Source organism: Lepisosteus platostomus, chromosome 17, assembly GCF_059453375.1.
Source record: "Lepisosteus platostomus isolate fLepPlt1 chromosome 17, fLepPlt1.hap1, whole genome shotgun sequence".
Lineage (NCBI taxonomy): Eukaryota > Metazoa > Chordata > Actinopteri > Semionotiformes > Lepisosteidae > Lepisosteus > Lepisosteus platostomus.
In genome coordinates, this window is record NC_142627.1 from 6028947 (window position 1) to 6173125 (window position 144179).

At 43.0% G+C, this 144179-nt stretch overlaps 4 protein-coding genes and 1 pseudogene across 14 annotated transcripts; 2 read left to right on the top strand and 3 right to left on the bottom strand.

The window, feature by feature from the left end:
- The first annotated feature begins 3688 nt into the window (after window positions 1-3688).
- Window positions 3689-9635, top strand: il22ra2 (interleukin 22 receptor, alpha 2). 2 transcript variants are annotated; one of them, XM_088610808.1, is made up of 6 exons: window positions 3689-3822; window positions 5078-5201; window positions 6287-6465; window positions 6571-6740; window positions 7987-8137; window positions 8555-9635. In XM_088610808.1, the coding sequence occupies exons 1-5, from the start codon at window positions 3738-3740 to the stop codon at window positions 8134-8136; spliced, it is 708 nt and encodes a 235-aa protein (XP_088466934.1). In that variant the 5' UTR covers window positions 3689-3737; the 3' UTR covers window position 8137; window positions 8555-9635. The 2 variants fall into 2 exon arrangements, with proteins under 2 accessions (XP_088466934.1, XP_088466935.1); XM_088610809.1 differs by lacking the exon at window positions 3689-3822 and adding an exon at window positions 4736-4973.
- Window positions 9636-9801: 166 nt separating this feature from the next.
- On the bottom strand, window positions 9802-35976 carry map3k21 (mitogen-activated protein kinase kinase kinase 21). 2 transcript variants are annotated; one of them, XM_088610806.1, is made up of 12 exons: window positions 35629-35976; window positions 34206-34993; window positions 23508-23688; window positions 21583-21731; window positions 20677-20852; window positions 17588-17828; window positions 16998-17120; window positions 16775-16858; window positions 15112-15262; window positions 14678-14772; window positions 13855-14445; window positions 9802-12937 (listed from the first exon to the last, which is right to left on the bottom strand). In XM_088610806.1, exons 2-12 carry the CDS (start codon window positions 34960-34962, stop codon window positions 12534-12536), a joined length of 2952 nt encoding a protein of 983 aa, XP_088466932.1. In that variant the 5' UTR covers window positions 34963-34993; window positions 35629-35976; the 3' UTR covers window positions 9802-12533. The 2 variants fall into 2 exon arrangements, with proteins under 2 accessions (XP_088466932.1, XP_088466933.1); XM_088610807.1 differs by lacking the exon at window positions 16775-16858 and having other exon boundaries at window positions 34206-35974.
- Window positions 35977-37607: 1631 nt separating this feature from the next.
- pcnx2 (pecanex 2) lies at window positions 37608-74549 on the top strand. 6 transcript variants are annotated; one of them, XM_088609757.1, is made up of 35 exons: window positions 37611-38602; window positions 41461-41663; window positions 42395-42515; window positions 44516-44552; window positions 46043-47179; window positions 48691-48835; window positions 49224-49366; window positions 50081-50159; window positions 51082-51217; window positions 52399-52541; window positions 53251-53404; window positions 53913-53945; window positions 54165-54336; window positions 54960-55070; window positions 55577-55668; window positions 55940-56049; window positions 56780-56882; window positions 57045-57137; window positions 57439-57589; window positions 58102-58243; window positions 59748-59925; window positions 61569-61677; window positions 62568-62697; window positions 62949-63007; window positions 63807-64022; window positions 65060-65313; window positions 65760-65993; window positions 66502-66605; window positions 67094-67238; window positions 67758-67988; window positions 69853-70127; window positions 70688-70860; window positions 71503-71972; window positions 72900-72985; window positions 73583-73715. In XM_088609757.1, the coding sequence occupies exons 1-34, from the start codon at window positions 38450-38452 to the stop codon at window positions 72936-72938; spliced, it is 6075 nt and encodes a 2024-aa protein (XP_088465883.1). In that variant the 5' UTR covers window positions 37611-38449; the 3' UTR covers window positions 72939-72985; window positions 73583-73715. The 6 variants fall into 6 exon arrangements, with proteins under 6 accessions (XP_088465885.1, XP_088465884.1, XP_088465883.1 ...); XM_088609754.1 differs by lacking the exon at window positions 72900-72985 and having other exon boundaries at window positions 37614-38602; window positions 48694-48835; window positions 73583-74549; XM_088609753.1 differs by lacking the exon at window positions 72900-72985 and having other exon boundaries at window positions 37615-38602; window positions 73583-74549.
- A 2666-nt stretch (window positions 74550-77215) lies between these two features.
- Window positions 77216-114038, bottom strand: rgs17 (regulator of G protein signaling 17). 4 transcript variants are annotated; one of them, XM_088609792.1, is made up of 6 exons: window positions 113784-114038; window positions 109346-109535; window positions 95963-96093; window positions 88558-88632; window positions 85275-85509; window positions 77216-83972 (listed from the first exon to the last, which is right to left on the bottom strand). In XM_088609792.1, the coding sequence occupies exons 3-6, from the start codon at window positions 96067-96069 to the stop codon at window positions 83784-83786; spliced, it is 606 nt and encodes a 201-aa protein (XP_088465918.1). In that variant the 5' UTR covers window positions 96070-96093; window positions 109346-109535; window positions 113784-114038; the 3' UTR covers window positions 77216-83783. The 4 variants fall into 4 exon arrangements, with proteins under 4 accessions (XP_088465918.1, XP_088465917.1, XP_088465916.1 ...); XM_088609791.1 differs by having other exon boundaries at window positions 109346-109592; XM_088609790.1 differs by lacking the exons at window positions 109346-109535; window positions 113784-114038 and adding an exon at window positions 99360-99714.
- Window positions 100934-101003, bottom strand: LOC148645989 (U6 spliceosomal RNA; annotated as a pseudogene).
- Window positions 114039-144179: the final 30141 nt, after the last annotated feature.

Here is a 144179-nt window from a genome sequence, read left to right on the forward strand (position 1 = left end):
CGCTCCACAGAGGATGCAATCTCTATAGCTTTACACACCACACTAACCCACCTGGATAAAGGAACACCTATACAAGAATGCTGTTCATTGACTTTAGCTCAGCATTTAACACCATCATACCCATAAAACTTTCTACCAAACTCAGGGCTGTTGGTTTAGATACAACCCTCTGCAGCTGGATCCTAGACTTCCTCACCAGCAGACCCCAGACTGTCAGGATTGGCAACCTCACCTCCAACACACTCACCCTTAACACCGGTGCCCCTCAAGGCTGTGTGCTCAGCCCACTGCTTTACTCCCTGTTCACCCACAACTGTACTGCTAAGTTCAGCACAAACACCATCACCAAGTATGCTGACGATACCACAGTCGTGGGCCTGATCACTGACAATGATGAGACTGCCTACAGGGAGGAGATAAAACAACTCGCAGACTGGTGCCGAACCAACAACCTATGTCTGAACATCAGCAAAACCAAAGAGCTGATTGTTGACTTCAGAAGACAAGGAAAAGTTCACTCCCCCATCTACATAGAAGGGTCTGCGGTGGAGATGGTGAATAACTTCAAATTCCTAGGCGTTCACATCTCTAAGGACCTTACATGGACACTGAACACCTCCAGTCTCATCAAGAAGGCACAACAGCGGCTGTACTTCTACAGATGTACGGTGGAGAGCATACTGACCAGCTGCATCACAGTCTGGTACGGCAACTGCACCGCATCCGACCGTAAGGCACTGCAGCGGGTGGTCAAAACTGCCCAACACATCATCGGCAGTGCTTTACCATCCATCCAGGAAATATACAACACCAGGAGTCTGAAAAAAGCCACCAAAATTATGTCTGACCCCACTCACCCCGGTCATAACTTGTTTATTCCCCTACCATCTGGCAGAAGGTTCCGGTCACTCCAGTCGCACACAACTAGACTCCAAAATTGCTTCTTCCCCAGAGCTGTCAAGTTGGTGACGCCCCCACTCCCTTCCACCTTATTATGATCTCTCCTAACATCCTCCTGTACCCACAACCACTGTACTCCTACACCACCACACACACATGTAAGCCGAAATTGTACTGTCCCCTCGATAGCCCAGTAAAACTGTAACAGGCATAATAATATTTAATATTTATTAATTAACCATACTACTTTTAACCATACTATTTTTTGCACTGTTACAAGAATTACCTTGCACTGTTTTTGTCCTGTTATATTTTCTCTGTTTGCGGAATTTTGCACAGTTTTGATTACTTGATTACATGTTATTTATGTTATGTTATTACATGTTACTGTTATTGCTATTGTGTAACTGTCTATTGTCTTATCTTCTGTCCTATTTATATACTGCACCTGAGTGACTAATGAGAAACACTTTTCATTATACTATGCACCTGTGTAAGTTTAATGACAATAAAGTTGAATTGATATGTGGAAGATTTTAAGGCTTGTTTGCTCAGTTTCTTGAGACTGCAGCTTACAAAAGTCCTTCCTTGCATTCCTTGCTAAGTAGTGGTTCCAAATTTATGGTCTTGTCTCTGGATTGGTGAATCTCTTCTCCTGACTTGAGAATCACCAGGCCTACATTGTTCAAGGCCAAATGAGTTTATGGCTGTGTCTGTGCAACTCTTATCTCTTCTTGAGAGAATGGTTCACAGTTCTTGTAGCCTTAGTGGAGCCACAAGGAATAACAAATCCCCAATTATCCAGAGATGCAGGCATGAGGAGTTATTTGTTAGCAAGAACTGAGTAGAGAAACAACCTTAACATCAAATAGTATAACTTACTGTCCCAGGTTCAAACTGAAGGTGAATTGGGTTTGCACCACCTCCCTGTCGTTCCTCACCTGTTGGACTTGTAGGTGTCCTGGTTTGTGGGCAGAGAGCACACAGAGCTGGAAGATGAGGCATGCTGACTGTCAGACTGTGAAGTTTGCTTTGCTTCTTTTTTTGCTTCACCTAATGGAACCATTCATTCACATTATTAGTGTTCCAAGTAGTAAACTATTAATGCCTATGGAGGCCACATTAGAGATAAGCTGCCTTCTAACTAAATACAAAGCAACCTGCAGTAAAATCTCTCTCTCTCTCTGCAGCCCGGATGCCACAAAATAAATGGGAGCCTATATCCCTATCCATAAAGATACACACTAAGCAGGAAAGATGTTTCTAACTGAGGTATCTTTTACCCAGGAAACTCAAGTTCCCTGAAAACACAGAATAGCATGCTCTCTCTAACAAGGCTCGAGCAGAGGAGACTGAGAGGTGGCCTAATTCACCTCTTCAAAATCCTCCAGAATCAACTGTGAAACATGAACCAGGCGACACAAGTGTTAAGACTCCATTGGGAGTACATTTAAAACTGAGAGCAGGCTTAATTTCTTCATACAGAGGGTCGCGGGGGTCAGAGACAAGCCACCCAGACTCTCTTATGTTCTGTATCGTCTGAAAGACTATCCCCAGAACATGAATAGGAGAGCAGTGAGGACAAGCTGCAAGGGACAAAGGCAGAAGTAATAGGACAAAACTGATTGAATTATAGTACCTTCCCCATTCCTGCCTTATCAAACTAGATGTCAAGGGAACCTGCTTGCGGTAAAACATTGTCTGAAGATGACTGTAAGAACCCTGCCTTTCCCTTGTGCATCAGAGGCACTGGGATAATAACTCTGATGTCAAAAGCTCTTGTCCAGAAGGCATTAGTCCAGCCTTAGGGAACAGAGTTGTTGACATCTGTGGTACTGACTCCATTAGACTCTTTTAATCATTATGCTTAGTAGCAGTCTGGAGTTTTCTGGGTGACCAGAATGTTAGGCCTCTGAAATGCCTTGTTTGTAAATACTGTATATAGAGTAATGTGTGTGGTGTATGTTTTTGTTGCGTGCCATGTAGTTTGTGTCTTGTCATTGTAATGCATATTTACAGTTCATCACTGGGGTTGCTCTCCCATCCATCCAGGATATGTGTGACAGCAGTGCTTGAGGAAAGCTCTAAGCATCATCAAAGACCCCACACATCCCAGCTACAGACTGTATGACCCTCAACCATCTGGAAAACAGTACCAGAGCATTCGGGCCCGGACTACCAGACTCAGAGACAGTTTTTATCCCCGGACTATCAAACTATTAAACTCCCAGCCTCTCTCACCTACGATCTGAACCCTCACAGTGCCTTCTCTCTTTATCAAAACTCACATTGAAATCTACCTCTACCTCACATGTAAAGAAGCTCACTCCCAATAAATTTCTATCCTTTATTTCATTCTGTTGATCTATGATATTGCACATTGCCTGTTGTCTCTGTCTTTCTTTCCTACACAATTGTCTATACAATTGTATTGTTGTTGTTTTTCTGTATTTCCTACCGTCAGAGCTAGCTAAATCGCGTATACCTGTATATGAGTATAACGACAATAACCTTGAATTTGAACTTGACCAAGTGTGCCTGGATTATTATTCCTCTCAACAAAGCAGTGCCAAAGAACAAGGAATTCATGAGACTCTAATTATACCAGCTGCCCTGGTATACAGTATTGCTAGAAAATACTGACAAGTTGGGGATGATAAATAATTTCACTTATTGAGTAAACCGCTCGGTCTAATCCTTATTTTCACAAGTTTTCTAACTCCCCCCCCCCCATTTGTAACAACTGGAAGTTGTCGCTCACTTACTTCCTCTGTGTAGATGTATAAAACGCTTGTGCTGCACAAGACTTGCGGAGCTGTGTCTGTGGAGCTGCTGAGATGAGAAGCTGTTTCATGACTCTCCTATGTGCCTCATCTGTGCTGCTGCTCTGCAGCTCGCTCATCTGTGTCTCGTGGGGTCTAGGTAAGTCTGGAGCTTCTTGTCTTTAGTGCACAGCAGAGTGGTAAAGAACAAACTGACATCCAACCTTTTCTCTTACCGGTTTTAAAACATTAAGCAGGCGATAATATTAAAAAACACAGAATAATACACCAGCATTAGTGTTTTGTCTTGAAAAGGTGCAAGATCTGGAAACATGAACAAAATGCACACCAGCAGTGCATTTGTCTATATTTCAGAATATTGCAAGAGCACATTGACGCCTACTGTTATAGCATGTGCAAATTACAAGTTTAGCAGGAGCTTGGAAGATATTTTATTTGAAAGAATGTTTTAATTTATGCTTTCAGTTCCAGTGCATCACATTTTTTTTCTGACTGTTTTAGCAAATTTCAAAATTAAAATGGAATTGAAAAGTGTAAATATGCTTTCAGCACACTCTTGTTGTGCTTTTCTGTATGTGTGACTGCACAGGGTGGGCAAGTTAACCTTGGTTAAAGATTGAAAGCAAAAGGTTTATAAATTACATGCTTGTTAATAATTTTCCTTTAATTTGCCACATGCCAATATTAACACTGTGTATTCGCTTTTTCATTAAGTCCCTCTTTCCCCAAATCACTCAAGAAGAGAGGGGACCACAACAAAACATCCCCAATCCAGCTTGCAGTTTCAAACTATTCCTGCTAAACTGTCGTTCTGGGGTCACCAGTCCCAATCCTGGGAGAGCACTGTGCTCACAGGTCTTCAGTGCACCTGGACTGTTAACACCATGAATAGGCTCAGTACTGATGCCCAGCTCCTCGGGTTCAGAAAGTGACCTAAAACACCTGCAGAGACACCAAACCAGGATTGCAGACACCTGCTACTGTATGCAGTAGAACGTTAAGAATACCAGCTTTTAAAAAAAGTATTAACAATAATTAGAACCGTTTACTGTTGATTGTTGATTACTGATTAGTACTATTACTAAATGTGCACATACTGTACCAGAGTACCTTTCAGATTTCAGAAGGATATAAGAAGGGCTACAAACAACAGGAATCATTTGGCCTGTCTAGCTCATTTGCTGAACAGTAGCTAACAGATCCCATTCTGGAGTTTTTTTAAAAGAGTCAATGGTATCAACTTCTACCACATGGCTGGGCAGATTGTTCTACACTCCCACAAGCCTGTAGGTAAAGACAATTAAAGCCTCCTGTTCTGGGCTTTAAACACTGTTGACTCATCTTTCCTTTGTTTGTTATGTTTTCTTATTCCAAAATTTGTGAAATTCTTTCAGGTCTCCAGGATGAAATCACACCGAAGGAGGTGGAGTTCCACTCCGTCGACTATAAAAATGTCCTGCACTGGAAACTGCTCAAACCCCTTCAAGGGAGGCCTGTTTATTTCGTGCAGTACAAAATGTGAGTACCTGCTCCCCTGCCATGAAACGACAGAAAATACACTGTGCCAGTTATTTTAATAGCAGTTGGATGGTGAGCCCAACGAGTTGCTTCACTCTTCCCTTGGTTAAAAAACTCAGTAGCTTTCAACGTTAACATTTCAGTTTTCAGTGGCAGAACTGAATTCGGAGAATGCAAAAGAGGTGAAACCCAGAACAGCTCATAAGGCCTCAGTATTGTATTACATGCAGCCTGCAAAAAGGAAACCAAAGTGGAAGAATTGCTAAAGATGAGCAATTTATTTGTAGGTTCAAATAGGAAGAGAATATTAGATCAAAATATTCCAATAGACTCAAGTAAGCAAAATGTGAAGGTCTGAAAGAGCTTGAGCTCAAATAATAAGTTTGGTATTTTATTGCAAAAATATAATAAGTGCTTCTCCAGATTTAAACCCAGGCCCAGGTTCAAACCACCAGTCTCTTAACTAGACAAACCAGCTTGACTCCCTGTCACCGGAGGTGCTGCCTAGAGGAAGGACATTTTTTTCCCCTTCCTTTATTATCATCTCCAAGGCACTGGAAAGCCCCAGAATTCCCAGTCTTACTACTGCATAATCAGATCCAAATGCTGCTTACATTTGATTAGCCAGTCCTGAACATGATACCCAATCAGATCTAATGTGTAGCTGCTCTTTAAACAAGCCAGACCTGCTAAGCTTTCTCTGGACTTGGAAACTACAGTACCATGTTGATTTGTCTGTCTAGTTCTGAATTTTACTCAGAACTCCGTACGTTCTGCAAAACAATGATGCTTGTTGCCACACTGGGTTTAGCATCACTGGTCCAGAGAGAGGAGTGTCATCTGATATCACATCCAGAAAAAAGCAGCTGTGCTTTCATCAACCTCAGTAAAACACAGTGTCAGTCATATAGCCACGCTATACCTCCAAGCTGGTATGAAACAAAACACACATCAAACTGCAAAACCCCAAACTGGGATGTTCTATAATATATATATATATTTTTTTAAAAGGTAGGAAATGTAAAAGGAAACTGGATGTTTCTAAATACTCTGCGTCTCCTTCCTCTGCCTTCCTGGTTCCACAGCTATGGGCAGAAAAAATGGGCCAACGCCGTCCACTGTCTGGGCATCACGGAGCCGCACTGCGACCTGAGTCAGGAGACCTCTGACCGGCGGGAGTGCTACTACGCCCGGGTTCAAGCCGCCCTGGACGACACCCTGTCACCCTGGGTGATCAGTCCGAGATTTGTTCCACAATGGGAAAGTAAGCATCGGTGCTAACTGGCATTGTTTTTCGACAAAGTGGGGTTTTGCTGATGGTGGCATAGTCATTAAAATGCCGGTCATCTCGGTGTCTGTTTTCTCTTAGCGTCCCTCAGTGCTCCTGTGATAAAGCTCACTGCAAGAGAAAGCGCCATTCTGGTCCAGTTCAAGGCTCCACGCTCCCCGTACAGGAGAAGGAACGGCTCTTGGATATCAATGAAGAGGCTCCACCAGCTGACTTACAGGTTATACGTCATGAAGGACAACATGATTCAGGCGAGTGAACACTCTGTGGCCCAGACAGTGTATGACTGAGGCTTCAAGTTCTTCTAGAACATAGGAATAGTGACACAGCACTGAACTGAACTTCCATATCCTTGATATCACAAACTGGGGGGGGGTTCACTTGTTTAGTCCTTCACCTGTGATATTATACCGAAATGTGAATGAACCAAGACAGGCCAAGGACATGATTGAACTGGTTTAAGGCGAAGTGATCAACTTAAAGCCAGAGAGAAAAATAAGGTGTGAGTTAAGGCAAAAGAATGATTTTATCATGAGAAAAAAGTCTCCTGCTGATGACAGCCCCTGCCCTTGACTAGATTTAACTATAGGCATGAATCTGATCTTCATTTTCCTCTACAGCATAGTTTTTCCGAAATGCTTTTTTCACATTTGTAGAACTACCCTTTCAGCAGCTCATTTCAGAAATTCACATTTTTTGTCCATTTTTATATAGACAAAACGAGAAGTTGTTTTTGGTATGAAACAAGCCTTAGCACTCAAGCCCAGGAGAATTTATCTACATCAGCCCCATCAGTTGAGTTTTTCCTCTGGGAGATGGGAACAAAATGCTGTCGTCTCCTGCGGAACAACTCACTCCCAGGAAACAGATCAGTCCTCCCCTGCTCCTCGACTTGACCTGATGACTCTTGGCAGGGCTGCTGTGTCTCGCGGGAGGAGAGACAAGAGCGTCAATCTAAGAGCGTGCAGCTCAGAAAGCTCACGGAATGTGTCATTGCAATCATAGCCGGTCATCACGAATTATATTTTAATGAAACGCATTACTACCAGCATTGTAGACAGTCTGACGCCCAGATGGCATTGTCTTTGCCTTTGTAAACTCAAGTCTCTTGACCTCAGCTCATTTAGTGGAGTGCGGCCCCACCTGGGTGACACGGAACAGTCACACTGCACCAGCAGCCTCAGTGCACACCAGGGGGAGGAGCTTCACCATTTGGATTAAAGGGGAACTTCAGGGAAACCGGTCACATGGCCGGAGTGGAATTTAGCCAGGACACTGGGGTTCACACCCCCAGACTTTCGTACATTCCCCATTGCCATGGATCTCTACTAGCCTTGTATGAATGGCAGTACCTCCTGCAGCAACAGTGTCCCCAGTCGTAATACCAGGGCTGTGATGTGGAAATTCTGCTCCCGAGGGAAGAGCGCCCCCTATCCTCTCTGTTATTCTGCACTTCCATAATTTCGGTATCTTTTTGTGTGTGTTTGTATTCTATAGGCGAAGCACGTTCTGGGAAGGCCTGTAAGAAAAATACTGATCGTCAACCTGAAACCCAAGACAACCTACTGCGTGCAGGCTGAGGCCAAAATTCAGCTGCACAACCGAACCAGCAAGAGAAGCAAGAAGGCTTGTGTCATCACTCTCTGAGGTGAGTGAGTAACACCGAAGCACAGTCGAACAGGATACGGCTACATTTCAGGCAGGGAGCTGCGTCTGCACGCGTAGGCTGCAAAGGAACAGGTGAAGGTTTATTCCCTGCTGAAAATAAAAGAGACACAACGTTTTGGCGGTAGAGGCTTCTTCAGATATGGTGGTGTGAAACTGTCTCTCTTTTATTCTCCTTTCAGCATGAAATAAATCTTCACACTGATATTTAATACTTTCCGTTCCACATTGACGTCTGCTGTATTTCGTATATAGGTATTTCAGGGGGAAAGCTAGCTTTAGCAATATGGGCAGGCAGGCGTTTCAAACCTTAACCAATTCACTAGGTTACTTCCAGTACGACGACTCCGATCGATTGGGATCGTGGCCCAGCTTTTCTCTTGGTCCTTGTTTTTAACAGGTTCTAGAGCTTTGAACTGGCACCTAGCTCCGCAGAATCCCAGGAAAATTCATCATGGCTGGCGTGAAACGGGACCGACAGGACAAGACCTAACTGCCACTTTCACCTCCATCGCTGCACTGCTTGTGTCACAATAAGTGTTTGATTTTTGGATTATGTTTGGTCATGACATTTAAGTCAAGTTGCTGTATTCTGTCTAAACCTGGAATAACATTCTAAAAGTTGCAACTCAATGAGCCAAGATAAAGAATGTAGTACAAACATGAATATTTTCATCACACATGAACAGCCATTTCATAAAATCCCATGTTAAACCTTTGATTACCAGCCATAGCGCCAAAACAATTTCAGCATTTTCTGAACTTGCATGTCTGTTTAGGTTTCCTTAAAACTTAAAAGATGCTTTTTGAAAATTTTACAAAGTGGTTGGCCATAATTTTCCAGCTTGTGTGCGTCAGCAAAGGTAGGGGATTTTAATAAAGAAAGCAGCTGGACTAGAAAAAAAATGCTTTCCTTTTATTTCAGTTAGTGTTGCCAGTAACTGCACAGGAATCTCACTAGGAAAGTGAAACATGGCTGTGGAATCACAAAGCAGAAGAAATTGGAGCCCTATTTAAGTTTTCAGAAACAGGAACTGTTTTCAATTTGTATTTCACACACTCCATATTAGGACAGTTATGAAAGACGATTAAAAGTGTTTTAAGTTACTACACTTTTGTGATATTTCTACACATGGAGCTGTCAACTGTTAAAACCATTTCCAAGCACTGTATGTATGTACAGACCTGCTCTGTTCACGTACTATAGTATGTGAGGTCTATGCAAAATTGACATGAATGCATCTCAATCAGGAAAAAAAATGCTTATAGATTAAAAGTATGTGAAAAAAAACTCATTTTTTTGGAACACCTTTATTGACGTTTCACAGAGTAACTCAAAAGGAAGTAAATGTATGTTTGTTTCCTCATTTTGTAATTAAATTGTATAAATCTGTTACAGAAATAGTGTCAAACATGGTTTGCACCAGAATGCAGATACTGTAATTGGCGAAACAACATTAAACAAAGAAAGATATTGTTCACTTACTGTATGTGACTAACACTTGATTTCATGGAAAAAGGTCACCAGTGAAAACTAAGAAATTTCAGGAATACCTCTGTCACTGCTTTGTCTTCAGTCAGGAGCTGTGTTGTTTTTCAAAGTTCTACAGCTCAGTGTTCACGTGTTCACTAAGCGCAGGTGCAATATTGTCTGCTTTAAAAAAATATTTATTCAAATTTCAAAATGCTAAGGAAGTCCAATTTTGGGTCACAAAGAACAGTTTAAGGATCCAATCTCATTTCTATTTGCAGAGAAATCATTTTTATACAGAGTAGGTATAGGACAGCATAGATATTTAAAAATATAAAGAGCAAATATGAACAAAGAGATAGCTAGATTTCACAGTCCCAGGTATTGTCAAATACTGAAGTTTCAGTCCCTATAACAAAGCTGAAGTATATAGTTATCAGCCCATATTATCTATGTACTTTCCGTAAATATGGACTGATGCAGTTTACAGTGTACAAAAATATTTAGAAATATCCGCAAATCAAGAGAAATTCTAGCATTTTGCAACATTGCGTAAAAAGGGGAAAGATGTTTCATAATTATTGCTAGTACCACAATTCAAATGGTGAAACAAATTAATTTTCCACTGAGTGAAATGCACATCTCTGGAATCACAACAGGGGGCGCTCTTTCCTTGTCTTTTGCTTACTCCCAGGCCTAGTGTCTGACATGCTGTACAATTTAAAATCCTATAGCGCTACGGTACCCAAGCCTGAGAGAATGAGAATTGTTCCCTGATCTACAGTTAAGTCACTTTGCAGACACATTTATACAAAGTGACAGAGAAGAGTGGATCTTCAGGTTCACTGATCACAGCACCCTGGATGTAGATCTCATCTTCAGGTTGGAGCACAAGGGGTGGGGGGGGCTGCCAGACTGCTCTGTAGCACAACTGGTGGTTGAATGGAGAACTGTATTACACAAAGCCCTTTATTTTAACCACTGGACCAAGCACCCTCCTTAGGAAGCAGAAGAAACTAGCAAAATGTTGTAAAAAATAAAAAGGATCACTGACTTGTTTTTAAGCTCTTACTCAGGAAGTTTATTGTTCTGCAAAAGCACTTTATGGTCAGACCTTAAAGCAGATCTAGAGATGCTACGTTTTAGAATAGGTTATTCAGCTGAACAGTCCAACTGTGACAAAGTGAGTTCGGTTTGCCCACCCCTCAGATATTGCATCATAAGAAATTCAGCCTTCAGCCACTGAACATACTCCCCAGACACAAAGAGCCAGGGACTCGCAGAGGCTGAAGGCTGTACTCTTACTCCTAAAACACCCCTGTAGGTGGCAGGATGCATTTCACAAATCTTTTCATTATCTCAAGAAAAAAAACAACATTTGCCATCAGAACAATTGAATGTTTCATTTCGTTTTACAAAAGTAAATATCATCTTATAAAATTTGCACATTTTAAAAAATATTTAAAAAACTAACAGATAACTGGTAGAGCATAAAAGAATAATTCATGTAGTTTAGTGCATAAGATTTCCTCAGGAGCTAGCAACTCTTTTCAGAGAAAGTCTTACTGGAAGGTGTATTATTTAACGGCTTTTTTCAGATAAACAGTACAATTTGAAAAGGTAATTTTGTAGCACCTGGTATAAAACATTTCAGCACATCTCAAAACATGATTTCACTGTGACAAAAATATAACAAAATTCCAATTACTCTGCTTTGAAATTGAACACACTTAGCAGGCTAAATACACTTAAGTTGCCAAACGTGTAAAATGTGTGCTTACAACTGAGTCAGGACAACATTAATGGAATGCAGAAATTGATGCACTACAGTAACTAATAGTATCGTGCGATACTGCACCAACTGCAGATATAGAAAAGAAAAAAGTATTTAAGCACCACACAATGTTGAGAATTCTGAAAATTTAATTTTAAAGTAGATCATTTGGTATTGAATAAAATGCATTTTAGTAAAAATGCTTGATACCGTCACTGTGAAACACTCTCTCACAGGGCACACCAGTTCCAGTGGTTACAGTGATCTACAATTTCCAGTTCTGTACTTTCACGCTCATGAGAGCGCTTCGGTGCACGTGACAGACAGAATGCTCTAAACTGCAGAATTGTTCACTATGCTCCACCTATTTCAGTTTTATATTCCTCGTGTCAAAAATAATGTTTGTGAGCTCGCTAAAAACAGCAGGTCAAGTACCCTTACTTAAAAAAGTATAATTTATACATTCAATAAATCTAGACCATTTATAGCAGCTGGTAGGGCGATTCTAGGCTTCCGTTTTGAGAAAACCACTTGGACAACCTAATACCTGTTACAAATGTTTTTGTTATTAGCTTTCCTTTCAACTCTGCCCAAAATAAGTCAAGTCAAACAACTCAAGATACTGGAGGCGATCGTGGCTGTAGCTTGTCCTGGTAACAATGAACACTGCGGTAGCTGCAAACATAATCTCCTTCTGGTTCAATCAAAGCACTGGATAAAAATAATTAAATCATTACAACCATGCCGCCAGAATTTCAGTTAAAAGCAGAGTGCTCTGTTTTAAGTTTCAGTCCCATCATTACTACTGCACATGAAACCAAACCCAATCTAGGACAGCACATGTAGAAACGCTCGGCTTTCAGGCTTTCTGTTACAGTAGTATGGACCACAATTTCATTTGAAAATGGAATGTGCATTTAAATTAGATTTCACTTTGTAGTTTTTGCTGGAGAAGTAAGCCTTGAGCTTTTCCACTCTAACTATACGGACATAAATAATAAGGACCTTGGACAAAGAAAGCTCTCTTCAAGTCTGCAGCTCCCGCCTGTGTCTTCCAACAGGCTTGCGCGTTGTCAGACTGACACATCCAAGGGGAATCTGTGCTACCGACAGGAATGTGAGGCATGCGACCGTCTAAGACAAGAACTCCTTTTCCAGTTCGTACACCGCAGGTCTCCCGGGCTTGCTCTGGATCCTGCAGAGAGGAACCGTGCAGTCCCGTTTCTGTCCCTCTGTGTCCATGTCCAGCAGGGAGCAGGCCCCCGGCACCACCTGGGCTTCAGCCTGGAGTAAAATGTCGAAGGTCTGCGCGCTCTTCTCCCCCGAGAAGGGTCCCAGCGAGTAGCTCTTGTTGTGGCCTCTCAGCAGGGCCCAGGACGGGACTTTGCTCTTCAGAGCTAGGGGCCGAGGCCTCGACACGCCGTCCGCAGAGCTCGGGAAGTCGGGCCTGTCCTGCCTCTCCCTCAGCGTCACTGCTCCTGGGCTCGCTGCCTGGACTAATACTGCTGAATCTGTGAGCGGGCTGGGGACGCCGTTAGCTTGGGAAGACAAAAACAGCAATCAGCAGGAGTCCTGTGACCTGTGATACCCTTGGGACTGATTTCATGGGTGGAATTCGGGATTCTTTAACAGGTTTCAAGTGTGCACAGGCAGGTTCTGTGTACTGCTGCTGAGGAAGTGTTCTGGGGTCGTTCAGTTTTACACTGCTAACTCTCTTAGCCTTGCACGCTGCTGCAAAATAAGAACGCAACCAGCAGCCATATCACTCTGCAACTCACACCTGGCAGCCCACTGAAGCTCAGCAGGTGTGAGGCTGCTCAGTACCTGGATGGGAGACCTCCTGGGAAAAACTAAGGCTTCTGCTGGAAGAAGTGTTAGTGGGGCCAGCAGGGGGAGCTCACCCTGTGGTCTGTGTGGGTCCTAATACCCCAGCATAGTGACGGAGACACCATACTATAAAAAGGCGCCATCCTTCAGAGGAGACGTAAAACTGAGGTCCTGACTATCAGTGGTCATAAATCCCAGGGCATTTCTCGAAAAGAGTAGGGGTGTAACCCCGGCGTCCTGGGCAAATTTCCCATTGACCCTTACCGAGCATGGCCTCCTAATAATCCCCATCTCATCACTTTGCTCTCCTCCCCACTGATAGCTGGTGTGTGGTGAGCGTACTGGTGCACTATGGCTGCCATCGCATCACCCAGGTGGGGGCTGCACACTGGTGATGGTGGAGGGGATCCCCATTACCTGTAAAGTGCTTTGAAAGGAGTGTCCAGAAAAGAGCTATATAAGTGTAAGCAATTATTATTATTATTTCCTACGCTTGGAGGTTTGAATGGTGTTTCGCCCAGCGCCTCGTTGGAGAAAGAGTGGCGTGTCCCGGCTCAATGGAACCCCTCCGGCTCGCCCCCCCGTTCCCGGTTTCTCTAGTGAAGCAGCGGGCGGGAAGCTGACTTACTGCTCTGGGGCGCGATCGCGCTCGGGGCCGGCGGGTCCGTCCCGGCCCGGCGCAGGGCCTCCTCCAGGCCGTCGGAGTCGGGCAGCAGCAGCAGGCACTTGGCGGAGCTGCACTCGGAGATGGCCGACATGGCCAGCAAGCTGACCGGGGCCGGGGGGCCGCCCTCGTCCTTCCGGGGCCGGCCGGGGGGGCTCGTGCTGCGGCGGAAGCGCGTGGCTCTCTGGAAGATGCCCTCCCGCTTCTTCTTCTCTTCCCGGAGCTCCGGCTCCTCCCCGGCTGGGGCCCTGCCCAGCTCCCGCAGGTCCAGGCCCAGGGCCACGGAGGCCAGAAGCGAGGCGCAGCTGTGCAGCACCGCGTCGGTCCTCCGGTGCTGCGTCGCCCTCTTCAGGCTGTTGGTGGGAGTGACCTGAGGGGTGCTGCTGGCCGAGCTGGCGGGGGTGGTGTCCTCCACGCCCTCACCCGCCGCCCCGCCCTCGCCCTGATCATCCTTCCAGAGAGGTAGATCGATGTAGACCTGGTTAGGGAACTTCAGTTGCTTTGGTTTATTGCTGTCGGAGACTTCAGCTGAGCCCGGTGCATCCGGACACATCCCTAGAGCCGGGAAAGAAAGTGGGATCATTCACACGGGGGGGGGGGGGTGACGTCGGCTAAACAACACAGAATAATTCTGAAAAACTTGTCAGAAAAAGATCCCATCAATCTCCTACACAACTGTTCCTATTTTTTTAATGCTGGATGAAACGGAACATCAGTTTTACTGATCGCTTTGCAGACCACAATAACATTGATGTTTCTTGTGCTTCCTTTACAGATTGTTACTCACCCTGCTCTGCAAACAGCGCAGCTAATGGGACAGACGTCTGGTTCTTCATGAGACTGGTGGACCAGGGATTACTGCCATCAGAGAGGGGTCTTACTCTGCACAGAAAACATGGGAGTGTCTAACCGCAACAGTCACACCGTCCAAACCACATTCCGAAACTCTCGGCATCGATTTTATATTCTCCCATCGCTGCGCAGATGTTCTCAAGAACCAAGGACAGCTGGAAGGTTTGTCCCTGAACGTCTCGTGTCCCTTCCCAGAGTCCTCCTACGACAGAGGACAGCCCTCGATGAAGACGGCACATTGCAGGGCAGGCACACACACAGCCACATCCTCACACCAGGGCCAGTGGACCCACCAGCGTGTCTTTGGACTGTGGGAGGAAACCAGAGCGCCGCAAACACGGCCAGGACACACAAACTCACAGGCCGTACCTTTCAGCACAATTCGCCCGTTCTTTCGTCTGGACGGAACTTGGTCCCCAGGTGCGCCCCTTCTTTCTAAAGCCCTTTTTGACATCTTCGAACTCCTCTGGTTTGCAGGCTGTGCTCCTTCCCCAGGTCCGGTTGCTTTCATCCAGTGTCACTAGATCACAATCACAAATCGCCAGCGTGTGAACGTGCAGCCAGCACAGCCTGCCAGTCGCCGACAGTTGTACGAGCCTGAAAAAGACCGACCACAGAGCTCCCCAGACCCACGATCAGATCACCTCTGGCAAGCGAGCTGCAGGCAGAAACCAAGTCCAAAGCAAGAATAAAAGAGCCGACCTCTGTATCTAGAAAGATAAAGACTAAAACCACAGACTTGCATTAACTAAGCTTTAAGAAACCGATTACTGCCTGCTGATAGTATACTGTACTAGCAATCAACTACTGATAACGCAGCACTCTTGGGTGTCTGTTTCCACCTTTACCCTAGCTATGTGGAAGTATGCTGTCACAGCCATGGATAACACACTGAAAAGCCAATTACTTGAGATCTAAAATTCTTTTATCAAGTGGAGTATTTTGAACTGCCTGCAAAATATCAAATGCTTAAGGACAACTGCTGAAAGTGTGACTGGAAGAGGTCACAATCACTTTTAGACCCATAATAGAGAAAAGCAAAACTGTCATTGGCCACTGTATGGTTTTATGTACGTACCGATCTTTGCATCTGTCAATGATCATAGCATCCTCAGGAAACTGGAGTGTATTTAAAAATTTTTGCACTATGTTCCATATGAGCCTTTCTGTTCTGTCTCCCAGCCCCAAATTATTTTTTCCCCCTTAATCTGATCAAGCAGTTGAACAACTGTACACCAATAACCGGTGTTTTCAAACACCCAGTCACCTCTGTTCGAATTTACTGTGCCCCTATTTCATAGAAGTTTCTAACTTGGAACGACTACAGAGCTGCACAGACACATTCAGTATCAACATCCTCTGCGGTCTGCGTTTATAGGAGACACTTTTTGTAGCGTCGATGTGAGGTAGTACTATCTACGCTGAAATGTCCGACATGTTTCTGCTGATGGCAGTCCAAGTGGCTAAAGTAACAAGTGAGCACTTCCTCTTGCACAGGTTAAACCACGGAGCAAGAGGTTTTGGATTTAGTTTGTGAAAAGCATATTCTAGAGAATTATTTGTATTTGGTTACCAAAAAGAAAATGTCAAAATGCATCCATACTTGCACTGTGCGTTTTCAATTTCACTCAAACTAAAGAAACTCAACAGATTCACACAAAATCACAACATTTTGTCTTATTTTCTCTGCTGATGCATTCCTGTGTACCATCCTTCACTCAGCAAACCAAGAATGGACCTAAGGAGTAAGTGAGCATGAATCAAGTGTTGTTAACCAGAACTGCCAGATGTGCCAGATGGTTTAAGTTAGTACTAAAGCCTTCAGAAATGACTCTCTCCCCAAGATTAAATCTTCCATCACACTTCAGATAACATGATTGTCAGCTACAATGATCAATGAACAGAATGTTGAATATTGATTTAGAGTGGAGAAAAGCGTATTCTCAAAGACACGTCCCAAATGCCAGCAGCAGACAACTGATTTGGATTCCCTTTCAGTGACAACACCAATCCGAACTGATCAGTTTCTTGCCTGTCCTCCAAACCCCGGGACACTCGTTTGTGATATCCACTTCCTGATGGTACACATACAGACTGTCCCTCCTGTTTGAGTGCACTGAGAAAAACAGATTACAAGACACTGAAAAAGGAGGCAAAGGTCAGTGAAGGCGACTCCTCTCTCGCTGCAAAGCAGCAAGAAGGCACCAACAGAAACCAGCTTCCTTGTGTGGTAAGGCTGCTCGGAGGGGACCTACGCTGGATAGCCCTCAGCCGAGGAATGAGCGTCGGGCTGCTGGGAGGGCTGGAGCTGCTGCCATTCAGGCTTCTTCTCTTGTCCATCGTCGGCGAGGCCTGGACGGTGATTTTGTGCTGGAAATCTGTGACAAGTCACAAGAGACAGTGGTTAAAGCCGCTCTCTAGCAAAGCTGTGTGCAGGATGTCACTGCGGTCACTGGGGACCCTGTAGACCCTCACTCTGAACCCAGACCCTCCTGTTCTCCCCTGGCCCCCATTTCCCTCCCCAGTCCTCTCCCTGCTCCTGTCCTGTCCTCCCCCTGCCCCCACTTCCCTCCCTGATCCTCTCCCTGCTCCTGTCCCCACTGTCCTCCTCCTGCTCTCCTCCAGTCCCTCCTGCCCTCCCCCTGCCCCCACTACCCTCCCCCTCTTGTCCTGCCCCCATCCCTCCTGTCCTTCTCCTGTCCCCACTACCCTCCCCCGTCCCTCTTGTCCCCAATGCCCTCCCCCGTCCTCTCCCGGCACCTTCATGCCGCCCCCCTGCACCCCCCTTCCTTCCCCTCTTGCCCTTCTGTCCTCTACTGTCCCATCCCCCCTGCCTGTCCCTCACCTGAAGGCAGGCTGATGCGGTTCCCGTCCTTGAGCTTCAGCCGGCTGCGCCGGAACTTGCCCTTCCTCTTCTTGACGTTGGGCTTGTCCTTGTTGAGCTGGAAGATGAGGATGTTGAGCTCGCGCTCCAGCACGTTGATCTCCCGCTCGGCCAGCTGCTGCTCCCGCCGCCTCAGCAGCTCCTCCTGGGACTTCTGCTGCAGCGCCGCGCGCGTCAGCTCCTCCTCCCGCGAGCGCAGCTCCTGCGGGGCAGCAGGGCAGTGGGACAGGGGTACGTGACTCTGGGACTGCGGGGCAGGTGGCACGTCTGGGTGCCTGGAAGATGCCCGTTCCCTGTGATCCTCCAGTAAGAGCCTGACTATGATGTCTGGATCAAGAAAGCACTTCTCAACCAAACAGCCAAGCACAAGATCCAACGTCTTTACGTCATTTTCAATCTTTACATTCTTACACACAGGAGCGACCACTACAGGGCTTCTCAACTCTTCGGGCGAGAAGTTCTAAGTGATGCCTTTGCTATGGAATAGCCTGAGAATACACTTTTCTTATCCTTGAAAGATGGAGGAGAAAATAGAAAATCAATACTTGCTGTGGTCAAAACTGCTTAAAATGTTTTTTTGTGGCACTGTGCTTATCCATGCACAAAAGGGTGAGACGTTCTAGACTGCCCTAATATTTTCATGACTCTCTACATCAAGGCCATAATAAGAAGCCTACCAGAATCCTGTCCTGCAAGCTTTGCGAGCCTACGGTTGAGGTTATCTGTGCAGCAACACAGGGATACTCTGCAGCGGAGTTAGTGTTTCAGCGAGTCAATGCATGCAGGTCTATACCTCGAGTTCTGCTTCCTGGCTCCAGGAACAATAGCAGTTAATCCTATTGTGCACAGCTGAAGCACTGTCTTACAGCCCTACAGCATTATTCTGTGTGTGTGTGTGTGTGTGTGTGTGTGTGTGTGTGTGTGTAAACAATGGCGAGCTGCTACTCATACTCCACAAGCCAGGGACATACTGTACAGATCATATCTGCCCTGCAAACAGTTTGATAAGCAAAAACTAACGACAAAAAATTAAGAACAGGTGAAAAAAGGTTTAGACCTTGCTGCCCTTTTAGTCTTCCTCTCGACGGGTGGAGAAAAGTTCTTTTTCAGAAGCTAGTTTACACAAAAGAAGACAAAACCCAAAACAAGAGCGAGCAACTACACCCTGTTATAAGACGCCAAGTCAGTCAAAGCTTCAGGAAAACATTAACCGTGCCCTGAAGTAAGTTAAATTAAAAACAAAAATTGAAAAGATGTGCCGCTCATGTGTTTTTATCTCACAGCTCCCAAGCCAATAACCTAATTTAAACCAACAATTAACTTACAACGTGTGTGACGAGGGCAATAGAGGACCCATTACAAAACAGTTAGGAGAATCCTTTTTAATTATAAGCCATATCAATCCGACACTCACAGCTGGCAGCCCACTGCAGCTCAGCAGGCGTGAGCCTGGTCAGTACCTGGAGGAGAGACCTCCTGGGAAAAACTAAGGTTGCTGCTGGAAGAGGTGTTAGTGGGGCCAGCAGGGGGCGCTCACCCTGTGGTCCATGTGGGTCCTAATGCCCCAGTATAGTGATGGGGACACTATATGGTAAACAGGCGCTGTCCTTCAGATGAGATGTAAAACTGAGGTCCTGACGCTCTGTGCTCATTAAAAATCCCAGGGTGTTTCTCGAAAAGAGTTGGGGTGTAACCCCGGCATCCTGGCCAAATTTCCCATTAACCCTAACCAATCATGGCCTCCTAATAATCCCCATCTCTGAACTGGCTTCATCACTCTGCTCTCCTCACCACTATAGCTGGTGTGTGGGGAGCGTTCTGGCGCACTATGGCTGCCGTGACATCCTCCAGGTGGGGCTGCACATTGGTGGTGGTGGAGGGGATCTCCATTACCTGTAAAGCACTGAGTGGAGTCTCCAGAAAAGCGCTAAGTAAGTGTAAGCAGTTATTAATTATTAATTAACTCTCCCGCCAGCTGCTTTTACTCTGTGAGCTCCATAAACAGTAGCCACTCAGGCAAAAAGAGGATTTCCTTATTGATAGTGAAGTTCACGAGCTGTTCAGCTTCCCCTGCAAACCTCCCTTGTTCATGTAGTGTCAGGGGAAAGAGCCAGAAACCTTCAAACCCGTGCTTATCAACAAGACCAAAATCTCACACTAAAGATCCCTGTCCACTTCCCGGTAGTCCACGCTAACTAATCCCTTCTAGTAATCCAAGCGGAAAAAACATTAGGACAGATATAAGGAGAGACCATTAGGATCTTTCAACCTAAACTAAAACCCAGCAGGGAAGCCCGGAGCTCTTGGTGGGCGTGACACCGATGCTCACGGCCATGACTTGCCGAAAAGCTGGTTTTGCACAAAAAGAAGAAAAAAAATCAGAAATGGCAGAAGCCCACGCTCACAGATTCAAGACCGTGCAGATGAAATCCAACAAACACCTAGTTACAGTATCTTATTAATGTGCTTTCCTGAAAATGTCGTCACATTCCTGATACAGCCATTCCAAATCCCAATTTAAAATAATGAGGGGCTCGCTGGGAAGAGAAGCAGATTATCGTATTATGTTGTGGAAATGCTTAAACCCATTTCACAATTTACAGCCTGCTTTGTTTGTTTTGGGGGGATGATTAGCGCGCCTTAAAAACACAGCCAATTAAAACTTAAGTATAGAAGTAAATCTTCAGGAGCGCCTTTGAAACTCGTGGTGCGTAAAAATCTGATGATAAGGCATCCGACTCTACGGACAGTTCGGAACCCCTCTAGTCGAGATGGCGGATTACAGCACCTGTGGAGGACTAATAAGCCACATTTAACATAAGGTTGCAGGAGGGTAGTAGAGGTGTTTCATGCCCAATTTAAAATAGATCAACTATTGAAAAAGACATTTCCAAAGGTACGAGACCCTTGTGGCCACCAACGTCAGGTGGCTAGGACATCTAAAATATTATCTTTTTTTAAATGTTTCAAGTGCAGACATTAAGTCGAACAAACATTAGGACAAACTGGCCACAGGAAGGCCCAGTGCAAACCCCCCCCGTATGGCTGACCTTCTCCTTGGTCCGCAGCTCGTCGAACATCTCCTGGATTTCCACCTTCCAGTCCTCCTGCATGGAGTGGAAGGAGTCCTGGGGCATCTTCGCCATGACGGCGTCCTCGATGGCGGTCAGCTGCTCCAGGATGGCCAGGAACGAGGGTCGGATGTGAGGGTCCTGCTCCCAGCACTCTGGAAAGCAGAAGCAGGGCGGAGCGTCAGCAACGTCCTGGGCGCGCGCGTCTCCCTTGACAACCACGAGAGGCGGCAGGTGGGCAAACACAGCCCCACAGCCGGGAAGAGGCAGGCCCAGGTGGCTGAAAACATCTCCCTCGCACAATCAGGGCCTCATTTCTAGCTTAGAAAAAAAGCAGCTTGGCAGCTCTACTGCTCTCTGACATAAAGAGTGAAATAATTTCCCACAAATGTTGACGTTGATGTGGTATTAAAACAGCAATGCAAAATCATAATAGGAAGATTGGGTCCAGCTAGTCTAGTCTCAACTAGAAAGGACTCATCTAGCACCAGGTGGAAAAAAGTTCAAGCCTATTCGTGTGGCGTGGCATGGGTATTCAGGTGTTTGCACAAGAAAAAAGGTGAAAGGTCATGTGAACATGCACCTAGTGAGGGACAGTTTGGGACTGGTTCATACCTGATTGATACTGGAGGCCTGTGCTTTTGATTAGGTTTGCTCCCATACAGTTTTCAGACTTGTGTTTAAGGCTCATCTTGGGACCAGAAAGAGGCGCTTAGGCCCACCCTGCTCCTTTGGTTGCTAGTAACTCATCAAGAGCACAATGCCATCCAGTGGGTAGTGTGCGACCCCCACCTCTCTTTGTGTAAAGATGTGGCACATGATCTCAGTCCTGGAGACCCCTGCTCAGAACTTCCCGACTCCCCAGGTCTCCCAGGTCAAACCTACCTTCCATGAGCTTGGCGAAGGGCTCGGGGCAGGTGGACGGGATGGGCAGGGTCAGTTTGTTGACCGCCACTCCGTAGGCCACTGCAAGCCCATCGATCCCCCGATAGGGCACCTCGCCGGTCAGCAGCTCCCAGAGCAGCACTCCATAGCTGGGGACCAGAGAAGCACAGTGCCCTGAGCCGGGAGCTTTCAGAGTCAAAACCAGCCAGAAACCTCCTTTCGCCTTAAAAACACACACGTGTAATAGGCCATAAAATCTCATCACATCACTTTCTTGTGTTTTCAGATTTTTCAGCTTTCCTTCCTGTCTTAAAGTTGCACAAAGCACCTGAGCTCACCACAATGCGTGTTGCATCTTTTGCCCTGTTCCTGATTGATACAGGAAACCTGAGCTGCACCGACAAAGCTGAGGGCTGCTCTTCGAAAGCCATTTTGGGTTTAGTGGGTCTAAAGGCCTAGTTGGACCTGGGGAATGGTTTGTGATGCTACAGCTGGCTCCGAGTTCACCAAGGACCCTTAAACAGATGACTGGATTGCTGTGCAGTTTTGGCAGATAACACAGTCATCACAATAAAAGGAAACCACATTTATTGTTATCAGACGAATTCTGCAGAACAGAACATGTATTTAGCAAAAATTATCTTTCATTAAGTAAAGATATACACAGTGTGCCAGCGTGCATGACCAACAGTCTTTCACAAAAAAACACCATTCAAAGCACCAAGCATAGATGATGATGATGATGACGACGATAATAATAATGATAATAATAATAATAATAATAATAATAATAATAGCTTACACTTATATAGCGCTTTTCTGGACACTCCACTCAAAGCGCTTTACAGGTAATGGGGACTCCCCTCCACCACCAGTGTGCAGCCCCACCTGGATGATGCGACGGCAGCCATAGTGCGCCAGAACGCTCACCACACATCAGCTATCAGTGGGGAGGAGAACAGGGTAATGAAGCCAATACATAGATGGGGATTATTAGGAGGCCATGATTGGTAAGGGCCAATGGAAAATTTGGCCAGGATGCCAGGGTTATACCCCTACTCTTTTCGAGAAACGCCCTGGGATTTTTAATGACCACAGAGAGTCAGGACCTCGCTTTTACTTCTCATCCAAAGGATGGTGCCTTTTTACAGTATAGTGTCCCCCTCACTATAGGGCATTAGGACCCACATAGGCTGTAGGGTGAGCGCCCCCTGCTGGCCCCACTAATACCTCTTCCAGTGACAACCTTAGTTTTTCCCAGGAGGTCTCCCATCCAGGTACTGACCAGGCTCACACCCGCCGAGCTTCAGTTGTGAGTTGCAGGGCGATATGGCTGCTGGCAATGTTAATGTACTGGTAATGTTTTGGAGATTTTATTCCTCAACAACCCAGGCTGTCCTAGATAAATATAAATGAAGATGAGATGTGGGGAAGTGGTCAATTCTCCAGACTCCAGAATTGAGGATCAAGGGTCAAATGACAGATGGAAACAGATGGAGGTGGTGTTGTGCACTCTTGGGAAAGGAACTTTGCCAAGAGCATTCCAGGAAAAACAAGGAAATTTAGCCACAAGTTCACTTTGGAAAAAGCCAAAATATGCGATTGAAGGTCAGAAAAAAAAAAGAACTACTTTTGGACAAAATTATGTCGTTTGTAGATTCAACCACACCAATGACATTCATAACTGAAAGAATGAACTGCAAACGTGTTGATAATAAGAAGCGCCTTCACTGTGCATCGCAGATTCTGGGACAAATGGTAAAACTCCCATGAGGATCTGGGCTGGGATTGTGTTGGCCGCTGAGCGAGTCTGTCCCACACACGTTCCTGAGTGGATGAATGCAATATGGTTTCGACAGAGAGGCCAGGAAAGAGCGAGAGAACGGGTTTTGCAGCTGCACACGCGAGGACAGCTCAGCGGTTACCTCCAGACATCGCTGCCCTTGGAAAACAGCGAGGACTTGATGACCTCGGGGGCCATCCAGGAGTAGGTGCCCGCTGCGCTCATCTTGGTCGTCTGGTACCACTCGCGCGCCAGCCCGAAGTCCGTGATCTTTAACGTCTTTTGGCCAATGTCTCCATTTTCGATTTTTTCAAGTAACAATACTGCAAAAACAAAAACAAACAAAAAAAAAGAACAGGAGGTGTCATTTTACGCTTACGAAAACGTTTAAAAAGACAACGGGAAATCTCCGACTCCCCTTAACGATCAGAAATTCTGTGGGACCCAGCCCTGTTAGGGTACACACGTGCCACCAGCTTTCAGTACCGCATGCTGAGGGGGAAAACTAACCCAAAGAATAATCTTCAAGTGACTGTGAATGGTGAAAAACAGAGAGAAGAAAGACGTACCTACGTGCAGGAGCAGTTATCCTGCACATCAGAAAAGCAGAGGTTCTTCACCACAGATGTGGCAGGCTGTAGGACAGCTGTCAGGTGCTGCCCTGCCTTCCTGGTTGCTCTGTTTCAACACTGTTCAGACTTCACTACAACATACCAAACCTGTCTGATGAAGCGGTTCAAAGGATATAGCCATGATTCAGATCTAACCTTTTTTGGGGCAATGATGAGTGAGATTCCTAATATTAAAGCTCTAGAAATGTTTTCAACCTGGATCAAGGATGTACAATGCTAAAAAGGCTGTAGTTTAGGCAGAACCGGTCTAAGATGTGCCATTTCTGTCCTTGAGCACTTCAGTCGTGAACTGCAGGAACAGTAGATCATTGTCTGGAGATTGCAACTTTATACAGTATTACACTTTTTAAAAATGTGCTTAAACAAGAGAGCCTTTTGATTTTCCCATGCTCCGAGAGTTCACAGTTAATAATAATTAATCTGCTATCAAACATACAGCTGATAACCAACTAAAGACCTTGACACCTCCAGCCAGCTGTCTGCAACTGAAGTGTTATTGTTGGCAGAAGCTTACAGAGCCCATGAGCGGATAGGTCTGAAAAAAATACAACAATTGTACTACAATAAGGTAGCAGAGTGGAGAAGCCCTTGAATTCTTGTTAACGTAATGAGCCATCTACAACTGGCCCTATTCAGAGCTCCGAACTTAATTACTCAGCTACTTCACTCTCAAGAATGGGTCCTAAAGGAAAGTATTAGTCCCCATCTGCTAACACAGCAAGTTACTACAATCCAGAGACTGCTACCGATTCTTGGAAAGACAGAATGTTTATGGTATCAGCTTAAGTGTTGTAGAAGGTTTTATTCTGAATGAGGTCGAAGTTAGTGACCCACAAGCAGGACCAAAAACGTATGTATTGCTAGGTCCACAAGTACGATGTAACCAGGAGTAGAGCACAATCATACTGCAGAGGCAACAGCAACTGTGCCTTGAGCCCCAGCTTCTGTTCCACACAACAGAAAAATCACAGTGCGGATGCGCTTGACGTAGTGGCTTCTCGTTTACAAGATGACTCTTATGATCTATAATAACCACAGGACCCTAAACAAGCCACGTGAATAAAATCATCTTCACCCCTTATTTAATTAGGCAAGAGTCTTACTCCTCGGTTGCAACAGAGCAGATAAAGAAATGATCCGTCAGAAAAGTAGTGACAGGACCGAACAGGGCAGGGCAATATCAGCATATGCAAGTGCTGGAAAGAAAAAACGCCTTGTGATACAAAGGTGAGCAGTTTCCGATCACTCTGAAGCAACTAAATTAGTAGATAAGATCACTTTATTGCCATATACAACTTCCTGCATTAGGAATTATCTTTTTGCGTACCCCAGCTTGCTCTCCATGAGACACACAGATAGAGAGAGAGCCTGGGGTCAGAGTGCAGGGTCAGCCATTTATTATACGGCGCCCCTGGAGCAGTTGGGGTTAAGGGCCTTGCTCAGGGACCCAACGGAGTAGGATTCCTCTGCTGGCCGCGGGAGTTGAACTGGCAACCTTCCAGCCACAGGCGCAGATCCTGAGCCACAGTGCCACCACTCAGTTGGTGCTATTTGGAGATTAGGTTGATAATTGAGGATATTGTGGAACTGCAATAAAGGAAGATCGAAAGGTGCCGTCCAATTTAATTACGTGCATTAATGTAGTTACAGCAGTAATTTAAACAGTGTTGGAGTTGGGGCCTTCAGGCATGGCCTGTGGTTTGCTACCACACAAGTGGGAGTGCACTGCTCAGCTCCTTGGAGGGCCACAAGCCACTTTGCTTAAACAAAACTATTAACAAATAAGGAGTGCACCAAAGTGATAGCTTGATAGCTCGATGTGAACTCTATTTTAACCTCTGGCTTTTCTTGACACTTAAAACATCGATGTCAGCTTGGCATGTTGTGTATTAGGATCCCAGGTTGGAAAATGATAACCTCACCTACCAAGATTTCTTTCTGGTGCCTCTGGTAAGACTTAAGAATCAAAAACAGGAGTAGCCAACCCCGGTCCAAGACAGCCACATTCCTGGCTTAGTTGAACTGATTACGTTACTAATTGCTGATTTAGGGCTGAGCTGTAAGAACTGCTGAAGACTCTCGATCAAGGCGTTCAGCTGATCTCAGAAGGATACATCCAGCAGGGAGATGCAAGATAAGATAAGATCACTTTAATAGCCCTATACAATTTCCTGCATTAGGAATTTGTCTTTTCTCATACCCCAACTTTTTCTCCATGAGACACACAGACAGGGAGAGAAGTTTGGGGTCAGAGCGCAGGGTCAGCCATTTATACGGCGCCCCTGGAGCAGCTGGGGTTAAGGGCCTTGCTCAGGGGCCCAACAGAGTAGGATTCCTCTGCCGACCGCGGGATTTGAACCGGCGACCTGCCAGCCACAGATCCTGAGCCACAGAGCCATTCACTTCTCTTTCCGCCTTGAAATCACTTCTGTGAATGTCAGCTTGGACATCCCCAGCCTGTGCCCCCATGGCGAGGACTGGGGCAGGGAGCAGTCCAGAAACCCAGTCTCTCCCTCATAGCCGTGCGCTCTGTCAACACGGCAGCTGCCCTCCCTCCTCGGCTCTACTGCCTCCACTCCCTGCAAAACCACAGCCGATTTCCCATCTGTGACCTGAACCAGAACCGGACAATTTGAATCAATCCGTGCCAATTTCACCACCATATACGGTACAGGCTGATGCCAGGTTTGATACTACAAACTAAAGCTCAGGAATCTTTAAATCATTACTTTTTCCTCAATACAAATTGCCTCCAGGTTTCTATAACTCTAACCTGATTTGCTATTCTAATCTCACTTAATGGGAGTATTACCTACAGGATGTTAGCCAGTGCAATCACAATGAAACAGTGGTTCTCTTCAGAAATTATACTTGATATTGAACAAAAGTTTTTATATTACAATAAGTCCCAATTAAGAACATGCACACAACTGTTTAAACAAGTTGCGTTCCTTTCGTGTGAATTCCTGTTGTGCACAGTGAAGGCACACCCTTGGACATGGCTCAGAACAAGAGTAAAAAGGAATGCACCCTAGAAACAGGCTTTGCTCACTTCCAGCATCCCTTCTGGGATGCAACATTTAAAATGATAAAAAGGAATGTTTAAAACACAGGAGGAACCTTTGGTCTGGATAGGGCTCACTTTAACAGCCCACCTGTGTTTCTCCTTTCAATTTGAACACATGGACATCTGCAATTCCTCTGGCATTTTTATGTACCTGAAACCAAGTAAAAGCAGAACTGGCACAGGCCCAGACTTCAGTGTTTTTCTACAGCACAGGGACTGCTCTCCACACTACAATTCTGTCGCCCGAATTTCCACAATTCTACCAGCAGGCAACTGGGAGATTAAATATAATGAAAATACGACTCTCTCTCTGCAGAGGAGGGTCCCTGCATTCCTGTGCCTGCAGTCTCCTAGCAACCAGCGCTTGACCACTCTTTGTGCTAACTTCTGTTAAGTTTTGCCCCCTCATTAGCAGCATTCCTCTAGGTTAGGTATTAAAGAGATTAGGACACACAAAGACATAGTCAAACCAAGTGACTTGTTAATATTTCTTTAACCTCATTTTTCCTACCCCTCAAATCGGCAAACCTCTGCAGAGAAGCCTTAGGGAGCTGGTAAAAACAAGCTTTTTCAAATGATCGTGGAAGAGGCAAACCAACAGCCTTAGCTATGGCATGCTCTGCTTTAATAATTTGTCTTTGAGAGTTTTATGCAGTTGCAAGCACTGCTGGTTTCCTTATTAGTGGCGAGCAAAAGTTTGAAGACTCCTTCAACAATGAGAACTCCCCCGACACACCAACATCTGCCCTCTACCTACTCTAACTCAAACATGGTTTCAATAAGCTTTTACCCAGCCCAGCTTCATTTATCGCAAGTGTGTGGAACAGCAAACAAATGCACTTACTCACAGCTGAGTAACAGTTGAGCAGTTCCCTGCTCTGAGGTGGGGGGAGGTCAATCTGATTGATAAAGATCAGCACAGGCTGTAAGAAAAACAGGACCCGGAGTGGAAACTGGCCAAGATCTGGCCACATAGTTTGCCGATGATCAGAAACGCACTTTTCACTGACTTTAAGGCAGAGCCGTCTCCTCGAAGTTGCAGATGTTTGTCATCTCTTCTGCTGCCCAGTTTTTCTGCAGAACGTGAAGGAGAAGCCTTGAAGTTGTCGCAGAGAGAGAGGTTGGCCTCACAAAGGCACACAGCAGCAGGACCCCATTTCACACTAAGCCTGCAGATTTCGTGGCCTGAGGGTGTGCAGCTCCACAAGCCAGGCCTTTCAGGCCTGACTGGCTGGCTGAAGGGAACACAGCCTGCCATCGCCTGAGATCGAAGGTGCTGCCGCATCGCCGGCGCGAGCACGGGGAAAAGCCAAAGCTCAAAGCCAAACTGGGACTCAGCCAGAGTTTAATTTACCTCACAGACTGGGATGTCGGCCTCTGGACGTGCGACTGCAGATGTGGCTAACCCCTGGTGAAAAGGTGATCTAGCTTATGACAGAGGCACTGGAGCTGCAGTCCCAGAACAGAACTGCTACACCGCAATGCTGTCAGGTCAGATATTATCAATATACCTGTTCCAGTATATGCACAAAATATATACTGTACAATGTAAAAACTGCCATTCAGATATGAATAATTTGGGCTAAATTTCAAGAACCATGGATTGGGCGGAGTGGTAGCACCGTGACTAAGGATCTGCGCCTGTGGCTGGAAGGTTGCCGGTTCAAATCCTGCAGCCGACAGAGGAGTCCTACTCCGTTGGGCCCCTGAGCAAGGCCCTCAACCCCAAGTGCTCCGGGAGAGCTGTATAAATGGCTGACCCTGCAACTCTGACCCCGAGCTTCTCTCCCTGTCTGTGTGTCTCATGGAGAGCCAGCTGGGGTCTGCGAAAAGACAAATTCCTACTGCAAGAAATAGTATATGGCTAATAAAATGATCTTATCTTATTGAGTTTATGTTAGTAGGGCCTTCATGATGTAGGCTACACACACAAAAAAGGTTGAGAATCTGCAATCAAGCATCTTATTACTCACCAAACTCATTTAAATGCTAGAGTTATACAACTGCTTAAAAACTTCACTGAACAGTGAAAAACTGCAAATCAAGCATGTTCAGAGTCTGAAAGCTGACCCCTCAGTCACCACGCTGCTGACAAATTTACGGCTCGGGGTGCAGAGGGCCCTGGGACTCTCTGGAATAGCACCAGTGAATCCTCTCTGACCTCAGACCACAGCCCCCAGAGGGGCACACACACTGGGCCCGATCCTTGCCCGTCCATAGAGGAGAAGGGTCTCGTAAATTACAAGAGAAGAGCTCCGGAATTAATCTCCACCACAAATTGAGGGGCATGCCATTTTGATTAAACTTTTACCAGAACACATAGTTTATGACACTTTCTCTGAAAAGGGAAACTCTCCTGATGGTACACAATTCAAAGCTTAAACTGTGTGCAAGACAGCTTGAAAATACAGCACCTTCACAGCTCCAGGGCATTGCTGTTATCTTTTAAAACGGGAAAACAAATGAGCATAAAAATCACTGCATGTTTCACACATACGTATCTGGAGTCCAGTGGGTTAATAAAATTAAACAGCTAACACTTATAGAGATTTGACTATTTCCACACTAGCACTTCACATTTGTGCAATGCAGGAGTGTTTGATGTAAAGATAAATGGACTGAGCACACCTTCTACTAGGCCAAAGTAAAGGCAATTCCTCAAATTCACAGGCTACGTGCCATAGAACTGTAACACCAGGTTAAAAGAGAGTCTCTAATAGACTTGAAAAAGTCTTCTGTTTTGTGAAACTGCACGACACACAGATCAGTTGCCTGAAAGCTGCTCCTACCTGTGTCTGACTTTCTATACTTCTTGAATGTCTCTCACACAGAAGGTGCTCAAATTTATGCTGACTGAGGATTTTCTAGCGTGGGTATATGACCCTTCAGGAACTGGCTATCTTTTTCTAAAACTCTTTTGGAGTCACATAGCAGGGAATAATTCAATACTACTTCTGGTTTGTCCTTGTATTCAGTAAAGCTGCTGTGTGGGCTTGGAGATTGCATTAATATGTTTTTATCTGCAGCGGGATAGCTTTCTCCCTTTCTACTTAATATTTCACAATCCCCTTTCTGAAGCAAACCACACAACAGAACATCTGATCAGCAATATTCTGAATACCAGTCTGAGGAAAGACAGCAGGACTCTATGACCTTCCAGGAACTAATTTATTAAATCAATATTTCACTCAGATGTTAACAACAGACAGATAACTGTGAGCACAGAAAGTTTTATATAAAAGTTCTTGTAGGTGCCCAGAATACTTATGATAAAGAGATCACCGGGGCCTGATGATATTGTGCAATTGTACTTAAGGACACGGGAGATGTTATATACTGACTGTTAACAAAATACTTCCCAGTGACTGGGGATTGATTATTGGAGGACCCATCCATAAAAAAGTTAACAAAACCGAATCAAGTGTTTACAGTCCTATAAATTCCAATTTACAACTATTATGAAAAGTCTGGAAAGGATCATTAGAATTAAAATTGAGATTCATATGTACACTAGAAGGACATTGGAAGGTGGCATCTATTTAGAAAAGCTAGGTCACTCTTGCCTTACAGCAGTTATGCATACAATATAGTATATTAAGATTTTCAGTAGGAGACAACGTTTCTTCAAAAAATGCTCAGATTACAGGTGGTAGGGATTCAAGAAAATGCATGCAAGTAGAATAAGACCTGGGCAATGCATGATGTAATTAGTGGAGTACCACAGGGGTCTGTACCAGGACCACAGCTCTTCCTCATACATGTCAATGATCGTGATTCTAGCATAGCTGGCAAACCAGTCATGTTTGCAGAATATTTAGAATATCAACAATACAGAATTAGGGTGGATTAGAAAATGCTGTAGAAACCTCAAAAAGTGAATAAGAAAGAATTCAGGAATGAGCAAATGTGGTGATAAAAGTTAACATAACACTCTTTGTTAGTTTAGTTGTATGTAGTAAAAACGATTATAGTAAACTTCTTGAGAAAGCTATATAAGACAATGTGAGGATGTAATTCAAAAAGCAAACAAAATGTTAGGACACAAACTTAAAACTGTAGAACGCAAAACAAGTGATGTTAATATCACCCAATAGAGCAACCAGATACATCCCATGGCTTAAGAGAATGGCCCACACTGACAGGCTGAAGGAACTGAGTCTCTTTAGTCTGAAGGGAGTGTCCCACACTGACAGGGTGAAAGAACTGAATCATTTTAGTCTTGAACATAAAATACTTGCGAGGGGACCTGATCCTGGAATTCAAAGTCAACCCACTGAACTTCTTCAGAACCAGCAGTGAAAGTGCTCTAAGCACATTTTGAGGGTTTAGAGGAAACAGAGGGTTGTAGGAGATGAGAACAAGCTAGCCCAACCATGTTGAGGCCAAAACCATCACTTCCTTCAAGTAACAACAGGATGGGATCTCAGATATTTTAGCTACAAGCAACCAAGCCAGCTAAATGAGCCAGATACTCTCCTCTCATGACGTTAAAATGAGTTCGGCGCAACTCTTATTAGAGTGGGAAAGACACTGCAGTGATGGGACTGCAGCAAGTGAGCAGGTGAAGTCATTCATAAGAGGTGAAAACTCATTCCTCTGAGGACATCTAAAACAAAACCTCAGGACACAGGTTACTCAAATCAAAGTCAGATGAGTTGGAACACCCTGATCCTAAAGGTTAACGGAGACATTTCAACACACAAGTCATTCAGGTGACCTTTACAATCACCTGCTACTCTCTGTGCTACAACAGGCAGGAAGCCCCAGCCAGATCCCCCACTTACAGCAATGTTTCTGGCAAAAAAAAGACACTCATCCCTTTACACAAATGAAATCCAATACTACAGTGGAGAACTTTAAAACCCAACAAGCACGCGTGAAAAAGCGCAGCTGTGTATTGAACACACAGGGAAAAAAAAAAACTTTTGACTTCTCTAAGCAAGCATCTGCGATCTTGAACGTTGTGCTGAAATAACCTCGAGTTCACCACCCACTGCATAATAGCAGGCCGCTCCCATACCAGACACTAAACAGAAGGGGATCACAAGAGCTCTGAGCTGTAGGCAGAGACGCAGGAACCTGCCTATTTAATACTAGTCAACAACATCAATTTCAGAACTGACTGCACTGCAATTCTGCATCAATCACTGTGACTGCATGGTTAATTAAGTATAATTAAGATATAAACAAGATACTGCAAGCTGTGTTTCATTTTAAAGAATAGTATCAACAGAAGTTTTTTTTTCCCCACAAATCACAGCAGAAAAAACACTTCCAGCAAAAAGTAAGAGAAATGCCCAAATGCATTGCAATAAAATCAAGTCTTGCTCAGATTTTTTTTAGGATTTCATTATACAGATGCTGGACAGCTCCTAAAATAAAACTTTCAGGGGAAAACAAGGCTGCCTGATCTAAGCAACAAAAACAGATCATTGCCAGGTACCTTTCTCAAGAGAGGCATCTAAACTTCAAAGACTCTTTCATCTGTCACACACTCATCAATTTTATAGCTTTTTGAGAAGATAAAATTGCAGCTGCTACACCCAGTCTGGGCTAAATGGACAATCACTGACTGCACATCAAAAGAAAGTTTGGTATAATTTAGCACTGAGACTTGAGACCTGCACAGGTAATAACTACCTGCACCTTTGCTCCAAACTGCAAGACCCTGAAGCTGACAGCACTGGCCCAGGTGCTCTGAGCCCTGCCCAGAACACGGTCTCCTTTCGACAGGACGGGAACCTGCGCTTTGAGAATGGGACAGGTCCAGGGCTCATGTCACACTGGACGTAAAGCAATGAAACAGATTATCTGAAAGGTACAGGTGTTCACCAGTCCCTTCACACCTGAGGGGAGATGGCAAGTGGCTTTCTCTGGGGAGACACAAAAACTGGAATCACATTCTGCTTTTGTGATTCCTTTCCATGACCACTGAGCAAATGACTGAGCTTTAATGCACTCAATCTATACCTTCGCTATCTAACACACAAAACTCTTCTGGAGAGCTTCTTCATAAATTCTTTTCAATTAAATAGGAACCCACGATTTACAGCGAGACTTCAACTGGAAATGCTCTACTGCAAACTGAGCACAATACACAGAGGATTCTTGCACACGGTAGTGGAATTCGACTCAATCACCTCTCTGAATTAGTTCACACAAGCAAGCGTGCTGCTGCTTCTTCTTCTTCTTCAGCATGGTCTACATCAGCACGCCCGTCTCCACAGGTGTGCATGGACACATCACAGAGTGACCGGACTGTCTCGCTGGACAAAACCTCACATACCACCCGATATGTGTAGCAGTACGGTCTGCAATTTCTCAACGGTTTGCGAGTTAGCAGGGAGAGCTACTTCAGGCAAAGTTTTTTTCCTAAAGGGTCCCTGGCTTTTCAGCTTGTCACCAGCTCGTCTCTGGACTCCCACATCGCCATGAGAATCTCATCTCAGCTTCAATAAATGCTGTGCAAAGACTGGGGCTCTCACTCCACATCAAGCTGGGACACACAAGCAGTCCCTGACACCAGCTTACAAAAGGAAATCGGTGCAAGTCTGCAATGTGTAGCGCACTGATGGCACAAGTGGTACTAGAGGAGTTTTTCCACTGCAGCTCAGCCTGTAACTAGTGCACTTAAAAAGGCCAAGCAAACTCTGGCCTATCACCTTTTGTATCACATTTCTTGACTAAACTGAACCTGCACATCCTTTTACATGGGACAATGTGGGTTGGCCCATGACAAAGGCACACAGGACTGAATGACACCCCAACTTTTCCACCTTCCCAGAGAAGGAAGCTCGCGGCACCCCAAGTCTGTGACTTGCTGTGTTGGGGTCCGCCTGTATTGTTAATAAAGGGCCCCAGTGTGACCAACTGCAGGTTCGAGGTATCTGAATCACTGGGGAGGGGTGGGGTGCCTGCATTGTCCTCGGTTAGTGACCTCTGAACTGAAAACCGCTCCCATTCCTCAAACCCGAGGCCAGCAGCTGTCCAGGGTTAACATGAACACCGTGCTGGGAATCACCTTCGGAAAGGTGGCTGGATAACCTGGGACCACAAAACGACATCTGGCATATTTGAAAGACTGTCTGGAGGCTAAGAGCACCGGCCTCCTTAAACGCAAAAGCGAGAAAATGCTGCTTACTGTTGCTGGACTTGAGGTCTCGGTGAATGATGGGGACGACCGCTTCCTCGTGCAGGTAGTGCATGCCCCGCGCGATCTGCACGGCCCAGTTCACCAGGATGTGAGGGGGGACCCTCCGACCCGCCAGGGCCCGGTTGAGGGTCCCTCCCCTGGCGTATTCCATGACCAGGCACAAGTTGGGCTCCTGCAAACACACCCCTTCCAGTGTAATGATATTGGGGTGCCTGAGCATGGAGAAGAGCTTCGCCTCCTGCTTGACGCTCTCGGCGGTGGCCGTGATGTCTTCGTCGGGGTCCTGCCGGGCTGCCTTCACCGCCACCTCCTGGCCGCGCCACGTCCCCCGGTACACCTTCCCGAACCCGCCCACGCCGATGATCTCCTCCAGGACCAGCTCGCTGAAGCTGATCTGCTCCGGCGAGCCCGGGCTGCTCTCCCCGTCACCCACGGACCTGCCGCCGGGTAACCGGCGATAAATGGCGGGCTGGTAGGTCACGTAATTAGACGGGAAGATGCCGACCCGGTGGTGAATTTTCCCCGTCCACCAGCCTTCGTCCCCCGAGATCGCGGCGTCCTTGGACAGCACTTCCACCACGTCGCCCCGCCGCAGGCTGAGCTCGTCCTCCCCGCTGGCTTCGTAATCAAACACCGCGGTCCACAGGGACCCGGAGCACACCGGGGCGGAGAGACCCCAGGCGCTCTCGGCGGCGCCGCCTGGCCGCTGCTCATCGCTTGGGAAACCGGCCTGGGAAAGATCCATGTCTCGGTAACCGCAGCCTCACCATAAGGGGCTCAGGTGTGGATGCAAAAAAAAAAAGAATTTTATTTTTTTTAAAAAAAAGCTAGACGCCCCTTCCCCCCTTTAAGGCTACACGTGAGTTTTCTGACTACTACTACTGCAGCAGGCACCTCGACACTGAGGGCTCCCAGCTCGCCAAGTTAACGCACCCACCTACAAGCACTACAATGCACAGAGAGCCGAGGAGACGATAAAATCAACTATCTTAATCCGACAATGGCTATCCTCGCCCCCCCCCACACTCCACCCCCTGATCCTCGGACACGCTGCGCTACATCCACGGATCTTCTAGAGCGGCGACTGTTTTCCTCTCATTGTCTTTGAACAAATTCGGAAACAGCTGAAACAATGTGTCACCGCCAACAGCGCAACTGCGCGCAGCGCGGGGAAGCTCGGCTTTCTGGCCGTGCACAAAAGCAGCTAACGAGTGCGGTTTGGTCTTTTTTCCTCTTTTTTTTTATTCACCGAGAGGGCTTCTGAATTAGCCGCGGACTTTCAGGTGCTCCGGGAGTAGACAGCAGACAGGATTTCAGACAAAAGAGGCTTGTGCCCTGATATTCACACGGCTCTAATCGGACGGCTCTCGGAGGCTTAGTCTTCATAGTCTCCTATGCTTGTCCCGCTTACGTTTCTCTTCTGAACGTCTCCCACTTCTGCTCAGCTCCGACAGAGCCCCTCACTCTCGCCGTCTGCGCAGCCCCTCTCGCTGGCTCGGTGCGCCTGGCACTTCGGAAGTTACGGCGACGGCTGTTTTAAAGTGAAAACCACCGAGGTCCCTTTCCAAAGCGGCCTCCCCCGCGCTAGTTCCGGCTTCCAGCCCGAGCGCTCCCTTCACCTCCATACGCTTGCACCCCGCGAAGGCAGTCCCGGAAAACCCGTGCTCGCTCCGCTCAAAACACAGCGAGCGCCGCCGCCATCGCTCCCGGACTCCAGCCCGTCTGACCCCGGGGGCTCGGGAATCCGCGGGCCCGGATTGGCGGCTCCGGCGCACGTGACGGGCATGTCCCCATAGGAAAACAACAGGAGGAGCAGAAACTTCAGAGCCGACCAGCCCTCTGCCCCGAGAGAGGCATTTACCGTGTGGCCGGGGTGTGAGCGCAAAGACACAGAATGTCTCACACATGCAACGTACGGACACGTCCTGTTCTTGTTGTTGTTGTTATTTTTGCGGGCATGATCAAAAAGGTGTTCATTTTTTTCCCTCACAGTGCGTTTGACGGTGAGCGCGTAGAGGAAATGTACCTTTATGCACTCAACGAAAAATATCGACCTCTCAACACTGTAGCGACACCGAAACGTAGATCTGTGGGTCTGGAACTGACAGGTCACTTAATGATACGCGCCTTTGTCAGTGAATTCCTCTTCTCCACTATTTGTGTTTGCTTGTTTGTGTGTTAGGTATGAAAACCTGTTGAAGTTTAGCTTGCTACAAACATTTTTTTTAATTAACGTTTTGTTGGGATACACAGCGAGGAAAGTCCACAGGCAATGCAAAGCAATCTTGAACAGGAACGCAAGAAGCATGTCCAACAGAGACCCCCTACTGAAGCTGGGAGGGTGGAATTAACAGATCGTGAATCAGGGTCAGTAGGTGGCGCTCTCCCGTCTGGCCAGGAATTTCTCGGTAGCCGGTACAGTGAAATTACCAGTGGGCCAGAGGATAAGACCACCTCTGGATGAGACGTTATTCAATTCAACTTTATAGTCATTAAACTTACACAGGTGCATAGTATAATGAAAAGTGTTTCTCATTAGTCACTCAGGTGCAGTATATAAATAGGACAGAAGATAAGACAACAGACAGTTACACAATAGCAATAACAGTAACATGTAATAACATAACATAAATAACATGTAATCAAGTAATCAAAACTGTGCAAAATTCCGCAAACAGAGAAAATATAACAGGACAAAAACAATGCAAGGTAATTCTTGGAACAGTGCAAAAAATAGTATGGTTAAAAGTAGTATGGTTAATTAATAAATATTAAATATTATTATGCCTGTTACAGTTTTACTGGGCTATCGAGGGGACAGTACAATTTCGGCTTACATGTGTGTGTGGTGGTGTAGGAGTACAGTCGTTGTGGGTACAGGAGGATGTTAGGAGAGATCATAATAAGGTGGAAGGGAGTGGGGGCGTCACCAACTTGACAGCTCTGGGGAAGAAGCAATTTTGGAGTCTAGTTGTGTGCGACTGGAGTGACCGGAACCTTCTGCCAGATGGTAGGGGAATAAACAAGTTATGACTGGGGTGAGTGGGGTCAGACATAATTTTGGTGGCCAATGTCTAGGATAAGAACCTGACCACTTGGTGATTAAAGATCTCAAGAACGGTGGTGTAAGTCTAGTGTCCTGACTAGAATCCACTTTGGGGTGTAAAATCTGTTCCTCTGAATTACCCCCCCTTAATTCCATCGCTGAGACGGTTTCTCACTTCTTTTCCGGTACCGTCTCCTCGGTTTTAAAGGGTTTCAGAGTTACACAGGATAAAAGGCACATTATGAACGTGTTGTGATTACATCGTAGAGGGACCGGAGGAAAGCCGGCTGGGTGAAAATGTAGGATGATAAAGGTGAATCGTGTTGTACAGTATTTATATGTGAGCTGTAGTTTTACACGCTAGTAATGATATAAGTACCTAAATTCACATAACTAGAAAATACACCAGTGAGCTCTGACAGATTATAGTTCAGTCCCGCGTGGTAAATTGAATTTGCAGGCAGGTAGAAAACGTCACAATACACAAAACATTGAACACGACACATTTTCCTGTGAAATACAGAGATTTAACACAGATTGTTACTTTCAGGCGGGGTCTCGGTTTGATTACGTGATACCAAATTTCCGTTGTTAAAGAAATAAATCAGGGAAAGATGAGTTTTCCCTTAAAGCCCAAATTTTGTTTTCTGCCCACAACCCGACCGACATGAGTAACATCATCATGATGAGCCCGGTTTTCTGTTTCCCCTAGCAGTGTTGCGTTCATGCGTTTTGTATCAATGACGTGTTGCGGCGGATACGGTCTCCTTGCTTCACCATTGTCCTCGCTGTGATTGGGTCGGACCTGGGCGGAATTTTACACCTGACATTTAAACCCATTTCCGTTAAGCTGTTTTGGAGCCGCCGAGTGAGGTTTCGCGTTCACGGATGACACCCCGCGGCTTGAGAAGTGGGAAGCGGCTCTTTGGCGCTGCGGGAATCTCGTCAGCAAAGCCCGACTGCAGCTGTTGTGCGGCTCCAGTGATCTGATCGCGGGTGTAGCGGCGCATCCGCAAGGCTGCGCAGCGGTCGTGCCTGTGACTTGGGCAAGCAAATGCGCCGAGAGACGAATAACCTGCCATCAGAATGATGCGGGGCGCTGGGAAGGAAAGGAAGAGCTTCAACATGGCAGCGTCCTGAGCGACGTTTTTCGGAATCTCTCTGAATGTTTATCGGATCTTAGGGAATGGGCTCTCAGGTGCTCCAGACTCTCCGGCAGGGAGTCTGGGCATCCCTGACAGGGGGGTGGTACCATGACCCAGACCAGAACAAATTCAATAACTCCTGTCACCTCTATCTGTGGATATTCCTTCTCATGCTCCCTTTAACCCTCCACCTGGTGAGTAAAAATAAATTCTGTTTCATAGCCCGGCTATACACGTATGTCTTTGAAGCCTTGTGAAAAACACGAAGCCACGCGTGTGCTCGCTTCTGTCCCTGAGCCGTGAACGCGAGGACTTCAAGCGGATTTGCGTGCAGTTCATTAAAATTAATTATGATTTGCTCTGTTTGCATTTTTGGTTCAGGGATAAGCTTCCCTTAATGCCACTGAAAGGGCGTCAGATGTGAAAAGAAATTCCTAGCAATACCGCATTTTTTCCCTGCATGCGAGGCGGAGTGGGTTTTTGAATGCATGACAGTACAATAGCATCAGAGTGAGACAGGAGACCGAGCCGCTCCAGAGGAGAATTACTAGGGCATCGCACTGAAACGTGAATGAGGCACGCCACACCGGTGTTCATTTTGACACGAAGGAAATTATTTTGAAAGATAATATTGAGATAAACTAGCACGTCTTGTCGAACGTCATATTTATTTTTTTCCGTCTCACAAAACGTGTACCTCGATTGGGGGTTAACGTACTGTATCGCCTTTTCATTTAGCATCACACGCGCCTCCTAGTTGCTCTAAACCCTTGTGCCTGCGGGGAGGGGATATTTGAGCTCAAGCGCCTCCTCTCTCCCGTTTACGATGACCGAGGAAGGTTAAAGATCTCCAGACAGATTGTTCTGGTGTTCCACGGGGTCTGTGATATTGGTGTCGCCAGCTTCCACGTAAGAGAATCACGCGCTGTTCGGTTCACTAAACCCAGTTTTAAGTTTTCCTTCAAGGAACCGTGTAATAAGTAGAGCTTGACTTGCGGTAGTCACACGTTCCTTTCTAGGGTGAATCCTAAAATACATCTTAAACATAAGAGATCCCAGCTCCGAGTTCTAATCATAATAAATTGGTTTTAGGTTAAGAATATCTGCCATGAAGAATGGTGTGGTACAATTCAGTGAAATCAGTATTAACCCAAAGATGTATGGCCAGACACCCCACAAACCCCTGAGATATCAATACATTCATCACACCATAAAGTCCCAATCTTCTTTACATTTTTTATTGCGCTTCAAGCATTATGTTTTCACAACATGGATTTGTCTCAAGGTTGCTGCTGGTCTGCAGTAGTAGAGGAAAACTGGCACTTTTATTTGTATAGTTACAACTAGGATTTAGTGATCTCTAATGCTTTTCCTCAAGAACATTAGGGGTGTATAATCTTGGTTCTGGAGGGTTGGTGTGTCTGCAGGTTTCTGTTCTAAGTCGGCTCTTAATGAGCTATACTAGCTGGTTACTGGATTAACTGGACCAGTTTAACAGCCCCCTCCTCCATAGGAAAGTACAGTATGATTGTTGATTGTCTAAAAAGGGTTCTGCAGTATCACTGAAAAATGCAGGAAGATTCTTGTTATCAAGAAGTCCCTAGAGGAAAACAAAGACACCATGCAAATTTACACTTCTAAAACAATCTCTAAAAATATCGGATTCATTTGTTCTAGCCTTTGTCAATCACATAAGTTTTAAAATAAAAAAAGTCGCTTTGCCAGAGAACAACTGTAGCAGCCAGACTGCGTATCCTTTCAAAGGAAAGTGAAAGTGGTTAGGCTCTTAGAGATTTTTGGCACATCCCAATGAAATATCCACTGTCTGTGGATAGGCACAGGAACTTGCGGTAATGTCTTAAATACTTCCATTATACCTTGCAAAATAAATTAATTGTTTTAGGATTGTGTGGTCATTAATTATGTATAAAAAGGACTCTCCCAGATCATATTTATCTAAACTGAGATATGAAAACAATTATTCTGTTGCCTTAATCTGTACTTTTGAAAATATTTAAAAAATGGTTTATACTTTATTTGCAAACTTCAGTGTAGTATTTATTTGCTGTGTTTATTCATATGTTCATTAACGAGTTTTCCATAAGTGGTAGAGCAGTCTGACAATTTATTTCTAACTGTGAGTCAGGAATATCCTGTACAAAATGTACAATGCCTTCTGATTCAAGAATTTCACTTCAGCCTTGTATAATAATACAACAGTAGTATAATTATGCATAATTGTTGGATGGAATGGAGTTTCCTGGGTGGTCCGGAGAAGGACAATGCAGAAAAGTGTATCTGTTGAGTGTTGTGTCTATCCTGTGGTTGGCAATAAAGCCCTCTTATAATTCCAAAATTACAGTACTAAAACAGAAAACACTACGGATTCCACATCCAGAATGAAAATTCTTCAGTTTAGTTCTGCAGAGCTTTGCTGCATATTATTCCACATAGAATTGCAATTTGATGTTTACAGTATATTTGCTGTGATTTAAAAAGCCTTATAACCATCTTCACATGAACATAGATAGATACTTTATTGATCCCGTGAGGGAGATTGCAGTGCAACAGCAGCTTAACACAGACAACACAGCAACAGTGTAACGAATGATACAATAATAATAATACAATACGTACAATACAGTCAGTACAGTGAGAAGTGCACTAAGAAGAGTTACTCACAGTCCAGAACACACAAAGAACAAACCAGAACAGAACAGTACACAAAAGTTGTACTGCACAATATAAAATATAAATGTATTGCACAGGTCCCTGGCATATATTGCACAAAAACGGTTGTAAACGGGAGAAAGAAAAAGAACAGATGTAGAAGTATACTGTTCAGTCCAGAAACAGGTTACTGTCAATGTTGCCTAACATAAGGCTAAACATGCAGACAGGACTGTATCCTGATCATGTTTGTTTTTTTTTACATCCAGTTTTGAAACAGTTGTATTACCTCCAAGCCCAGGCTACTAATTTGGCCAGTTCACTGCTCTGGAAGAAGCTTTTTGATATCAGACCTTTTTTTCCCATGGTGTGTGTGTTTCAGGCTCTGCCCCCGACCAGTGTGACACTGAGTATTTACTGCAGTTTGGTGACGGTGCTTTTCATCCTGATTAAGTTGGTCAATTATCGGCTCCACCTGATGTTTGATAATGATGAAATTGTGGCTCTGAGCACTCTCTCAGATGTCAGGAAAGCAGGAGAACAGAAGAGCCATGGTTCTGATGTGTGTCTTTCTAGCAGTATGAGGTAAAATACCATGACACTCTTTTACTTTTACATTTCATATCTACTGTATACACAATAGTGTTTATTGTGAGAGGCTGGAGTTACTGGTCACCACAGCTGGGGTCTTGTACCCTGACTTCTAGTGCAGCAGAGCGAGGGTCAATGAAGGACAGGGTGGACATCAGGCTCCTGAAAAACACCTTGACCCAGATGGAATTTTTACCTTGAGTAAAGAGATAGTTTGATGTTTGCTGAATGTTTATTGTTTATTGTTCATTACATTATTATGCTGTTGTCAGTTTTAAAAAGTTAATGCACTTAACCAAATCTTTAAATTACTTAGTGTCAGTCACTGTTATTTGGAAGTTGTCTTTTATCTGCTGAACAGTCATCTACAGGCCTGATTTAAAGACAACACTTCGTTAAAGCATAAGTGAAAAACCCCAAGAGAGGTGTCATCCCTTATAGTGAGCAAGATTTGCACTCTTGTGGTGTAAAATGGGAGATAGAATTTTCGGATTCTCTGTAACTCTTTTCTTTGTAAAATGCCCATGTGTACCTCCTGTAAGGTGTTTTTTAGCACGTACTGTATATTCCATTAGACAAAGCCTTCCCGATGAGACAAACTAAACTCTACCCCACAGATCTTGCTTTAGGATTGGATTGGCTAATAAAACAGGTCTTTCACCGTCATGTAATTTAGAATCAGAAGATTTAACATTCATTTTGATAGACATTTATTTATATGACAGGAAGAGCAGTACTGTACCTGATGTTATTGCCATGTCGGAACTAAACAGAGACAGACATCAGGGTCCTGTAGCCATCGTCACTCTGAAACGGAGAGAAACAGCTCTAGGTGTCGCTGTTGTGGTGAGTTGTTCACTTTTCTTTGCTTCTGATTTGCCATAAAAATCTGTTCCTTTCTACAGCGTACTCAACTCTCATGGGAGAATCCTTGTAACACACATGGAAGGTCCCTTTGTTTCGCAGTGTAAAGTTTAGTGAAACTAAACATTGCTTTTATTATTAATATAAGGATTTCTTTCCATTAGAGGTTAAGGGGGAGCTGCACTGGTGTCCAATTTTCAAAGCAACAAGTAGAAGTTATGTCCAGACTTATATGGATGAAGAAAACCAACACCTGCACATGGATCTTTTGTTTCCCAGACCCACTAATCATCTCACTCTGCTGACCATCTGGTCTCCACAGCCTTCTTGTCCAGTGTCCTTAACTGTCCACGACCTTCATCATCTCCATCCACTGACCACCTGGTCTCCACAGTGTTATGTCACACACAGCGTCCGTTTGTATTCCAGTGTTATACTGTGGGAAACCAGGGACTGAGACAGACAGGTTTTATGGACGTCTGTTTTTTATTGTGCATGTCCTGGAACAGCCAAGGCACCTACAGTAAGTGCCGTAACGCAGTAACCCCAAAACATAAGAGCAACAGTGTCGTAAATACAAACGGGTGCTGTGTGTGACGTAACACACACAGCCTTCTAGTCCACAGTCTCCTTAACTGTCCACAGCCACCATCATCTTACACTGCTGAGCACCTGATCCCCACAGCCTTCGTGTCCACAGTGTCCTTAATTGTCCACAGCCACCATCATCTCACACTGCTGAGCACCTGATCCCCACAGCCTTCGTGTCCACAGTCTCCTTAACTGTCCACAGCTGCCATGATCTCACACTGCTGAGCACCTGATCCCCACAGCCTTCGTGTCCACAGTCTCCTTAACTGTCCACAGCCACCATCATCTCACACTGCTGAGCACCTGATCCCCACAGCCTTCGTGTCCACAGTCTCCTTAACTGTCCACAGCCGCCATCATCTCACACTGCTGAGCACCTGATCCCCACAGCCTTCGTGTCCACAGTCTCCTTAACTGTCCACAGCTGCCATCCTTCAGCAGAAGGTACTGTGCCACTTGCAAATACGTATCCAGCAGCCAACACATACATGACAGTACTGGGCATTTCAAGATCACCCATTTTGGTTAACAGCAATTTCATTTACTGCATTCCTTGTAGGAATTATTTTTCCTATTCATATAGCACTTTTCACCCTTAAAAATCCCAGAGAATGTTGCACATGGAAGGGAACCTACTTCGCCTACCACTGAAGTGCAGCCCCCATTGAGGGACACATGACAGCCTTCTGTACCCGCACCCTCTGCACAGCAGATCAGGGCGAGCAATGAGAAACCGCTGCTCCAGCTGAATTAAAGGAGGTCTGGTTGTGCTAGCCCCAGGCAGAAGCTACGCAGGGCCCCACTCTTCTGAAGAGTCTCATAGACTCTTTGATGGCCTAGAAGTGTGCACCTTGGTTTAGCTTTTCATCTGAAGGACGGCATCTCCTACAGTACAGTGACCCTGGTCACCACAGTGGGCAGCCGATTGGAATTGGCATGAGCACCATTTACAGGATTTCTTTGGAGATCTCCCATTCCAGTATTTTGGAGTTTTTTTCACTCCCTTCTCACATTCTTATTCATTTGTCTTCTCCCCTTTCTTTCTTTTCTTCTGCTCCCCCTCTCTCTCTGCACCTGAAGCAGTTCCACTTTCAGTTATTCACTCTATCCACATACGTTTTAATTTATTAATTATAATTATAACTAATATATAATTACTAATAGTAAGAAGTATGGTTTATTACAAGTTTTTATATCTATGGCTATAGCTGTTCAGCACATCACTGGTAAAAATGCTAATATACTTGTTAAATAAAATTCTAATATGAGACAATTTTATTAGGCTTTCCTGCAGAAACATGTAAAACCATTAATTTAAAGAAGGACTGGAGCTTAGTGTCATACTTGTGGATTGAAAAAAATGTTTAATTCAATTTTATTTGCTCATGTAGGAACACCCAGAGCCTGAAGCTGCCAGGAGCAATGAAGGTATTTGCATATTGATTCCTTATAACATAACAATGATAATTCCCTCTTATTTGTATTGCAAGCTGACCAGCCGAATCAAGGGCACTTTACCAACCAAAGCAGAATTTAACCAAGTTTCTCAGGGTAATCGGACCACTCTTACAAACAGTTCCAATGGACCAAGTAGGCAGGAACTCAGTTTAATGTCTTATCCAAAGAATGACACCTCCTGTAGCAAGTGCCTCCTGTCACTGTTCTGTGGTGTTGGCTTGGAAAGTCTCATCCCAAAGCAAGAACATCACCTACTGGACCACCAGCACCATTTACACCAGCAACCCAATTTTCCTTGGAGGTCTTCCATCCCAGTGCTGACCAGACCCAGCCTTGCTTAGCTTCTATGATCTGACAGGATGTTAAGACTACAGACTGTAGCGTTAAGGTGTTAATCCTACTGCCCAAATTGTGTGTGTGTGTGCATGTGTGTTAGGAAGGAAGACATGACAAGCTATCATCTGGTAATCGATCCTCAATTTCGATCTATTCTCTGAAATCTATCATGTTGAAAAAGTCTCTTCACTCAAATGTCTTTTTACATCCCCTCTAGCATTAAATATATGTGGGAATCAGCAAGACAGACTGGAGCACTAGTCCTGTCTAGAAACACTGACACTGTTCAATGCAATTTCATGATTCGGTGTGCTTTTCTACATGGGCGCAGCGTATACTGAAGTTCATCTAATATGAGCTTAATTGACGACAAGCTCTTTTGCTAATGCTTCAAAACTGTAGAAATGCTTATCTCTGCACGTGTAGCTCTCACTTCAATCAGATTCCTTTAATGGGTTTCTTGAGGAAATTCCAGAAGATGTTTGACTGAACTGCCAGCAAGCAGAAAGCGCAAGTCTGCTTAGTCAGCATGAAAATGGCCCCCTCATTACTCAGGAATCCATTGATGTGGAACATTTATTTTGTAGTATTGATCATCATTCCTCAGACTCACCACAGAATGCAAACTCTCTTGTTGCTGCATGCCTGTAAATGTTTGAGAAGTTAAGCATGTTTATATGTCTTGCAGTATTTAAAAAAATGAATAAAAGTTATCAAATGCCTTTTTAAATTCATGTGAAAAACATTTCTCATCAAGATCAAGATATTCCATCAGCAAATTGCAAATTTACCTGTTTTTATTCTTGGGTTTTAGTGGAGAGAATTTCCCCAGTTTAAATAACAGACACAGGCATGTTTTACCAACTGGAAATGTACTAACCATATGTTTTATCACACAAGTTTGCAAGTGGATTAAAAAACTCAAATTCTTTCTAAATACTTTCTAATACTAAGAGTCACCTGAATTGTGACATTATTTACTACAGAAATTATCTTGTGCACGTGTCAGGTTTTTCAATGCTGTGAATACTAACGTGAAGTTAAAACTGAAAATGGCCGATTCTTTCTCTGACTTGGAAATAGAGTAGATGTAACATCTTCATTTGTTGTGTTTTATTATACAGGAATGACAGAGACACCACGTGTTGAGAAAGAAAGGGCAACTGCACAGCAGGCCTCAATAACAGAGGAGAAGCTTGTCTCTGAAGGTGTTTATAAAGGCTCGAATACTCCTGCTGCTGCACCCCACACTGTGTCAAAGGAAAGCGACCGAAATCTCTCTCAGGGAGAAACAATCCCATCTCCAAAGGGAGATCTGGAAGAGGTCGGTGAAGAAATGCTGAAACGGAAATGCGAGCAGGATGCCAACAACAACTCTCTAGAGATCAGCCCGGAGCAGTGTGCGCCCCCAACGGGCAGCCACCACGGGGAGAGTTACTGCTCTGACGAAATTGCGGTCGTCCTTGTCGACAACTCCAACCCCTCCGTCCAGATCGACGACAGCGACACGGTAAAGATCGTCATCACTTTGAGCTGCGACGCCCAGACGGCGGCCGACCTGGAGGAGACCGTGAAGCTCAGCATTCGACAGTCCGCCCAGCTCCAGCTCACCCCAGCCCCCTCGGAGCTACGGAGCGAAGCTGCTGGCCCCGGTGTGGTCAACATCCCCGTCATCACTTTCGACCTGCCCGAAGACGGCGGGTCTTCGCCCGGCGCGAACGCGAGCCTACAGCTACCCACGCCGGAGGCGAATTTATCAAAGGAGCAGGTGAGCACCGACTCCGCCGCTCAGGACTGCAGGGACAGCGAGTCCAACGAGCACGAGAATGGGCTTCTCAGTCCACGGGTGAACGCGACCAATGAGAACAGCTCCTCTGGCATCGAATCGCAAGTGTGCTCCCACCAAGAGGAGAACTTCCTCGACGGGCAAGAGCCCAAAACAGAAGCTGACGGTTTCCTGCAGATTCCGTCCGGGTACGAGAGAGGAAACGGTAAACACTCCAGTGGGCCGAAGACTCATAACAGGGGCCTCAGCATGGACAGCGGCAGAGACGCTGTCCTCAGCACAGATAAAGCCCAGGACAAACTGCAGACTCTGACGTCCTCCAAGTCTGACTTGGAAGCCAAGGAGGGCCAGATTCCCAACGAGTCCAACTTCGTGGAGTTTGTCTCTTTGTTGGAGTCCATCAACAGCACGAGGAGCAGCGCTGGAAATCAGGTGGAAGCCGCCGCCGAGCAGGGAGAAAGGGCGACAGATGAAGGTCAGTTCTGGTGCGGTTCCTCACCTGTCTTCTCATGCTGCAGTGACCAGCTCTAAACCTCCCTGCTTAGGAAAACCTGCTGTTTGGATATGAAGGTTATTTTTAATTTGATTGTCATAACAGAACTTGTTTTAATTGAAAACTGTTTGAATTCCAGATTTCCTTTCCCACAGATGACTCGCCACAAACACTGTTGCTATTGCTGAACACTTGGGCATTCTCTGCTCATCGTAGAGATCAAGTGGCGCTTATAATACCTCACCAGAGCATAGAGGCTTAATTGGCATAGCAGTAGATTACAACGACACATTTTCATTTTCGTCACTGAGGGTTCTTTCAGGTGGCGTTTCAGTAGCGTTCTGTTTCACCTCCGGGTTCGTATTTGTGTCATTTGTGGCACATCTCACTCTGTGTGTCTGTGTGTAATTCTCCCTCCCTCTTTGGTCAGATTTGAAATTTCCACATGGAGGGCCTTCAGGCCACCTGTAATGAAAGGCGTTTAAATGTATTTTCAGTTACACTTCTTTCCTCTTACATTTGAGCATATAGTGTAGTGTGTTATGGGATGGAACATTCTGAGTAAAGTTTTCACGTACCCATTACACACATACCCGTCTTAAGAAAACAAATAGCTTCTTTTTTATTCTTTTCATGCTCAGACACCTTAATACTGCATTCTTCCCCTAGCTCCTGTAGCTTATCGGAGTTCCAACTTTGCTGCTTTTGTCAAAGTAATTGTATGAGCGCATCTGGGAGACACCAGAGACGGCTAGAGTGAAAGTTATGTTTAGAGAGCTCTTACAAGCAGACTGCTTTCTCACGCTAGGAATGCAGCTCACAGTGCTGCTCTTGAGACTGGTACATTTGCATGTGTATAGGTCATTTAAACTTTGCCTTCCAGATTGCATGGAATATAAAAACGAATGCGAAAACTGAGATAAATTTCTGTGCAGAAGTCTCGGACAAATTCACGAGTTACACTATGCATACTGTATGACTGTCGTCATTTTTCTTAGAGCCTCTGCTAGTGTTAAATACAATTAGAACAACGTAGTCCATTGTAAACCATGTTAGTTTGGATGAGAAGAAACCACGATTGTCATTTAGCCACCTTCAATGTCAGCTCTACATGGGCAGCCGATATGAAGTGTTCCAGAATGGTAGCCAGTTCGTCACTTTTACCAGTCAGGTCTCATCGAGTCATTGTCAAGTGTTGCTCATTATCGACATTATTTGTACATCTCTACGCACTCGTTAAGCAAAGAAGCTACTTGTTGTAATACAAAATTAAAGTCTTTAGGGATTAACTATTTCCTTAAAACCAAGTGGCTTCCAGCAAGAAATTACCACAGAATTGTGGTTCTGCATAAAGAAGAAAGCCTGAGGTGTTCGCCATTGCCCCTTCTGCAATGGGCAGTCAAGTGTTCCTACAAAAGGCAGGAGAAACTTTGTATTGGGAGAATCCCTAGTCTTTATTGCCCAATATGAGGGACATCTGCTATCTCTTTTAGCAGACACTGTAACAGCAATGAAGCACGACGAGGAGACTGACACAGAAGGTCCCCAAGAGCACACCAACCCACCTAGCAGCTTGCAGACAGCAGTCGCACACCACACAGTTCCTGAGAACCAGATGCTTGCTGTCTCTCCAGAGAGGTAACTTTGTCCACAGGCACTGTGTAAAAAAGCATCTAAAATAATCATAAGTACAATTAACTTTTCCATAAACCAATGTTTACACTGCGCTCCCCACCATGAGGATAAAACAGATACCCTGAAGTTAGATATCAGAACTATATCATCATGATTACATCAAGAGATCTGCATTAGTAATTGACCAGGGTGATGTTCCTTCTTGCTCTGCTACAGTACAGCTTTAATGAAAGTACAATAAGAAGCACAAAATGTAAAACAGTATTTGACTGCTTACAGTCTCTTCTGAGCTGTCCAGTAATTTTGTCATTGTAGCATCTTGGGCTTTTAATAAGAATCAGTTTGGGATTTATGTACAAGCTTGTAAAGCTTCTGTTTTCTTCATCTTTAGCCCTCAGCAGGACAAGGAGGGAGACCCCAATTATGACTCTCTGCCTTCCCAGACCTCTCAGTCAGAAAGCTCCATGTTGCAAATTATATGCAGACCAGAAGCTACCTCCAAAGAAGAAGCTTATACCTTCCACACAGTTCACAGTGAGTACTGAGGTGGCATTGAACTTTCCTCCCAGGAAGCATTCATGGGTCCCAAAGTGGTTCAGCCTGTAAAGGATTTCTGTGTTTGCTCTGTCGCATTGCATCATATTGCTAGCTAGCAGCTTTGCGCAGGATGAGGGTAGGATTATTCTATCCTGTGACAGAAGGCAGCGACAGCCACACTGTTCCCCCAGTCTGTGCCATCTCTCCTGCTGGCCTGATGGAGAACATGCCGGAGGAGCAGGTCTGTCCTTCCTCCATCAGCTCGCGTGGTATGAAAACAGAGAGCCACGACACAAGGAACCAACTGGCGGCTGCAAATTGGGTTTTTGTATGAAAGTAAAAACACTCAAATATTGTTGAAAAATGAGACCCAACCAGACTAGAACCCCAGATTACAAGTTCAAAGTTCTTTATAATCATGAGAGTTTGTCTTTTTGTACACTGACTGAAAAGCTATGACATTATTGTGAGGTTCATTTTCAAAGATTTGTTGCAGAGCTTGTATTACTGTATAAATTTAATGTAAAGTTTTAAAAATACAACAGTGACAATGATTTAAATATGGAAACGATTTTTCCTCTAGGAAAAGTTTGGAAAATTAGCTCAGGTTTATTGAGAAAAATATACAGGTATGTACTTTATAAGATATGTTTACATTACAGGCCTGTGTTTTTTTTGTTGACTTTCATCTGTTTTTATTTTTCATTTTAGGGGAGAGGCCCTGTAAACTCTATGCTGAAAGAGCACTGAATCTGCCACTGGGAGCAGAGCTGATTACAGGGAATATTTGGTAACTTAACAGATTTCTTTGTCATGGCTATCATGGCTATATCATGGCCACTGTTTCAAATGTGCAGTCGCAAACTGCTCAACTTCTGCGTTTAATGCTAATCTAGTGCAGTGACTTCACACATGTCTCCAGTCAGATTATACCTTGACAGAAGGAAGACTGATCAAACATGCTGTATACATAAAATGATACCTGAGCAACAACAACAAAAAAACAGTTTACCAACCCCAGCACTTCCAGTTGACCTAATATAAATTTCACTGCAAAAAACTCTGTTCAACTTGAAGACGAAAAGGGGGGATGATATCTGATGAGATGCTGACCAGGAATTTATGCCAATTATTTTAACAAACCTATATGTATTGAGTCAATAACAGCTGTCACAAATGGGTACTGCAATGTTAATCTCTTCCAGGTACATAGGATGGGTTGGTTGAGGCAGAGCCTATTGATATAATGTTTTGCCATGTCCTAAATCTACCATACTTCCACAGGAATTTTCACTAAAATCAAACTTTCACAATTTATAACGTTAGCACAAGCTTGAAAGAAATGTATCTGCTTCTGGCGTCTCTGCCTGTTTGCCTGTTTTGAACAGAGGTTATATACAGGAGCTGCTCTGAATGCAGGCAGTGCAACAAGGCTTCTGAAGGCAGGGCAGAGATATGGGATGATGGGGAGTTTGTACTGCGGAAGGGGCTTTTAGCACAGTTGCTGGGCAGCTGTAGGGCAGAGCAGGCGTGAGCCAGGAGCAGGCTGTGTTCCCGTAAGCGTGGTACGAGCAGGAGTCTGAAGTCAGTGGTGGGGGAGGTTTGGGGACAGGAAGGAATGGAGCACAGGACAGTACCACAGACAATGGCGTATTAATCCACATGAGCAAGAGCCTGTAAACTGTTTTCTGTCCTGTCCTGCGGCTGCCCAGCGAGCTCCTGTCCACCTCATCCAACTCAGAGTGCCTGGATGGGCCCGCTGCGGGCCTCCCAGAATGCCCTTTCCAGAGGCGTGTCGTGCCCGTGCAGAGACTGAGGCCCAGGAGGACACGCCCAGAGATCTTTCAGGTACGTGCGCAGTACAGCCATGTGCAAGCAAGCCTCTGTAGTCTTGAGAAGTACTGTACATCAACTGAAAAATCTAACTATACTTTGGCTTACCCTGCAAGGCTGTTCAAGTGTATTGTCTACTTTAATTGCTGGCTTCAATATAGCACACAACATTGATTTTTAATTCATAATAATGGTAAGATCGGCATCTTCAGGTCATCTTCACAAACCAAATGCAATCATGGAACAGTGTCTGTACCAGTGTTTTATAGTATTCGATCTGGAAAATGATACAGTAGCTGACTGGGAAATTATAATGAAGGAATAGTTCCTTTCTAATTTGGTTGCACTGTTTCTAATTTTTACTTTTATGCATGGTCAAATGCGCAAAAAAGGGCAGTCATATTCTATATGAAACGATCACGCGTTTTTGTGGACAAAGTTCATAGAGAGTTCTTCAAGTGTTCCAGCGAATTTGCTGTTTTTGTTCCTTACTTTCCCACTGCTATATTGTAATTTAGTTTGTGTGCAGAGTGTGTGCAGAGCCCCTATGGTATTTCAGTGTTTTGCTGTTAGAAACAACAGTGAACTCTTCATTTGTGCTGTGTTATACAGATCATGGAAGAAAACGGAGACAAATGGCTACAATAACATCTCTAAACTGTCTCTTCCCACTCCAGTGGGAGCTGTCCTCCTTTGAAGCAGAGCGTGTTTAAGTGGGCTAGGGGATTGGATTTTGTGTGGCTTTCGGGTTTTGAAAAGTTCAACTGGGGATGGTGTTTCTATCATAATATTTATTGTGGTAACCTGTGATGTTGGTAAGCATGGTTAAAGAACAGGATGGTATGGTAAAATCAAGGCAAATTAGTGAAAGGAAACCCTAATTAAATTCATAATGCTCGTACGTTACCATGATAAACCTTCATGAAGGTAAATTGTGAGCCAACAATCTAACAAGGAGAGGGGTAAAAACATACATCTCTAGAGACTGTGAAAGAGACAGGAAAATTAATCATATTTCTATTATTATATATTTCAATTATGATGCAGACAATAATTTTCCAGTGACTTTTGAGTTAAGTACATGAAGTTATTTGAGTAAGTCATAGGTCATTGGCTGTTGTGATGGCTGTAATACTGTAAAGAAGACATACCATTGATAAATACATTCAAGAGCCTATGATGTATATTGCATTAAGGAAGAGGACTCCGTTGAAGAAACCTCAGAGACCTGTACACAGGAAAACCCTGCTCGTAAGCAGTACTACAAGATCTGGGTTTTTCCTGGAAAGTGGATTAATATCTTGTATGACCGGCTGACGTTACTGGCACTGCTGGACAGGTAACCAACCACTTTTCCTCTTTCTCTGGATCACAGTACTTCTAAACCGTTTCAGTGATTTTTTCTATGCCTCCACATAAATCGTTACTATCTTTATTTTTGTAACATAATTCTACCTTTGTTTGCTTTGGTCCTGAGAAGTTGGGTGGACTGACTCAGTTAAATGCACAACTCTTTTTTATTTCTTGTTTTTGTAAGTGAACGTAGTTGGGTTTTTTTTTAAATACTGCTATACTACATTGAAAGAACATCGTGGAAAATTAATAAAGTGGCTTTAATAAGTCCTAATATATCAACACACTGATTCAGAACAATCTATTGGTGAGTACTAAAAGAGGCATCATGTCTTTTAAGAGCATACGAATGGTAGCAGATGAGAGGAGGTCAATTGGTCCATCTAGATCAGGTTGTTGCTAGCAGATACATGCTTGTGAGGTTCTCATCTGGCCATGTTATGAAGGAAGCCAGGTTATCAGCTTTAATAAGAAGACTGGACAGCTTGTTCCAGGTTCCCACAACCCTTGGCTCTCTGTTCCTGAGCAAAAGATACTTGTAAGACTTTCCAGGTGAGATCACATTACTAACAGTAGTTTTCCAGGCTTTGATGTAAGCAGCTGAGAGTTAGAACAAAACGCATTTGATAAGGAGACATTCGGGCCAAGGACAAAGACTCTTGCCATGAAGATGATATTGTCTGGTTTGCTCACAGGAACCAGGATGCGGTGGAGAACATGGTGGCTGTGCTTCTGGCATTCCTGGTTTCCTTCCTTGGATTTGTACTGCTGAGCCACGGCTTCTTTAAAGATATATGGATTTTCCAGTTCTGCTTGGTCATCGCTAGCTGTCAGTACTCCTTACTGAAGGTATGCAAGGCTCTGTCCACTTTCACTCAACCCATTGTTTTACTGGTTTACAGGCTTTATGTAAAATGACCTCTGTGCTCCATACTAAGAAGAGCAGTGGATTCAGTTGGGTAAAATAATTTGCTTGGTTATTCACCTACTGTAACTGAATGTGACTAACTATGTGATTAAGGTCACAAGTGGTAAGAAGACCCTGAGGATCTTGAGTATTTCAGTGAAAATGTCTGGAGGTGTGACGGGTATTTCTGAATGAACATCCCAATTCCCACACAGCAGAAAGCTCTAAAGCTGAAGCATGGGAGTAGGCTTGGGGTGTCCAGAAGTTCCTGCAGTAGGAAAAAACAGATCATCTGCTGAAGATGTTGCAGTGAGCTGAAAGGCAGCAGAAATGTCTAGAGATCAGTACTATATGCTGGGCAGATTTGACACCTGGGAGATGGCCAGCTGCTGGGATAGTTGTAGCTCTTTTCTGTCATGAGCTTCACTCCCTTTATCAATGTTGTTTCAGAGTGTCCAGCCAGATGCTGCCTCACCAACACACGTAAGTAAAGCAGATATCCAATCAGTCATGTGCTGCAGTTCCAAGACAACATGTTTGTATTTCCAAAGGAAAATGAAACACATTTGATCCTTTGCCCAAGTAGAACTTAAAGAATTGTGAGTACTCAAGGTTTTATAATCAGCTCTAGAATGATAATTTATAGAAACACTTAACTTGACCTGCAAAACAATGAACATGTCTTTTCTTTCCCTTTTTTAGGGACACAATCAGATTGTTGCCTACAGCAGAGCTGCCTATTTTTGTATTTTCTGTGCCCTTATTTGGTTGCTGGAGATTGTTCTGAAGAAACAGGACCTCCCTGTGTCTACAGTCTATGGAATCAGAATAATTTCTCCAGATGTCCTGCAATTCATACGAGATGTTTTAATAGGTACACACTGCTGTTGTGTAGTTCTGTAGAGACCTGTGAAAGGTCATACTGTGCAAAAACACTTTTGAAATCAGAGCTCTCAACATCCTTGAAGGAGTGAGGTGATGGTTTTGAGAAATACTCTAAATACGTACAGCCCTGTGATTTGTTAAAACTGGCAAAATTCTCAAAGCTACAGGGTCAGACAAGCAGAACATTTAACATTGGACATCATGCTGATTAGCTGTAGCTAATGCTGATGTAGCTGGAGTTACTCAATTTTCCTTGAAACTTTGAAAGGTAGCTTTGTTTCATGTTTCCACAACTATCCCAGCTTTTCACACCTGATAACATCTCTCAAATGAAACGAAATTCTTCAGGGCCCGAGTCTCAAGAACCATCATCTCTCTTTTTCTAGTGTACAAATAAGTGTGACTTGGATTCCATGTCGGCTTAATGCTGACTTTCCTGTTCCTTACAGTGTATAACTATTCCTGTCTTTGATTATCGTTATCACTTAAATGTTGCAATCATAAATTACACTTCTGACAAAAATGTGAGAAACTAGAAACAAGTATTGCAGGAGGAACATATGACAGTAGTTTAGAAGCTCATTTTGACTTGTTTCCTCCTTTGCTCTGCAGGGTTTGTACACTGCTTTCCAATTATATTTCTTCTGGGCCTCCTCCCCCAAATCAACACCTTCCTGATTTACCTGCTGGAACAAATCGACATGCATTTCTTTGGCGGAACTGGTACGTCTGTTTTTATTTGCTGAAAACAATCCAGCAACAGCATTCCAGCAACACACAGTGAAGAATAGTGGCATTTTCAAGTTCATTAGGATATGTATTTAAATTATATGTGACCCCAAACTATGCTCAACAGGCGTAGACGGAGAAAATTACTTTTGACTGTTGGCTGGCTGAATTACTTGTTGATTACTGTATGTGTTGGTTGTGCAGCCTGAAGATGAGATAAGTCTGGCTGAGGGTGGAATGAAATGAATGTGCATTAAAGCAGATATCCATGGTTGTTTAAAGAACTGATTCTTATTTGTGTAACAGTTGTGAGTGTGTGTTTAAGTGCTTGGACATGGGTTTTACCAGGCACTCAGAACTGTGGCCTCATCGCAGACAAATCAAGCGGTTATCTACCTTAAACTGAACTGAATTCCGCCTCAGCAGGCTACTTATCGAACCCGAGGGTTTGCAGAATTAAGTGAAGCATTAGATGTGTGTGATGTTCTTGTTCCTTGCAGCTGTCACAGGGATGACCTCTGCACTGTACAGCTTATCTCGCAGCCTGATTGCATTGGCTACACTTTATGGCTTTTGCTTTGGAGCTCTGAAGGTACAGTAGGTTTGAGTTATTAGTCTCCTCCCAATGAATATTGTAAACGAGGCCAATACATAATTGTACTGGTAAAGGCTGGCAATTAGCTTTATTGGTTCCTGCACAAAAATAAATTCTGTGCCTTTGTGCATAATTCTTAAAACCTAATTTTAGGAAAACACTACCAACTCAGTAAGAGGGATGACTGAAGGCTGAATTTCCTTTCTTTAAACTTTATGAAAGCACCATGACTTTGTTTTTATTTCTTGTTTTATTGTCTTGATTTCAGGAGCCATGGGATGAACAGCACATCCCAGCCCTGTTCTCTGCCTTCTGTGGTCTGCTCGTTGTGTTTTCTTACCACCTCAGTCGCCAGAGCAGTGACCCTTCAGTACTGCTGTAAGGATCCTGCAGACTGAGCCTTACACTGCACTGGGGTCGGCATGAAACTAGCACAAACCTCATTCAGTCCTGCTCTAAAAATCTCCCTGTTAAAGAAGTTCCCACGGAATTGCACATATTTGTGAAAAGATCATGTTAAATCTACTGTAGTAATATTTGTATAATTTCTAATGTATTACATTATTACAACTACAGATTTCACACTGATAATGTCTTAACCTAAATTAATCACTTGGGTATTTCTTTAATTATCTGTCACTTTTGATATAGTTTCGGGTAAAAAATCAGAATAACAGAAACCAAAGTCTTTCAAACGCAAACCTTACTGTAGTACCGAAATCTCCCATGCTTTAGATCTAGTCTTGTGCACTGTTACAATAGCAACATGTACGTTTCTTTCTCATTTCAGTGGAGGTATAATAGCAAAGCAGATCAGATTTAATGAAAATAGAAAGAAAAGGGTAAAAACTCTGCACTGGGCAAGAGGTTTCTACCCACCTTTTAGCAACAAAAATATACCTGTAGCAAAGAAAGTTTGGGATTTGCACACAAGACTATATTAAAAATATAACAGTTAAAATTGATATTAACCAAGCAAATTCAGTGGTGTTGAGCTCCTGTAGTCAATTCACAATTTCACAATCGCATGTCAAGCAGCTGTGTTTTGCTCTTTGTCAGATGTCATGCTCCGGGATCGGATACAGGCCTGAAACGGTTGTATTTGCAGGTCTCTGATCCAGTCTAAACTGCTGCCTGATTTAAAAGGCTGTGATGAGGACAACTCAGTGGAAAATGCAGATCCTCTTCCGGAGAAGCTGAGGAATTCAGTGGTAATGGAACTATAATCTAAAGGTGGTTTATCGCTGTTTGGCCGTGCAATGTTGCAGTCAAGGCACTTTGCTCACTGTTTTATCCAAACAGGAGAGGATAAAGTGAATCACCTCTACATGCAAGTGAACATTAACCCTTCTCCCTGTCTTCATTCTGCGCAGAGGGAAATTCTCCACTCCGACCTGGTTGTGTGCACTGCAGCGTCTGTTTTAACGTTTGCACTGAGTGCCAGCACTGTGTTTCTGTCCCTAAAGGTAAGCAGCATCCCCATCTTATTTTCTGCTCTTCCCTCTGAATTATTGGATACCGAAGTTCATGTTATTGGGGGGGGGAAAAACAGTCTGATCAAAAACGTAACCAGCTGCCGATGTAAATGACGATCATCATCAGTTTTAGAATTTTGTGGCGGTGAACTCCAAAATGGATTATCTCCAGGTAGTATCTGAACCTGGGTAAATGGAAAAAAACGATACTTTCAGAATGACAGGGGAGCGCGTTTTGTGTGCATGAGCTACTCTTCCCCCGCTGTCAGTTCTGTGTCCTTGTCTTTTGCAGCCCTTTGTCACCATTGTGTTGTACACGTTAGCTGGGACTGTTGGCGTTGTCACCCACTACCTGATTCCTCAGCTGAGGAAGCACCACCCCTGGCTCTGGGTCTCGCATCCCATTCTCAAAAGTAAAGAGTACACGCAGTACGAACCAAGAGGTCAGTGTGAGCCGAGACAGGCAGAATCGGTCGGCTTTTATAGAGCAGGGTGGCAGGGTCAGGAAACACCAGTTCTCCAGGGGTGCCCGTTCTGTTCTGTTCGCACGTCATTCATCAGTTTTTCTTTCACTCGCTTGGGCGTTTAAAAGAATGGTCCGGGCTGATGCTTTTCATTGAAGGTAAGGAACTTAGGATGCACGTGGGAGCCTGGAAAGACTGTTTCAAGCTTTTGAATGAATCCAGTTCCCTCAAAACTTGCTGTTCGTCCAGCGGTACAAACGTTCTTCTCCAAAATCAAATCATAGAAGGTGGCTGGTGGTCTGTCGCTTCCACGTCTCTGTCTCTCTCTACATGCTGTGAAATCAAAGCGTTGTTGTTTCCAGTCCTGTTTCCTTTCCTGAAAGCGAGACAGTAGAAGTCAGTTTGAGACAGTTGGACTGCTAAGCACTGCTTCCCTGTATGGATCTGACATGATCCAGCCCCACAACTCGCAGTTTCTTTCCATGTTTCAGAGGACGCCCACTTAATGTGGTTTGAAAGGCTGCATGTGTGTCTGGTCTGCTGTGAGAAGTTTCTCATTTACCCAGCCATCATCCTCAGCGCCCTGATCAACGACGGCTTCTGCCTCAGCCACAGAAAGAAGCTGGGCACACAGTGAGTAGCGCTTTCCTCTGCTCCAAGGACAGACAATCCTGCTGTCAGGAGGGCATCTGGGGGAACCCTTCAGTCCCAGGAAGAAGAATATACCATAGAATTAATATAATCCCATATTACAAGATATGACCAACTTGGTTGGAAACAATCTTAAAAAATAATTAAAAAGAATAATTTGCATTTAGAAGCATTACAGGCAAAAAGATGCATTTCTATGTGTAAAATATATGTCAAAGTTAATCTACAATATTTTAGAATGTAAATATATATATATCATTATATTTTCAAATGTATTTGTTCCCAACCATTGTAAAAATTGGGCTATACAATTTTTAAATGATATTTTTCAATATCAGAGAATACTCTGGTTTAGGTCCAGGTTAGAACTTTTTAGGACACTCCAAGGTACTGAAGACCATATGCACAAATCTAAAACAAAACCGCAGTGTTATATAATAATTGTCACATATTCAAGAGTCTTAATAAGTTGTTTTTTTATTCTCTATTCTTATTCACAGAATTGATATAAACTTTACATAACCGGCCTTAACGCTACTGACTTAAAGGCCTTTCAAATATTTTATGTATCAATAAGCACATTGGTCTGATAAAAATATCATTAGACTGTGATGTGATTGTGTCTTTGATTTTCATCAGGCTTGGACAGTGCTTTACAAAAATGTGTCCCTCTATTCAGTGTTTGAAATGTTGGAAAGCCAACTTCTTTTAAAGCTTGTCTTTTTAAAATATTACTTGGAATAGAAAGGCAATTGGAAGGCTGTATGTGATAATATCACTAGGTCTGTTGTTGAACAAACATGCTGTCATCCATGGACTGTGTCCTAGTTCAAGGAGAACTGTAAGGCTGCAAATATTAGTCCCATCTAAGTGAAATAATTCTCATGCTCCTACAAATACTGTGTATTTTTTATTTCAATGCCAGTAATACCAGCTTTCAGATATATTTTAGAAACAGTAATGTGCTGTAACGTGTCTTTTTGTCAGTGCTGTGCTTGATCCATTACATTGAATCTGCTACACGTGATGGACAAAATTCTGTAGTTGATAGCCTCCTCCTCTTGTCTCTAATATAATATAATAATATATAAGAATAAACAACATATATTTTTATTTGTTGTACTATCGGATGTCTGTGTTCCTACAGGAACTTGTAGTAATAAATAAACTCTCCTGTCCTTAATTCCTTGTCAGAAAGGGATTCAGGAAATGTGTTAGTTGTTCACATGCACCAATGTATCACCACTAGTTTATATTAGACGACCACTGAATGTCCCAGAAGCACTGGAAATGGACCAGTAGTTATTTTGGGAATCCAGAGTGCAGATAGCTCTGGGATTTCTGAACCACTCGAACCAGCCTGCTCACGGCCAGGCGAAGGATCCTGCCGAACCCTTTTAACCCTGCCTGCCTCTGCGTCTGCTCAGCGAGCCCTCAGACATGCCACTTCCCCCCGAGTCTCTTAGGTTTCTGTGTTTTGCTCCAGCTGTGATGTCTTGTTGATGACAGTTGCTGGGATGAAGCTGCTGCGCTCCTCCTTTTGCCATCCCAGTTTCCAGTGCGTGACGCTGATATTCACCTTACTGTTCTTCAAGTACGATTACAGCTGGGCGTCTGAGACATTCCTCCTGGACTTCTTCCTCATGTCCATTGTGTTCCACAAGGTGAGTGAGGGGGACCTCACAGAGGTCACTGCAGATGGGAGCCCGCTGTGTGGGCTGGTGGTTGCTGTGTTTGAGAAGGACTTCCTTGTAAATGGTACCAGCTCCATGTCTGTGACCATAAGAGGACCTGTACTTAATTAACAGTGTAACCCTGAGAATATGCTTGAGACAAACAGTACATTGTCTTTTCGTAAATAGGCAAAAGAGTTTACATTTACTGATTTATTTTTTGAGATCTGATGTTGTATGAAGTAGATAAAAATGAATAATTAAAAACCAGGGTATGTGTAATAATAAGTGAACCCCTAGTTTACAGAGTTTGAGCTGCCCTGTCCTATATAGTGGTCATAAACCTTGAGCTTATGTGGTCGCATATCATGCCATGATCAAAAGAGATTTCAGAAGGAATCACAAATAGAGTAGCTGATGCCCATCAGTCTGGAGACTGTCAGATAGATTCTCGACATAAGAAAAATATTCAAGACCATGGTGACTCTACCCGAATAGTCATCTTGTCAAGACTGCCCCAAGAATAACACACAAAAACATCCAGGAATTCACAAAGAGCAACAGAGTAACATATAATGATCTGCAGACCTACCTTGCTGCGATTGATGTCAGTGTTCATGCATTAGCCATCACAAGACTGAATGGAATGGATTGTTGTGCTCTAAAAAGAACATTGCTGTCTCAAGTTGATGAAAGAGCACCTGGATGATCCACACGTCTACCGAAAGAATGATCTCTGGACATATGAGTGAAAAGTTTAAACTTGGCCGCAATGAGAATGTTCCAACAGAAGAACCTCATTCTGACCATCAAACGTGGTAGTGGGACTACCATGATTTATAATAATAATAATAATAATAATAATAAATTATAAACTTTATTTTATATAGCACCTTTAAAGGTGGCTTCTCAAAGTGCTTTACAGGATGACAATAACAATATATAACAATAATGATTTGAGGCTGTTTTGCAGGACCCAGATGGTTTCTTATCATTGACAGACCCATGAATTCCAAAAAATGCAGGAATATGGACCAACCTAGAAATTTGGACCGACCTGTAACTAGAAGAAGATATTTAAATATTTCAGGCAAACATTTGACAAAAGAATGAATAAATCAAATAACAAATATTAAGATTCAGACCTCAGAAGCTACGCAAGGGCCTGGTCTGCATTCTAAGGAAAACCAGGATGATGCTGTAAATAGTGTTGGGGGACCGGAAGGTAAAAGCTCTTTCCTCTGGCCCAATACTAAATCATTATCTCCATATGGCAAAATATAGATGAGATGTTAAACCAAGGTCTTGACTAATTATGGCCTCCTGTGTCACTTCTGTGGAATCTCAAGAGAGGGCAGAACCAGACTTGATATTGGTTTACCCTGCGTGATTCAGGTAGCTGGTGATGCCCCAGCGATGATGTCCAGCCCATATTCCATGTGTCCCAGTCCAGAGTTATGGATTACCTCCTGTTAGTTGTATTTCTATTAGAAACTAATAGAATGTACTAATTGGTCCTGTCTTCAGCCCTCTGAAGCTGAAACGGTTCTGTCTACCAGAAGGCAGTGCTTTGGGTTTGGGATTTAGGAGTTCCCTTGCAGTGCTGACTGACCTCTCTGTCCTCATTGCTGCAGCTCCGGGACCTCCTCTACAAGCTGCACTTTGTCCTGGTGTATGTGGCGCCGTGGCAGATCTCCTGGGGAAGTGCATTTCACGCTGTCGCTCAGCCCTTCGCTGTGCCACGTATCCTTTCTCCCCCGCCTGCCTCCAGTCTTCCCCACGCCGGGAACCATTGTGTCTTTACAGAAATGAACCACTCCCAACAGAGAAACCTCCCGCCGGCGTCTGGAAAGTTTGCAGAACTATGAAACCCCTCTTACCAACTTGTAAAAAAGAATCAAGCAGCTTTATGTGTCAGCAGGGAATCTCCTGGCTCCTTATCCAAGTGGGACAGAAGCGGTTTTGCTTTGCACTGTCCCGCTGTGCTGAAGTCCCCTTTCCTTCACTGAGAAGCGCTTATCAACTCTAGTGTTATCTGAAACACAAAAGCGAATCCATTGCCCTTGTAATAAGCAATGTGATTTGTAATAGTGTTGCAACACATGCATGAAATTAGACCTGTAATGGTTTTAATGGGAACTACTGTACATCATGACATGTCACCAGAATACCCCCCCCCAGCACGTCCCCACGCTGCAGGAGGTCAGAGGTGAGCAGCTCTGCACTGCTGTACTACCACTCACCTCCTCCAGCTTGCTGCTGCAGTACTGAATCCACTCCAGGTACACGTTGCAGAAACTGGCCCTGGTCACTCCTTGGAGGCAGAGGACGTAGTCCTCGTCGATCTTGACACTGAACACGGCGGGGTCTCTCTCGATGTGGTGCCACTTGGTGTACACCTGGAGTGCCTGCTGCACTGAAGGCTCTTTGATCCACTCCTGAAGCTTAGGGTTGATATCCCACCAGCGTCTGGAAATTGTTCCGTTGTCCAAATATTTTGCAGAACTATGAAGCCTCTCTTACCAACCTGTAAAAATGAATCTAGCAGCTTTATGTGTCAGCAGGGAGTCTCCTGGCTCCTTGTGCTCTGTCCCGCTGTGCTGAAGTCCCTTTTCCTTCACTGAGAAGCGCAGACTCAGCCATGCTCCTGCTCCAGACCTTGGTGACCTCACTGTTCTACATCCCACTCAGTCCTTTCCTCGGCAGTGCCATCTTCGTCCTTTCCTATCCCCGACCGGTCAAGTTTTGGGAAAGAAACTACAAGTAAGGATTGCTTTCTTTTGGTTGATTGGACTTCCAAGAAAGGCTTTTGGAGTCATTTTGTCTGCTGGGCGTTATTTTGGGCTAAACCTTTAAACACAGCAGCATGGATCTGCTATAAGTGCTGTCCAAGAAGCCACATCCTCCTTACTCTCCTCCTCTCCCACCTAAACTGGTCTGTGATGGTGATATATAGTCTGTTTAACAAATGTATTTTCATTTCCAGCTGGGTTTTTCTCTCCTCTTCTGTGCAGCACCAAACGGATAGACAACTCAAACAGCAGACTGATGTCCCAGATTGAGAAAGACGCAGGTAAAAAGGAGGATCTCTCTCAGTCAGGACATTGGCTGAATATCGAGTTCAATCACTCCTGTAACGTGCCAGTGTTAAAGCAGTGTTTGCCGTGCCTTCACAAAGATACACAAACTCTCAGTTTACAAGAGAGTACAAGTTAATTCCAAAAGTAGAAAGAGAAAAAACACAATGCTTTCTAAAATATATATTAGTTAATAATAAGGCTCAGGTATTAAACAGGTTCAACAACTGCAAAAGGCTCAACAGCCAAAATGTTGTGTTTCTTATTTCTGCCTTTCAGTGTGGAATTAAGCCCTACTCTTCCACTGTAGCGGAAGCACACTGATGTAGGTCCCCATGTAAACATAATCAATTCCTGATGACACACGTTTCATTGAAGAGCTACACGACAGCTCTGACTTTATTTATTTCTTCATGTTTAATTCTTCATTTCACCCCGTTCTTCCATTTCGGTTCCTCACGGGGGGTGCAGTATGCATCTCTACACCTTTCCCATGAGTGCTTGTGCAAGAATAGCTTTCTAAGGCCCTCTGAGTAAAAACCTAGATTGCAGCTAGGGATCTCTCTGTGATTCAGGTGCAGGTTTAATCAAGAGCAGTCTGTATATATTTAGAAAGCTAACAACACCAGATGAAATCCGAAAGATATGGACAAGCCTGTGACCAAAATCTTCTATTATCACCATTCTTTCTCCCTTCTATTCACTTGTGTCCTAATAAATATCCCTTAGAAGCTCTCCACTCTGTTGTCTTTTAAAGAAAGGAACTTAACCAAAGGCATTTTTTGTCTTTTTCAGGAAGCGATGATAACAACCTCAACTCGATATTCTACGAGTACCTGACGCGATCCCTGCAGCGCTCACTGTGTGGGGATCTGCTCCTGGGCCGCTGGGGGGACTACAGCCAAGGGGACTGTTTCATGCTGGCCTCAGATTACTTGAACGCCTTTGTGCACCTGATTGAGATTGGGAACGGCCTGGTTACTTTCCAGCTACGAGGCCTGGAGTTCAGAGGTGGGACACTTGTTGTTAAAGTAGATGCTGTTTATTAGATTTATACTCACACCTTTCCGCCAAAATATTAGGAACACCCACTCCTTCCTGGGCTCCGGTGAATAGCAAGAACAGCTTGAAAAGACTATGGGAAGTATTGCACCCCAGTGCCATCTCACTTCTCCCTCAGATGAGGCTCTGTTGAGCGTGGGGGATTTAACTACACATTTGATCAGGGCAATGACAGTCAGGATCTGATTATTCTGGTCTGGAAGGGGGACTGCTGATGGTAGTCTGCCTCAGGTTCCACGAGCTAATAGTGCACTACAACCTATTGAGTTGGGGTTCCTAATATTTTGGCCAGTGAGTATGTTAGTACTAAAAATAGTCATATATTCTAGAAGATCCCAAAGTGCTTTATATATAGAATGGGTCCCACTTTCTACCTACATCCATCACAAAAGTGCAGCCCCCCCTTGGGTGAGGCTGACTGGCAACCATTCTGAAACAGCAGCCCCACTATAGAACAGATCAGGCACAGAAGTAAGAAATAGCTTCACCAAATGAATTAAAGATGAACCCTTAGGTAGGCCAGTGTTCAATGACCTACTAAGGATCTTGCGTCATTCAAGTGAAGGCCGAGTCCCCGGTCAATGTACTGGTTTGGAAATTGTTATCCGGAGGGAAGACTGCTACCTACTGGCCCACCAATACTGCTTACAGGAGATTCCAGGTTTTCTTAAGATCTGTCCCATCCTCAGTTCTGAGATCAAACTAGATCAAGCTAGATCGCTACTACTAACAATAATAAGAGTAATAATAAACATCTATTGGACTCTAGAATGAATCTAAATGACTAAAACTGGATGCTGACAAGTGGACCACGATAACTGTGTTCTGTCTTCCCTCTGTTCACTCTCCTCCTGGTGTGCATGGTACTGAGTTTCTTACAAAGCAGCCAGCCTCTTTTATACTCTGCTCCCTGTGAGTCGTTTCCCTGAGAGGGTGTAAACGGTGAGCCCACGAGCCTTTCTTGAAGCGGAGTTTCTCTCCCCAAGGCACGTACTGCCAGCAGCGGGAAGTGGAGGCCATCGCAGAGGGCGTGGAAGACGACGACGCTTGCTGCTGCTGTGAGCCGGGACACCTGCCTCACATCCTGTCCTGCAACGCCGCCTTCAACCTGCGCTGGCTGGCCTGGGAGGTCACCTCCACCAAGTACCTGCTGGAGGGCTACAGTGTCAGTGAGAACAACGCCGCCACCATGCTGCAGGTGTACGACCTGAGGAAATTGCTCATCACCTACTATCTCAAGGTAAAGAGAGTCTGAATGCATTTCAAGACCTTTTTTAAAAAATACATCCTGCACTGCTGTTGTAGGAAGGCTGAAGTCTGAATTTGCATCTCTGATGTTCTAACAGGGCAGATCCCCAGTTTAGAGCACGACAGGCCCCTCAAATCACCAGGATGCCTATCATAATGCAGCTTGTGAGGGGGGCTCTACACAAACCATATAAGCATTTACTGTTGTAATGTGAGATGTTAGAAAAAGCAAGACAGAATAGTGTAAAATGCATTGGAACAAGTAAATGATGCTTGAAGAAGATCATCATTGAGAGTTTACAGTATTCTCAAACCTTCTTTTGTGCCAGTAATGGACTTTTCTTCTCCGATATGTGAAATTGCTGACTGGGGGAGAAGTGAAGGATTCATTCAGTAACAGCCATCCTGATCTCTCTTTCATTGGTGTTTCGTCTGCAGAGCATCATATACTACCTGCTCCACTCCCCTAAGCTTCAGGAGTGGATCAAAGAGCATTCAGTGCAGCAGGCACTCCAGGTGTACACCAAGTGGCACCACATCGAGAGAGACCCCGCGGTGTTCAGTGTCAAGATCGACGAGGACTACGTCCTCTGCCTCCAAGGAGTGACCAGGGCCAGTTTCTGCAACGTGTACCTGGAGTGGATTCAGTACTGCAGCAGCAAGCTGGAGGAGGTGAGTGGTATTACAGCTGCTCACCTCTGACCTCCTGCAGCGTGGGGACATGCTGGGGGGGGGGGGTATTCTGGTGACATGTTATGATGTACAGTAGTTCCCATTAAAACCATTACAGGTCTAATTTGTAACAACATGGTTACAAATCACATTGCTTTTTACAAGGGCAATGGATCACTTTTGTATTTCGAGTAACACCAGAGTTGATACTAAGAAATAAGTGGATGGGATCAGTCTAAAACACTGCCGAAAAAAAACAATAAAACCCCACATATTTAATGTAACTTCTCCCTTCTGAATTCTCTGACGTATCTGATGCAATTAATCAGCCAAAAATGAATGAAAGTGTTGGTAGGATTAAGAATTATTGCTTGTCTTAACCGTGGAAATAAATCCCATTCACATTGAATTTTTGACGTGTATTTGTATTCCTGTAACGAACGCTGGAATTCGGCTGGCACTTGACAAGGCCAGCAGGTAAATCCTGTTGTGTGCTCGAACTCCACAGCCTGTCGACAGCGAAGAGGACTCCCCCTTAGTCACCCTGTGCTTTGCTCTCTCGGTCCTTGGGAGAAGATCTTTAGGGAGCGCCTCCCACAACATGTCCAACAGGTCAATGTCCCCTCCATCTCGGGACAGTGTCCAAGCTGCTGTCTCGGGAGCAACGAGCTGCTCAGAAAGGCTTGAAAATCTTCATTCATTTCATTTGCTCTGATACACGTACAATATGTATAAGGGCCTGATTGTGCAGCATGTCCATGTGTGTTTATAGTATATTGTGCTGTTTAGTTGAGATTAGGTTAACACGATGTAATTTACGCAGCAGGTTTTAATGGCACTTTATCAAATCCAAATTTTATTTCAACATAGCCTTATGTAGCCTAATAATGCCATCATAAAACTTTCTTATAGGCTGGTTATAAGGGATTCCGTATGTTATAACATCATATTTAGCCTCTATGTAAAATGTAACAGAGGGCACATAGAAATAAAGCAGAACTAGGCACTGGTTATGTGTTACCAGCATTCCCTGGTAAGCAGCCCACTGACCAGCACGGTGAATGGTGCTGGTGAGGTTTCATTGCCCATCTCTTTGGCAGCTTGGAGTCTTTCCTGTATGGCTTCAACGCGTTGTTTAAAGGAGATTTCCGCATAGCGGCTAAGGATGAGTGGGTGTTCACGGACATGGACCTCCTTCAGAAGGTTGTGGCCCCAGCGGTACGCATGAGCTTAAAGCTCCACCAGGTAAGAGCTGCACCCCCACTCTTTAAACACTTCTCAAGACATCAGGGGTTTCTCCACCTGTCAACTGTTTGAGTCGAATTTATTGGTGATGTTCAAAATATGAAAAATGTCTTCTTCTGCATGCTTGTTCAGGAAGCATAGGTCCACTCCTCCACATGGCATCACATTCCGTGACCGTAGCTTTACAGATTTTGTCCCGGCCTCTTTTTAATTATTTTTTTAAGACATTAATTACAAGTGTTGATCGTGCCTCACACTGCAAGTTAAAGAGGTGTGTCACAGCAGGCAACAGGCACTTTGCACTTAAGAGACGTGAAGACCGATTACTTTCTCCAACATGATGAACAGCAACACAGATTTTCTGACTGCATCAAATGTCTGGACAGCTTTTGACAGTGGAGGGGGATCACTAAATGATGACATTCGAAGGCAGTTCCAGTTCCTGGAACATGAACAGCAGGGATTCTGGAAGACGTACTGAAAGGCACAGCTCTCATTTTTCCTCTTTTTTTTATGCAGGATCACTTCACTTGCTTGGAGGAGACAGAGGACCCTGCGGTCCTGTACGAGGCTATTAGTAACTACGAGGAGACCCTGGTCATCTGTCACGAGGGAGACCCGGCTTGGCGGAAGGCCGTGCTGTCCAGCAGGGACACCCTCCTGACTCTCAGGCACATGATGGACGAGGGCGCTGACGAATACAAGATCATCATGCTCTACAAGCGTCACCTCAGCTTCCAAGTCATCAAGGTGAGGCTCAGAGCTGCGCCGGTGGTGCACCCATTTCACAGTCTCTGGTTATTCCAAATTTGTAAAGGTGTAACTTGCATTCAGATGCAAATATTCTTAAAATAACATTTGCCTAATAATGCAAAATAACTAATGAACTTAAATATTATTTTTGATGATGCTGCAATAAGGGAGTATGAATAATTATAAAATAAGTAGTGCCCATCAGTCCTGACAATAGCTTGCTATACGGGCTACAAAAATGAATAAGTGGACCCTCTGTAGTCAGGGAATACTAAGCATATCGTGGAATGTGTTTTCTTCGCTTCTCCTGTGCAGCTTGGTAAGAAATGGCAGATTTACAGTAGGTGGCAATATTTCAATAAGGTGGCAAATGTAGAATCAATATTTATTTACAACAACAGAACCCCCACAGTCTTGTATAGATATTCACAGATTTAAGAGTTTCAATAATTCTGTCTTCAACAGATTTAGACACAGAATTCCTGGTGAATTCGAGACACAAAACACCTTAAGACAGCACATGCATCCTGTCAAACAGAGTATCACTGTCCAGGACTAATTCTCTCAGCAGAATGGATACTAAACAGAACATTTGGAAGCTACTTCTCTTTTTAAAACCCTGCACACTACATTTCTTTTAGCTTGTAGATACTACAAAAGTAGGTATTCAGTATTTGCACAAAAATATGACAGCAAATCTCTTTCTTAAGACATAAAGTCTGGTACTCTTCCAATGCTCAGATTTCCTGGATAGAGTCTGGTCTTTTAAGCAATCTCTCTCACAGGCCAAATACTTCACCTCTAATACGGTCTTCCTCTCTCCTCTGAGATTATTCTTCCTTCTTAAGTTTCCTCCTTCCTCCTACACGAGTGATATCTTTTCATCCTCACATTTCTCTCACTCTATGTATGTTCTCAGAGGGCTGACTCTTAGAATTCACTTGGAGAGAATACACACTCCTCATTGAACAGAGAGTTGTCTTAGCCTGAGTTCACAATTGGTACCACTTGTCTGACGACCTGGACCTTTGATCAACATGACTGTCTCAACTGAGATGATCAGATAAAAGGCAACAGCTTAAACATTCAGAGAATGTCCCTCAAACATTTTATTTCTACTATACAGGGTCGCTATGTGTCAGACAAACTAAAGAAAAGGGAATGTGAAACAGGTTTTTTTGTTCAGTGTCATTAGAAGTAATGTGCATCTTAATTTATTTGGATTTACTTAGGGTTTTCTCTGGGTGCTTTACTGCTGGCAATGTCAATAAGTATCCCTAAATCTATTGGTGTGTGTGTGTGTGTCCTGGTAAGGACTGGCTCCCTGTCCAGGGTGCAATCACACATTGCTGCCTATGCTTCCACAATAGGCTTCAGGTTTTCATTGTCCTACAATAAGCAATAAGCAGCTTTGTAATTATGGATGTCTGGTAGGGTCCCATTAACTGGCAGCAGGGCATTAGAGAGCCTATGCACATGAACCACTTTTATAGCTGCAGCGTTAAAAGCACGACGGCTGATCTGAGCGCAGGCCGAAAAATGTACAGCTCTTAAACATAAAACAGAATGTGATGATGTCCCACCTCAGTGATTGCTAACGAACACAAAGTTTGCATGACTGCAGTCACACTTCAGGGCACACAGCGCGCAACATCCTTGCCTTCACAGCTCACTACGGCATGTTCTTTGGCACTGATTATACAACATGTACAGTAGGAAACTAACAAGCCAGTTCTCTGTATTTCTAATGCCGAGCGTGGCGCAGCTCATCAAGTCCAAAGTCCACATGAGCTTTCTTTCCATTTCTTGTGATCAAAACCTGACATGAGCTTTGCCTTCCCTGACCTGTTTTCTCTTCCAGATCAACAAGGAGTGTGTCCGAGGTCTCTGGGCAGGGCAGCAGCAGGAGCTGGTGTTCCTCCGCAATCGGAACCCAGAGAGAGGGAGCATCCAGAACTCCAAGCAAGCTCTGAGGAACATGATCAACTCCTCCTGTGACCAGCCTCTGGGCTACCCCATGTACGTGTCGCCTCTGACTACGTCCTACATGGGAGCCCACAAGCAGCTCCAGGGCATCTGGGGTGCGCCCATCAGTTTGGTGAATTTAAAATCCTGGCTCTTCTCCAAATGGTTAAGGTGAGTACAGCAGGTGTGAAAAGCAGTGATCTCTCCCTCATTCTCTTTTCACTTCCTCTCTGTAGTGCCTTCATGGGCAGCCCTCTGTTGCCGATTCTCGTCGCTCGGCTAGTGCTGCCTCCTTCCCCTCTCTCTTTCTCCTGCTTGATCCCGCTGTTTTTCAGTTGACCCCTGATGACCATTACTTACAATACAGGCATGCCTTTATTCCGGAAGGTTATTATCTACAATCTCATCAAGATCTTCCCAGACCTTCAGTTTTCAAACATTTTTTTCCTGTGACTTGCTAGGCTAGAGATTTCGTGAAAACTGCCATTTCTGGTGTGCTTAAAGTTTAGCGGGGGAATATAAGGAGGAAAATTACACTTTCAGCTTTTTCTCCCTTTGCAGTGGAAAATGGTACTTGGGGCTTGAAGTGTGCATGGTGGGTTTTTTTTTTCAAATTAAAATACGTTCCAGGAATGGAAAGCTCAGTTACACAGAAACAAATCTGCTAGCTCATGGCCCATCTGTCTCCAGCTGTGCGATAGCGGGTTCCTCTTGTCCTGCGTGTCCCGCAGAGTGAGGAAGGACACCGTCACGAGCTGCCACAGCAGGGGGACCATGGAGGACGGGGACTGTGGGGGTGGAGGCTCCTCTCTCAGTAACCACCCCAGCTCCATCACCTCTCAGAGCCTGAGTGTGGGCAGGACCAGGGCTGTGCAGGCAACCAGAGGCAGGCAGCACGGAGCAGGTACTTGCACCCCATTGCAGCACCCATTGACTTTTCACTATTGATTTTGAGCCGCAAATAGGGCAGGCGTGGCTCGTCATTGCTGGATGTTACAATCAAATGACCTGAAATAACTGACTTAAAAACACTGTTGTTGCCTTGTTCTTGGTAAAAATGTGTAGACAATGAAGAGCACATTAATAAGCACTTACCTGGATTAATAATTAGTAATCGGGTGGAGTGGTGGCTCTGTGGCTCAGGATCTGCGCCTGTGGCTGGAAGGTTGCCGGCAGAGGAATCCTACTCCGTTGGGCCCCTGAGCAAGGCCCTTCACCCCAACTGCTCCAGGGGTGCTGTACAATGGCTGACCCTGCGCTCTGACCCCAGGCTTCTCTCCCTGTCTGTGTGTCTGTCTCATGGAGAGCAAGCTGGGGTCTGCGAAAAGACGAATTCCTAATGCAAGAAATTGTATAGGGCTAATAAAGCAACATTATTATTATTATTATTATTATTATTATTAATTTAGCATGCATGCAATAACATGACATTTTGACCACTTAAAGGAAAACATGAAAACAGTGTTTGAGTCATATTGGGTTTTCAAGGCAAGTAGTCTGTTAATGGGCCGGTCTGCCAACACGCCTCACTGTTTCTACTTCTTAGCCAGAAGAGAGTACAGGAGCCGCTCTGTCCAGCCACAGAACCCGAGGCCCCCCGTCACCAGCCAGTCCGGGCCCATCCTGGAGAGCCAGCAGGTGTCCACCTCTGCCCAGGGCGTGGTGCAGAGGCTGTCCAACAGCACCTCCATCGCCTCGGTCTTCTCCCAGGCGCTCCGCTTCTCCGCGGCCGGCCCGCTCAGCTCCCAGCTGCCGGCCGCGGCCCAGCTCAGGCCCAGCCAGGGCTCCTCCTCCAGCTCCACGCTCAGCCTGCTCTTCGGCAAGCGCAGCTTCTCCAGCGGCCTGGTCATCTCCGGGCTGTCGGGAGCGGAGGGCGGGAACACCTCGGACACGCAGTCTTCCAGCAGCGTCAACATCGCCGCCGGGCCGTCCGGCAGATCCGCCAGCAGAGCCACGCAGGTAGCAGCAGAGAGGGACACCGACGGGGGCGATCATACCGCAACAAGTGCAAGAGAAGTTAGTTCTATGTCACGGTTATCATTTTATTTAGATCATTTCCATTTTTCTAATTATTGCAGCTACTATGGATACACAACAGTGGTAAGCTGGTGTTTACCATGTTTAATGTTTTGGTTTAGGGTTAATAATCTCAGTGTTTTTGTTGCAATGGGTTCTCGCACACTGGAGCGCTGGCTGTGCCCTGATATTGGGGGAACAGACTGTAATTTGCTGTTGGAGGCAAAGCTACCGGCTCATTAACAGACCATGTCTCCTTGGCTTGAGACCTGAGATGACTCAAACCTTGTATTTATGATTTTCTGGTTACAATTTTGCATGTAAATTATTTCAGGCACACTACAGTATATTACGAATAAGTGGTTTTAATGTGGTAATTCTACTCCTTTCTATTAATAATGTGGCAACAACCTTTTTATTTCAGTCATTTCAGGTCATGTGGGTCTGGGACATATTTCACCTTGTCAAATTTTGAGGCATGTCCAGTTTATTATGTAATAAATAACAAACAGAATGGAAAGAATGAGACAGTCTTTAACCAGATGAGAGACTCTTTGGCCTGTTTAGACTATCCGCTTGGTAGTTAGTCAGTAATCCATAGATATCATCAGCCCTTCCCTGAAAGAAGCTGGACAAAGCTTGTTCCAGTTTCCCCACAACCCTCTGCGTAAAGACGTCTGTCCTGTTCACGTTTCACATGCACTTCCACATCGTTTCCACTTGTGTTCGCTGGCTTGTGTTTCACGACCAGACCAATGAAGCGAAACAGCCTCTGGCTCGGCTTCAACCCACCCACTCCTTGCAAATTACAAGCAAATCTCTATGGCGGCTTGTGTGCTGGCAGCCCATTGCTTTTACCATCTGGAAGCGTGTCGATTGAAAATTTCAGGTGGGTGGAATCCAGGACTTTGTGTACATTTGTCACAGATGCAGCATATGATTTTGAAAGAAAGTGTTAAAAGCTGAAGAGGCGGCACAAGAAATTGAAAAAGACGGATGAAATTCAAGACTGGGTAAGCACCTGGCAGAAGACCTTTAATTTAGATCAGTGCATCAGTGTTAATTCAAGGTATCAAAAACATAACCTAGCCAATACCCTGTCTGTCTTCAAGAAACAGCTACATGAGATCCCGGACCTGACCTGACCTGCGTTTATTCCTGACCTGGCTTGGGTGCATTTAAAATAACGGACACTCCTATGTGACATTTCCGAAATAACTGAAAGGCAGGAATAACATTGTGCCACGTGTGGAAATATTTTGTACAGTTCTAATACCAGTGGTCACTTCTAAAGCCTCATTCTTGCTAAAAGAGGGTGACCAGAGCTCTACTCAAGACTATATAACATCCTGAAAAACTGTTTCGATTCAGAACATTTAGGATACCCTTCCTGTATATCTTCTTTGGTGTTTTTAAGACCTTGCGCTGTGACTTCTTGCATTTCTAAACCTTGGTCAATTAGCTAGTGACTAGCAAAAGGGCTCTCATTTGTAAAACAACATCAGTAAGCAGCTGTTAAGGAGACCCAAACAGTATCTCTGCGTCAAATGTTTTGCAAAGACAACTAATATTTATTATGCATCAATAACTTGTATTTTTTTTTCCTTTAGTGGACATCGGAAGCCTGTGAAAGCCTAGAAGCCACAAACTCTGGTCAACCACAAGGCCCAGCTGGCCCCACGGAGAACGCCACTTCTTCAGAAAGAGAGGAGAAGAGCGCAGAAGAATCTGCCCCAGTTTTCCAAGAAGTGCCAGAGCATCACCCCTCTCAGAGATGTTGACACCTGCTCCAAAACTCAGCATGTTCTGCAAGAAGATCATATTGTTGGAGCAGAAGCTGGGAACCTTTAACCAAGCAACACAATAAATGTTCGTGAAAACGATACCCCACAAAACTAGAAAAAAGACATGGAATGTAATATACTATCTAGTACACAACTGACATGGCATTGACAAGTTGCTGTACATCTGGCGAGTACTGCAATAGAATTAAAAAAAAAAGATAATTCCAGTAAGATTTTGAGAGCATTCAATAAAGCTGGGGTCTGGCTGTTAAAACTGGATGTTAAAAGTCCTCTGCATGTCCAGGGATTGGGATTGTCTGATTGGCATGATGTTTGACCACTGATGTCATGGGTCTCCATGCCTGAACCTGGAGTTTCTAAAGACCCTGAACAGCTTGACTGTCATCAGTTTAACAGCTAATGTGTTTATATACAGTATATATATACATGTTGTAAATGTCTTTTGATACAGCTATCAGAATAAGTCATAAGGACCAGAATTACTTTAAGCGAACTAATTACTTGCTTAGTTATTAGTGACTTTTAAAATGTTCATAATCTTTAAAAGACAGGGCGGTGAGGATGACCTATAGGACTATACAGACTGGGGCTTTCCGGGAGCAGGCATGGAGACAATTGCTTTACAGTAACGGTCAGCTAACCTCTGACCAAAGAGCGACTCATTGTATGACATGTCTTCTTTAGCCTTCAACGCTAAATCCACCCCAGGATTGTTTGAGGATTTCTGGTGCTTGAAATATGGATGTTAACTATTAAATTATGTTTGCACACAGCTTTATGATTTGTCATATGTTGATTGGCTATGTTTCCTGGGAGCTCATCTGCAACACGTAAAATAAAAAAAGGTGAAAAGGTGAACATTCTCAGGCAGCCATATGACTGAGCTGAAGCTTTACATACATGAGGGTTGCTACTGAGATGCAGAGTTCAGTTCAGGATTTGACAGTAACTCTGCTCATTTTTTTATATTTATGAAATAATCCAAAGAAGAAAGAAACCACAACGTTTCGGCCGTGGAGCACACCTGAAGACACCTGAAGAAGGCTCCACGGCCGAAACGTTGTGTTTTCTTCTCTTTTCAGCATGGAATAAACCTATTACTTGTTCCTTTGCAGCCTACGCATGCTGACGCAGCTGCCCACCTGAACTATCCAAAGTAAGGCTGTGTAAAGAGCCGGGGCGTTTTTCAATTAACATGCATCTCTGTTGAAACCATTCTCCTTGAAAGACTTGGTATCCAAAAAAAAATCAACTTTTCTTCTCCTACTTCTAATCCAGCAATTCCCAAACCTGGTCCTGGAGGAACAATCCTCTGGTTCTTAATCACAGGCCAAATATTATCTGTTAATTAGCTTTCAGCTCTTAAAAAGTCAAGTGAGCCCGTTTCTGAGTTTCAGATCTGCCCTCATTCATGTGTGCTGCCTGCAATGAGCAGGAACTAATTTGACTCTGCAGCAGAAAATAAAAACACTTATTGTCTTAGTGTCTTTCCCACCTGTGTCTGTTCTTTGCCAGTTGATTAACTATAGTAGTATGAAGTGTATATCGGAAACAGCAGCAAGTATACTAGGGAGAGCCTGTGTAAAGTGTGTGCTAAAGTTGCAAAGGAACAAGTAAAGGTTTATTCCATGCTGAAAAGAGAAGAGAACGTTTCGGCTGTGGAGCCTTCTCTGGGTGTGTTGGGTGTGAAGGCTCCACAGCCGAAACGTTGTGTTTGTTCTCTTTTCAGCATGGAATAAACTTTTACTGTTTCTTTGTAGCCCATGCATTGCTGACGCAGCTCCCTGCTTGAACTACATGGGCTAAAGTTGTTGGATACTACCCTTGAAGTTGGGTATGTTCGATACGTAGGACTGACTGAAGAACAATTCCAACAGAAGTCTAAATAGCAAACGGACCAATGAAGTCTTAGCAGAGATTTCCAGAGTGTGTTCCTTCCGGACCAGGGTTTGGAACCACTGTCTCGTGCAGCGTTTTCACTCTCCCCGAACTTGTCAGCCAGTCGGACAGCAGCTTGCCCAGCTCTTGGAATCGGGGGTCCCAGCGTTGACATTTCCATTCCATCCCACTGCAAGTCTTTGCTCCAGCTTATCCTCAATAATCAATAATAATCCTCCTCAATGATCTTCAGCCACTGGGTCAAGTAAGCAATTAAGGATGATTTCAGTAATGAATTCATTGGAATTTAAAGTCCTGTGATAAAATAAAAATGCTGAAGTTGACTTTTCCCGGTATTAATCATGCTAAACAAATCGGGGACCCGTTTCGAGACGAACTTACAGAGGACAGAACAAAGGAAACTATCAAGTAAGTAATTGAGCATTAACACAAAATGATAAACTCAGTAGAGTTTCAAGCTGTTGGTCTTTTTAGACTTATTGAATCAGTAATGTTTTTTGTCCATTTAATTTTATGAAAGGTGACCACTGTATGATGCATGAAGTGTGGCAAAACACAGAGCACTACTGTTTTGTATGGAGTGAAGATGTACATACTGTAAGCACTTGGCTCAATGTCATTTAACTGTGATATTTTCTGCAAATAAATGCAACCAAGTGGGCTTTAAGAGAATTCCCAACCCGTTATAATTGGGGTTCTTTTTTGTTGTAGGTAGACCCCCCCAAACAAAAGATATCATGCTTAAAAAATTGGAGTATGAGCACTGTCAGACTAGTTACATCCGAAAGCATATTAGTCACATACACCAAAGGGGCTCTATGCCAGGACACAGTGTGAATGAAGAAACACTAGCATCTTGGCTCAGATTTGCTAAAGACTGACCCTTTGAGTTCCTGTAAAACTTGAGAGGTAGTTCAAGTGTTGTCTTCATCTCAGCAGTGACAGCTCCTTGCTGTGGTATTAATACCACAGTGGCACTGTGGAAATATACAACCATCCAAGTGATCTCGGCTCAGATGTTACATACGATCCACGTCTCTCTGTTAAATACCCAAATGCACAAAACACTGAATGACACCAGAGACCTGAGAACTGCAAAGTGCATTCACAAAGTCCAGCCCCAACTCTTCATCCGCTGTTTCCTATCAGTAAGGTGCAAGCAGGCTCTGGCACATACAGAGCTGTTATCAAGTCACCTGTCTGGAATTTTTAGTCTGGCGAGGGGATTTAATCTCTGCCCACAGATATATATTTTGAGGAGCAACAGGACATTAAATCTCTTCCCAGATGTCTTTTCATTTAAAAGCATCTAACCAGAAGCAGTTTTATCAAGATACCCAACTTTCCAGAATGCTGGTTTGCTTAACATTGCCATGTCTCTATGTACACTTCTTTCTCCTGCTTTTGTTTCTCATCCTGCTGATGGAGGTTCATGCTGTGTACAGTATCTTACTGTGTCACAGAAACTATGCTCTGTAAACTATGATCATGACATGTTAAGAGTGCTCCTGCAATTAAAAAGAAGAAGACCAAAGCACCTTGTTATTTAATGTATTTAATATATTTACAGTTGTCAAAAATCGCATTGGTTTGATATCATATCCAAGTAATTGAAATACCAGATTAATAATTGTGCTATTCAGCAAACAGTCTCCCAGTTTCATGCAACAAATTATTTCTTTCATAGGTTCTGAATTGGCTCATCAGAATATAATTTCATTAATATAAAGAGGACTAAAGTCATTCAGACAATTTAAAAAATCCCTTGGAAAAGTTGTCCCACTGACATCACAACACTACGGATTATTCTGCCAACAAAGTAACCCCAACTTAGTGAAAAGTAAAGAAAGAATCACTTCTCTAAGGGAGTTGTAAAATTATTGTCTGCAGATTGCAGTACTTTAATACATACTCATACAGTATCGTTTATGATAAATAACTGAATCATTATTTTATTTAGCAAATGCATGCTGAATATAAAATGTCAGTTTGGATGGACAGTTCTATATTGCATCCTTTAAAAATATCCATCCTTTTCAAATTTCGATGTAAAGACTTTCACAAAAAATACAATTTTTGCACTGGCAGCTAAAATCAAGAACACAATTTTGTGAATTTCTCATTTATTTCTGTTCCAGCTGATGACAATATTTAAAAAGGGTGCCATGACTTGAGAAACTCAGACTGTGAGAAAAGGATGTTCTGATAGAAGCCCGGATCAAATCTGAAGCAAATGTGATCAAATCTGCAAATCTGAAAAAAGGAAAATGATAAGCTGAAGGCCACCTCTTATTTAGATGCTCTGTCTAAAGTTTTGTTTTTACTTTACTTTGTTTTTTACTTTTATTTTCTGAGGGACCATGTGCTTCAAAAATATCAGCTGAGTATTTTGTGCTTGAAGTTACACCATTGTTTGTGAAACACTAAAGGAAACCAAAAGGACGTGCCTTTAAGACTGAAAAGGCTGGACGAGAAACTTGGATCAATTTGATACTAACTACTAAAAGGACAGAGTGGCTCTTCAAGATGAGTAACTCCTCTTGTTTGCAAACCTTCTAACAATTCTGAAGTATAAGGAGTTAGTCTAAGCATTCATTGGAAAAAGTAAAAAATATCCACATTGCACTAAATACTGTAGTCAATCACACAAGCTTGAATGTAAAATCAAGTGCCTTTAGCTACCTTTAATTACCTGGTATCACTAAGGTCACAGTATATTTTTCTAACTCTCGGTTAACATTGTAGGACTAACTATATGTTTACAGCATGCCCAGAGGACTATAAGAGCTCAGTAATTATCATTAATGTTGTTTTTCAAAAGAAGAAAAGTTTCTGATATTTATAATTTGTTGCCAGTGTCCATGTTTTTATTTTTGTTGTCTCTTCCTACAGTACCTCTAAATCTGCACATACTGTAGCTGTTCTGAATTATGCCCATCAACACTGTAAACTAAGATGAGATGTTACATAGATGCCCATACATATCTGACTGTTCCACTTGGCAAAACCTCAGAAATAGCAATGAAAATAGATATACTGAGAGGACTATTAAGGCTTCATATTTAGGCAACAATCAGAGTAATGCGTTTGCAATCAATAATGAATTTGTCAGCATTAAGAGTGCAGTCTCCCTAGGTTTGCAGATTGTAAAGAGGTTTATTGAATTTACTCCCTCTGAGCGGTTTGTTTTTGTCAACATGAAACACATTTAAGAGTAGGCAGGGCTGGTGGGAGCAAATAAAGTGCCAACAGGTCAAAGGTCAAAAGCTGCCTGCTCCCATTGTGACACAATGAAGTCAAAAGCTGTATCTGCCAACAGAAGTGTGCCCTAGTGGTTATGTACAGAAGTGCCATGCAAAATGAGCTCACCACTGTTAAGGAACCTCCAGTCACACACACAAGGGATGCCATAACTCCAGATTCAAAGCAACACACTTGCAATCTGAGCAAAGGGCTCTGCCTGCTGAACATCTCTAGAGCCCCGTACTGCAGCCTGGGCAAGGGGCAACACGTACCCGGGTCAGAGAGGGAAAAGCATCATGGAACCGAAACTGGAAAGGGTACCCTGTATCCTGGGCTTCTAACCAGGGACAAACTAGCAGAGCTTCCAGAAGTGGGCTCGCAGCAGCAAGTGACCAAAGGTCCTGTCACTGTTTCCAGCCTCGCTTAACACATCTTCACAGCGTATCATGAAATTACAGGACCAAGGAGAGCAGGTTCATGCGAAAGACTTTCATTTTCATTAGCTTTTCAATTCAAAGCCAAATACAACTAAGAGTCACCTCAATGTGCAATAAATACATCACATTTCACTGGACGTTTTTTTCCATAATCTCTACTTATCTGTTTAGTTACATGCAGACTACACACATTACATTTTGCTTGAATAGATCAGTACTCGTTAATAAACATCATGATTGGGCGTGTTACATGCAGATGACTATCAAGTTGTTCCCATATTTGCATGACAGAGGTCATGTCCAGGCACTGAGGCTTCTTGTAATGATGCTTTTCAGACAGAATCTGCTGGTTAATTGACAGTTGCATTAACAACCACCTCTTCAGAGTTCTGCACTTGACAATGTCTTAATAGAATAACGAGGGGGGTTTATGGAGAGCAAAAAGCTGTGCCTTTGTCATTGAAGTCGGGCCTCTGGCAATACCAAGCCAGTCTTACCCAGCTTTGCAAATACACCAAATTCAACCAGCAACCCATAAGGGAAATTCAGCTTCTTACGTGTGCTTTTGAGTGGCCTGAAATGTAATAGTTCCTTAATAAAACCTACAGGAGACAGATGAGCTGTTTTGTTTAAATTCTGCATTTAAAAGGGGCATCTCATTCCTTGTGGCAATAGAATCTTTCTTTTGAAATACTATGAAAAACAAAAGCAATTTGCAAATTATTATAAGATAATTAATTTGGTTAAAGGTATGTTTTATATCCAGTTTCACACTACAGAGTACTGAAGTCTAAGCCAAAATGGGACTGTTCTCAGCACTTGTTACTGTTTTGTATCAAATGTAACCTCAGCCATGGATATGTTTGTATCATTAAATACTCCAGAAAAAAGCAGCTATGCAGTCACATTCTGCTATAGCCACCAAGCTGTTTCAGAGCACTAAATTGAATACAAAGGCAAAAAACAGAGGTAGATGTTTCTGTTTTTACAATTGTAAATTCTGCTAACGCACCCCACATAGCCCTTAAGAAACAATATCCTTTTGAAAGACAACAAGTGCACCACTTTTTCGAGAAAAGAAACATGCATCACTGAACACTGATCATAATTCATCAGGTTTTCTTGCCTGTATTCTAAAAACGACAATATTCATCATCTCCTTGTTTTAAAGAAATTTTCATGGTCCTGAAGAAAGAAACATGAAAGCCAACCATGAACTAAGGAGCCAGTAAACATTACTCATTGGTTTCTCTAAAGATGTGTTTTAAGTTATACGTGAATCAGCTTTCCTAGCAAGAGGAATGTCATAACACAGCAACAATTCAGACAAGACATTAATTTATTAAAAGTTAATCTTTATAAATATCCTTTTACCATCATGAAGGTATTTACTATATATTTATTTTATAAATAAAAATAAGAAACTTTGCTGAATATGATAGAAGAGTATCAGCAAAAAAAACAATGTAAACCTTGTTTTTTTCCACACAGCTTTCAGACCTCTTCAGCGTTTCGTTACAACAGTGAAATATTTGCATAGGCAAAATAAGATTAGCCCTTATACAGTTATTTCCTGAATTCTTTATATATTTAAAATCTATTTCAGCTGAAAACAATTAAACAAAAATAATCCAGCTACTTTTTGTGAACTCTTAATACGTTTTTTTTTTCCTATGCACATTACGCTTACAGTGTTAGGCTTCAAGTAAATGTCTAAATATCAATTGCACATCAACAACTAAACGTGAAACAAAATAACTGTTATGAGAGGTAGTGGCAAATCCTAATGAGACTTTCCAAGAAGAAACACCATGAATAAGGCTAGTGTTTTTAAAATAAATATAATACATTAGATCTATATGAAACTACTACATTAACAACCTGCTCTGGCCATTTTCAATATCTGGTTACATGGCAGTATTCCTACAAACTTGATGCTGAGCAACATCTGACTACCCATTGGCATTTTTTTTCGTTTTGACTAGTTTCTTTTCCGGATTGTTCTTGAAAAGACGAGTACAAAGAACACGGGTAAAACCAAAATCAAGGCATCTCCCATCACCTTGCCACTTTAAAAGCAGTGATTGCACCAGCAGTACAAAATGCTCAGTACTATAAAACCCCGCAGTGGCGGACTGCTTTTCTGCACAGACATAAAAAAAAGCTGCACTTTACAAACAGTCCTCCCTCTCCCTTCACCTCCATCAGTTTCAAGATTCTTCCTTATCGCATTTGTAGCTGAGTGCATTTCTTAACGAGCAATTGACTTCTAGTGCCATTTTTTCCAATTGGGTGTAGTTTTTGAGCATCCTGTAGCCAATGGGTTGTAATTCCTCAATTAGTCTCAAGTCTTCAGTCCTCACTTTCACCAAAATTGAAGGCGAATAAAAGGATTTTAGTTATTCAGCCGCAGTCTGGTGATTAAGTAAACAGTAATTAAAACAATTCATTTCAAATTTGTCCTAAAATAGCTGACATGAAATATATTAGATATACCACTAGGTGGTAGTATTAAATATTATAATACTACTATAATCCAGTAACCATCTAGCATGCATTTCAAAAGACTGAAGGCTAAGCAGTCTCATGTTTAGAGACCGTCTTCAATGTGGAAAAATGGTACTGCAGAGAAATCTCTCCACGTGTAGGTACAATATTTTACAGAATTAGAAGACATAAAGAGCTTCACGATGACAGCTGTATTAAAACCATCAATCCCATCATTTTCCCGTTATTCTCAGCAGTTCGGGATATAAAACGGAGTGGCTACTTTCTGGAACAAGCAGTATTCACAGCACCGCGAGACCGGCCCTCACCCGTCTCTTCCCCCATGTGCTCTGCCCAGCCGTGAAGATAATTTACTTCCCGCCGTGAACTCCTGGCAGCTACCGCCACACCTGGTCACCGCAGTGCAAAGGGGAAAGAGGAGCACGGCGGCCATTTTGTATCCTTCTGTGGATTATCAAGATAAGATCTTTTTTTTCCAAACAGCACTAGTTTAATGGGTTGAGCAACTCATCAGTCATGCCGAACAAAACACAGTTGTGCAAACCTTTTTTTTTTAAATAGAGAGTTACTCCTATCTGAAACAGCATTCGTTCCATCACTCTGTAGGAGGCAACAGACAGAAGTTGCAGCTGAGAAAGAATAAACTAATAAATCATGTTAAAACTTATTATCATGTAAAAAACAAATGTTTAAAATTTCAATCTCTTTGCGTAATTTGAACCGTGCACAGTTTGTAAACATCTTGTGTAAAATTGATGCATGCTGCTTTGCTACATAGCTACGAATCAGATCAAACCTCTCTGAGGGTTAGGTTGTGGCTCCTTGACAAACCTTTCACGCATTGCTCCTTTTTCGGGTTTCGAAGAATTCAATCCTTGTTTTTGGACAACAGGAGAACCGAGGCCGATGTGAGTAAAAGCCAAACAAAGCTTGCTTCACCCGCGACCGGTCCAGAACCTCAAGGCTTATAGTGGTTCTGCAACAGAACCCACAACCGGGCACTGTCAACCCACAAATCAAAACACCACTGGAAGCCGATTACTTCTTAATTCTCTTAGCCAGTACTATAAAACATTACTACATCCTTGGATGGGTAACTGTTTCAAACCTGGGGCCGAAACTAAGTATCTTTGTTAAATGCGTAAAAATCTTACATAAAACCAGAAACAGTTGTAAATACTCCCTAAAGCTTCAAAAAAGTCACAACATGACTCATAATGCTTACTATTGGTCTAACAAATACAATTATAATATCCCTTCACATAGCTGTGCTTGTGTTTTTATTTTTGTTTCACAAAAATGCCCCTTTGTGACATTTGAGCTATGTGGTTCTCTTTGCTGTTGAAGGTATGATGGGATGTGCCCAGACACTTGAATAAATTCAGCCCTTTCGTTTCCCTATTTGATTATCCTAAAGAAGGAAATTGCTTAGACAGGTTCCCAATGAGGATAGCGTCTGCAGCGTACTGTACCTCCTAAAACAACGAAAGTAAATTCCCTTAACTCACAGGGCCCGCGCAGCAGAGCAGGTGACAGGAGACATTCTCCACAATGCTCTGGACCCGATGGCACTCAGTTCAAAATTCCATATTCTTGTTACATGCAAACTGGATTTAGGAACACACAGTTTTTTTTATTACAGTCAAGCATTAAGACCTTGTTAAAAACAGTGAAAAAATCCAAATAAAAAATGTTTTGTCTGCGTTCACAGTTGTGAAGCGTGAGTGTGAAAAGGCTTTGAAAGTACAGTACAATGACTAAGGGTACACATTCTGGTGTTTGTTTTGTTTCACAGTTGCCTGAGGAGTTTCTTTTTGCTGCAGTTCACCAGGAGCTGAGCTTGGGTGGGGGTGTTTTTTAATTGCTTTGCATTTCTTTAAAAGTTAATAGCAAACCCTCGGTGCCACACATTTGAAGAGTCAGATTTCTGCAGAGGAGCCTCTTGCACTCTCAACGAGAGATTTGTAAAATGCAGAGTTGAGAAACCTTGGGAAAGAGTCTCTGTGCATCAGAGTGTAAATCTGAAGCTGGGCCTCATTGTACATGTCGCAGTTTGGCTCCAATAGGTTCCTGTTGATCCCTTCTCGAACTCTGGAATCAAGGCTGACCTAAAAACAAAAGATCAACTTCACTTTAGCCAGAAGTTACAGTATATCACCCTGTAACAGCCCACTGAAGCTCAGCAGGTGTGAGCCTGGTCAGTACCTGGATGGGAGACCTCCTGAGAAATCTAAGGTGTTAGTGGGACCAGTAGGGGGCGCTCACCCTGTGGTCTGTGTGGGTCTTATTGCTCCAGTACAGTGACAGGGACACTCTAATGTAAAAAAAAGGTGCCGTCATTTGGTTGAGATTTAAAACCAAGGTCCTGACTCTCTGTGGTCATTAAAAACCCCAGGGTGTTTCTCGAAAAGAGTAGGGGTGTTACTCTGGTGTCCTGGCCAAATTTCCCATTGGACTTTACCAGTCATGGCCTCCCAATAATCCCCATCTCTGAACTGGCTTCATCACTCTGCTCTCCTCCCCACTGAGAGCTGGTGTGTGGTGAGCGTTCTGGCGCACTATGGCTGCCGTCGCGTCATCCAGGTGGGGCTGCACACTGGTGGTGGTGGAGGGGATCCCCATTACCTGTAAAGTGCTCTGAGTGGAGTGTCCAGAAAATGCCCCATATAAGTTTAAGTATTATTACTTTCAAATCTGACCTGCTTGACTTGCTACTACAGTTGACCTCAATGTATCCCACTCTTTAAAGGTGAATTGTACAGAGGCAGATTTCTTGTAGCAATGTCTGTCTCCGGAATCATCAAATTTAAATGGTTGCTTGTGAAAATACAGACAACGTAGGTTAATGAAGGTCACTTGCTTACAACACAAGTCCAATGTACTGCGTGCAGATTCATCAAAACACAATCTGCCTTTACTTTTACCAAAATCAACATCAGCTGGAAAGCACACATCACATGCTGTCTTATTCAGCCTTCTGCTCATTAGGTCATTACTGTAATTCCACTCACTTATTAGAAAAGTCACCATCTATCTGTTAAACATACTGTAGGTTCTGGTCAGTAATCTAAAAGTAGCAGCCCAATCACTTAATTATTACAGAGAGTACTGCACAGTACTTGTCCCTATACTATACAGGTATGTTTGATCTGAAATCTATTTGAGATGCATGACAATGATGGTAAATTCAATGACTTCCTTGCATCCGTAAGAGGTATGTTATGAAAGTCTTCCATCTCCAGTTATTTCACTCATTCCTCTACTGAAGGCTGGTTTGGTACAGATATCTATAACCACCTTTCCTGTGTATAAGCATCAGTGAAGATGGATCAAAAGGTCACCCACTACAGAGTGGGCAACTTTATGGTTGGACACTGAGAAACGAAGTCTTAGGTTACTTCAGATCTTACCTCTTTAGGGGAAAGAATGGAGACATAGTCTTCATAAATTATCCTGGCCTTTTCATCTACTGCTTTCGTGTTCTTTTCGTGTTTCAGGTCTTCACAAGCAAGCCAGAACAACAAGTTCTCTTCACTGTACTCAGAACGCAGAAACTGTCTGAAGAGATTCCTTCCTGATGGGGAATACATCATTCTCTCAAAGCTACGGGACCAAGACAAGATCTCCTCCAGGGTGGGCTCTAATCTGAAAACAGACACGAAAAACAAACATAACTTTCTTACTGTATGTCTTCTGGGAGATTTTTTTATTTTTCTTCTAGCTTTTAATTTCTTTCAATGGGCTTCACACGTCTGAGCATAAAAGCATAATTTTCAAAGCACAGCAGAGAAAGAACAAAGATCTGAAGTTATTTATGTTTAAGCTTTGCTTCCTCTCTCTTTTTTACTGGGCAGGTGTATTAAATCTTCAACTGCTTTCAAAGTTTGAGCCACATTGGACAGCTGTACTACAGTACATACACAACACCGAAACACTATGTTGAATGTGACACATTATATTATTTGCTGCTAGAAACCAACTGAGGTGCAGTAGATGGGCTCATTTCTTACTGTTGAAAATCCACCTTTAAGATCCAGTTAAATATTATGTTGTTTTAAATATCCACAAGCATTCCATATCTGAAGGCCATTCCTGCAATCTAGCACATGCTCTTTATTAATATGTCCAGAGCTGAGAAAATCTGGTGAGACTTTTTGCTACATGCATACAGTCACAGACATCGGCCACACATAATGACTTATAGGCTTTAACCCTTCTTTGATTTTTTTAAAGTAGATATTTTTAAAGGTTTGACTGCTAGTCATTCTAAAATAAAGGCAGTCTTTTAGTTATAGCTGTAATACTGAACTTTCCTTTGGTTGGTATAATTTGCATAGTTAACTGCACCCTCGATCCCATGTGCCGGCTGTCGTTGTTATCAGGTCAGGGAGACGCACTCTGCAGTCTGTTCCAAGGTGTGGCTTTACTATCTGTGTCACAGCAAAAAAGGCACTGCAGCACCACAAGGGGGGAAAGGGCCTATTGTACAGTACATACATAACTAGAGGCTGATAATATTCTGTAGGCATAGGAGAGTAAACTGCTAAGTTACTCTAACAGGGCAGCGAAGACTGATGAGACATTCCAAACACAGCATTGTCACAGGCTGCACCTGCGGACCCTGGGGACACCCAAGTCCTATAAAAGACACGCAGAGTAGAAAGGGAGCTGTCTACTCAGACCCTCACGAGTCTTCTAGACGGTTACACACAACGCCTCAGGGTGAGATCAAGTACAACTGGGCAAGAGTCAGTTTGCCTCCAATGGCATCAGTACATTGCGAGATACAGTAAAAGGATCTGGAAGCTGCACTGATGATATGGCCCACTGGCATTGAGTCAAGGTGTTTGAAATATCTGAGACACCTTATTATGCAAGTAACAGGCTAAACAGCAAGGTAGGCATTTTAATATTGTCTCAATGTAGTCTTTAACATGCTGGAGATAGCACACTGTAGCTCTCACAGCACCTAAAAGCTTCTCTTAAACCTATGGGGCATTCCTAAATTAGATTTGCATGAGTAAAACACTCTAAAAACCTTTGTGTGTGTGAACAGCTGTCTCGTGTGACTTTTTTTTATTTTAGAATAAACAATCCAAACAACCTTATGCTCTAATTGGCTAATACAGCACAGGGAAACTTTGCAATTGCCAAAGAAAAAAAAAATCGCTCATTGACACACCGATTCTAACGCTAAAGGCAAGATGATCTTTTTTCATTAGAAAAAAGAATCTCGGGTTTTTTATTTCAGATATATCACTTGCTTGTGACAGAGTAACACTATCAATTCCAACAACGACGAATCTCAAAGTCATGAAAAGAAACCAGCATAAGCAGGAACCACAATCGTGGGCCCAAATTATCGGGTAGCCTCAACAAACTAGGAAGAGCATAAATCATTCTTTTAAAATCTATTGTAGGCAATAAGCTATGAGTTAAAATGGGAGTTGTTGTTAACGAAAGGGGGCCTTTATGCTCATGTAGCCTGTTTAGTAGTAGCGGGTCCTGTCAGAGTAGGCAAAGCTCTGTAAAGATCAAGCAGGCTTCGTGCACTTCAGTGGAGGATCCTTAAGGGGAATTGGAGTTTGTGATGGGCTCTTTAGCTCGGAGGCAGCTGGATCTGACCACTCAGAGTTCGCCACACACTTCTTGTCACGAAAGCGTTCTTTCCGGACCCTATGCAGACGACACAATCCGGCGATGAGTGAGGAAAACACGGGGGAAAAAGCATGCAGGGGTCGGGAATGAAAACAGGGGGCGTGTCCATAGTGCACAGGTGTTCAGGGGGGTGAGTCCGGGGCAAACAATCCAAAACAGAGTCCAAAGGGAAATCCAAGAGGGAGGCAAAAGGTCCGAATCCAGGCGGTCCATCCGAGACGAGGACAAACAGGATTAAAAACCAGAGCGGGATTCAGTGGAGGGTTGGGGGGAAAAAGGGGGAACGGGACCAGACACTCAGATCCTGGACTCGCTTGGTACAGGAACAAGTGCAGAGCTGAACAGAGTGGGCATCTGGCTTTTAAGGGGGGCTGGAACAGGGGGCAGGTGCACAAAATCAAGTCCGAAGTGAAAGAGCCGGAGCGCCCTTCAGGGGGAGGGACTACAATCGTGACACTTCTGTAACTGCACCAGGACCAATGGGTTCATGTCATTGCCAAAGACAGCAAAGTGCCACAAATCCTGCCAGGTCACATTCCAGTCTGACACAGAGAAAGGGAACACAGAGCTTGTCTTTGTGTCTCTTAGGCTGGTGGTCTGGTGGCGGTTTGTCAGTGATCAATCTGGTTAATTAGCCCTTGAGAAATAGCGGGACGTGAGTGCTGGGTAATTGGAAATTAAAAGCAAGAAATTGAGGATCAGGCTAAACACTGGCCCTTGACTGTCCAGAGTGTTAAAGAAATGTGGGATTTGTTATATGCAGAAATGCACAGTATGCTAAAGTGGAGATCAAACATTAGTTAGCCTGTGCAAAGATGATAAAAAATCAGTTTATATATATATAATCTATTATTTGGAAAACTTGAGCGCAGCATGTTACAGCCCTGCTCCTGGAATCACAAACCCATGGGCCACTTTGAGCAGTAGAATACACAAAGAAACAGGAATACAGCTGTATAACCGGGGACAAATGTAAGCTGCTTAACATAAAATGAATAAATCAATAATAAGGACCATCAGAAACATTTTACTTACTGTTCTTCCGCAGCTTCAATACTTTCCATTTTCGTACAGGTTTGCCTCTCGCGCCCTTCCATCAGGTCTTCATTCCTGACACATCCAAGAACAAAATCCCCCCAAAAACGTTAAGAGCTTCCCTTGGACCTTAAAAGTTGCAGTACCGCCCTTTGTTGTCTTTCACAAAATATTGTATCCGGTATGTTTCAATAACCCATTACAAGACAACAGAGGCAATGAGTTAACTGTCCCCAGTCCTGGTCTTAAAGGGCACTACCTGCAGGATTTCTCAGTCTGTGAATCATCGACAGCTGAATTAAACCTTCATTGTCCCACTCTATCCCTCCTCCACAGGTCTGACATTGAAATTTAATTAACAACCGATGCCCGCGCTCGTGAAATTTGACAAGAACAATCAGACTGCATGGGCTGCAGACAGGAACTGGGCCCCAGCACTGACCACTACAGTGGCCAACACAGCCGGGAAAACTGTTGTTTCCTTTGCCTTTCTGATGCTGACCCCAGGGAGACAAGTAACAGCAGCTAGGGGCAAGTACTGCATATCCAGTCGAAAAGTACAAAGACAAGGAAATATTGTAAAGGCATCTATGAAAAACACTTGCCTTCAGGGTCTCTAATGTTAGTTACAATATCGGAAATGCAAAGTTAGGTCCCACAAATGTGCCTCTGTTGATATTACACTGTTTTCAATGCCTGTTTATCAGATCTAGCAACCAAAAAAGTGTTCTAAGTAAGTGGTCATAGCCAATCATGAATCTGCTAGCCACACCTGCTGAAAAGTGCTCTAAATAGTGAGGAAGAATTTTAGCAATTACCTTTTTTAAAGTGTATAAGATAGTGACAAGTTGGCTTTGAAAAATGCTTTTTACCCAGCAACAGTATGAAAGAACAATTGTAAGCAGATTATTTTTTTTATATTAATGGTACAACAGCAGAATGTCTAGCTCATTTCACACCTTTTATTTATATACTTCCTTTTGTCTGTATGCAAGGTAGAACTGCTTCTTAAGAAGAACGTGGTCAATTACAAAGAAATATTTGTAGAGAGAAAAACAACTAATATGGAAACTTAGAATGAGCTTTCCTGTGTGAATTTGCTGTATAAAACTCATTGCATTTATCATCTCGGTGGAGAGGTTACTCACAGATCTGTATGAGAGGCTGCTCTCAGGTCTACATGCTTATATCCTCCCCATGCGCATGTATAAAGGGACTCTGCTTGATCACACCTAACCTGAGTGAAGACTTTTCTTCGACAACAGACAACATGTACTAATCACTAAACATTCAGTATGTTTTACCCTCCGCTGGGAGCTAATGCAATGTGCACAGGACAGGAGTTACAATAGGTGCTGATGCTAAGTAGGTTTATTTAGCACTCGAGGAGCAGAGTTTTGAAGCCTGTTGAGCACTTTAGAAGATTTCCCAGTAAGGGTTACATGACGCACACACCTACTGTAAACCCTGTACAGCTGCGTGTCTTTATTTTACACACATAAATGAGACTATATGAGACAGGCAGGATGTCAAGACATGGTCACACTGATGATTTCCAAACAGCACAACTTCTCACAGCTATCTCAATTCAACCAAGCTGTAATCTCATATCTCATCGAGCATATTTCAGTTAAGTTTTGACATGTAATTTTACAGCATACATTTCTTCCCAACTCTACATCTTTCCATTTAATAATTCCCCCATCACAATTTTTATGCAAATATTGCTTTTCTTTAAGGATTTCTAAATTTGGTTTTCTTCTTTTAAAAATAATTTTGAACCTGCAATCATTAAAACTTTGCACTCCTCTTAAAATAATAACCATTCAACATCTTTGTGTTCTAGTCAAATAGGTTTTTGAATCTTGTCACAGACCAGAAGGACAATTGCACATTACTGCACCCAAAAAGATTGACTTGTTGCAGTGCAAAATGACCTAGTTACTATACTAAGAAAGGCTCAGTAAACACATTCAATCCCAGTGAAACAAGAGATGGACTCAACGAAGTGTGACAAGATTGTACTGTTACAAATCGGGTTCTGCTTTTACAAATTGCGTTCAGGAGAAGGAAAATACGAAGGCAAATAACATAGCAGACTAGTTTAAATTACTAAATGTCATTTTTGTCAGCTCTAAAGAAATGTATCCACTTCCTAGTCCCCGGGGTGACCCTATATAGAAATCACTCCTTTTGCTCTTCTCTGAACTCTTTCCAAGGCTATCCCTGATGTCCTTTTTGTGCTGTGGTGACCAAATCCAAACACAGTTTCCTAAGTGAGGCCTTTGTGTGAGCAATTTATAAAACTTCAACACAACTTCCTTGGATTTAAACACCACATGTTTTATTCAACACCAGGCCATTCTTTTTTACTTTTTTATTGCTTCCCCACATTGTCCTGATGAGGACATAGAAGAATCTCCATAAACGCCTTTATCATCCTGCAACTCACAGCTGGCAGCCCTCTGAAGCTCAGCAGGTGTGAGCCTGGTCAGTACCTGGATGGGAGACTCCTGGGAAAGCTGAGGCTGCTGCTGGAAGTCGTTTAGTGGGCCCAGTAGGGGGGCGTGCACCCTGCGGTCTGTGTGGGTCCCAATGCCCCAGTATAGTGACGGGGACACTACACTAAGAAAGCACCATCCTTCAAATGGGACGTAAAACCGAGGTCCTGACTCTCTGTGGTCATTAAAAATCCCAGGGTGTTTCTTGAAAAGAGTAGGGGTGTAACCCTGGCATCCTGGCCATATTTCCCCCTGGCCTTTACCAATCACGGCCTCCTAATAATCCCCTGATGATTGTGGTGAGTGTACTGGTGCACTATGGCTGCCATCATATTACCCAGGTAGGGCTGCACATTGGTGGTAGTGGAGGGGATCCCCGTTACCTGTATAGAGCTTTGAGTGGAGTGTCCAGAAAAGTGTAAGAATACTATTATCCCTTTTGTGTGGAACTTCCTGTAGCTCAGAATCACCCTGCAATAAGAGTATCGTACGTTCCTGCTTCCTGCTTGGATAACATCCCGTTGAGAGGAAAGTGCTGTAATTCCCTTGCTGATTTTTCTGTGCGCCTCTCCCCCTATTCTACACCACAGATCACCAAATCTATCAGCTGTAGTTTGTGAGCTACTGTAGATCAGACAGTAAATCATTGGTACAGATCAGGAGTTTTATTGTGGTGACTGCTGAAAGCAGCAAAAGGTCGTGTGGATCAAATAAATATTTCTCTAAAAATGTGAAGTTGTTTTATCCTTGCTTTCTTAAATGTAGATTACAGTTTAAACACCCCATTTACCTTGAACTTTCCCTTCATCGTGGCTTCTTAACACTGACACTACCTATACTTTGCCGCAATTATACTTCAAAATACATTTTGATCAATTCAGAGGCCGTGGGAGAGGATACTATATGTGGATTATTTAACCAGTTGGATTGATTTACAGAGCAAACCTACAAACCTTTACCAAACGTTCTTGAAAACAGGGCAGAGAGGGCTGACACTATTTCGCATCAACAAGTTTCCTCTCGACATCTCTCCTTCTTAATGGGAATTTCTTTTCCCAAAAGCATTTTCCCCAATTTACATCATACAGTACGGCTTCCTTTGCTTAATGCAAATGGATCAAAGAGTTTATCAGACCATGTAGACAGCCACATGCAAATGCCAGCAAGGGTTCTCTCGGTGATTTGCATTTGTCTTTAAACATTTTCATAAGGTGACACTGTGAGCAGAATCAGAATGCTGAGGAATAAATAAATGAATGAAAAAAGAATACAAAACACAAAATATTCTCATATTCTAGACACAGACTAAAAGCACAATACTCGCCGCCCAGTATTGTGTTATTGGCTCTTATGTTGATTGAATAAGTTATCTTGTAAAACTGTTTATTAGTTAAACTGTTAATTTGTGCTGTTTGATTAATTTTATTAGAAATTCACAGTCTGCTTGTCAGGATAGGCTCCAGCTCCCCTGCTAGGCTGAACTGGAAGAAGTGGTTAAAAAATGGATGGATGTAATACAGGTCTGGATCTTTGTTTTTTGCATTTACCATAGATTTTGTAATCTGTCCATTACCAGACAAATGCTCACTCCTGGTGAAGCACATGAGAGCCGGGCTCTATCACGGAGCATGGAGTACAGAGGACCACACCTGCCCACCACCGGCCACACAGGCACACACACAGGGAGAACTTGAACTTCGAGATAGCAATCAGCCGAGCCAGAGTATCTCTGACAAGTGGAAGGAAACCCATGAGGATGCAGAGAGAAGATGCAGACTCCATACAGAAGCAGCTCTGGTCTGCAAACAAAACCAAGGATTCAAGCAGTGTGGCTGCAGTGCCAACCAATATGACACCATCTTGCCCAATATTTACGATACATTATTGTCAAGTAAACATGGAACATTCTGCATTTTCCAGAAGAACTGAAATGCAATAGGAAGCAAACAGTGTTTTTTACGGTACTAAGAACATTACGAACAAGAGAGGCCACTTGGCCCATTTAGCCTGTATGGTAGTTAGTACCAACCTACAGTAATGACCCATCACAAATCAGTTGTTTTCAAAGAGGGGCAACAGAAAACAATGGTAAGATCGACAAATTAAATACTTTTGTTTCATTCAACAAATGTATTTGTTGCAGGAATATGTTTTACTGAGAGATAAGCTAAGGGCGGCGCAGGTGGACACTCCCCTGGTGTCCTGGATTATAGACTATCTGACCTGCAGGCCACAGTATGTACGGCTACAGAGCTGTGTGTCCGAACAGGTTGTTAGCAGTACTGGGGCTCCACAGGGGACTGTCCTTGCTCCATTCCTGTTCACCTTTTACACCTCTGACTTCAGGTACAACTCTGAGACATGTCATCTGCAGAAGTTTTCGGATGACTCTGCAATTGTGGGGTGTGTTAGAGAGGGGAGGGAGGAGGAAGATAGGAGCTCGATTACCAACTTTGTGGAGTGGTGTCTTCTTAACTATCTCCAGCTTAACACCAGCAAGACCAAAGAAATGATCGTGGACTTTCGAAGGAATAAGTCCCCGCTGAACCCTGATTCCATCCAGGGTGAGGACATAGAGGGCGTACATTCCTACAAGTACTTAGGGGTACACCTGGATGATAAGCTGGAGTGGTCTGGTAACACTGACGCCCTGTACAAGAAAGGTCAGGGCCAACTCTATTTTCTTAGGAGACTCAGGTCCTTTGGTGTGTGTGGAACACTGCTACACATTTTTTATGAATCAGTGGTGGCAGCGGCCATCTTCTACGCTGTTGTGTGCTGGGGCAGCAGCATCATGACAAAAGATGCAAATAGGCTCAAGAAACTCATCAAGAAGGCTGGCACTGTGCTGGTGATGAGCCTTGACCCCATGGAGGTGGTGGCTGAGAGGAGAATGTTGACCAAGCTCACAGCCATCATGAACAACACCTCTCATCCGCTTCATGGGACTGTTACTGGGCAGCGGAGCACTTTTAGCAACAGAGTGCTCCAGCTACGGTGTTCAAGGGAACATTTCCGCAGGTCTTTCCTCCCGGGCTGTCAGGGTGTATAACGCTGCCCTTGGCTAGGACTGTTAGCCCTTCATTTGCTCGTCTATGGACAGCATGTTTGCTCCATTGTACTTTTTGGACAATCAGTCTGTATAAACCTATGCACATTTTGCACATATTTTATTGTTTTTACAGTGACCATGATCATCACATTTTGCACACACCTATGTATTTATTTTTTATTTATTTATTTATTTTTATTTTTTGTCTTTTGTTTTATAACTATTCTGATGTCTGTTTTTGCTTGTCTTGGGCTGGACTGCTGTAACACATCAATTTCCCTACGGGATTAATAAAGTATTATCTATCTAGCTCAAAAGCAAAACAATTTTGTGAATATTAAACACATTTTATTGCCACTGTGCAAACGTCTCTGGGATCAAAAGGTGTAGATAAAGAGTCCGAGGACACTGTCGCTGTAGGATTCTGACCTCCAAAAGCCAGATGTTGAACATGACATTTTCATCTGTCTCCAAATGGACGATGAATTACTTTGTCCCACATCCTGGTGAAGGTGCCAATCAGCTCCCCAGAGGCGCAACCAAGAAACGGTTGTTTCTGCCAGGGCCAGAGACAGTCCTGCATGTCAGACCACTTCCTGAAAAGCTAAAGCCTCTTTGTGTCTCCTTGGGAAAGATGTGTCACGTGGGCTGAGTGCACCAACATCAGTTTTCACTTCCAAGGCATCTGAGCAAATGTGAAAGTGTAAGGCAGCTCTTGGACACCGAAAATGTGTCTTCCTGTCCCTAGACAGGAGTTTCCACCTGCAGGCCATAGTAAGAGTAAGAGATGCTCAATTCTCACAGAGTCTGAAGAAACTTCTTGTGGACCACAAGACTGCAGGGCCAAAAAGTCCAACTGATTCCAGAGGGCACGACCAAAATAACACCTTTTCCTCTGACTCTTTATCGACACTTTTTGATTCTAGAGACGTTTGCACAGTGGCAATAAAATGTGTTTAAAATTCACAAAATTGTTTTGCTTTTGAGCTCCCAACCCAAAGCATATTATCCTGAGAAGGACAGATTCGTTTCTGTCATGCAGTCAGACAACGCTCACACATATGCAGAGGCTCAGAGTACAGAACCTACAGGACACCCAAGACAGCAGCATCCAGGATCAGAGCGCCACCACATGTCTTGAGCTGTTGCATACTAGTCCTGCAGGTGCTCCTGCTAGATGTGCCCGAGGATGAAAGGGTCATGGCAGCCACCAGAGATACTCTCAGTTTCTGCAAGGATTTGTGCCACAAAGTCGTAAGGCTTCTGGACGCCCCTTGGTCTTTGGGCAAGTCAGAATCTTGTCTATATCTGATGCAATGACCTTGCCTAGCAATGACAGGCCTGGCCATGCTAGTGTTCATGCTCTCAGAACAGCCAGGCAGACCTGGTGCTGACGCAGTAAAGAAGGGACCTATCAGGATAGCGTGATGTTAGTGGATCCAAGGGGTCTCAGTCTCTGGGTACACTTACTCTTTGGTGTTCATTCTACCTTGTCCAAAAGCTCCAAACTACCCGAATGGATTTAAGTGTGCCAGGTAATCACAAGGATACCCCCCCAGTCCGAATAATAACATGCACTTAAAAAAACACAACTTGTTTAAAACACTGATTCAAATAACATGATGTTAAAATAAAGATGACATTTTTCTTTGGTTTTGCTTGTTTAGCAAATTACTCAACATGAATAATCAGGGATCTGTAAGTCATGCTGGCTAGCTGTGATGTTTGTGTTGCTGCTGGTTTTCACATTATCTGTTTCTGCTTCTACACCATATGGCATAAACTGTCCTCAGTCCAAGAACCCCAGTTCAGTCTGACTAAGGCCTGCAGGAAAGTGAATGGGATGACATACCAGGGGCATCTGCAGCAACCACACCAGCACAGACAGCAGGTGCGAGGTCTCTGCTGGTCAGGTGCCTGAGGAGGGCCTTCGCTGTGCGGATGCTGCCTTTTCCTCATTTCAACTCCTGTGGGGCTTCTAACCTGTAAAAACAGAAAGTAGGAAAGAACAGACACGTTAAAAGATGCACAGCCATCCATCATTCAGTGTAACCTCATTCTACAGACAGTCCCATCCTTCTGGAGCCTAACCCACAGGATGCAAAGTCTCAGCCCCACCCACCTGAACACAGAGAGAACACGCAGGCTCCACACAGAATGGTCACCAGATCAGAATCAAATCCAGGACATGAGAGCTATGAGCAAGCAGCACATCAGCCCTAAAAAATAAACACCTACACATCTATTCCGATTCAGAATTTGTTTGCAGTGTGAGGGAATCTTTTGAAGAACCAGCAGGGACTGTTGTACATTGTTTGGAGAAATGACAGAAATGTATACTCCTTTTCATTAATTCAATTTATTTTTATATAGCGCCTTTCACAACAAGGTTGCCCCAAGGTACTTAATTGATTATACATTTTGTCAATACAGAACAGAAGACCAGAAGACAACGGGGAGAGATCACAGATAAAAATTTGAGAATGAATTATAATTGCCCCTGAACAATGGATACCAATGACTATATTAGCATAATTCTTCACTTTAGAGTTCTACTGACAATAGTCCACTTTTAATTTAATGTTCACATTAGTAGGCCTAACCTCCTTTAATACCCTTAGTATTGTTTGGAACAAGTAAGAATGTAGGTTATGTTTCTTGTTTCCTGGTGCTTATTATGCATATACAGTATAAACGTGTAACAGCTGCTGCTTATGTGTAAGCCTCCACACAGTTCCTGCATATGGAAAGAGTATAATAAAGCTCTTTGAGAAAATCACAGATCGCATACAGTACATTTGCTGGACAAAACAAGAAAGAGTATAATTTTGTGCAATAAGAAAAAAGCAGTCATCTATCTGGACTGAAGCGAAGTTTATTGTTAGCTACAACCCTGTGAGAATCCCACGTAAAGGACTAAAAAAATGAAAAAAATGTTTTCAGATCTATGAAGACTAAGAGGCAGTAGAAGATAATTCAGACGAAATAACTACCACCGCAGTAGTACTCGCCCTTAAGTAGAGAGCAGCCTGCACATGTCACGATTAACAAAATTCTCCCCTTCTGAATAAGCAGTTCGGGTTTCACGTTCATCTTCATGGTAAGAATGAGCTGTAAGGATGTGTGAAGCTCTATATTAAAAATATCATGTCTTTTAACCCATAAACACAATGTCATACTGTATTTCTATAGCGGTACGTGGTTTATAAACATTCGTATTTAATCATTTATATGAATATTACATGTTAATATCCAAACACATTCATCTGCCTGGAGAACTACAGGTTGAGTAGTATCAGTGACGAGAGACAGTGATCTGGAACTAAGTGTTCTATACAAATCACATCTGCTCTGGTCTCCCACAACAGATCACACAGCCCAGCGCAGGAATATCCATCAGGGAATGTCTTCATCTGAAGGATAAATCATGCTGGAATTGCTACTGTTTTCAAAACCGCCGGCTGAATTTGCAATATGAAGCTCACCTTACCTCTCCAAACCTCCGCACACATCCTCCTGAATTAACCACTAACCTTCTTCTTCTTTTCACACAGCACAGACTTCATGCAGCCTACTGTATCTGAGTGTCCAGAATGTCTTTACAGCAAAGTCGTTGCTTTTGAGGAACTGATTAGTAAACTGTCTGACGTTTACGTCTTTTCAGTCATCTGTTTCCTTTGCATATATAAGATAAAGACACAATAAAATCAAAAGAGAAGAGAATTCTCTTTCAGGAATGGCATGGACAGGCTCTCTTTCAACAGCACAGATGTTCCCAAACCAGACACGGTTCTGTTAGCCTCATTCTACACAAGTATCTTATCCATCTGTAATGGTTGGTTAGCCATTTTTATGGAACTGACAGTAAATGCTCTGCATCTTAATAGGACATCAAACAGGAAGTGAGAAAAAATAAAATACACTTTCATAAACTTTGCACAAATTCCTTACTAACTTACTTAACTTACTTGTTACTTAACTTATAACAACTTTAAAACCAGCCTAATTGTGTCTGTGGACTTAAATCTATTAACTGGTAGTGCTTGCTTTAGATCTCAAATGCACATATTAACATTAACAATAAAAAAGCACAATACAAGGGCGACAGTAGGTTGTTTTTCTGGCAGAGATGTGTACAGAGTTGCTGTTAACTCACAAGAAATAAAAGCACGCGATACAGAGAACTTCTGGTCTTCCTCATTTGCTTTTGAAGGAAAAATATTTTCAAAACATTCAAATAAAATAGAACAGATTAATACAAATACCATTGCAACAGCACGATGCATAAATGTTATTAGGCCCGTGAATGAAAGTCTTATTGCTTCCTTAAGTTTCTGGTTTGGTTTCTTGTTTCTCTTTCTGCTGTATGAACTAGAGACACATACTGTACAGTACTATCATTAGATACTTTCAATGTTCAACAGCCATTGAAGTGCTAGAACACTGCATTATGCACTGGCCTATCTGTGTATTAGTACTTAGATTAATCCTTTATATAATTAACACAGCTGAATGACACTCATGGTATTTTTTACAGACACTCACTGAGAACCATAACAGCAACACTACAGGTCAGTGTGGTCAGTGTACAAAGACTGTACACTTTTGAATTGCTAGAGTCTTGACATGTGCAAACATCATACATTGACACCAGGTCTCTAAATACCACTTGCTTGTGCCAATTATTAATTTCAGACTTCAGAAATCTTAGAATTAATGTTTGCAGAATGCTAAATATTGTATATGTATTTGCTTACTGTAGCAGAGAAGAATATTCGTGGAGTCAGACTGCAACGATGCAAAGTGTACTTGATGAAGTATGAATATACGGTTCTTTTATTTTAATGAGAAAGCAAGCACTTAAGTTACATTTAAATGCTTAAAATACAACACATTTCAAGTAACCTACCTACAAATGTGATATTCTTTTTAGAGCGTTTGTATTTGGTTAGAAATAAAGACAATGAAGAGATATGTTTTCAGAACTTGGCTTTCTTCCCACTGCAGTGCAGCTTACAGTCTCAACAAGAAAACAAGCTGGAGGACACTGAGGTGGTGATTTTGCCCAAGATAAACATTCTGAAATACCGAATAACCATTTCCACAGAGTCTCGCACTAAATGCCTTGTCCAAGAAGTGTCTCTCCAAAAACAACAAACACATTGTGATTCCCTGGTCAAGTGATGATTTCAAAGGCCATGTTTCGTTTTAGAACCAGTATCAAATAAATAATAAACACAGCTCCTTACCTGCATGGACATCATTTCATTTCTGAAATGATCAATTTATTGTCATTAAATTGATTTCAACACTTCATGCCTGACTTGACACTCACAGCTAGTGTAGTTTTCCAGTATACTGCTAAAACTGTCCTCTGAAACACCACACAAACCAGCCTGCGAATTATGCAAAACTTCAAATGGATGAGATCCATAAGGACACTTAAGTAGCAACAGTTTCTAGTACCCAGCGAATGGAAAACATGCACATTGATGCAAAACACAAAGACAAAAGCCTTTGTTCTTGCTAGGAACAGTACATAAAATAGCAAAGAAATGCAAATGGCTTCTGTAGATTTCTGGAAACAGCATGTCATCATCCCAAATAAATTAATAAAAGCAGATTCACCTCACCCTTTTGTACAGTATAAGCAATGTTGTTTATCATATCATGTGCACATATCTCTTCCTACTGCAAGCATAATGCCCTGAATATTTCTCAGAGCTAGCTCCATTATGCAGTATATCAGCTCCATTCCATTCTATTTGCACTTACTTTTTTTCCACACAGATTATATACAGTAGGTTTGCATGCATCCAAAGCAATTGTAATAATTTGCAATTTGCCAAACTTTACAATTGTAAAACCACACCTCTTCTACACTTATTCTAAACTGAGCCTCTAACACCTATTAATCAACTTCTATCTTAAGTGCTTCAGAGATTTGTTATCAATCCAGCTGTCATGTCTGCAAATAAAAATCTTGAGGTACTTGAAACTGGCTATTACTGCAAGAAAAAAGCTCCATCACACACAGACGTCCCCCAGTCTGTCTCTGTGTATACAATTAAGAAGGTAAACTGTACCATCTGAATGGGGAGGTATGCAAAACAAAAGCACGTTGTTAGGTTTCTGATGAAAAACAAATGATAGCTATTATATACAGAACATGTATATGAACGTACATAGACCTTGCATATGTTAATTGATGCCGCCTTAGACTGAGAACATTCTGTGCACATGAAGCAGGTGCAAATGAGAGGATTTTGTCCCAGACAGCAGGTAAATCCCTCAAATATGATATTTGCAGATGATGTAATTCTTAAAATTGTAAATAAGGTGATTCCAATGAAGATAGTGCACCTCCATCCACCTACACAGTAGGTGAAGGTTATAAATCGCTGTCACTGTCTGTCTGTAAACACAATAAACATTAAGAAGATAAAGATTCACCTAAAGAAGGCTTCACAGCCGAAATGTTGTGTTTTCTCTCTTCTCTTTTCAGCATGGAATAAACTTATTACTTGTTCCTTTGCAGACTACACATACTGACGCAGCTCCCCACCTGAACTACAATAAACATTATCCACTTCTATAATATAGAAGGAGAATTTATAATGCACAATTTCTCTTCTAGGACAAAAAATGTCAGTGGACTCCTATGGGCCAAGAACTTAATCTTTTTAGCGTGCTGTGACCTTGTCCTCTTGTCCGAAACCACTTCAGTACTAGAGCACTAACATCTTGCACATACAGTCATCCTTCCCTTGCTCCTCCTGCCTCTTCCCCTTCCCTCCCTGACTACAAGATTGCTCCCTATCTTTTGTGCAGGGACAATGCTAATCTTCTCCCTGTCATTGCAATGTTAGAACATGTGCTGCCAAGACGAGCACAAAGTACCAGTGGTCTAAACCAAATGCTAAGAGAGTAGCAATTAAAGAGGAAGTTTGCAAAACTTGACAAAAACAATCGGACAAAAACAACGACCATCCAGCTAGACTGTGTCGACAAGAATCCCTCAGGCTTCAGAAATGAGCTCATAAGCAGGAGACAGGTGCTTCACAGGAGCAAATTCAAGTGTTGTTATCTTGGCGAAAGCTCTTTAATTAATCGTTACACCTCTTCACCTCAACCAACAGGTAAAGTCTCAGATTGTCCTATGGTGTGTTAGAGGGCGTGGACTAAAGTACTGTTTTTTTTTTATAAATAAAAGAAACATATCTGTTTGTATATAAAGCACAATGATGAGTTTCTCTGGTGGGGTGGTTGTACATTTGAAAGAAAAGCTCGACATGCAGGCTTCTGGATATATAAGATAATGCCAAAACATTAAAAACTTGAATGGGTTCTTTTCACAGGTCCATACTGTCTGACATACTGTAAACTGCCTCCCTGATAGCAACTTCAGAAGTCCTTTTTTACACAATGTATGTAAAAATAACCTACTGATTCTTGTCTCTTTGATGCCACAATTCTCCCGTAATGTTCTGACAAGAGTCTGCGGTCTAAAAATGAAGGAAACAATGGAAATAATTGACCATTCTGTGCCAATCATTCACAGAGTGAACGCTTAGCACTGAGGGTCTCCCACACAGCTGCATGCTGCTCTGCTGTTGTAGGTGATGCCCACATGACACTCGGGGCTTTTAACAAGGACAATCGAGCCACATTCCTGTGGACAGACGTGTGCGATCTGGTGATGGCGGTGCCCATGCTGGTGGCCCTGGATGTTGAGGGAGTAATGTGATGGCACGAGTGATGTGCTTGAAACTCCTCCTGAGCAAGGCAGACGCCTTGCCAGAGTGGGTGCAGCAGCCCCTGGGCCACCGGGCAAGGAAAAGGTTTTAATTGAATTTAATTTAATTGCTTACACTTATATAGCGCTTTTCTGGAACCTCCACTCAAAGCGCTTTACAGGTAATGGGGTCTCCCCTCCACCACCACCACCAGTGTGCAGCCCCACCTGGATGATGCGACGGCAGCCATAGTGCGCCAGAACGCTCCCCACACATCAGCTATTAGTGTGGAGGAGAGCAGAGAGTAATGAAGCCAATTCATAGATGGGGATTAATAGGAGGCCATGATTGGGAAATTTGGCAAGGGCGCCGGGGTTACACCTCTACTCTTTTTGAGAAACGCCCGGGGATTTTTAATGACCACAGAGAGTCAGGACCTCGGTTTTAAGTCTCATCCGAAGGACGGCGCCTGTTTACAGTATAGTGTCCCCATCACTATACTGGGGCATTAGGACCCACATGGACCACAGGGTGAGCGGCCCCACTAACACCTCTTCCAGCAGCAACCTTAGATTTTCCCAGGAGGTCTCCCATCCAGGTACTGACCAGGCTCACACCTGCTGAGCTCCAGTGGGTTGCCAGTTGTGAGTTGCAGGGTGATATGGCTGCAGCTGGGATTAAGGGCCTTGCACAGGGGCCCAACGGAGTAGGATTCCTCTGCCGGCCACAGGATTTGAACTGGCAACCTTCCAGCCACAGGCGCAGATCCTGAGCCACAGAGCCACCACACCTGCATTGGTACACTCACTGAGCAAGCCACCGAACTTCTCCAGACGAGGCCCTATTGTACATACATTTTGTTACCAAGAGGTTACTTGATCAGGCCCTAGCTCTGCCACTGACTGACCAGTGACCGGTAAGATAAGGTAAGATCTTGTAAGATAAGATAAGATAAGATCACTTTATTAGCCATATACAAATGCATTAGGAATTTGTCTTTTAGCATACCCCAGCTTGCTCTCCATGAGACACACAGACAGGAAGAGAAGCTTGGGGTCAGAGCGCAGGGTCAGACATTTATACGGTGCCCCTAGAGCAGCTGGGATTAAGGGCCTTGCACAGGGGCCCAACGGAGTAGGATTCCTCTGCCGGCCGCAGGATTTGAACTGGCAACCTTCCAGCCACAGGTGCAGATCCTGAGCCACAGAACCACCACACCCGCATTGGTGCACTCACTGAGCAAGCCACCGAACTTCTCCAGATGAGGCCCTATTGTACATAAACGCAGCAACAGTTTATTGCTAGTATACCTACTTTTTTTACAAATTGTTCTGGTTATCGTCCATTTCTAAATTGCGAATTATGTAGTGTTATTTGACAGTTTAACAGTTTCATTATTAATAGCACAGAGGCGTGGGCTTTCAAAATCACGGATGAAATGATATTATTGCAAATAAATGCATCCTTGCTTTAGGTCATGACAAGACTTTTCAATCGAAAGAAAACATGTATAAGCACACAGGAGAACAAAAGAGATTTATGACATGTTTTTTGTAGTCACAGCAAGTCGCAGATGAAGGTAATGTGTTTGCACAGATAGTTAAGTGGCACTGAGCTGACTCAGTGGCTGGAGAGCATGATTAACTGACTGATTGACACAATAATATCACCTCATCAAATATGATTTTTCACAAGCTCACATTTAATTAAATCCATTAATCAACACCCCTATTTTCTTAGTAATAATTGTTTTTTAATGCACGGATCGACCTGTGCTTGTTAACACAGAAAGCAAAATAATTAATTTTTAAGGAAAAGTACAGTCAATAACAGGGTGATTCTCTGATAATTATTATCAGAGCAGATGCATTAAAGGATGCCGTAGGGAGTTACTTGTCGATACTATGTTGAGACACCAGGCTAGCATAGCTACAGTAGACGTTAGGTGTGACACCAAACCCATTACTGTTTTCCTAGCCCATGGCTCACTGGGTCAAAGGGGCTGACATGCAATTCATTCACCCTTATTTCACAAGGTTACAATTACAGGAAGCAAAAAACAACTTTCACCATAGCAGTTTCATCAGCTCCAAATCTTATGAACTGTAGGCTCTTGAATAAGTTAACACAGGATGTTAGATCTATAGATTTAAGGTTTATTGCCCTTTTCTATCGGTATCAGTACATACTATTACTACTATTGCAACTAATCATCATCATCCTTTTGAACTGTATTAATACAATTTCGACAAGAGCTTCCAGCTGTAAAAAACTACAATAGCACACATTGCTGTGTAGTGAGTACATATCCAGCATTGTTCCACTTGGGGAAGAAAGCAAACTGCAAAAAACAAGAGTCACTAATTAGACCAGCAGCTGCCCTGATGCTGAAAAGGGGCTTTTAACTTGTTCTGTGGGTATCTGAACATGAATGAATGAAACTGAAAAATGACTGGACAGCTTAATCCAACTAAAATGACCATGTTAAAGGATATTAGAAAGATGAAACATTTCACTGTCAGCAGTCATGCCAAGGAAGCACAGAGTGATGAAAGACAACAGCCCAGAGATAAAAATAACACATTCCGTGTTCATATTGCAGGAAAAGAAAAAATATTTCAATTAATACGTTTTGTTGTTTTCCCAAGGCCATTGAGAAAATCAGATGCTGAGATGCAGAATTCGGCATGCAGAGTTACAGCTGAAAAAGCAATGACTCAACACCACAGCATCTAGAAAGGCAACTGAATGTCAGTTCTGAAGGGGAGTTGCCCATTACAGCATACTCGCTGCAGAAATGGTATCAATATTCCACAGCCTGTACTGCTGCTCCAGCCTGCAATGGAGCAGTTTGCACCCAAATGTGTAGATTCCACATTGGAGAGCTGTATTACAATAAGATTTTGCAGTTCTCCCAAACCAACACTACACACAATGTTAAATGATTTATCCTAAAAACATTACGGCTAATTAAACATACAGTAGGTGTAAGCAGACCAATCATTTAATAGAAACGCTATAAATACTTTCCAAAACACTCAACACACCACAGAACTAATTATTGTGCAACACCTAAGTGGCAAAACCTGGAGCTTTACAATTAACTACTTAAAATTGTTAGGCCATCTATCTGAAAGATTAAAAACGTAATCACAGTACCTTTTGCAAACCACCGTATATACTGTATATTAATAATAATAATTGCTTACACTTATATAGCGCTTTTCTGGACACTCCACTCAAAGCGCTTTACAGGTAATGGGGATCCCCTCCACCACCAGTGTGCAGTGTTATTAGGAGGGCATGACTAGTAAGGAATTTGGCCAGGACGCTGGGGTTACACCCCTACTCTTTTCGAGAAACGCTCTGGGATTTTTAACGACCACAGAGAGTCAGGACCTCGGTTCTATGTCTCATCCGAAGGACGGCACCTGTTTACAGTATAGTGTCCCCATCACTATACTGGGGCATTAGGACCCACATGGACCACAGGGTGAGCGCCCCCTGCTGGCCCCACTATATTAGCTATAATATTAATTTCTAATCACCTTTTCATCTTTTGAACAATCAGCTCTAAAAAGGACCCAGTCTGCGAAAGTTCCATCTGGAAATCCTCATTTCTTTCAGATACTTTGGCTCAAAAAGCAAAAAAAAGAGGTTTAAACTCATATTGATGACAATTATGGGTTAGACACAGTACTAATTAACTACAGTATGTTTAACATCTGTAATACTACACTCCTGGCTTGCTGCTTTCTCTGCAATTCTTAATTTGAGAACTGATCTCTGTTGTGAACATGATGACTGTCAGTAGTCTTAATCCTGGAGGGGCTCTCCGTCAGTCCTTGGAGCTGGAGGCCCACATACCTGCTGGGTTCTGTTCCTGCTCGGCTCTCAGCTACACTACACAGGTGAACCCTTAACTGACTCAATAACAGGATTAATATGAACTGTTTCACAGTACAGCTCTTACTCATGCTGGAGGTGTGCTTTTAACTATTGCATTTCATAAATAACATACAATTCCAAACTTTTCAGCAGAAAAAAAACTTGTTGCAGTGAAACAAAGACAAATGCTTCACAACGGTCAACTTGTTAGCTCAATTAAGGCTTCAACTAAGTAGTTAAGCACAGCTGAAACAAAAACCAGAAAGCATGTAGGTCTCCAGGACAGAGACTGGGAAACTTATCCTATTTTGCAGCGGAACAGAGTTGATCTTTAAAGGAGAATTGCAATGCCATTTTTATATTTCTGGGTTAAAAAAATCAGCATTAATGAGTGCATTTCAAACCGCAATAAAACTAAAATGTACTGAACACACTAACTTGTAAAACCTCCAATTTACACCACAAAATAATCTATTTTCTAGATATAGAAATAATACATAATTATGAAATCTAATTTCCAGGCATGTGCAGCACCATGTTCTGTGACTCAGGACAAGGCAAGAAACTTCCGGTGATGTGAAGCGACCCAGTTACACTGTAAAAAAAGCAGGCTTGGGAAGTTTAATCCAATAGAAATACTGCTCTCAATTTCAAGACAGTTGTGCCGACAAATACTTCTTGCTTGTTAACTTTTCATGCAGATCACAATGGAACATTTCTGCTCTGAAATACCTGCGGCACAACCTGTTTCTATTGGCTCGTACATCACATTACAGTAGTCACTACGGAGACTAGTGAGCTGGAAGGGCCAAGTCATGTTGCAATTCGGGGGAACTCGAATGTGAGTTTGCGTCAACACGGCGACTAACAGTACTTTCGCAAAGCCCACGACTCTGTGCTTCATTCAAAATTTGTACATTTCTTCTATAATGTTGATGGACTTATTTTCTTACAAGACTTAATAACCGGTCTGAGAAATTGGGACTGCAGTTCCCCTTTAAAACTTTAAATAAATGAGTTCACATAATTAGGGTTAATAAGTGGAGGCTGCAGTTCAAGGGCACTGAAATTAGCAACAAATCCTCAGTGACGTTTTGGGTGTTTGTGCACCTCATGCTGACAGATACTAACCTGTCAACATTGTCAAATGCACCTGAAATGCTTTGAAACATTTCACCACAACTGGAAAGCTTGCTTGGTTTGCTAAAGGAAAAACACACTCCCACATGACTAAATTCTTGAAGAACTTACAGCTTTGGATGATAGTTCACAATTTTCATCATAGGGATATTATCACTGATAAATGTTTCTATATGATTACTATAATATTCCCAATTACTACTGATATAGTCATTTTTTTTCTTTTAGAAACACAAAAGACAATATTACTACACTTTGAATTATTTTTTACCACCAAATGCATCAACTGCGCAACAGTCATATCTGTCCCTCCTAACTAGGGCATACTGTGTAATTAGCCAACAGATAATGTGTTCATTACTTAATTAATCTTTAGATGAGATTAATTGGTGTGGCTAAAACAGCATCTGGAGATTTCAAGCTCAATTCCATAGAGTAGGATCCGCACTTTGGTCTCCCAGGTACTTTTTTCTCAAAATATCTCTGTGCTCACAGACCTCTGGTCTAGCAATGAAACTAATTCATGTACACCCACTGGCCAAAACACTAGGAACCCCCAGTCAAATGAATAGATTGTCTTGGTGAGTTGACAATGTTTTCATCACTTTTCCTGGCCAGAACAATCCCAGTCCTATCGAGAAATGGTACAACCTGCAGTATGGCATGTGAAACTCAGTTCTACACATACAATCTCAACTGAGTGAGGCCCTGTTGGAGGAATGGGATGGGACTTGACCACCAATGTATAAAAATGTTGCGAAATACAGTGGACTATTGGCACCCATTGATAAATTTGAAGAAAAAAAGAAGTACGGTATAAAACAAATAATGAGTTCATTAATGTTAAAATATATTTCCAACATAAGGAATGAATTATCCTGAATTAAGGATTCAACAGAATCCACTAAGACAAAAAATTGATTGCATCATAATAGATTATATTTCCTCAAAATATTATATAATAATATTAAACGATTATTGGCACCCCTGTTTTCAGTACTTGGTGGAGCCTCTCTTGGCAAGGATAATGGCAGTAAGTATTTTCCTGGAATGCTTCATCAGGTTGGTGAACACATTGGGAGGGATCCCAGACCGTTCCTCCATGCAGAACCTTTCCAGATCCTGGAGGTTTGTAGGTGTGGGCTTGTGGACAGCCCTCTTCAGCTCAGACCACAGGTTTTCAGTAGGGCTCAAGTCAGGGGACTGAGACTGCCATGGCAAAACCCTGATTTTCTTTTCTGTCAACCATTTATTTGTTGAGTTTGAAGTGTGTTTTGGATCATCTCTCATGTTGAAAGACCCACTTGCAGCCAAGAGGCAACCAGGTTTTTTGGCCAAAATATCCCGGGACTTTTGAGAAATCATGATGCCATCGATCTCATAAAGGGGCCCAGGAGCACTGGCAGCAAAGCAAGCCCAGGGCATCAAAGATCCCCCAACATATTTTACAGGAGGTATGGTGCTCTTTTCGGTCTCTTCTTACACCAACCATACCTGTGATGACTGTGGTCAAAAAGTTCAATTTTGGTCTCATCTGACCACAGCACCTGCTCCCAGTCAATGTATCAATAGCATTAGGCAAACTCCAGGCTCTTCAATCTGCTCCTTCACAACAGTAGGGGCTTTCTCCTGGCCACCCTTCCAAACAGCTTGTTGGCATGGAGGTATCGTCTCATAGTCGTTTTTGAGATGGGATGATCCCACGATGCACACAATCCTTGTTTTTCTTTCATTGAAACCTTTGGTTTCTTCCTTGCCATCGTCACCATCCTTGTGCGTGGGGACAAGATGGGCTTGCATCCTCTTCCTGGCAAATGAACCACTGTTCCAGTGGTGTTTAATTTTTAAATGATTGCTCTGACAGTTGATATTGGTATTTTAAGGTCCTACTTATTTTTTGGACCCGTTATTTGGTTTGTAAAGATGAACAGCGGTTTGCCTCATTTCTGTTGTTAGTTCTTTGACCTTCCCCTTGCTGATGGATGACAAAAGGTTTTTCTGTGCGCTTTTCGTCATTTGTATACCCCTAGGGAAACAGGAAGCCACTAAAGTACACACATTAGTTCCTTAAGAAAAAAAAACTGAACTCAAACAAGTAAAAATATATTATTTTTTCAGATGTGTTTGACTGTATTTGAAGGGATCTTGAAGGGTGCCAATCATTTGGACGCCTATGTTTTTCAGGTAAAACAGCATTTCTTGCTTACAATTGAACCTTGAAATGAAAAAAAGCTTTAGATTACAAGGACAAGTATTCGCCTAACATATGAGCATTAAATATCTGTCATTATCTACGTGTTTTATTTTATGATATTTGTTTTCTTTATATTTATCAAGGGGTGCCAAAATCTGCTCAGGCTGTTCTTTGCTTGTAGACGATCAAGGCTTTATTTGGTAGGGTATTCCATATATTTTATACAGTGAATAGAGGTGAGCGACACGAAGGGGGATTCATGGGAAGGTGAACTCACTGCACAGATTAACGAATGTCTTTGATGTGGTCAGGCAGGAGAGTCATGGCGCTGAGGCGAGCAGCTGGACGGAGAGAGGACGGAAACTCAGCAGTGGACGAACGTCATCTCCACCAACCAGGCGTCACGCCATCCCCGGCCAGGAGCTGGACAGCGTGGAGGTTCTGGAGCTGCGGTGCGGACTCACAGCCTAACGAGAGGAGCACACATCACGGAGGGGGCAGAGGACTCCTTCAGAAAACCATGTCTGAAAAACAACAAAGCCAAACCGTCTGCAAAATGTGGTCAGGGTTAACAACTCTGTAGATATGGGGGCTCACTGCTCAGGGCTTTGTGTCCTCTGGTTTTTGTGCTAACCTCTGTGGTCCGTTAAACATTTAACCAAAAGAAGTGTTAAATTAGACACCTACAGTGCCTTGCATAAGTATTCAGATCCTGGCACTGTTTTTACAAGTTGTTGTTTTAAAGCTTGGAGTCTAGACACTTTGGATTATAAATTAATATATATTATATATACAACCCACTCCACACATCTAAAGCAAAAAAAATAAAGAAAAAAGATCATTTACATGAAACAAAAGTGTAAAGGTTGTGATTGTATAAGTTTTCCGACACTTTGTTTTGCCAAAACATAATTTATTTAGGTGCACAAACCTACAGGAACCTCAATGAGCCACACATTTAATTAAATGGTCTCTGTTAGTAATAGCGGTTCTCTTGATTTCAGAACAAAAACACCTGTCTTTGTGAGGCTTCTTGGTCAGTTACTGAAGTTCAAACAAAAACTCAACCAAAAATAGCAAGGAGCTTTTAAACTAATTCAGGGATACATTCACTGCAAAGCACCGATCAGGAGAAGGGTACAAAAATACCCCTGAATGACTGAGCACAGATGTCTCAATTATCGAGAAAAGGAAGGTGTCTTGTACCAGTCAGACACTTCTCTCCAAGCTGAGCAGCTGGGCAAGGAGGAAACTTGTGCCACTGGGAGGCCAGTGACAGCTTTAAAAGAGCTACAGAGTGCTCTGGTTGAGATGGGAGAAAATGTGCCTCAGTCAACAACAAAAAAACAGTCAGACAACGAAATCCCAGTCACTCCACAAAACTGGACTCTGCAGCAGAGTGGAAAACCATCTCATATGCTGCGTTTCGCAAGAAAACACCCGAGTGGTTCTGCAAAAATATGGCAAAAGTTGTTGAGGTTGGATGATATCAAATTGGAACATTTTGGCCTGAGCGCAGGTGATAAACTACGTTCGGCACAGAGCAAACATACAGCACATCTCCCATTCAACACCGTCTCTACAGCCTATCATGGTGGTGGCAGCTTCATGCTTATAGCGATGCAAAGCATTTGCAAATACTACAGGGAACACTGCTTCAGTCTGCTAAAGACTAAAGACTGGGATGAACATTCACCTTTCAGCAGGAGAGAAAGAGTGAGGCTTAAGCTAAAAGGTTGCATATGAATAAGAAAGTGAATGTCTCTCGAAGGACCCAGTCAAAGTCCTGACTTGAATCCTATGAGAGCCTGTGGAAGGGATTGAGAACTGCTACCTGTAAGTTATCCCCAAGCAACTGGAGACAGCTGTAGCAAATCTGTCAAGAAGAATGGGCCAAAAATTCCTGTAAGCCGGAGTACATAGTTGGTAGGGTGACCTAAAGTCTTGTGGCTGTAATTGCTGACAAAGGTGCTGCAATTCACAAGTCTCAACACTTTCATTTTTTTCTCTTTAGTTTTTACTGACACTTACTGTAGCTTATCTTACCTGCAGAAATCTTCGGTGTGAGCATCCATTGACTGTGATCAATTTTGGAATTTCACAAAATGAAACACCATAGGAAGAGTCTAAATACTTTTGCAAGCTCACCGTGTTTAGGGTTTTTCTTAAAAGTTTTTTACTACTGATTATACCGGACATCCACGACGCTACAGATAAGTTATCTATATATCACATCAGACTCAGGTTAGAAGTGTTACAACTATGAATATTTAAAATTGTACACAAATATGCATACAACTATGAATTTGGTTGAAATAAAAAACTGATGACACAATTCCCTCTGGAACCTGAGTTTGAGACCACTCCCATTGATGAAACCTTTTGTAATTCATTATTTCTGTTGGGAAATTGCATAGATCCTTACAAACTTCAATGTATTTTTTCTTGTGCTAAAGAAATCTTCTCCACATAGCTGCGCAAGAGCCAAGTAATCAGATCACTGGAAAGTAAATAGGAGGAAATACTTTATCTCATGAATCTCATGAAGTTCCTTCTATCACTCTCTGCCAAACAGTCCTCTAATGAAATCTGGCCTCTACCAAGAGGCAGAAGCCCCTGTTTTAACTAGTACTGGATATCAGATATTACAGGTTTCATTTCCACTTCTTATAAACATGTCTTGTTAGATGAGGATGAAGTCCTGTTGTCTGATTTGTACTTGAAGCTACAGTACACCTAATGATTAATTCAGCTCTTAAAATGTTAAAGATCTGGTGCAAGAAAAACATATCACAAAAACTCTTTGCGCAAATTTCATAATTAACATCAAAAGATCTTTGGCAGCTCCTGGCCCTCATTTGTAGCAGCACTTGCAAAACAGATTAATATACAGTAGCTCATATTAACATTTATAAATGCAGAAGTCATAATTTCACTTTGCTTTCAGTTATAGCAGAAAATAAACTTTAAGCCGATATTCAGACCCACTTAGGTTTAGCACATTGCTAGCCTGCAACTTGAGGGTGTTGTTTTGTTTGGCAGAAGAATTTTGCATTTGCTCAGTGAATCCTTCCATCAAGCAAAGGGTTTGCAATTTGTACTGTAGGTGTGTCACAATATGATAGGAGTGAGACCTTTGAGCTCAGAAGATAAGTACGGTTTTTGACCGTTCCTGTTCAATTATGATTAGAGCTCAGGGTGTTTTGAGGAACTTTGTGAATACCATTTTACACATCTGCTTGATTAAGCAGAATGAGGATACCTTAACTTTTTAAAATGTCAATCGTTGTCTTCGCTGGCTTTCGTATAGAGACAATGAATAAGACAGACGCTCTATGGGCAGTATGAATCTGCAGATGACTGTGTCATGGTAAGAATGATCACAAGAATGGCCCCTAAAAGCTTGTTTTATTTGCACAGCAAAAGCCTGGGGTAGTCTTTAAGACTGAACATGCAGCCTGAAGAACCAACCCACCAAAGCCAGAAGAACCTGAACACCACGAAGGGGAAAGATACATTTTAAAACTCCAGCAGAGTTTTAAACCTTCCAGCCCGATTGTCCCTTCCTGTGAGTCCAGGTTTCCACAGCTGGCACACAGTGGTCACTCTGGGGCTGTTCAGAAACCACTTTGCAAACCACAGTGAACAGAGGCTAGGCGCTGGTCAACGTGTGAGGTGAGAATCGGACCACAGCCTAGAGCCAGCAGGATTCTGATTGCGTCAGGTGCCTATCGGGCCATGTCGAGTTTTTCAGCAGGAAGGTTTCGTGATCAAGGCAGCCCAGAGCAAAAGGGTTGAATTCTCCTAGAATATGGGCGACCCGCCTCACACCAGCCTCAAAAGGAAAGTCGGAGCTTGACAACTAAGCAGAGCCGTAGGGTGGAATCACCACATATTTACCCTGATGACAGTTCATCAGTGTTGCCCACTGCTCCAAAACAAAACCAGCCTCCTCTCTAAATCGATATGTTACGATATCTGTAGGCAGGTAGGCAGGCGAAGACAATTTCTTCGACGTGACAGACCCCCAATATGATTCCAGTGAACCTAAATTTCCCACATTTCAGCCAGACGTGCCCGCTTACCAATACGATTAAACCACAACCCCGTGAAACGTCTATTTTAGGAACCGACAAATCGCCATAACATCGAAAAGAGAACTAATCCAGCGGTTTACGCGCTGGTGAAATTAATTGTAACGTGAATCTTTGCGGCTTTGTAAACTGTGGGCGTTTCGCTCTCTTTTTGAGACCAGGGGCAATGAATAAAAACGCGGCGTGCAAAATCGGTTCACAAATAAATTCTTTCCAGAAAGGAAGCCTAACAACGTGGAAAGAATTACACAAAAATACAAAAGTAGCAGAGAACCAGACCAATGCAGCGTTCACAAAAGGAGCTGAACATGCATTATCAGACACTTTCTGTGCGTGTGTGTGACACACTTGCCATCTCGATTCAGATTCTCGCTGCCGCTTCGCTTCGGTTTCTGTCACTGTATAATCCGAAGCACCTCGGCTAATTCACTGCAGGCATGACAGTACAGGCTCTGGAGGCACCCGACACACAAGACAAGGAGACATTCTGGTGCCGAAAGGCTATCTCCTCTTTTCACCGATAAAATCCCTCTGTTGTGCATTTTATGATATCTCCTGCACGACGAAAAAAGAGTGACATCACGGCATGCAATTTAGGAAAAAAAAGGCATATTCTCTTACCGCTTTGTTTCAGGCGACAGAATGCTGCCGTTCTTACTTTAAAGGTGTTTTTTTTTTTTAGTTATTGTTGGCTTGGCGTATCGTACGGCACAATCGCACGCTGCCGTTTAATTTCCACGAGAGATGTTTTTCTCCCATCCGCCCAACTTCAGCACCGAGCCAGCGGAGACGCACTGCGCAAGCGCGCCGCGTGTGTCGGCTCGGCCAGCCCGCAGCTGCAGGCAGGAGTGCGCAGACCGAGGTTTGGAGTGTCTCGGGGAGCCGGCAGGACGGGCGAATTACGAGATGTGCTGAAGAAGAATGAGATGAAATGCCTTTCCGGAGCTCTCCCACTCTTCTGCTGATGAATTAGAATGCCGCTGACATAATAATAAATAATTACATATACACATACATACACTCCGCTGAGCGGTGCGTTTGTGTACTGTAAATCTACTACAGGTTGTGCACGATAAAACATTATTTTAGCACCGCACCTCACATGATTGTGGATTAACGCCTGCTTTCGGCTATCCATTTTACGTTTGTACTTGCCTTTTCAGGCTAGCGGCCCAGCAATGTAAATAGATCAAAGTGCAGTTGTTTGTTGGAAATAGTCATTATTGTAATTAAGGGTTCATTGGCGATCACATTTACCACCTCTTTTAAAGTGCTGTTTGGAAATGCTTTAGTATGGCAGGCAAGAGCTGGCAAGAGTCCCAGTATATTCTGGACTACAGCTCTGAAACTGGGACCCTCAGGGCTCCTGTGCATCCTCAGAGACAACTCAGCAGCCAGGCGCACTATGGCTGCCATCTCATCATCCAGGTGGGGCTGCACACTGGTGGTGGTGGAGGGGATCCCCATTACCTGTAAAGCGCTTTGATTGGAGTGTCCAGAAAAGTGCTATATAAGTGTAAGCAATTATTAATTATTATTATTATTATTATTATTATTATTATTATTATTATAATAACTCTGTAAGAGCTGGGTGACACTTCACACCAAGACAGGAAGCCCAGTGAACAGGAGGCCTTGGCTTTAGAGCTGAGCGCTTCTGTAATTAGAACCAGTGGAATTTAGGTCTGGAAAAAAAGCACACTGGGCTTGTTTGTTCTGCTAGTACGGTTCTGGCAGGTCATCTAGTTAAAGGGTTGAGGTGTTTGGAGTGAAAGTCTTATCACACAGCAGACATCTTTGCTCATGGGCGCTGCTTCTGTTGCTCTGTACAGTTCTCTCGGCCTGCTAACTAACAACCAGCTGCTGCTGTTGTGATTTTTTAAATCGGTCTTTCTGGGGACTTGAGGCATTCCCCTATTTTGCGTTAAGACAGTATTTGCTTGGTGAGCCCATATAACAGTATACCGCTGAGCTGGAGGGATTGAGATACTGGGGTTCGGCCCTTTGCGTGCCCCCATCTTCTCCTTCCTGCTTCTTCTCCCACCAGCTACGAGGTCCACATCCCACGCAAGTGATCACAGGAACCTCCTGAGACGTCCCCTTCAAGCTATACTGGGAGGTCTGAACACGAAAAGTCCTGCCACTGTCCTGAGCGGCTCAGGCAGTTTTCCCTTGAGGTTAACAATGACCAGACGCAAGCCTGGGCGATCACAGATCTTGGGCCTGGGACTGATTTAAAGACCTGTGTCCACTGGTTTGCCAAGGAGTGACCTTGCCGGACAATAATTCATAATTCAGTCCAGAGGAACTTGGAAAGAATGACCCCGGCAGATGCATACAACACAAAAATATCCTTCTGAGGAGCATTTCAAGCAACTCTGTTTGGCAGTGAAAAGCTTCTGGAGCAATGCCTGAAGTAAGCATTGTTTGCACAAAGTCGATGATATTTGAGGAGACTGTGTGGCCCTAGTAGTGCTTGGGTTAAAATATGGTATGTAGTATGTGACACACTCCTCATCCTCAGGTACACACTACTTAACATACAGAGTGTCTCTTGTGGTGAGCGGAATTCCTATGGCAACATCGTGCTCAACTTTGATCTTATTACAGCAGAATGCCATACAACTGTACAAACAGGTACCATCACCTGTGCCAAAGAAACACGCTACAATATGTCAAATGCGATAACCACTGCGCCTTAGGAGTGCCGGAGCACTGAACAAGTGGCTCACAGGGCGGCTCGAGGGCAGGAGGGTGGGAGGAATCTGTCCGCACTTCTTCACTCTCTCCTGTGTGCGGCTGCAGGTTTTGTAGCTGTAAGCCAAGAGATTAAGACACACGTAGACTTGGCTATTCTGAAATGGGACAGGTGAAAAGCAAACATTTGTGATTGTACATTTCTAAAAAAACAATGTCTTCTGAGGTGGCACTCTGTTTTATTACAGCTACACTCCCTCTAAGGCTTTTATCCAGTATGGTGGTATTCACACGGGGGGAGAGGAAGAACTAGTACCATTGTCTTTGTTGCGCCTTTTTACACACTCCAACACGGTATATGAGAAACTGCACGCAAAATGATCACATATTCTTATCAGGGAAATCCTACTTACAAGCCAGACATATTCCTTCATATCTTAGACGTTCTGGCTCAACAAACCCAAGCCAACTCAACCCCCAAAACAACTCAGCATGTCTAGTGTATCACATAAACACTTCTCTATGGCTGGCAAAACATATAATTTCATAGAAGGTATTTGGCAGAACTACCTTTGCATTTAGGACTGTATAATTTAAATGACAAAATGTAATCTATAATTTACCCTGCAGACTCTACTGCAGTCCCAAGATGCAGGTAGCAGCCTTCATTACCTTCTTGACCAGTGGTGTTGGAGTTGCGTCAAAAAGCCTGGTGCACAACTAAAAAAAAAAAACAGATTTGTTTTATTGTTAAGTAAACAAAAACCTTGTAAGGCTCATAACAAATAGAACATAATAATACAAAATAGAAAATATAGAAAATCGAACATAATAAATAGAACATAAATGGAATAAAGGCAAAAACATATAAATCATCTTAATTTTATCCCTTCTGCTCCTCATATCTTCTCCAAGAGAAATTCACCATCAGGACCTCTTGTTCAGATTGTACACCCTCCAGTCCTCTCCTCCCTCACACATACTGAGAGCTAGCCTGCTCTGCAATATCCCATCACACTGTGCTGTTCTTCCACACAAAGCTAGGATTTGTATCTTTCTTGCTCTGTTTATTACACCTGTGCATCTTATTTGTGCCAAAACCCTTGTATTCCCCTCTCCGGACTCAGTCCTGGAGAGGCTGAGAGAGTTCTGCAACGTACCCTGGTCTGCTCACACACTGCGCAGTGTTTTGACAATGGTATCCAGTCCGTTTGGATAAAGGCGCCAGCCAAATAAATAAGGAATATGTATTCCAGCAGGCACTGCAACTGGTGTCAGCTTCACAGTGTTAGAGTTTAGCATCCTTTCCCCCAGGGAGCCCTCCGAATTCCCGAGTCCTAATTTGATTGCTGTATTAATCCCAGTTGTTAAGAATCAGTGTTGATTTAAAAGCCTAGAGCTTCAGACGCTCGGGGCTCAGCATTAGGACACGGATGTCCAGAGGCCCGCGGGGTCATCTGAGGGCACAGGCCTTGCCAGAGGCATCACGCCCCCCGAGCCCGGGGGTCTGGAGGACCGGGCCCCCCATGTTCTTGGACTGTTCCTGATTTCCCTGTGTCTGTCTGGCTGGATGGATCACCCGGTTTAGGATTATGGGACTGCGCCCTGACTTACCCCCATGGATTCGCTTGTACCTGGATGCCTTGTTTTCCCCTGTTCATCGGCGCACCTGCTGTCACTGAGCACTACCTTCCCAAATAAACCCCTGGGTGTTTTCCCTCATGTCCGCCTCCTATTTGCCTTGGGTCACACCCCACAACATGAGGCCTAATCACCTACCCTCTGCGGAAGACCGGGGCCCATTCGTGACACACAGGGGTTCAGGAATTTAAGGACATTTTTCAAAGCCTTTGTCTTTTGTGTCATGCATGTATTCTACCTTGTCTTTGTCCTGTGTTTTTTTAAGGGGACTTGACACAAGTATCAAGAAACCCCAAGGGCACTGAGAAAGTCAACCAAGAGGACTTCTTCAGTACTGACAGCAAAACATGTGGCAGAAAGCACAAGAGGAAACTACGTGGTTGTGCCTTTAAAACCAACAATGGGAGGCTCTTCTTTACTTAAAGAGTGGTGGGAGCGTGGAACAGGCTGCCCAGCAGTGCGGTCGAACCCGAACCTGGGATCAATGACCTGCTCACTATCAGACAGGCTGGGATGGGGAAAATGGTCTCCTCTCATTGATAGCCTTTCTTCTGTTCCTGCGTGCACAGGATTTGATTCAAAATGATTTCATTTCTCTCTTCTGTGGCTGCGAGCTGTCTTGCTGGGGTGGGGGGAGGTTGTTTTTCTCTTTTGAAAGCTTCTGAAAATCAAACTACTTGTAACAACGTTAATGTCCTTAAGAGCATGTTTGTTTTCCTCAGCTCAGTCAAGAAAATTAGGAAAGCGTAACTAACCCATGTTTATGGCATTTAAGAGAAATATTAAAAGATCAATTTTGCTCACAATGTTCCCATCCATTCGCCGTCCCCTTGCCATTGTTTTCGGAGCGACTTGTATCATAAAACAGCAACATGGAACACATAAAAGCAAAAACCAATGACTTATATTCTCTTTAACCTAAAACAACCAAATCTACTATTATGGTTGTGCGGGTGACTTTCTAACTGAGCACTGAAAAACCCACTCGCAGAGAAAACTGCAACAGCATAAAAATACCCAGCATAAAATATCCTGCTAAAATCGTGAAAAAAAACCTTCGTGGTATAAGCTCGGTGCGATTGGTACTCCTCCAGATGTAGCGCGCTGTCGTCTGAGCGCTGTTGCGATTGGGCGTCTCCGGCAGGTCGAGGAACAGCGACCCCTGCTGGTGCGCCAGTAAGACCTGCAACAGACCACCTCCATCGGATGGTCAGTGCTCCGAGGCACGCAGTTTTAAATAATTATATATATAGTACAGTACATTCATAGACTTACAGTGTCTGCTAAAATAATACTTAAAAATGACCAATTAATACTGTCAGCCCCATACACAATACAGACCGACTGAGTGTTTCCACGCTAATGTATTTTGATTGTGAATACAGAAGAAGTAATTGACATAAGCAGTATACATTTTATTTTATAACAATATGTTAAGCTTTGAAATTTCTAGGAGTGTCGAACACAATTCAATGAAAAAACGTCAGTACTGAGGCAGGTATTTGACCTTTCAGTCTAAGCTTTGATAACCTGACAAGGAGAAAAACCGAAAGAAGTGTTTTACAGTTTGACAGAAAGCTCTGAGTGCAGAGTGCTAGTCACATCCAGAATGGCTTTCAGCCTCCTGATAAACTCGATGTTATGGACTCGCAGTGTACTGCAATCTTGTGTACTGAACACAGAAAAGTGTTGCTCTTCCTCTCACCACAAGAGGGCGCCTATTAACTATTCTGCCTTCAATAGCTGGGTTCTAGGAACGTCTGAAATGAGTGCAATCAAAGTTGATTAATATTTAACTTGATCATCGTACTGTGAAACCTATCAAAAAAAGTTAAAGAGAACCTAACTTCAAGGTTTATTAACAAAAGGGCTACAGAAGCACTTTGATACTTAGTAATTGAACATGGCTGACTCTTTGGCCTGAGTGTTTTTGACAGTAAAGTCTATACTTTACTGTCAAAAAGACTCAGGGCAAAGAGTCATGCAAAGAGGGTTGGCTCTTATACAACAATTAATTTGTGATTATTGAATAGAGAGTATATCTGTATAGGAACATCTGTATTTCTGCAATGTATCTGCATATTAAGGCAGAGATGGGTGAAGTGTCAATTATACTCTGCTGCTTTCTTAGCTCTGTATTAGAGCCTAATACAGTGAAAGTAGAAGATATATAAAATGGGGAAATGTCAAGATATCCAATAAGAACAATTACAGCAAAGCACGTTATATACTGTACATCCACACAGATCTCTTAGTTTCTAAATGATGCTTAGCTGGGCAGCGTATTCATTTAGGGGAAAGAGAATGGAAAGAAAACACCATTGTTATATTTTCAGATGCATTTCTTTCAGAAAGGAATTTTGAATGCGTGCCACAAGAGATGAAGCACCCAGAGTATCTTTCAATTTCATACAGATGTTCTGAGGCCATACAGCAAACATGAAACAGAAATACCTGAAAATTAAACCATATTCTATCAGAAGAGCACTTGTGTACCCATTATTCATTAACAAAGGTTAGGGGAGAGTGCATATGTAGGTACAATACTAAGACACTAGGACAGTCTAATGCTACATAGGCCAGTAATTGATGTATAAGGACATCACTTTATTAACCCTTCACAATTTCTCGCATTAGGAATTGTCTTTTCGCATACCCCAGCTTGCTCTCCATGGGACACACAGACAGGGAGAGAAGCTGGGAGTCAGAGCACAGGGTCAGCCATTGTACGGCGCCCCTGGAGCAGCTGGGGTGAAGGGCCTTGCTCAGGGGCTCAACAGAGTAGGATTCCTCTGCCAGCTGAGGGATTTGAACCGGCAACCTTCCAGCCACAGGCGCAGATCCTGAGCCACTGCTCCGCCTATATATATATTCACATATATATACCCAATATATATTCACCCCAATGTATATTCACATCCATACATGTGTATTAAATTCCAAAGGAAATGAAAGCTTTGTAGTTTGAAGTCATTACAAAGTTCTGCAGGTTTCCCTACTCACAGCAGTCTTGCACTGATTTCACAATTCTTTAGTGCCTAACTCCTTAAAGTGATGTAAGTGTGAGCTGAAATGTCTCTTCCAGTGATTTTCTTGGCACTCATCTGGATATCAGAACATTTCCTCTTCTTAGTCACAGCCCTTTCCTTGCCTGATCAGCTCGGGCTGGTCCGGTGATATCAGCATTCGATCGGAGGTGAAAATCCCATTTAAGACACGGAATTACAAGAAGTGGTCGAAATGACAGTTGATCCAAGCCAAGCTTTTATCGGTTCTCTGACATCTCAGCACCCAGGCTCTCCGCAACTTCACAGCCATCATCACCACATCACACTTTCATCACAAGTCCAAAAGAAATGCAATGTGATTGTCTGCATCAATGAGCTGTGCTGTCTAATGCAAAGTTGACCTTTGGAGCAGACAGAAACCCAAACCCTAAGTGTCACAGCCTGCAATTGTGAGCCTCAGAAATACGTTTGTGAGATAAACTGAATATCCCAAAGCTACTGTCTATCAGCCTTGGAGGACACACAGTTCCATTTCCGAAAAACATGTACTAAAACACAGTAAAGGAGACTCACAGACATATAAGCACTGACTGCACTGGCTTAAGCAGGGCATTCAGCTGCTGGTTCTGTATCTGCTTTTACCTCTGTTTTCACCAAGATACAACTGCTTGGAAGGACGAGAAAAAACTCGGATGTGTTTCAGTGCCTTTCAAGAGCAATTTTTTGCTTGTCCTTAATTAACCATACGAGCTGTGGCCCTTAAATCATCCAATTGAAAGCGAGAGCATCAGTTGGCCATCGCTAACAGTAATGCTTGCAGTCGGTAATTGCTAGCAATTAATTAATTTCAGATTTATTGCACATTTCTGTTCAGAGTCTATACTAATTCTCTTAGAACTTCCCACTGGTCAGAATGCCATAGCTCAACAGGATCAAGATAGTGAGTGTTCTGTTTTCCCTGTTTTCTCTCTCCACAACACTCAATGTCATGGAACACATGGATTATATTTCCCACTTCTGAATCCCTCCTGGCTATTTCATTCTTCAGGTGTGCCTCATTTAAGAGGAAATTAAAACAAAACAGACATAAAAATGGCAATTTGGCTGACAACTGATTTCTAAGCAGTTTTAAGGGTGAAGTTTTGATGTCTGTGACCTTTGCTTTTCTGCAGAGGATACAGCAAAGCTTCAGAGAGAAATAACAAGAACTCTTGTTATGTGCAATGAAAAGGTCGGCTGTTACCAATCTGTGAGAGGGCACTGGGGGCTGGATTGCAAAAACACTGGATATGGTGATAGCAGCTATCTGCAGCCTCCAGGACTACAACGTGGCCTTCTCTGTGTGCAACATGGGCCCAAAATGACATTGTTTAAATTCAATAGTTTGGGCAAATTCTAATAACCAAGAAACGCACAGATGAATATAAAGCGATAGTGTACTTAATACTTTGATGTTAACCCACCAGGCTGGGAAAAGAACAAACCTGGCTGAAGTTCAGCGCTGTCACAGTCCTCCTCACTTGTGAGGAATGAACCAGGGAGGCAGCTGCAAGGGTGACACTGGGGTGGAGGGAGGGGAGCTGGGAAAGGTGCAGAGGTGTGGGCAGCCAGTAGAAGTGCAAGATTCGAATTAGGTTAGATTGCTCTCCTCCTGAACTTCTGTTAAACACCACCATTTAATACGTCACTCACCTGAACCAGGTGAACCCATGTCCCTTGGGTTCTTGATGCTAGATTAACCAGGTTGCTAAAAGCCAGCAGGACTGTGGAACCTGCAGGAGTGAATTTGAGCTCCACAGCTTCAGAACGGTCTGTGTGTGGAAGAACACCCACAGAGACATGACTCAGATATTGCTCTGCAGTGAGAAATGACAACATATGCAGCTTCTTGTTTCATTTGATAACACATCACCATCTTCTACAACAAAAAGCAAGCTAAACTGTTTTTCTGTTGTTTCTCTGATGTTTCTGTAATTCTGCATTATGAAGTATGTCATACTCCATGTCTTCTTCTACCACATAGTATTTTTTGAAGGATTGCACTTACTGTATCTAAGACATACCCGTACAGAGAAAAATATGCATTTCAGTATTTATTTATACTGAGGATTTATTTTTGTGAGTTTTCAGAAGATGTGCATTTTTTGACAGACATCATTTAATGTACTGTATGTGACAACCGTATATCTTACAGCTACATGAAAAACCCAAAGTCCAAAGGACGTGTAGGAAAATGAGAGATGATGATAGTTTGAGGGCAGGGGCACTCGACAAGGTTGTGATGTTTGATATAATACTGTTGCCAGGCAATGACCTTCTCTTGTTTGTTATTGATTTTACCTAATAGGTTTGCTTCTAACTCCACAAGTAGCAGACGTATTTTATGCCTCACAGCCTAATTATTGTTTAATTTATTCAAAGTAATGTCATTATGATGCCATTATAATTGAAAATATATTATACAATTTAAATTACTAGAGTAATACACAAGAGCACACTGAATACGAATACATAATTTATGTAATCTATCATGCTGCTTATATGAAATGAAATGTTTCCTTTATTTTCTTCTTAATATTGAACTGCTGTGTTGGTTAAAAATACAGAGTTCATCTTTTATTTACAGGTAATTTATTTTTATATATATTCACTGTATCAGAAAGGAAAAAAAGTGTAAATCACGTTTAATGCCAAGATTCTGTGTTTCCATTAATCTAATGTCAGTCACTCAAGAAACTCTTCTATTCAGCAGGGAATTTCCACAGTTTAATTTTGCCAATCTAGGATGCAAAGCTTCTCCCCAAGAAAACAGAATGCCCGCAGACAACAAAGAATGAAAGTTTTTCCCTTTCTTTTATTAATGTATGAACAAACTGCAGATCAAAAAAGAACAAAATCACAGTGCTTTGAATTTTGATTTCACTACAGGGGATACTTCTTCGACATGCTCTGTGGATCTCAGTTTCATCCTGCTTCTTTTATTTTTTAATGGATCTAAGTCTGTTTTAAGATGGGTTTGTATGTAGTTTTCTTAAACAGGCTTTGTGTTTTGAAATGTTTTTTTTGCTCATGTACTGTTGACATGAAACACAGCCGATCACACACACACTCAATCCCAGCCCACACAGCTGAACACCAAAAGAAGCTGATGAAGACAGATGTCCCTTAATCCATTAACTTCTCCTTTCTGCTGAAAGATGCCACAACACAGAGCTAAATTCTCAGTGAACACACACATACAGGGACAATTAAAAGATAACAATTTAACCACTTTAACCAAGAACAGTATGTGTTCCGGGAGGTGGGTTTTAACAACCAGACACAAGGAGACACATAGACAGTCTCTTCAGTCCAGAACTGAACTCAGGAGCAAGAGGATTTCCAGCACCCAGCCCAGAGTCCAGAAGCATTTAGAAATATTGGGAGAAGGGGGGGGGGTCTTATATAATTAAATTTATATAATTCCTTTATATGCTTAATGCTTAAGATAGAAATGCAGATTGAAGGATAAGCACAGTTAAAAATGAAATGGCACAGACCAGACGAGAGAATGTCTTTTTTCTTTTATTCTGAGCAAATGTTAAAGAGCTGGCTGGGATACCAGGTATGTCCATTTGGGTAGTGTACCTTCTGGCACACCAAACTGTTTGAAAAGTAGTTACAATATTTCTGCATCTTTTATTAGACAACAAAACAGCTGGGACCTCTTTATTTTTAATGTCAGCCAGTATCTCCCAACTATGAATAACCCCCTTCAGACATTGATTAAATGAGGACCATCCCATTTTTTCAGCCAAAACTGACACACCTACAGTTTATGGAGAACAACCATGCAAAACGGTAAATATGAATAGATGAATATATTATTTATAACAACAGCCCATGAGCACTGAAATTACTCAACCTGAATAGGTAAGAACACACACAAAGGCTGGATTTTTAAAAGAATTTAGCACCAGAGGTATAGTTTACTTATGAGCGGGGTTTTTCAATATATTCTGTTTCTGCTACTCAGCCACAAGAAAGCAAGCTTTTAACATCATCTAAAAAATGATGTTACAAGTATTTCTACATTTATTAAATTGCAGCTAAAGCAGAATTTATTTACATTAGTGTTCCTATTTTTATGTTACGTGCTAATTCATATTTATCTGAATGTGTGATTCAGAGATGTTCAGACCGGTATCTGAACTAAATAAACCAGGAGGCAAGAGAGACCATTGGTTCTGGTGCCACACACAGCTTTGATCCTACTCCTTTTTCATCGACAGGAGGATCTTAATGGATCCTTAAAATAAGCATTTTCTCTCTTTCCTAGCATTAATCCCACATCAGCAGGGTCCGCTTGTCTCCATTTGGTGCTTTGAACCAAATCTTTGAGCTGACGTTGCCATTAAATGTGACTGAGAAATACTCCAACCGGCCCGTCACTCCGCCTGCCGTCGGAGTGGGAGGGGGGGAGGAGAACAAAGTAATGTAGCCAATTCATAGAGGGGGATTATTAGGAGGCCATGATTGGTAAGGGCCAATGGGAAATTTGGCCAGGACGCCGGGGTTACACCCCTACTGTTTTCGAGAAACACCCTGGGATTTTTAATGAGCACAGAGAGTCAGGACCTCGGTTTTACGTCTCAGCCAAAGGACGGCGCTAATTTACAGTATAGTGTCCCCGTCACTATACTGGGGCATTAGGACCCATCTGGACCGCAGGGTGAGCACCCCCTGCTGGCCCCACTAATACCTCTCCTTAGTTTTTCCCAGGAGGTCTCCCATTCAGGTACTGACCAGGCTCAAACCTGCTGAGCTTCAGTGGGCTGCCAGTTGTGAGTTGCAGGGTGATATGGCTGCTGGCCACTATATTTTGATCAAATTCTTAATGCTAGAGAATACCGAACCACAGGAAATACAGGAACACATGGAAAACATGCCCAGAGGCCATAAGTTTAAAGGCCATGCAGTCAATATGATTTGTTGCTTGACAGCAGACCATTGGTGTGTCCCTACAAAAAATGTAAAACAAAGCAATCAGAACAATGCAACTTGGTTTGATGGCTTGAATTATTCAGTACATACCTGTATAAATAATAATCATAAGTGCATAAAACAAGCTGCACAGGCAGGTTGCTGAAGCTTCTTTCAAGAAATAGCTGGACCCTCATATCAATTAGCTAGTAGCAACCAAACATGCTAGATGGGTTTTATATGGGTTCTGGTTTATAACCTTTTTTAAACTCATATATTGGTTTTCCAACATGGTGCTAAACAATATGTTCAATTATGTCTTCTAAAGCTCAAATACGGGACTAATAAATATACTGATGGAAAAAAGAAACACAGCATTTTCTGGAATGAGAATACTATAGTTATTGGTTATGTACTTTCACAGAAAGTTTTAATTTGTTTTAAGCCCTCTGGCCAGCAATACATCTTGTGCAGTGAGGCATTGTAACTTGCCAACCACACGAAAGCTCGTTAGGTGCACTTTTACCCAACGATGTCCAGGTGGAACAATGCCTGATCAGGTCACCTTTAAAAAGGCCTTAATTCAAAACTTAGGTCACTGCAAGAAAAAGACCACACTTAGTCAGTTTACTGTGCATACCATAATGCCTCCAAAGTCACCAGAAGCAAGGGAGAGGGCCAGTGGCATGCTGCAGGCAGGCATGTCATGTGCCAGAGGTGCCAGACACTAGGGAGAAAGCCGCTCCACTGTGTCCAGACTGCAGGGAAGGTTTCAGCACACCAGCAAGACAGATGACTGTCCAAGATCCGGTCGCCCTCGTGTGACAACACCAGAGCATGACCTACACATCAGACTTGTCCATCTGAGAGATCGTTTCAGATCTGCAGCCCTTACTGCTGCTGAAACTGCCGGCAGACACAATGTCAGTGACAGCACAGTGAGGCTCCATGCTGCTGGCCTTAGAGCAAGGCGACCTGTCAGAGGCCCTCTGCTCACACCTCCTAGACGTCACACACGACTGGCTTTGGCCAGACAGAGGCTGCGATGGACTCGTCAGCAGTGGCATCAGGTCCTCTTCACGGATGAGTCACTCTTCAGCCTGTTCCACATAGATGGGAGGGCCAGAGTGTGGAGAAGGAGGTGTTGTGTTTCTTTTTTCCCCATCAGTATATATTGAAAATCCATCAAGAACATTTCTTCAACTGAAGCTGGTGAAATCTCACATAATGTTCTTGAGATGGCATTCAAAACAGTTTTGTGATTTGGGTGCATCTTTGGGATGGTTCATTCAAACCACCGTCAATTTACTGCAATATTCTTAACTCAAATTGTGTTCCCTGAAGCAGTGTAATTCACGCTAACCCTGCTCTTCTGAATGCATCTCCTGGAGGCAAATTGCAGTAGCTGTGATAGAACTGGAACTAATCTAAAGAACTGAAACATATTTTAAAAAGCCCTTATTTCTGCAGTTTAAGCCCTGAAACAATGTGAAGGTTCTGAGAAAGCCACAAAAATGTATTAATATTTCAAGGAAAGTACTCACTTTTATTTTTATCTGAATCTTAGTGAAATTACTGAAACAGAGCTGTTAATTCCTTCTAATATCTGTCTCCTTATATTAATAAATTATTATACAACCATATCACAATGTTGCATGTCGAAGTAAAACTAAATTCTCAAGAAATCATAAACATGAGCAATGCATTCACAAAAAGCCAGAAGATGACAGAAAAGATATCAGAATAGATGAGGTTTCTTAAGAACAATTAACAGTGCAGAAAGATTAATTTTGTGTCTATGTGTAGGTTTTAAAAAAAAATAAAACAACTGGTTCTGGTAAAGGGACTGGTAAGTGATAGTTATAAAGTAACAGGGTATGTGCACGTGTATTTCTAAATCTGTGAACAAGCAGGATACAGACATGCTGGGACACATGCTCTGTATTGATTTGAAAAACATGCTTGAGTTAAGCCAGCAGAGTACAGATGCCCTGAGATACACGCTCCGAATTGATCTGAACAATATGCTTGAGTTAAGCCAACACTGAGATTGACTGCAGATTGCACATTCAAAGTAAACACATAGAACTGAAATGCGTCAGCAGCACAGCACACTCACACCCAACGCTGGCACCAGAGATGTTCTTTTCCTTCATCTTCAAACTGTACCCAATCCTTAAGCTTTAAGAAGAAACCCAGGAGCAGTGAGAAATGAGGAGCATTGATCTGGATGGGTAAAAACCACTGGATGTGATACAACAGGAAGGGCAAAGTTCATGAGCCTGACGGCAATGCGATGAAAGTTACTCAATGGAATCGTTCATCTATGCCATACTGTGATACGACTGCAGAGACATAGTATAGCTCATTTTTCATCAAGAATGAAAGACTGAAAATGGATGAACATATAGTGCAGTGAAATAAAAAAAGCATGGAAGTTAAAAACCTTTGTTCAATAGGGACATCATAAAAGAGTTGAATGCTTCGTGAATATCAATACGTGGTGGTTTGGTTTAACTCATGTGGTTAATGGGCAGCCTCCTGCCACAAGACGAGGAGACTCGAACCCCATTCAGACTCAGTGAGCCAAGGTATAACAAACAGTTCTTTCCGGACCCTATGCGGACGACACAATCCGAAGAAGTGGGGAAACACTAGGAAAACGTCATGCAGGAATACGGGGCTGAAAATAGGGGGGGGCGTGTCCAAAGTGCGCTGGTGCACGGGGGAGGTGTGGCCGAGGCAAACAATCCAAAAGAGTAATTCATAGAGGGTATCCAAAAACACAAGAGGAAGTCCATAGCCAGGAGATCCATCCAAACAGGGAATTAAACCATGAACCGGGTCGGAACCGGCGGACAAGGAACAGGAACAGAGATTAAAACCTTAAGGCGCTTCTAGGTCCCGGACTCGCACGGTGCAGAAACCAGATGCAGAGCCAGGATGAGCGTCAGCGCCTGGCTTTTAAGGTGGGCTGGGAAAAGGGATCAGGTGCACAGAATTAAGTCTAAAGTGAAGGGCTGGAGCACCCTTAAGTAGGGGGGACTATAATCGTGACACAAGGGGCAGCTGCACAGCCGAGATGGGCTGGAGAACGAATATGAAGGGAGGTGTTTGCATTCGAAATACAGTACTCAGCTAATTTCACAATGATTTGGACTAGGTACCGCTGTGCGAGACTGATTTTTGTGTTGTTATCCCTCCTGAACTCCAGTTAATAACTTCCATTTATTTTTTCCTTACACACCCCAATTCCCATCTTGCTTCAGTGGAGCTGTGTTTGTTGCCTTCCATTGTCTAAAACCTCCAAAAGCCTTGTACAAGGGACCCATGAGCTTTTGATTCATGCCGCCATTTGCCTTGTTTGGTTCATGCTGGGTCAAGTCAGATGAAACCTCTGCCATCTCTAGAAGTGCAATCCTCAAGGCTTCAGTGTCACTGCCTTTCGTGAGCACTGCGCTCTGGCGACTGCCCTGGAGGGCTCCACTGCATCATCCACAGGACTTGATTAAGAAGCGTGGAAAACCACAAAGGGTCGCTTGTCAGCTCAGATGGGTTCGTTGCTGATTAGTGCATTCCACAGTAGATCTCCCAGCCCTTGCCCCTTCTCTTACACTCTTACACTTACCTACTTCTTCACACTCCCCTGCTTTAACTTTCATTTAATCATAAACCTCAAAACAAATATGCATTGATTGCAGAACAGATGAGTTCATTGAGTTTTATTTTTGGGTTTAATCATCTGTTTGCTTTGAATGGTTAAACATATCTTCATGATTCTCACAGTTTGTTCTTTACACAATTTGTTCTATTACATTTTCCGTAATTGTACCATTGTAGTCAGTGTTGCAGTCTACACTAGCAGTGTGCGCAATGCGTCAGCAACTGTCCCCATTTTCTCCTGCTTCAAGTCTATTTTTAAGGTACTTTGTGTTCTGCACAGAGGAGCATGGAAAGTCTAGAACCGAGGGAGGCAAGCTCCAGCACAAATTAAGCACTGGTTAAAATATTTCCTCATCTCAAACAGCTTTGTAATAATTTCACATAATCGACTTGAAAGCCTCAACGCGTTTTTAGTGCATTTTTTTATAACAACACACCTTTTGTAGTTAACAGTTTGCATTGCACAGCAGAGAGTGAGGATTTATATCCTGTTCGATTTGTTTAATGCTTCAAGTCTATTTTTAAGTCTACGCAACAAACGCCAAAAATAATGATTCACAGTGTGCTTATGATACCGTGTACTTGGAATTTCAGAAGGCTTTTGATAAAGATCCTCACAAAAGATTAATTTGTAAATACAGACAGAAGGCAATCAGGGAAACGTGCTTGGATTGCTAATTGGTTAATCAAAAACAAGAGTACTGTAGAAATCAGGAGTAATAATGAATGGAGTTCCTCAGGGATCTGTACTAGGATCCTCAGAGATCTGTACTGGGACCACTGCTCTTCCTAGTTTGTATCAATGATCTATACTTTGGTACAGCTGGTCAACTACTCATGTTTGCAGATAATACCAAGTTTGAGTGATTAGGTACCACTATCGAAGCAGCAAATGAAATTCAAAAAGATCTGGATATAATTCAAGACTGGTCAAACATGTGATAGATGCTGTTTCATGTAGACAAGTGCAGGAATTTGCATACAGGCAGTAAAAACATAAACTAGAAACAGAAAATGGGAACCACGAAGCTTGAAGAAGCTGTTTACGAAAAAGACGTAGGTGTGAATGCTGACACATTTACAGCTTCTAGACAATGTTATGGATCAATAAAAAATATAAACAAGATTATCCAGCAATAACATTCATGGCTTCTTTCAAGAAACGGTTGGATGAGATCCATTAGCTATCTACTAACTACCAAAATGGCAAGATGGGCAGAATGACCTCTTCTTGTTTGTACTGTAACTGTCCTTGTTCTCAGCCTGCTTTGTTGAGGAAATGTAACTGGCTTAAGAAATCTTTGATCTTTTCCAACTCTGCACAAGGCTCAGAAGTAAAGGATTGTAAGAAGACATCTTGAAAAACCTCATTAGCCTACTCAGAGTTAAAAACGTACATCGTTCTTGATCATTTCAATATAAGATAATTAATTTACTCTTAGTTATGGTTCAAGTGACCTAAACGAGCAGTAAACATTCTTAGCAGGCTTGTCTTACATACTAGGAATCTCACTCAATAACTGAGAGCTTTATAAAGCAGCTAAAGGTCTAGTCTTACTCTTTGGAAGTTATGTTTTTTTTTTCTTTTACCAGCTGCTCATTGCAATTGTGAGATCCTGTGGTTGTATTTTTGGTTAGTATAGGAAGAACTAGTATTAAGGCCTTTTGTAATTTTCCATAATGAAGAAGGTTCATTTCAAGACTGTTGTTAATCACTTAATCTTTCGTGTCCCCAGAGGGAATCTTCAAACTGAAGCCTGGCAGACTCGACCATGGAGTCAGAAAATGGAAAATGTGTGACAGGAAGCAATTCTCACATCGTTAAGACCACATTTCAGTGGCTAATTGACTTACACCTTCCTCTAGCTGCATAATCAGGAGTTATTACGCCTAGGAGGTCAGAATGCGTGGCAACTTTTCTACAACACCTCTGCTAAAGTGTCGTTTAATTTTAAGAGTGTTGCACAGAAAATACGCAAATACTTACGTCAATACCTCAAATAAGAGGATGGCATGCATTTAAAAAAACACATTTCACATTTTAGGCAATCTACGCCATTAAGATCTTAACCTTTGTGTGTATGAGCCAGGAAAAAAAGGGTTGAGCCTCAAAAACCAGAGAAACTTGTAAATGACCAAAATATATTGGAAGACTTGCAACTACAAAGTAATTTGATACTTGACATTTTATCAGTAGTGTCTGAAAGAATTTCACACATAGAATAGCATGTTGTGGCTCATCCAGGGGCAGAATGCCGAGGACAAGTGTGGTCACTGCATCATAGAAGAAGAGATATAGCTGCTCTGGAATAAGTGCAGAGTAAAGCAACTACAGTACATGTATGCTTAAGGGCTTAAGGGAATTGTCACAAAGCGTTTTTCAGGACCCTATGCAGACGGCCGAATCCGGAGGGGAGTGAGACAAACACTGGGAAAGATGACTGGGATCAGGGCTGGGAGAACAGGGGGGCGTGTCCAAGGTGCGCCGGTGCTCGGGGGGCGTGGTCCATGCAAACAAGTCCGAAGGGAGTCCGTGAGAATATCCTGAGTAAGCCAATGTCCAGAGCCCGGTGATCCGTCCTGACAGACCAGACAGGTTAGAGTCTAAAAGCCAGAGCAGGATCCGGCGAAGGGTTGGGGGAATAAAAGGGGTAACAGGGCCAGGCGCTCCCAGCCCCGGACCCAGATGGTCAGGACGCCATTGTGAAGCCGATGCAGTCACGATTGTGACAGGAATGTCCTACACTGAGAGGCAGAAGGAACTGAGCCTTTTTAGTCTTGAACAGAGAAGATTATAAGGAGACCTGACACAAGTATTTAAAAACCTCAAAGGTACTGACAAAGACAGCACAGCAGGCATCTTTGAAATAAGCATGGAAATGCAAACTGTCGGAATTGAGGACACAATTGGAAGTGTATTTAAAACCAAGAGAAAGAGACACTTCTTCACACCACAGGTGTGAGTCTGGAGTCCGGAACAATCATATCATGCTATTGAAGGTGATACCCTGGCTCTTTTTAAGAAACAAGTGGATGAGATCCCTGGTTAAATTAACTCCTCATCTCCAAATGGGAGAGATGGGCCTACGTGCCTCCTCTCACTTGTATCTGTTCTTACATCCTCTGCTTCTGATACAGCATGTTTGACATGATTCCTCAGAGGAAGAAGCAGCCAAAGCCTTTGTCATGAACCGTAACTGGGTTTGAGGTCTGGGTTGTGCTACGTTGCTAATGTTGTCTGGTGACTCATAAGTGGCACAGAGTGGCTGATTGCTCTCCCTGACACTGGAGAGGGAAGACTGATGAGCTGCTTTGCTTTTCTGTTCCACACCGAACTTCTGACAGCCAAACCGAAAGCCACCTCCCTCCCTCCCTTGCAAAAACATCAAACCAAACGATGACCTGATTAGGTTTCTCAAGCTTCACATGAAAGGAGAAACATAAAAACATTTCTACTGCATGTCAAAAGCTTGAACAACAGTAAGCCCAGAAATGGTTTTGTGTTTAACATGAACAGCTAGAGAAATGCTGTACAAATTAAAATAGAAAATGTTTCATTCACAGGTGAACAATACATTTCTTTGTAAGTGCAAATAAAAAAGCTTCAGTCTTGCCTTTTTATTTGTAGAGATTTAATTTTAGGCTTTATCCTTTCATGGCAGAGATGAGATGTTTCCAAGTACAAAAACTGTAGTTCCTTTAAACACTTTGCACATTTCTAAAAATGAAATCATGCTAAATGAATCTGGCATACTTTAACTTTGAAAGTCTTAGACTTTTCATTCACATTAGTAGCTGAATAAACATTAACTATCCTGGTAAATTTGCAATATCCAACAAGACTGGGCAAAATGAACACTAGTGGGTACTTTCACAAACTGTTACCATGGAAATGCTATCTAAAAAAAAGAGAGCTGTCAGTGTGAAGCATAGTTATTCAATTTCAAACGATAAATCCCTGGATACAACTGAATGAAAATGCAATCGCTCTAAAATTCTTCATGGTAAAAATACACTTTGAAATGATTTTTTGCAGCTTTTTCAATTAGTCTTTCCCCAACAATGTCCTACAGTAACCATGTGACCATTTTACTGCATTTTTACTCAGACCCACTTTCACCCATGACAGCAGGCGCTGACTGTGAAGTTTTCTGTGACGAATATTCTGTGATGCTCTGCTACTTTCTGCTCACATGCACTTAATATTTTATGAACCATCTAATTCAGCAGTACACCCCTTGTTCTGTATAGCCTTCAAGCTAGCCAGAAATAAAAGGAATACGCCGAAGGAATAAAATCACTGTGCAGCTTGATTTATACATTTAAAAACAATCCCACTCTTCAAAAAAGCAGATCTCACATTCCGCTGAACTTATTGCCAGAGTGCAGTGTGAAATTGCAAATGTCACATATATCATATGCTAGTGCAAATGAATTATCAAAGGCACACTTTCTCAGGACATGAACAATTTATGTTGGAAATACTAAAAATAATTGGAAGTTGTGAAGCCCTCAGAGGAGACATTTGGATTGTGCATTCCAAAAGAAGAAAATCCACTGTGATTTAACATACTGGAAATATTGTTCTGCACTTTGTACAACCTTACACTCCATAACCCCACATGCACTGACAACCCAATGTTCTGTTTTTAATTAATTATTTTAATTAATCCAAACATTTAATATCTGAAAATGCTCACAACTGACACAAGCAGTCAAGAGTCTTTTCAGAACACAGGTTGGGTCCTGTGGTCCAGACACCGCTGTCGGTCAGTCACAGCGGTGTCATTAACCCGCGGATGAATTGACCCAGCTTTGCAGAGGCTGAGCAGGCTTAAGTCAGCCAGGGTGCTGACAGCTAAGAAATTTTCCAAATGCGAGGACAAGGTGGCAGATGAAAGATACAAGATGAAAGGACAGTGCTGTGTGCCAAAACACCTCACTGTAAAGAGGGTCACTGGGTGTTTCTTATTATATTATTGGTGAAGGGTTTTAGTCCGTTTGGTATATAAAGAGCAGGTGAGGTGCACAAGTTGGCTGGGTTGGATGCAGCTGGAAAAGTTTTTCCGGTTGGAAAGACTAAAAAAACTCTGAAATATAGCCTCCTGAAGTTTACTTCTACAGTATGGCCTTGTGGGTTTTTGTGTGTGCATGTTCCTGCAGTGTCCTAGCCACAGGTGGAGTCTAGTTCAGCCTTTCTAGTTATTCGGTAGCTAGTAGCTAACAGCTTTGAAGATCTCCTCCAGTTTATTCTTGGAAAGCTGGCTTTGACCATGTGAGCAGGCAGCTTGCTCTATACAATACTTTATCGATTCCTCCTGGTCTGTTTTAAAAAAAACATTTCCATCTAGTTTATATCTGAGCTCACAGTTGATTCTCAAGAACTCCCCTGGGTTGACTCTCTCAATGTCTTTGAGGATTTTGGAAATGTGAATCAGTTCATCTTGTAGACTTCTTTGTTTGACATAAAAAGATTTAAGTAATAGGTTTATTCCACGCTGAAAAAAAGAAGAAAGAAAACACAGCGTTTCGGCTGTGAAGCCTTCTTCAGGTGTTTTTCAGGTGTTTTCTTTCTTCTTTTTTTCAGCATGGAATAAACCTACTACTTGTTCCTTTGCAACCTACGCATGCTGACGCAGCTACCCACCTGAACTATTAAAAGATTTAGCTGTTTCAGCCTGTCAGAGTAGGACTTTCCTTCTTCTGTGTGCCCCATGATAGTGACCCCTGTCCTGTGGCGCATGGGGCACCTGTGAGATTGCTGTGCCATAAGAAAAAGCTGAAATGTCTTGCTCTGTGCCTCCAGTGCTGTGCCTCAAGGTGTGAAAAGATAAGGATGACTGGGCAGGATTTGTCTTGTGGTAATAATGTGCCACACACAAAAATAATTAGCTGATGTGCTAATTAAAATGAGAATGTGAATTACATGTGAATTAAAACTTTCAGTCATTCGTCCTTTGTCATTCAGAAATCCAAATATATGTAGGAGATTTTTACATTCTGAATACACAATTAATATAAATGCATGTCATGAATATTGGAGCCATGTATTTTCAGGAGCTTTTATCCTAAAAAGTAAATATAATGATACAATAGAAAGCAACTGCTAAAAATGTATGAGAATTGGTACATCAATTCACTATCCAGCATGTGGGTGGGCCACACGTGATCTCTTGGTTTGGTCTCTGGAGGCACATTTTCCAGAGAGATTGAAAAGATTCAACCCAAATAAAAATATGAAATTCAAAAAAAAATATGAAGTGTCTTTATTAAAATATCAGATAAAGGGCATTATTCTCTTCAAGATCTTTTCTCTTTCTTTAGACCAGCCGAACAAAAGCTTCTGAGGATTAGGCAGCTGATGAAAATGATGTCCAAGAAATTATCCTGTTTTTTCCTACAAGATTGTGGGACATTAAACTCCAGCCTGTCCAGTCCTTAACCTCTGTTTGTCTCTGGCTCTTGTAGTTTATTAAAGTTCTAGTAATACCGTTGTGGCCATTGTCTGGAATCGCAATACTTCGGGGATCAAACTACATTCTCCAGATCCATTTTGAGCATCTGAGCTCTTGCACAACGTGTAGCTTCAGAAAATGCCGACGTTGCCCCATTGCGTGATCCAGTTAGGGAGTTTATTTGTAGGAATCCTTTGGCCCAGCGATGAGAGTGTGATTTTCAGGGTGCCCTCACTCCGTTTAAAGTGAGCTGGGGGGCAACAGAGAGGAAGCAGAGGGGGGCCACCAGATTTGCCAGGGCAGACCCTTTCACCCCATCACCTCCGTCCACGAAGCGCATCTTCCATACTCCCCTGTCATCCTGAACCAAACTGTCCAGGATTGTGAAAATGGCAGGAAACAGAATTGGGAAGCAGCAGCCCCAGCTCTGTGATTTATATCATAATGCAGCTCTCAGAATGGCAAGGAACATCACAGGTGGTTCCACACATCCTCTCCCTTCTCAATTCATAACATCCCCATCAGGGAGACAGTGTAGGGGACCACATCTGAATTAAAACATTTATAAGAAGGTGCTTTGGCTGCACTGCAATAGAACTCAATTAAGGTATGTACTGTAAATGTATTCCCCCCTCTACCTATTTATTTATCCAACTATTTATGTATTGCATAGTGTTGTTCTGATTTCATGTACTGTACGTGATTTATGCGACTTTTATGTCTTGCTTGTGTGTTTTGTACTTTTATGGGAGAAGCCAAAGACAAATTTCCACAGTATCTGTCTAAATCCCATCACTCACCCCCAAGCAACAGTTCCCGCAACCAGAGCAGAAACTGTGAAGTATCCAGTGGGTTACTTTGGCACATTTTACGCATAAAACTATACACTGAGCCAGTGCTTCTCCATCTGTACAAAACACTGAATCTGTTAATTAGTGTTAAAAGACTAATTAAGAGCTAGCCTGACTTTTCTCAGACAGATCTGGTGCTTGGGCGTGAAGTCTTGCCATATGCTTTCTTATTTGACTGTTCAACCATGTGGTCGACAACAGGGAATTTTTAAGAGCACACAGCCACAGTCAAGGGGGGAAATGTCTTGAAATTAATCGGTTCTCAATAACCCTCTGTCCTCATGGTGGGAATGGAGACAGAACAGGACAGGAGCGCAGGGCTGGACAACACCCTGGAGGGGGCACCAGCCCACTGCAGGGCAAACACATGCGTTCAGTGGGAGGAAATATGGAGATGCCAGTTGGACAACACATTTCAGACTGCAGGAGTGAAACGAGCATTCAGAGAAAACTCATATAGATCCTAGGAGAACGTGCAAACACCTCACAGCCAGATTTGAACCCAGGCCCTTGGAGGTGAGAAACAAGAGTGCTGTTGACCCACTCTGCCACCATACTGCATGAGAAAGCAATGAAATAAGAAATTGTAGTATGAAATTCAACTGAAAATATGAAATGTTAGGACACAATGTAAAAGAAAACCCTTAAGGCTTGTTAAATTTAATCCTCAATAATTTTGCATGACTGTTGTCCCCATGCAAAGATGTGAGCTTTTGACTTGGAAAGGTTATGTTGTGAATCTAAAATTGTGTTGATGTCTCATTGCCATGGAAACAGCCATGTTCTTCCCTTAAAACTCTCATTGTTTTTAATTGAAAGCCATCAAAAACACTCTTGCAAGTTTCTCTTTGTGTCTCTAGGTCCTGCGTCCTGAGCACATGGGGCAGGTACTGTATGTTAGCTCTGTAATGTGCAGAGAGACGGCTTTTATAACATTCATGTTTGCCAGATCAATGGTTTGAACAATTGCACTCACAAATCTTTAATTTGTTTAGGAGTTTAAACTCAGCCATATCCCTGTCAGACTTATTTTTTTATCACACCTGAAGAAGGCTCCAGGGCAGAAACGTTGTGTTTCCTTTCCCTTCTTTTCAGCATGGATTAAACCTGTTACCTGTCTGCAGCCTATGCAAGCTGACGCAGCTCCCTACTTGAACTTCTTATTTTTTATCTTCATATTAAAACGTTTAATCCAGACTGAGGAGAGCCTCAAACCCCTTACCATTTTTCTTCTGGATCATGTTGGTGGTAATGACTGAAAAGAATTAAATTTTTCATAGACTGTCTTAACAAACCTTGCAGTCATTGCTTTTCAAAATCCAGAATAGAACCCTGTTTATGTTGTTTAGAGTAATAACATTCTTCACAGATCTCCTAGTGTTGCTAGGCCATTGATGAAGGATAGTCTGGACTTTATGTGGAGGGTGAACACAATGCATTCAAGCAGTATGGGTTATTGTATAGACTGTGGTTTAGTGTCTCTGTGGTGGAAGAAAGCCCTGTTTTTAAAAAGCTGATAGAATAACATTATGGAGCAGCGATTGAAAAGTTCCAAGATAAATGCAAATGCTTTTATGAGCACTATGCACCATACATAACCAAGATGAATTAGAAGCAAGAGTGAAAAAACTAATGCATCAATCTGGAGGAAATCACATTAATGAGTTCCCTTCACAGAATATTGGGAGAATAATGGAATGGACAACCCTCAGTAACACTATAATTGCACATCCTCATGCACATTTGTCAGCTCAGATGAAAAAGAATATTTTTTCTTGCAGAAGAATGGACTACACTCCTGTGGCAAAATGCCAGGAAATCTTCTGACAGACGATAGATTGAATAAAGTAAGGTTGAGAACAGCTGGAAGAATGGAAGAAATGACTAAGATATTACATATTAGTGGCAGTGTTAGAAAATGCCACTGGAAGTCACAGCACGGAGCTATTAAAGGCAGCAGGCCTTTATGTGTAGACTACCAGAACTGTTCTTGTCCAGAGCTGTTGTCACATTTAGTCTCTATAGATACAATATATTCTTTCTGGTATATATGGCGGACTGGAGATGAGAGATCAGCCTTCTGGTGAACTGAAGACATCTTCAGCAATAGATATGCATTGACCGGTGTCTCAGGTCTTTCCAACCCAGAATATCCATGAACTGTAAATTCTTTTTTCATGATTACTGACTTGTTGAAGTGCTGCTGTTCTTCTGCAGGATCCTGTCAGGATCAACCGGGCAGTGTCAGGTGTCAATTAATTGTTTCATTGCCATCTAAATCCAAAAGGTTTGATTAGATATGTATGGGCCCAGTCAGAAGTGACCGACTGTATATTCTGCATTCTCCTTAATATCAAGTCTCTGTCTTTGGCAGATAGCACTTTGTTTCAGCCCCAGAGCCCCCAGGAATCCCTTTACACTGGGTCCTCTAGCTCCCAGTCTCCTGATTTGCCTTCCTTGTGCAAGTGAAAAATAAATTGACCACTTCTGTGCAAATCTAACTTGGACATATTTAACTTGCATCTGTACTACGCATAGCAAATTGGTGAAACAGCTTCCAAATTTTCTCAAATCCACAACCAGCACTAAGAAGGATAAGAAGAAATAAGAGATAATGTCAAAAGTATGAACATGACAAAGACATCAGACTGAAATGAACCCTGAGCTTCTCAAATCGCAGAACAATTCTTTAACAATTGAAAATCAGAGAGCTGATGGACAGCTAGCTAAGAAATAATATACTGTATATTGAAAGTCACAGCTTGGTTTATTGCTTTTACATAAAAATTACAAATATGTATTCTTCTTGGCTGTATGAAGTATGAATAAATATACCTGAAAGCATTATTTATATCTTTCAATATTTAAAAAACTGGACAGAAAAAACTGTTGTGCGTTTATCAGTCATCCTTGGCCAGATTTTGGCTTTGAGTTGTTTAAAGGGCTATTAAATAAAAGATACATGTACGACTGCTTCTGGAACACTTTCTTGGAACTCTTTATCATTGCAGCAATCAGCTGGCTATCAATCACAAATCTCAAAACTAATAAAGAAATATCCTTAGTAATACAATGATTGAAAATAAAAATCAATAATGCATGCAGGTATAATGTGATTTTATTTCATTTTAATGCAATCTAGAAACTATAACAGACAAAATGACTAAGACAACAAAGTGCTTTGCTGTCTGCGAAATATCACTGTTAATTACCAAGGTGGGTAAAAAAATACACACAAACAGGACCTTAAATGTACTTCGCTAGTCGCAGAAAACATTCAGGTTTAGACAGTGTAATGGATTTGAAGATGACGTCATGTGGTTTTGTTCACTTTATTCTTTGTGGATAATTACAGCCAGGGATTGGCAGAAATATCTGCTAAATATCTGGTAAAAATGTTCCAAAATAAGACATTTGCACAAAATCAACCTTGACATCAGCAAATGAAGGAAGTACGGTATCTACAGTAGAGAGTGAGGAAAAGCCATGTGCATGAAGTGTTCCTTCAGGCAGTCAAGGAAGCTGCCCCACAGAGAGGTCCTCTGGGGTGAGTTCAGCAAAACAAATCTCACAAACCAAGATGCTGTTCACGTAGATCCCAGTACGCTGCATGACACTCCTGCTAATTTATTCTTGCCATGATCTTCTTTCACCCATAATTAAACATTTCTCTCTGCCTTTCCAGACCTAAACATTTATTGATCCGAACTTCAGCAGCCTGTCCATCAGGGCAAGTATTTTTGACAATGGGTCTTTAATGCAGTACGTACAGCTCGATCTCTCCATGCTAGCAAGATCATGGTATTTGATGATATGAAGTATACAGTATGATTTAATGCAGTTTTTTAGGTTATATCAGAAGTTCCAATTTATTTCCATGAGCTGGCACACCACAAATGGCTTTCTGGGGACAATAAATGGAAAGAATTATAAAGATTCATCAGCCTATATTGTGGGTATATTTTTCTGTATGTTTAATATGGCTATTTGGGTCAATTTCCAAATCAGTGATGGTGCCAGCACTAATGGTGCACTGTACTGTAGCTCATGTGCACATGAAGCAGTTGGAAAGCTGTGAACAGGTCTCACTTCAGAATTCCAAAGCTTCAGCACATGGAGAAACTGAAAGAAAACTCCACATTCCGGATTAACAACGAAGAGAATATTCTTAACTCTACGCTGAAATTCCTGAGCTGGCCATCACTCAAGCCCTCTCTGGAAATAACAGAGGCACAGAGGAAAACTTCAGAAGACCTCTGATCCCTTCCAAAATGATCTGCGGTAATAAATATCAGGCTTGTGGACAATTTTTATAGTCCTTTACCAGATACATCCATTAAAAACAAAATGTCACATGCACCAAAGACCCCATGATCCTTTTATACAGAACAATAATAACAGGAGCGGTCTGTGTGAAGTACCTTGCTAAAGGGCACAACAGCTGAGTTCCACTCAGCATCTGAAGCTTGGGCTCTCCTTGTCCGGAGCCCTACCCACTACTCCTTCCTGCTGCCCTTTGGAGAAACATACATGTTCATCTGGTTTATCTGGTGGAGCCACAGGAAGGACAAGAAAAGGAAGAATAAGCCCATGTGATATGGCCAGTTGGACCACCTCTGTGGCTCATCCTCAGTATGTCTCAGCAGCTCCTTTCTGGTCCTGTACTGCAGCAAGATCCTAACTTTTGGTCTGAAGGCTCAAGCCAAGCTTTTTGAAGGCTCCTGTCTTTATTATTCTACCGTGCTGTGAGCGGTCAGCTATTGTCTTGAAGATGACTTGCATATGCGTTACGGTATCAGCCTCCCACAACCAGAGACAAGCCTCCAACTCTGTCAATTTGAGAAGGCGCAGATCTTAGGGCTAATTACCCAATCAGCTTTCCCGTTCACCACCACTCCTCCCAGCTTCAGGATACTTTAGGGGTACTCACAGTAGCCTCACTGCTCAGCATTGGGTTTCCCTGGTGAGTTTCACTTTCTGTGGGCCCTGAGGACTTAACCTGCGTGAGATACTGTGCTTGTTCTTGGACACAGCTTCTCCCCTGACCACGGATTTCAGATTACGGCTTTCGGATAAGTACGCCTGGTTACTTCGCCGAATAAGACTTACTGTCCTTGTTACGTTTACCCTCTGATCCACGACCTCCTAAAGTAGCCACATTGGGTCCATTTCACAAACTCATTTCAGGCGTGCCCACCATAACAATATGTCTGCATGGTGTTACATCCCCAGTGTGGCTCAGTCTAGGGGCGAATGGGGACTAACACATGAGCCAGAGTTTAACAGATGGAAATACACAAACAAAAAAACCCACTGCACTATTCTACAACCGAATACCCTCTAAGCCTGTCTCCCGAGAAAGGGGTGGCAAAGCCAAAGCAAAGTCTTCCGCAATCTATCTGTCTTCTCTATACTAGAACTGAGCTATAAAGGAAAACTAAAAAAAAACACGGAAGCCACAACAATCCCAACCCGACACCACGGCCAAGAAAACAAATCCGACACGTCTCCCGTTTTCGCCGTTTCTTCTTCTGACACCTCTGTTCCACACCACTCTCCGGACGTCCCGTACCGGCATTAAAAACCGGACCGCTCTCTTCAACCGACCCAGAGAGAGAGAGACCCAATTTAGGGACACACCCCACCTCCAAAATGGATTCCCACACAAGAGCGGAGTTTAATAAAAAAACAGAACATAACATAGGGAAACTTCAGATAGATCCTTGTCTAAGTGTCTTGAGGGTCCACCTTCACTCGGTAACTGTGATAATGTCTTAATACTAGATAGCCCTACAGTCTACAGTCTTAGTTTTCCTGTCTAGGGAACCCTTTCATTACCTGCACAACTACATGAGGAGGGCGGAGGGCGGAGGGCAGCTCATATAAGTTCTCAAAACCCAGGCTAGGGAAAAAATAGAACTTTTGAATCGTCCTTATCTTTGCCTACGGTGAGAGGACTAGACCCTGTCTGGATACCCTTTCTTTCTCTGCCGGGGGGACTGCTGTGAAATGAATGTTTATGAGCAGATACCTGAAGCTTCATTTTCCGGAGCCACTTGTGAGGATCACGGTTGGTCTGAGCAATGTGTTTCACATTCCTTCCCCTTTCCCAGCCTGTAAAAGCTTCGGTCCTTTTGAAACATCACCGGATCTAGACTGCCGTTTGTTGTTGTACTGTGAGGAGATTTGCCTAATTTTTCACCCCACCAGCTAAAAAAACTACAAAAAAAAATCATTTGAAACTGCTGCCTACTGCTATTAATAATGTCTGTAGAAGGATCTTGTAAAATCTGAATTAGAACACAATGTTCCTGTATATAGAATGGTGTGGGAAAAAAAACCTTTGAAATATTTTCCTTGTTTGTGTCTACTGTTGTAATCTGTCTCTGGAAGTGCTGTGAGTCATTCTCCCTGCGGAAGCTATTTGAAATCATTCTGTTTTAGCTGTTTAAGCCTAATAGCTTTAAAGGATAAGCAGGGTTTTGAATATTATTTACTGCAATGTGTATTGTTTCTATTTATGTATTGTGGTGTTTTTTGTGTATCTTATGTTCAGAGTACAGTATGTGGTATTAATTTCAAATTGTTTACTTAATATCTTCCCCAATTACAGCATCAATCTGTTTGTAGTGTTATTGCTTAATAACATCTCTTTGCTAGTTTAATTTGCATTATCTCTTTGATTACTTTGAAAAAGGATTTATTAAACCAACAGCTGAGTCCAAAGGGACAGAGAAAACAAACTAATGATATAGCCCAGGACTGTAATTGATATGTTGTTCAACTTTAATTTCTGATACAGTTTCCTATTAAACTGTATGTGAGGTTATAAGACATGTGGCATTCTGAAGCAAGACCACAGCAAGGTGGGGTCATACTGTACCCCTCTGTGCAAGAACATCAATCTATAGAGTTCATTTATGTCTTTCACTTAATGTTTGTGACCATTTAATAAACAAAGCAATACAGACAGCAATGTGTTACAATGTTCCTGTTGGCTTAAATACTTGTTGGCAAAATTCTATGACGGTTTGAGCAGAATCACTGATGTCACCAGCATGTGCTTAAATAAAAAGGGCAATCAATCATTAATGACATAATAGACTATGGCTGCCATTTATTCAGGTGTACTTGATCAGAAATGAAGCCTGAACTCACAGCTGTAAGTTAAAGTGAGTTAAAAGAATTTACTGTGCCAGCAAAACCACAAATATGTAACTGAATCGCTTACCTTGGGCTCACATGATTCGTCCTACTGCTGCTCTTTTGGTCTTGAACCAAACCAATGAACTAAACTAAACAACATTCTTTTGGAAATCTAGTACACATCTCTTGGTCTATAATGCCTTGTGGACAGGACCTGAGGAGGACTGCTGGTAATACCAGAACTAAGACTGACCCAGAAAAGCAAATGCATTCTTACATGGTGCAATACCCCCAGCTTTGTCTACCAGCCTCACCACCAGTAGTCTGCCACTGTACTTGCTTCCTGACCTGCTACTGATGACTCACCTCCCTGTCCGTTGCCATGGTCACTCCAGTCGGTGCTGCTGGAGCTGTGCGAGGCATAATTGCATACCTGTTATTAATGAGGCCCTAACGAAGCTTTCAAAATTTGAAGTGGTAATTGTGCACAAATTGTAATCTGGATGACCAGTTGTCAATGCTCCCATGCCAACTAGAGTCAGGGGTGCGAATAAAAATGTTTTTCCTCTTGATTTTATTGATTTTTGCAATGGA

Bases quoted from the DNA above. Each gene is read 5' to 3' on its own strand.
- il22ra2 (XM_088610808.1), top strand. From the start codon at position 3,738: ATGAGAAGCTGTTTCATGACTCTCCTATGTGCCTCATCTGTGCTGCTG. The intron at 5,202-6,286 runs GTGAGTACCTGC...CTGGTTCCACAG, and splicing joins TATTTCGTGCAGTACAAAAT to CTATGGGCAGAAAAAATGGG. The intron at 6,741-7,986 runs GCGAGTGAACAC...TGTATTCTATAG, and splicing joins TGAAGGACAACATGATTCAG to GCGAAGCACGTTCTGGGAAG.
- map3k21 (XM_088610806.1), bottom strand. From the start codon at position 34,962: ATGGATCTTTCCCAGGCCGGTTTCCCAAGCGATGAGCAGCGGCCAGGC. The intron at 23,689-34,205 runs GTAAGCAGCATT...TTGTTTTTGCAG, and splicing joins AGACCTCAAGTCCAGCAACA to TATTGTTACTTGAAAAAATC. The intron at 20,853-21,582 runs GTAGGTTTGACC...TCTGCTTTCCAG, and splicing joins CTTCGCCAAGCTCATGGAAG to AGTGCTGGGAGCAGGACCCT.
- pcnx2 (XM_088609753.1), top strand. From the start codon at position 38,450: ATGGGCTCTCAGGTGCTCCAGACTCTCCGGCAGGGAGTCTGGGCATCC. The intron at 57,138-57,438 runs GTAAGCAGCATC...TGTCTTTTGCAG, and splicing joins CTGTGTTTCTGTCCCTAAAG to CCCTTTGTCACCATTGTGTT. The intron at 58,244-59,747 runs GTGAGTAGCGCT...GTTTTGCTCCAG, and splicing joins AGAAAGAAGCTGGGCACACA to CTGTGATGTCTTGTTGATGA.
- rgs17 (XM_088609790.1), bottom strand. The intron at 88,633-95,962 runs GTATGTCATCCC...TGGATGTGTCAG, and splicing joins GGTTGCTGCAGATGCCCCTG to GAATGAAGACCTGATGGAAG. The intron at 83,973-85,274 runs GTAAGATCTGAA...TTTTGTTTTTAG, and splicing joins CCATTCTTTCCCCTAAAGAG to GTCAGCCTTGATTCCAGAGT.